The 142,896-nt window shown below is 44.2% G+C and overlaps 1 protein-coding gene and 1 long non-coding RNA gene across 3 annotated transcripts; one reads left to right on the top strand and one right to left on the bottom strand.

Annotated features, from left to right (window-relative positions):
- Positions 1-24,401: 24,401 nt before the first annotated feature.
- On the bottom strand, positions 24,402-120,088 carry NCKIPSD (NCK interacting protein with SH3 domain). Of its 2 annotated transcripts, XM_080996772.1 has the most exons (14): positions 119,773-120,088; positions 76,577-76,689; positions 74,284-74,479; positions 68,257-68,286; positions 64,780-64,867; positions 58,051-58,649; positions 48,424-48,594; positions 47,243-47,329; positions 44,761-44,899; positions 36,304-36,384; positions 35,094-35,222; positions 29,804-29,896; positions 27,835-28,007; positions 24,402-26,102 (listed from the first exon to the last, which is right to left on the bottom strand). In XM_080996772.1, the coding sequence occupies exons 1-14, from the start codon at positions 119,941-119,943 to the stop codon at positions 25,899-25,901; spliced, it is 2,274 nt and encodes a 757-aa protein (XP_080852898.1). In that variant the 5' UTR covers positions 119,944-120,088; the 3' UTR covers positions 24,402-25,898. The 2 variants fall into 2 exon arrangements, with proteins under 2 accessions (XP_080852898.1, XP_080852899.1); XM_080996773.1 differs by lacking the exon at positions 68,257-68,286 and having other exon boundaries at positions 119,773-120,087.
- Positions 120,089-125,382: 5,294 nt separating this feature from the next.
- LOC308472224 lies at positions 125,383-131,392 on the top strand. The gene is made up of 4 exons (XR_013983367.1): positions 125,383-125,439; positions 129,535-129,621; positions 130,323-130,401; positions 131,288-131,392. It is a non-coding gene; the product is annotated as an uncharacterized lncRNA (long non-coding RNA).
- Positions 131,393-142,896: the final 11,504 nt, after the last annotated feature.

Here is a 142,896-nt window from a genome sequence, read left to right as displayed (position 1 = left end):
CCCTGATCAAAATGATGCTTCACCTGCTATACTTAGGACACCTGCCTTCCTGTTTGCCATGTGCCATTTTCTTTCATTTGATCATTTTCCCTTGCCATCCTGCTTTTTTGCCCCTTTCCCTTTTCTCCCTCCCCTCCTATCCTTGCTTTTTGGTCAACCAATGTGGAAAAGATATGAAATCCATTCCTTGGGGCACCAGTCGTTTCCCTTTGACTCTTCCCTTCCCAGCAGTTGGGATGACCTGCTGATTTAGTCTAAGTCTCCCAAGCTGACCTCCCCCCCATCACATCTCCCTCAACATGCATTTTTAATGCATCAGTGGTGGGGAATTAACACCTTCTCAGGAAATTCAGTTTTTAATTAAAATGGGGAACCAGGAAATTGATGGTGGACTGACATGCTCTTACTGCTGATTGAAGACACGAAACATAGCTTTGGCTTCCTCTTGTTTTGTCCACCCCCCACCCCCACAATGTCATGCTGCTCATAAAAATCCCCAATCAAGGGAGATGAGGTACAACACTTCTGACAGGGTGCAGATCGGCTGTCTGCCAAATGTCATTATACACAATAGTGCTGGAGGAGATGAAATAGATGGCTAACTTTCTTTTAACTCTGCCTCCCTAATAAAATTGCTGAGGAAAAGAAATATTGCTTCATTGAAGAGGTGCAGGCTTGCAGTCCATCATCCCAGGTCTTTGGCTGTGATGGCTAGGACTGAAGGGAGTTGGTGTCCAACAGGAGACCCCAAAAACAGTAGCAGCAGTCTTGGTGAAGTCCAGAACATGACACCAACATGCATATGTGTGTGCTGTCCTTTATATGATCGGACACAAACCTGCCATATGTTCACCACAATTGGCTCAGGCAGCATGCTTTGTTGCACCTTCATGTAAGAGCAAGAAGTCCCATGGACATGGTCCTATCGTGGTCACCTCTGTCTGTAATACTGTGCTATTGGCTGCCTGGTTTGGTAGGCTAGACCAGGGGTAGTCAGTGTGGGGCACTTCAGATGGCATTGGACTCCAACTTCCAACAGCATAGCCAACAACCTGGGTGGATGAGAACTGTAGACCAGCAACATTTAGAAGGCACCATGTTGGCTACCCATGAGCTAGAGGAGAGAAAAAAATGCTCCAAGGCACAAGGAAGCTGCATATATATTGCTGTGGTATGCAGGAGACAAGCCCAGGACCATGCATGAAATATGTGAAGGCATTTCACCTCTCCCACTCTCCTAAGTGTAAATAGCAGTCATGGGAGAGCTGTCATCAGGACCAAAACCAGGCAGCATGGGGAGTGGGTTAACCCTCTGTGCTGCAGTCTCAGTTAAATTGTCCTCAAGCTCAGGAGGTTCCATTGATTCTAAGGAGTGCTTCCTTTCCAAGATGAATTGCAGCTTCAAAGAGAGGTGGTTTCTCCCCCCCCCCCAACAAACCCCACCCAAATAAACTACTGCTAGAATACCATAAGTGCCTGGTGTGCTCTGGTCCATGGGGTCACGAAGAGTTGGACACGACTAAACAACAACAACAACAGAATACCATAGTGCTGGGATAGGTGGTATTTCTGGTTTAGTAGGTACTTTCAAGTGAGATCCTTGGATGCTGAAGACCAGTGCTGGGCAGCTTGTGGTCCTCCTTATGTTGTTGGACTGTAACTTCTGTCTCTCCCCCGCCTCAGCCATATTTCATGGGACTGAAGGGAGCTGAAGTTCCCCAGTCCTGCTGAAAACTGTGGTAGGGAGGCTTGTTGTACCTGAGCCCATCTTACACACGACACAAATGCAAACACATGGAATGACAGAGATGTGGTTATTCAAGAACGTGGGCCTCGAGTTGTGGCATTCTTCATGGGTGTTGCCTTGTGCTTTAATTACCAATGGGGATGAGTATTAGTTCACCAAATCCAAATTCCGGTAGAGTGGAAGGCTTATTATAAAACACCAGAATGATTACAGTGAGTAAAATGCTTAAAATCCATAACATTCAAATGGCTAGAGAGGATAAAATTGTCAAAATTTTAACATGGACTAACAAGTTAAAATTGCTCATCTCTATGGATGCAAAAATAGATGGAAGCAAGGAATATTATTGTTGCCATATAAGGAGACGGTAGTGGGGATGTAACAGGCGGCCTGGAGGCCTAAATGCAACAGGAAAAACTAGTATACAAATGGTATGGGCAATATGCCTATGATGGGAGACCAAACATAGACACACGTTCACTGGTTACCCTGAACCCCATGTGGTACAGTATGCAATCAAGCAGCCTGGCTTCTCCTTGAACCTCCCCCCACCCACTACCATGGCTAAGAACAGAAAAATGACTAAAAGGAAAGCACATGGTTTTGTATTCCCTTTAGGTTCCTGACTAGACCTGAAATGGGCCAGCACAGAGAAGAGGCAAGGGGACAGGGTAGAAGAGGGAGGAAGGAGATGCTTGCTGAAGTTGAAGTATTCCTGGGTCCTGGAGTATTCCATGGAATCCTGGCAGACTGAACCTCATGGCCCATTGGGGACAAGAACTTAAGGAATGGGTTCCCAAAACAAAAGGCCAGCAAGGTTGACAGGAGAAGGGTGGAATTTGCAAAATAAAATGTATGTATGCTAAGTAGCTGGAAGTAGGCTACTTTAAGTTTCTGGCCACAGAACAGTATGCAGCAGCCTTAAGCAGCAGAAGAAAATTGAATAGGGAGACCCTGAGCGCCAACTGCAAAAGCAACCAGTGCAAAGAGAGTTGTGTACAAAAGCAAAGAGGAAATGGAGAATCCTAAACTTAAGAAATGCAAATAGCTAGGGTTGCCATATTTCAAAAAGTAAAAACCAGGACTTGCTTGCTCATTGAGAAGGTGCTTTTGTTTGCCCAAATAGAGCTCCATGTCTGGGTTGGTGATGTGCACAGGAACTGGGTACATACATCTGAAGCACCTTCTCTTCTCAGACAATGAAGGCAAGTTTATCTCCTATTAGGGAGGATACCTAGTGGGAGCCAAGATGAGCTTCCTCTGTCATGCTTACAAAAGCCACACAGTTTGCAGAGTGAAGCTGAATGTTGTGGAGTTCAGGGGCACGCTCAGGGTGCCAGGAGGCCTGAGAACCTTGGTAACAGGCTGGATTCCAATGACCTTTTGTAACCAAGCAGAGCTTGATTGTAGCCCGGAATTACATCTTTGTTCTTTGCTAAGAACCACAAACCCACAGATTCTCCCATGAACATATGGCAGTTTGAAATACTTCCTTCCAAATGGTAACATGGCCAGGGCAGGAATTAGATTTCAACTGGGGAAATCAGGAGTATGTGTTTAGGAGGAAGAGTAAACCCCCATTTCTTGCAGGAATGGAAGGGACTTGAGTTTCATGTACATTAATGGATGACCCAGGTCACAGTGACAAACACATTAGCTTTCACCTACTTTCTCCCCTTGCTTGAGAGTCGATCTCAGTTAATCACTAGATCCGATGACTCCAATGCGAGGAGGCTAATTATGCATTGCACTGAGCTCAGGGTTTGGTTACATCAGATATTTCCCGGAATCGGCAGTCAGACAAATTACAGTCTGAACATACCGCCTTTTTCAGACCCTGGCTCCTCATATAGGATTTTCTCTGCTCTTTTAGAGCTTGCACGAACAGCTCATTTGCTGTGTGTTAGTAATACAAAATATGACAAAAAGGCATTGAGTGGAAATCAATGGTACGAAAAAAGCTGCATTTCCTGGGCTGCCACTCAGGAAGCTGAGATTTTGAGAAATCTTTTTGATGTATGAAAAATCTAATGCTCCAGTGCCTCGTGGTTTGTTCTAGGTTTTGAGAGCAATATATTTTTTTTAGGAATCTATTCTTGTTTTTTTAAAATAGTTTTGTGCCTGAGGCTACAGCCTGATGCACATTGACAGCCCTCAGTACAACTTGCTGAGTCAACATACAGAGGATTGAGTTGTAACTTTTTGCCTCTGTCCTTCATAAAGCTTTTTGATTACTGCAGGACTATTTCCAAAAGGTCTTCTGCCATGTCTTGCATGATGGTCCTTTGACTCTTGGTCACATACATGGCAGTCCAGACATTTGGGAGAAGACCAATCAAGCGAGGTTGGTCAGAGGAGTGTCTGTGTAGAAATCACTAGCCTTTGCATGGCTGGAATGTAGGACACTGTACAAAAAGTAAGGGTTACCTCTGTTGCTCTGCCCATGTTTGCCTATGGTCTCATCCATCACAATCATGTGCCCCAGAATGCAGTTCCACATGTGGCAATGTAAGCCCATGATCTGAGAAAGGTTCCCTCACTCTTGCTGTAGGGAGTGACCATAGATCTGTGACAGAGTACATAGTAATTTTAAAACATTTTTTAAAAAGGTATTGTTATGGGTTTGTAGGGCGCAAGGATCCCCTAAAATTCCTGGGTTCCAAGTTCCCCCCATAATTTCTGAAATTAGTAAATGTGGAGTTTGATGAATGGATTTAAGGTAAAGGTAAAGGTACCCCTGCCTGTTCGGGCCAGTCTTGCCAGACTCTAGGGTTGTGCGCTCATCTCACTCTATAGGCTGGGAGTCAGCGCTGTCCGCAGACACTTCCGGGTCATGTGGCCAGAGTGACAAGCTGCATCTGGCGAGCCAGCACAGCACACGGAACGCCGTTTACCTTCCCGCTGGTAAGCGGTCCCTATTTATCTACTTGCACCCGGAGGTGCTTTCGAACTGCTAGGTTGGCAGGCGCTGGGACCGAACGATGGGAGCGCACCCCGCCGCGGGGATTCGAACCGCTGACCATGCGATCGGCAAGTCCTAGGCGTTGAGGTTTTACCCACAGCGCCACCCGCGTCCCTCAATGGATTTAGCAAGGCCTAAAAAATATGTCAAGGCAGCTTCCTCAAGATTGATTGATTGATTGATTGATTGATGGATTGATTGGATTACTATACCACCCTTCATCATAAGATCTCAGGGTGGTTCACAGAATAAAATACAGAATAGAAACAAGTAAGTAAGTAATAAAAAAAAAAAGCAATAGAATAACACCTCCCCTTCCCACAGACACATTTAAAAGTAGTATATTAATCAGCCAAATGTCTGGCTGAAGAGGAATGTTTTTGCCTGGCTCCTAAAATATATATAAGGAAGGGGCCAGGTGACCCTCCCTGGGGAGAGCATTCCACAAATGGGGGGGCACTGCAGAAAAGGCCCATTTTCATGTTGCTACCCCCCCAGACCTCACATGGAGGAAGCACACAAAAATGTGGCTGAGAGATGTGCTATCAAAGAACAAAACAGGTGATGAGAGAGTCATTACCTTGACAAAAGGTGGAGCATTCAACATCAGACAAGAAGAGGAGTAGAGTCCCTCCCCCAGCTGTGTGTTAGTTAGCAAAAATACAATAGCAGACCTGGGAGGGAGCCAGGGTTACAAGGGGGTGTGATGTCACTGCAGGGGAAAAAAGTATCCTCTTTGCATGAGGCTTGGGTTGCATTTTAGCAAGCGTTTGGGGGAAGAAAGATGGGCCCCTGTGCGATGCAGAATGCTGGATGGACATGCTGTGTAAAGGAGACACAGATATGGTGCTTTGGCTGCCTTCAATGCTGTGCAGTTGTGGGAAGCAAGCTCCTCTTAAGATGTGATGCTTGGTCCCCTCTCTCTACCCTGACAGGTGTAAATACATGTGAATAAACCATATTTCATAAAGACACTACGGTCTGCACTGTGCCTCTTCTCCTCCCCCCAAAGGAAACACAAACCCTGGTTAAGTGCCAAGACCCCTGGAATCCCGCATTGCCCGGTAGAGATTGGGGTGGCCAGTAAGAGTATAAAGTCCTTCTAGTTAAAGGTGGGCAACTGAGCACGTGTAACAGTAACTCTCCAGATAGCAGGCACAATGTTTCAAAGTTTGCATGTCTCATCTGCTTAATTAGGAGAGAAGGAGATGCAAAGAAGAAGAAAGAAAGAAAGCTGAAAATCAACAGGTTTAGGTTATATGGCTGGTTTACATATTGAAGCCTGACAGGCAATCCTAACTAGGAGTTCAAATGAATTGCTCAGAAATAGGTGTGGCTTGTTTCATTACACATTCGGTGAACAAAGGATAGCTTGCACCGGGGGCTTAAAAACTACTGAGCTGGTGGAGATATACACACCACACAGAGGACTTCTTTTGCAAACAAGATGGTAACAGCATTGTTATATAGAACTGGTATATAATAACAAGTATACAGTGCTTTTTTTCTAGAAAAATAGAAGTCAGTACTCACCATGAAGTTGTTACAGTAAGTGCTACACTTTTTAACATCAAAAAAGGAGGTTGCTGGTACTGTGTACCCTTGGGTACCCCCTGGGGGGAAAAGCACGGCAAGTATATGTATATTTATAAAATGGGATGCTGAGCAGTGATTTCCCTTTAACTGAACAATCTCTCCCATTTCAACAGCATCAGTCAAAACATTGGGTTGGAGCCAGACTTGTCTGTGTTTAGATCGGACCAGTTAAAATCAATGAGAGTTAAAATTAGCCATAGATTTCATGAGGTTTCCATTAAGTCTGGCTATGTCTGCATTCAGCCCATTCTAAACTTTCATCTGAAGGAATTGAGATTCTAAAGTTGTTAGGATAGGCAAAGTACAAATAATTTATCCCTCCCCCCCAATCACCTAGCTTTGTTTATAACTCAGACACTCTTAATATTTCAAAGCATTTCTCTCCCTGCAGTGGCTAAAGCGGTCAATGAAATCGGAAATGCCCTGTGCATCATAGGGTTAACCATCCCTTGCCAGTTCCAATGATGGCTTCCAGTGGTACAGCCCTGGCCACCCCTGGCTATGGCATGTGGATGGCATGAGCCAGTGCTCAGCTGGCTAATAGGAGGCTGTTACAATGAATTAATAGAAGCTGGGCTGGGAAGAGAATTCCAATCAGAGGCTCATTGTCCCCATTATTATAGTGGAAGGAAACCACCCAATTCACGCCCACCAATACCCAGCACGAGGGGCCGTCAGCCGCTCATTGTCTACCTTGTAGACTCTGGAGCTTGATGCTTGCTCTCATTGTGTGCACTCAGTGATGCAAATGTTTGCGATTTTTAAAAAAATCTCTTGCATTTTAATTCTGTTAATGCTCTACTTTATGGTCAGGTGGCTAAGAGAAAACAAACCAGCCTCCCAGCTTCAGGAAATCTGACAGTTTTTAGCAGTACCTATTGGGCAAAGGCCCTGAGTGTGGCAGGAAGGGGGGAGGGAATCTAATTATTTGCTCAAATGAGATAATATTTAATAGGTCCCCAGCCTCTTTTAATCTAAGTTGTGTAGCCATTACTTTGCATTTAGAGTTCCATGTTTGAATAATGGGGTGATCTTGCCAACTTGCAAAAATCCAATTATACAACTCAGATAGTGATCTGGCCGCCACAGCCCAGCCAATTAATGCCGTGGAAACTTTAGCACCTGTGCAAGCGGCAGGTCATTTTGGGGAGCAGAGGGCAGATGGAACTTCTTGAGTGAAGTGGGCTGCTTTCATTCCTTCAGACAAGAGGAGCGAAAGCAAACCGGCGGCAATGGCTGCTCTCTGAGAACGTGATTGGAATAAGCTCTGGTGCCGTCTGAATGAGCCCTGATAATGAGAGAATCGAAAAAGGCAGTGTTAAAAAGTCACCCTACCTCAGCCACAGTTATATCATCATTGTCAAATGAAATGCAGACACTAAACAGACTTTATTTTCCTCACAGTGCAATGTCCCTCATTAACTGCCAGTTACTTGCAAAACGGGACAAATTGGATGGTGGGAAGGAAACCAGCTTCACTGGAAACACAAATGGAAGGGGCAGAGAAGTGCGAGAGGAATGAGAAAGTTGGGGAAATTGGCTGGGGGAAGATCTTCCATAGGGAAATAGGACAGCAAAGGACCTGTGCCCTGGACAGCTGATAAGAACTGAAGGTGGGGCCGATTTTCATATTTTTTATATGGAAGTGGTGACAACTGCCTGAAGGTCTTCAGCTCCTTTCACTTTCTCTTCAGTAAGTATCCGCCTCCCAACAGTTGCCTAAGTCCCCTCCTCTTCAGGGTTTTCCCCAAGCAATCTGAGACTACGCCAAAATGCCTGCCTTTGCTCCTCCTGTTCCATGCCTCTCCTGGTCCGGGGAAACCAGGGGGGAGAGGAACTCGTAGCAGCAGGAGGGGGAGACACCCTTGTTTCTTCACCAGCCTGACTCATCTCTGTCTCTTGGTCTCTCCCAAGAGACTTCTCTTTGTTACGGACTTTCCTTCCTCACTAAGCCCTGTTGCCTCTTCAGCTTCTGCCACCTCCTCTTCCCAGTCTTCTCCTCTTCTCCCTCGGACCACTCATTGTTGTCCCATGTCGACAGTACCCCTGGGTCACCTACCAGTATCAATGACAAAAAAGAAGTTAAAGATTCCTTAAGCAGACATTTGTTTTAAAAGCACCGTCAGCTTCTCAGATAGGATGCTTTTTATCATCAGATCCTAAAACAGTTAAGACACAGTTCTCAAGGGGAAAAGGATGCTCCTCTGCATTCAGTTTCCAAATAATCTTTTGCTGCTATTTTCTAGCTCAATGTGATTTATTAGCAGCCTTCTTTAATACATTGTTTCAGCAGGAAGATAACCGCACAGACCACAGACTACAATGAAATGCTTATTACGCAGGAAGCATTCTTCACAGAGCCACATGAATTAATTACGGTGACGTTATAAAGCCAGTGGTAGGACTGTGGACACGTCCAAACTGCTGCTCAGGTTGCACAATTAAATTTGGGTTGGAGATGGTGTACAATAAACCCACTTCCCCCCAAAGACTTGACTTCTTCTCTTCTTCTTGCGACAAGGAAAGCGACGGGAAAACGCACTGGGAAACATGAGATAGCATTTGCTTTATGTAACATTGTCTAAATAGCCAGTGTAATCTAACCGCTCAGCAAACAAATTGGGATGTAAACAGGTCACCTCAAAGCCCCCTGTGTGTAAAGCCCATTTGTTGGAAAAGCTTCAGAAAAGAGCAACCAACATGGTCAAGGGAAGGCAGAGACTCCCCTATGGGGAAAGGCTGCTATGTTTGTGACCTGATAGTTTGGAGAAAAGGCGAGTAAGAGGTCCGGAGGGTGGCAACATGATAACAGGCCTTTTCTGCCGTGGCTCCCTGTTTGTGGGATGCTCTCCCCAGGGAGGCTCACCTGGCGCCTTCACTATACATTGTCAGGAGCCAGGCAAAAACGTTTCTCTTCTCTTATCCACCTTTTTAATGTGTTTATGGGATGGTGCGTCATGAGTCTGCTTTGTTTTTGTCCTTGCTTTTACTATGTATTTTGTATCTTTATGCTGTGAGCTGCCCTGAGATCTTTGGATGAAGGGCGGCATGCAAATTTAATAAATAAAATAAAATAAAGTGAATAAAAGTACAGTATGCATAGCATGAAGAAAGTGGGCAGGGAAACAGTTTTCTCCCTTTTGCATAACAATTGAACTTGTAGTTGTCCAGTGAAGATTAATTTTGGAAGATAAAAGAAAGGACTTCTTTATGCAGCTTGTATGTTTGCCACGCGCATCCGGTTGGCCACTGTGAGAAGAGGATGTTGGACTGCAAGGGGCATTGGCCTGATCCAGCAAATTTTTTTCTTATGTTCTTACTTACTGAATCTATTTGCAGGGGTCTTTCCTGGGTCCATATCTGGGTACCAGCTGCTGGGAACAAGTGTGGGAGATGCCCTCAGGCCCCTATGCATGTGGTTGCTCCCTGTCTGGAAGAGGATTCTAGACTAGATAGACCAGCAAGGCTCCTCTCACATTATTTTATATGTTCCATCAATCACCTGCATCTGCCCTGTCAACTGGAGTGCAAGTTTCTCAAGGAAGCAGAGATAATGAAATCTCAAATGCTCTGTCAGGCTGCTCAGCCACCAGCACATCTATATTTTGCAATGCCTTTTTCAGTTTTTAGATGGGCCAGAATTCCTGAAGGATCACAACCTGCCCTATATACTTGGCCAGACTTTTGAGCTGCCTCCAAACTGTCATTGTTTTCCCGGGAGGAATTCAATCATGTACTAGAAATGTAGGTTTGTGCAATTGAATTCATTCTGTCGATGCTCTGTTGCAACAAATCCTCTTAAAAAATCCCACAAACTTATCTGGGGTTAAGAAAGTAAAGGGGAAATGCACTAAAAAAAGAGAGAGTAGGGTAACGTTCAATTGATGGGCCGTTGTATAACCTCTGCACAAATGATTCAGGATGAATTCTCATTGGCTTAGAACATGCCCGAATACAAATCAGAACAAAAACTCAATCAAGAGGAGATAATATAACCTCCATGCAAACTTTGTGCCAGCAAATCAGGAAGAATGCTCATTGAACATGTTGCCTGCAGAAACCCTGATGCATCTTAATCAGAGACCCTTCTCCAGTTTCCCTCCCTGAATGGGGTGAGGAGACTCTTGAGAGTCCCATGGACTGCAAGATCAAACCTATCCATTCTGAAGGAAATCAGCCCTGAGTGCTCACTGGAAGGACAGATCCTGAAGCTGAGGCCCCAATACTTTGGCCACCTCATGAGAAGAGAAGACTCCCTGGAAAAGACCCTGATGTTGGGAAAGATTGAGGGCACAAGGAAAAGGGGACGACAGAGGACGAGATGGTTGGACAGTGTTCTCGAAGCTACCAACATTAGTTTGACCAAACTGTGGGAGGCAGTGGAAGACAGGAGTGCCTGGCGTGCTCTGGTCCATGGGGTCACGAAGAGTCGGACGCGACTTAACGACTAAACAACAAGCCAACAGGGACAGGGCCTTTAGGGGAGGGTTGGTTCCCTGATTAAAGAATGCCCTTCCCAGGGAAGCTTGCCTAGCACCTACCTTAATGAAAATCTTTTCAGCATCAGTTAAAAGTCCTTTTTATTCTCCCAGACATTTTATTTCTGTCTGTGGTACAAGCTTTTTCCCTCAAGCTGTGTTCTGGTGCTGTTTTTGATTATTTTATGCTGTTTATGTGGGTAGTTGCACTGATTTGTTTTAATTGCTTTGATTATTTACATTTTATTGAGGGTTTTTTGTTGTTTGGTTTTTGGTAAGCTGCCCAGATGATGTGGCAGTGTCAATGTATTTTACACATTCTTACAATTAGCCTTACATTTAAAGGCACTCTTTGCAAGTTCATGTAGCAGAACAGCCTTTCACAGTCGGGCACCATCCAGATGTTTTGGATTACAACTAGTATCATCCTTGACCACCGTCCAAACAGTCAAGTGAGAGTCAGAATCTAAAACCACCAAATGGGGGCAGGGAAAGGCTGTAGCAGAGTAACTGGCACAGAGCCTGCCTTTTCTAACGTTTCAGTGGGCTTACCTCCTCAAATGTGTTTTGTTAACTTCGGAGAATGGATTCTGCCAAGTGATTCTCCGGGTCTAGTAATTCTTTTGGCAGGTTCTTGAGGACTGCTGAAGACCAACATGCAGATTGGTGCTTGCTTCCTGCAGTGGAGTGACCTGCTGAGGCCCTAGATTCTTCCATACACATATGAGTGGACTTCTTCTATACAGTCTTTAGAATCTGAGCCCTTGTCCATAAATTGTGAACGGAATCTCAGCAATTCCTGTTTTGACTATAAAGTGTATTTTATTAGTTCACACCACATGCTGTTTGTTGATTATACTAATGGGTACTCCACATATTTCCATAATTAAAACGTTATTTATCTCAGGACTTCCGGGTTAGCGCCTCTGGCAATGGCGGATTTCCTCTGATCGGGAGGAATCCGCTCCGTGGAAATCAGGGTCTGACCGCCACGGCGAGGCGGAGACCCACTAAAAACCACAGGCGGGAGAAGCCTGTGGACGTGGGATTCGGCTGGCACCCTTTGCGCCACCCCTACTCACGGGGAAACCCGGTTTCGGGGATCCGGAGCGACGTGGGGTGAGTGGCGCGGTGCTTTGAATCGACTGCTTCTTTCATGGAGTGAAGCCGCATTGCTGTTGCCGGAGAGCGCTGACTTTTTCCTGTGGACAATTGGACTCTAAACAACTACCCGTGAGTAGAACGGAAAATTGGATTTCTAAACTTCTTAATTTGGCATCGAAACGGGAAGGTTTCAAACAGGAAGTCCGCCTTCCTCTTTTGTAAATAGAGTGAAGCAAAGACGTTGCAAGCTAAAGCCTGGAAAGTCTTTTGTAAAGGATTAAATCCCCATCGGTTAAAATAACTAAACCCCCCTTGGAAGCAGGAGAAGAGGGGGGAAATTCTATCGTTTAAGCCTGCAGGAGAGAGCGTGAAGAAAGATAAATCACCACCGTTTCGAACCTGGGAACGGACTGCCAGTAAGATTGACGTTTTGAGAAAGTTCATTGACTGTGAATAAAACGATGTTGACAGATAGTTAAATAAGAGAAATACATTGTTTCCATTTACACTTAAAAAGGAGAAAAAAAAGTAACTGAAAATCGAAACTAGCTCTGTTGCTGGATCTGTGTTTAAAAGGATGGATACAAATAGAAATTGTATCCCCTAGAGGGAGCTTTTGAAACTGTTGCAGGAGTGGAGCTGGGGAATTTTCCAGCTGCAGAGATTAAAGAGCGTGAGAATCAGAGTTTGACCTTGGACAAGAATGTTGACAGAAGAAGCCCTAGTGATTGCATTTTGCAAGACAAGTGCTTTATTGGAACAGCTTCATGAGAAGATGGATGTGATGATTATTAAAATTGACAATTTGGGACAAAAAATGACCGAGTTGGGACAAAAAGGGAATACCTATACAGAAATTACTCAGGAATTGACCCAGGAATCTGTTTTGACATGGCAAGCTGTGGAGAAGACGAAGGAGAAAGTTGTTGTTGAACCTCAAGTAATTCAAGTGGAGAGAGCCCCGGCCTCCCAGAGGCAATTTGATGAACATAAGCTGTTGCCCTTTATGATCGAATCTAGAGAAAGCCAGATTTGGTGGGATGGAGCCCTGCTTGGATTGGAGAAGGAAAGTTGGATAGATCCTCCTATGCAGGGATGCTCTGGCCTTTGGGATCTGGATTTGGGTCAGGGGGAGAGTGGCGCTCTGAAATATCTTTTGGACTTTAGTTCTGACTATGGAGAATGGGCTGACCTGTTGAGAAGGAATAAAGACATTGCTAGGTTGGAGCTCCCTCAACATCTACTCCTCAGTGCCAAAGGAAGGAAATTAAGAACAAGATCAGCAGAAGACAAAGTAATGTGTATGGATATATATGAAGAAGATCTGCAGAAGGGACATGGAAGAGAGTTAAGAGCCTCGGACAGAAGGTCACCAGGTTAATGGACTATATGGTATTGATAGAAAGGACTGACAGAATCCGAGACCAGGGAGAAGAGACGGTGGAAGAAGATTGGGGGGAAAAAGTTTTTTAAAAAAATTTATTTAGAGAAATGTTGCAAAATTAATGAGTGTTAGAAAAATGTTGGAATGAAATTATATGGTTTTAGTAGAAATGTTATAAGGAGTTAAGTATAAATAAGTTTTAGGGTTTTAATGGTAAGATAAGGTTAAAATAAATTAAGATAATTAAATGACAGAAAACAGTGAAAGAAGGAAAGGATTTGCTGAAATAATTAACAACTAGAACACAAAAAGGGAGGTGTGAGGAGGTCGATGAAACAAGCTAATGAAAGATAAAGATATGGAAATGTTGGATGTGTTTTTAACTGTTTTTGCTTTTGTTTTTGTTTTGATGTATTGTGGGTTTTTTTATATGTATTGTAATGTGTTGATTTGTATTGTTTATTTTTTCTCTTTCTTTTTTACTTTTTTCTTTAATTCTTAAACTTTTAATAAATATTATTTAAAAACAACAACTTTATTTATCTCTACTGATATGTTCATATTGACTTGTTTACCCTAGTGCAGGGGGACAAGGAACAGGTGGCCCTCCAGATGTTGTTAGACTCCAATGCCCATCAGCCCCAGCCAACAGGGCCTATGGTCAGTGATGATGGTAGATGTGGCACCAGGGAGGCCAGAGTTTCCCAGTCCCTGCACTAGTGATTCATTCCTTTGAAAACTTTGAATTTCCATCCAAGTTCCTATGCCTCAGATACACTTAAAGGAGACCTGAAACACGGCAAGGGAGAGAGACACACCTGACCCCATCTGTTGGCCAGGGAAGGAGTAGAGCCTCTTGGGCTTGCCGATCGGAAGGTCAGTGATTCGAATCCCCATGACCGAGTGAGCTCCCATTGCTCTGTCCCAGCTCCTGCCAACTTAGCAGTTCAAAAGCACACCAGTGCAAGTAGATAAATAGGTACCACTGCAGTGGGAAGGTAAACAGTGTTTCAATACACTCTAGCTTCCGTCACGCCAGAAGCAGTTTAGTCATGCTGGCCACATGACCCGGAAAGCTGTGGACAAACATCAGCTCCCTTGGCCTGAAGTGAGATGAGCACTGCACCCCATAGTTGCCTTTGACTGGACTTAACCGTCCTGTGGTCCTTTTTACCTTTACCTTTTAGATGCTCCAATGCTTGCTTCCCTCTTCCCTCTGCATTCCTTTTTCTCTTTCATTTCATGTCCCTTAGACAGTGATTGCATGGGCAGGAGCTACCTTTTACATCTATATCTCCAACATATGAGAGAAAGAGAACTTAGAAAATTGTAGAGACTGTATAAGTATTTATTAAAATAGGAGGAGGAGGTCATCTAGTTGAACAACCTGCCTCTGTTTGTGGAACAGACAGATTGGCAAAAGCTGTGATCCAGTAGATTTGGCTAAGGTGGAGCTGAGTTTATCAGGTTCTTTTCTTGGCTCGAGTGAGCAAACCAAACAACAGTGCCAATTTAGGGTCTTTACCAGAAGCTTTCTGACCCCAGGCTCCTGTTGACCAACCTCCCATTGTGTCTTGCTGTAGTTAAAGTGGCTACTCCATGGAACAAATATGTAACAGGCAAGCCTGGCAAAGTGTGTTGCGCATGAGCAAGTCGTCCCAATGGACTTGGAAGTGAGGTTAATGAACCCACCTGAATGGGAAGAGATGCGCAAACACCGATACACAGCTCTACATCAATACTAAGATGCACGTTGAGTCTGTGTGGTGTAATGGTTAAGAGCGGTAGACTCGTAATCTGGTGAACCGGGTTCGCTTCCCCGCTCCTCCACATGCAGCTGCTGGGTGACCTTGGGCCAGTCACACTTCTTTGAAGTCTCTCAGCCCCACTCACCTCACAGAGTGTTTGTGTGGGGGAGGAAGGGAAAGGAGAATGTTAGCTGCTTTGAGACTCCTTCGGGCAGTGATAAAGCAGGATATCAAATCCAAACTCCTCCTCCTCCTTCTTCTCCTGTAAGCTCAGGTGTCCTACTTTTTCTTCAGCCTTCCTCTGCACAGTGCAGCCCCAAGCCTTTGGCACCAGAAGCTACATGGACTGCAAGCCAAGATCAAAAGGGCCGACAACATAAAGGTGTGCAGATATTTCAGGGAAGCCGCAGAACAGAAAGAAGCCTTTGCTTTCTATTCTGCCTGTAGCTGCAATGTTGCTTTTCTTCTTGCATACTGATCTGAGGGGGGTGGGGGCGAGGAGAAGAGCACTTTTGTTGGAGAGCTCAGTGGGGTAAGAAGCACACGCTGCCAGCCACAAGGCCTCCTGGGGGGCAAATTTACCACCGTTCCTACATAGCCGAGGTAGAGAGCCTTTGGCCTACCTCCAGACCTCTCTTTCTAGCTGTGTCCCCTTCTCAAGTGGTTTTGCCTGGGTAGAATATGATCATGCCTCTTGCTTGCCTGGATGAGAGAGGTGTGGATGATGGCACACACCAACTCCATGGGGGTGAGGCTTCTACAGCGCCTCCCCTAATGTCCACTGGGATGGGGCCCCATCTTGAAGGGGCAGAGAAGGCCTGGCAGGATGTCGCCCCAGGCGGCACAGCATCAGGAGATGCTGAACAGAACAGTTAGAGATGCCCTCATGTCCTGATTGTGTACTCTCCCACTGTATGTGGTTGCCTGCACCAGGTCTTCAGAGACTCCTCTAACCAGGCCGTTGAAATTCAAGTGTGCTGTCATGATGCAGAAATGGGTTGAAACAGGTGCCTTTTGTTTGGTATTGGAGTCTGCCAGAACAAAATGGCGAGGTGGTGCTCAGGTCAGGAGCAAAAGGAAGTAGGGTGTGTGTGATGACAGAGACCACCCACCAAAACACCACCACCCACTTAACAAACCCCTCTCCCAAATGCTAAAGGCTTCCGTAATAGTAATGAGTGCAGCTACATATCATGTTTTCACTTATCAGTTTTTTTGCAGTTAGGCGAAATCCAGATTAAATGTTGTAGGCTGGGTTTTTCTAAAGAGAGAGAGAGAGAGAAAGAATGAGCTGGCATTTTGATGTTCATACGTCCTGCCAGTATCCTGTACTGGTTCCTCTCTAGCCACTCTCACCTAGTTCTGGGTTTGACAGCCACCAACGTCCTGTATTTTAGTGCTATGTTATGAGGGGCCAAAAGTGTTCTGGGAAGAGACAGGTATGCCTTTACCTTGGGTGCTGCAGGGGTGATAGTTAGAAGAAGACAGCTGTGGGTTTTGCACAGGACCTGCTGGTCTTCAACTGTTTTACAGGCAGGCAAGGGATCAGCAGGGGCTGAAGCCTAGGCCCATTGTGCAAACCCTCCAACATTTCTCTCATGAAAATAGACATTCTATTCAATAATAATAATTTTATTATTTATACCCCACCCATCTGACTGGGTTGTCCCAGCCAACATATAAAAAAACATAACAAAACAGTAAAAAAACTTCCCTACACAGGGCTGCCTTCAGATGTCTTCTAAAGGTTGCATAGTTACTTATCTCCTTGGCTCAGGGGTCACACGACTCCATACCCTCCAACATTTCTCCAATGAAAATAGGGATGTCCTAAGGCAGTGGCGTCCAAACTTTTTTCAAAGAGGGCCAGATTTGATGAAGTGGAGGGCCGTGAGGGCTGACCAACAACCAGTTGTTGACCTTTTCTATGATTTTACCCCAAAGTTGTTGAGCTTTTTTGAGGATTGAAGTTGTTGAAGTTGAGTTTTTTTTAAGGATTTTACCCCAGGAAATAAACTACCACAGGGGCCGGATTAAACCGACCGGCGGACTTTGGACATGCCTCTCCTAAGGAAAAGTGGGACATCCTTGGATCAAATCAGAAACTGGGACGGCTTCTGTAAATCTGGGACTGTCCCTGGAGAACAGGGACACTTGGGAGGGTCTGTAATGACCCTTTCCTTTCATGCGAAGAAGCGCCCTCTGTTGGATATCCCTAATTCCAAGTGTAGTCATAAGAAGAGCCCTGCAGTATAAAGCCAAAGGCCCCTGCATTCCAACATTCTGGTCTCAGTCACCAACCATATCCCACAGGAAAATGCGCAAGCAGGAGCTGAATGCAAAAGCACTCATCCTGCTTGTCCTTGTAACTGAGCAAACACATGCTTTACACACACACACACACTCTCTCTCTCTCTCTCTGCAGGGACAGATCTTTAAAATCCAGTCACAGGTCCAAAGGAGCCCCTCAAATATGCATATAAGCAAAGATTTGCCTGAACAGTGCTAACACAATGTTTGGTTATGTAGCTCCTAGCTGCAGGCACTTGCCTTTTTGTGTGTGGGCTTATTTACATGTATGCATGGATTTAAGTCTGTTCTCGTGCACTGCAAGCAAAAAATAATCTTTGCATCTGAGGGAGGGAAATGGCGCATTGTCAAAATGCCCTCCCCACCTTCATTAAAAAAATTGGGGGGGGGGGAGAGGGAAGAGAAGCTGCTCTTTGAGTAGCGAGGGCTGATGACTACATCAGTCTTGTGACTTTTGCCATCAGCTGATAGAGATAAAGCTAATATCATACTATAATCCACTGAAGCCTCTAATAGGCTTAGGAATAACAGGGGTTTACAGCCTCATTAATGTTCAGCACTAGGTATAAGAAGCAAGTACAATTGGGGAAGTTCTGCACAAAAGAAAACAGTGGGCTGATACATGGCTAGAGTCTGCTTACCTGTTGAGAGCAGAGGGGGAAATATTAGAGGCAGGAAGGGATAAGAGGCAAGCAGCACAGAGAAGGGTCGATTAGATATAAAAAAGGAACAGGTAGGAGCTAGGAAAAAGAGTAGCCAAGGAAACACTGACAGTTCAGTCACTGTGGCCAAGCTAAACTTAAGTCAAGCTGTGCAAAAGAGCTGAAGTCAAGGTTGTCTCTTCTGTAGCACAGCAGAAAACTCACATTCCTAGGCTACCCCACGAAATACAAGGCACAAATTCATGCCCTTTGGCAGGCAGCAAACACACTAGATGTGACTTGCTCAACAGCATTACAGCTCCAGGGCAAAGATATAAGCATGTTCATAAACCAAAAACTAAAACAGGTGAGTTCAACAGCTGAGCATCTCTCCCCAGACAGAGGCTCCAGCACCTATGGATGGTCCAAGCATTGATGCAGATGCTCTAGTCTGAACCAGCAGCATGGTGCAGAGTGGTTCACATTGGTAGGAGTTGGCCTATTACAGAAAAGATAGGTTTGAGGGTTACGATAGCTGGTGATGAAATCACCATGTACTACATTAAGAAGGCCAAGGTTGCCCATCATTTTCAAGGTCTGTAGACCTGTAAGTAATCCATGCTGTTCTTTGGGCATGTTTTGTGCACCTGAGCGCTTAAGCAGAGGTAGCTACACTCGAGGAAGTTGAGTCCAGCTGACTTCCAAGAGAGACAGAACCCGTTCTAAGTGCGTATCTGCTGGCTTAAAAACTTCTTGCGGGTTGCACTATTCAGATAATGGGAAACTATATACAATTGACCTTTTGCAAAAGGTTGCTTTTCTAGCTCTTTCAATGAACTGGCACATAACCTAGAAGTAATGGGTATTTCATCTGTGGTTCACCCATCACCTAGCATTTGTGGGACACAGCCTGCCTGTTATTAGGGAAAAGCAGGTTATTGAATGTATGAAAGAAACCTGGAATGGAAAGAGCAATCAGTCCTATGCCCATTATCTCAGCTGGCAGTTCAGAGTCAATCACCTGTAGAAATGGAGGCAAGAGGCTGTCCGCTAACCTAGGCTTTGTTCCATTTGCAAACCTGTCATCAGCTTCGTTATTTAACTCCCAAAGCTGCCTTTGTTTTAGCCTTACACAAGACCACAATGCACAGAGTTTCAGCTCCAAAGACCCACAACAAGGCTTCCCTTTCGGGCAACCACATTTTAAAAAGATGTTGGGATAAGGAAGTTAAAAAGAAAAAGAAGATGACTATCTTTATGGAAACAAACCGTCAGGGATGTGGCGATGAGTGGAGGGAGAGGAGGAAGGGTTTTGTTTTTGGTTAATCAGTATTTTTAACCCTTGCTCATCAGTATCTTAGGTTCCATTTTTCCTCCCTCTTACCATGCTGTATCTAGAGGAGCTGCAATCTACTGAACGCGGTGGCCGAATTAGTGGCTTAAGAAGGGATAGATGGAAAAGTTGTAACGGGGGCAGATTGCCATCACAACATTACACTTTCTTGTGTTGGGACCAGTGAACGTGCTTTTTACAGAAGAATTGGAGAGAACCCAGCTGCAAATTTATGTGATGCTGTGCACACCTCCCTCCACACCTCCCCCTACAACTGCTTCTGCTTTCCTGATGTGTTAGAGCAAAAAGCAGCTTGCCAACCCTAGTAAGAAAAAGCCTTCTGAGCACGTGCAATTTCCCATTTTTTAAAAAAGCCTCACTTAAATCATAGCACCATCCTGGCGACAGGGATAAGATGGTTGCTTTTGTTGTCCCCCATGTTGCTGTAGACAAGGTTAATATATTCTAAAAGTACAAATGATAAAAATAGGCTCTGTAACCCTGTACATGTCTCCCCAGATGGTTCTGAAAGGATGCTGTGGGGACCAGCCTCAACCCCAATAGCTCCAACATGTCCATGACAGTCCTAGGGGCTGATCCAGTTTGCTATCTGCTGCTGCTCTCTGGGTGGTCATTTGGGGCCCTTCCAAGTTGTAGACCCCTGGACTTCAGCCCCAAGATTGAGCCCTAGCTGCACCGCAGTGTGAGTGCATGCAGGTGGCCAAGGGATGGTTGAGGAGAGCATCTTCTGATGCAGGGCCTGGATGCTGTGATGGCTAACTAGTTTCTGGTCCCCATTTTTAAGCTCAGGGTAAAATAATAGGAGACCTGCTGTGGCAATATTTTTAGGCCTATACCGAACACAGCTTGGGGCATTCTCAAGCCTACTAAACTCAATGCATACCTAACTCTTGGTTGGATTTAAGTCATAACGTTTCCTGCACTGAGCAGATTCTCTTTCTGCAGAAAGATCAGCATTCAGCTTCTGTGTTCAGTAAAGGTTTGTGGATTCGGCTTTGAGAGACAACGGACACTTCTAGCTGACCTGTTTGTTGAGCATTCATTGTGATATGTTTGCAAGAAGATTACATGTTCTTGCAGGAAATTTAGACAACACTGGCTAGTTAATGAGCTTTCGTTCTGATTCATTTGTTGGGCCAGACTTCCCAGCCCACTATAATTGCACAACTTGGAATTTACCAGTATGTGACTGAATCTCACCCGAAGATAGAGTCAGCCTGGCAGAAGCCCATGAATGGCACCTGCACTATGTTTGCATTAAAATCACATTTTAAACCACTTTTTTATATATAATTTTTTAAAAAATAAAAATTTGCTTTACAAACTTTCCAAGTCTGCAGTTCTGCCTGACAGGTGTCTTTCAAACAAATCAAAACACAGACTGCCCCCTCTTACCAGAGCAGCCTTGTTATTTAACAACAGGTGGTTAAAAATACATTTTCAACAATGTTAGTGAATCTTCTGGCAACAACTAACCACTGAAGGATCAGAGATGTTTCTTACAGAGAAGATGACATTTATTATTTATTTCAAGTATTTATATACTGATTAATAGTCAGCTTTTTAAATCATTGTACTTTTTTAAAAAAAAACTGCACACACACAGACATGTGCATGCACACACACTCCAAGAATAACAACAATTAAGTTCCAACCTAGAATTTTAGTTGGTAATCCTGCACCCACTTCCATTTTTTTCTAGTAAGTAAGAATTGATTCAACTCCTGATTTGCCTCTTTCAGAAAATGCAAAGTAAAAAAAAATGAATGCAGATTATACCCACCGGGGGAGGGGGAAGGGAAAGCCAAACATTCTCAGTGGAACAAGGACTAAGGGGCCTGGGAGACATCACATTTCTGAATTCCTCCACGAAATTCGTGAGCAAAGGAAGCATCTTGCTCATCTGTAAAATTAGTATCAGTAGGAAGGGGGGAAAAGCCAGTCACCCAGGATTAGCTAGCAAAATGAATTAAAAAATGTTATATGTACATCCTTTCTTCTGCACTGTGTAGGAATATGCTTGTATGATCAGATATACATAAATGTAGTTTTGATTCCCCCACTGCAGACTATCCAACAATTCACTCCCATGCTGTCAAAACTGTCCTCAGAGTGGCATACCCCTCCTACAGACACCAGGAACAACCTTGCCCATTTCACTTTTTGTGAGCCTTCCAAGACATCAACTAAATGTATAAAAAGATTAAGGGACTCTTATGGTAGTGTCAAAAATGAAAGCAAAAATACACACAATTTTTGAAATTTCTAGGGCCAACAGTGGGTACAGCACAAGGCATACATGCAAAAGTGAACAAAGGTAGCCTTGCTACGGGGCTGCTTATAGCATCCCCCTCCCCTTACCCTCTTTTAGGAAAGGCGTTTAGGCAGACATAGGGGTCAAAGGCATCTCATTAAATGCCAGGCCTGCTCCGTTCCAATCAGACTCTTTGACAAGATGTCTCCTTCAGTTTATAGGACACTGTTATTACATAATGGGCCTTATCACAATATGAGGAAGGCTTTGCAAAAGCTATTAATCTTCCTTGTACAATATCCTGGAAAGGCCTTATCAAGCACCTTGGAGATATTAGTTCCTTCTCAATTTATTTCACTGCCACAGAAGAGCAGAGATTGGCAGACAAGCATAACCGCACTATACCTATTTTCAATCTAAGAGAGACAGAGATTGTGTAGGGAGCAGTCAGCAGTACCTGCTGCCATCATGCATTGCTTTTCTTTAAAAAAAAAGAATTCAGCCCTGCAAGCAAAAATGTGATGGTCTGCAATTTTAAATGCAGACAAAATGCAATTCATGGGTGACAGATCTATCTCTACCTTAATTTTGATGTATTATCATGCATAGGTTGTTTATAAGCCCAACAAATTTGGCCTCTATAGCAAGGAATGAAGTATTCAGTTATTGTCCTCTTGATGTTCTAAAAAGTTTCACAAAATACTGAACTAGGCAGGAAGTCAGGAGCATAGGAGCCAACTCCTAGCAACCGAGGTCCCTTCGGTCCCCCCAATAAAATATTTGAGGGGGTTCGGTGGCAGCCCCCAGCCATCATAGATAATGATCATGAGAGTTGCAGTCCAACACCATACAGAGGGCCACAGGTTTGCCATCCCTGACTTAAGTGCTCTGTGTCACACAGGAGGAGTGCCCACCGAGTGGTCAGTCATGGTTTTAATCTATGAAGAAAAAAGGAAGAAGACTTCTTCATGATCTGCAGAACCAAAGATGGGAGAAGTAATTATCTGACCACACTAGGACATGATCAGGGCCGGATTTAGGTTTGATGAGGCCCTAAGCCCTTTATATGTCCAGCTGTCCTTTGTCAACAACAAATTGTCGCTGTTTTTTGTGTTGAATATATGCTATATGGTAATTTATGGACCTAATAGGTATCTAAGGCCATTTGCACATTGTATTTTATCAAAGTAATTGTTGAACTGAAATACAATTAAGAAGTATATTAATAGCGCAATACAATTAAGAAGAAGTATATTAATAGTGAAATAATTATTAAGTTCTAACTGTATGTCGGTTTTATTTTATTTGGTTTTTATCTTTTATTTTGGAAATGTACATCCAGTTTTTCCCCCTTTAATTTTTTTGGGGGCCTCCAAGAGAGTGGGGTCCTAAGCTATAACTTGTTTAGCTTATACCGTATTTTTTGCCCCATAGGACGCACCAGCCCATAGGACGCACCTAGTTTTTTGGGGGGGGAAATAAAGCAAAAAAAAAATTTCCCCCAGGTGCGGGGCTGGGGTGGGGGAAGCCTGAGCTTCCCCTGCCCCCAGCCCCTAGAACAGGCTGCTAGCGGAGAGCTGCGCGAAGCCAGAAGCCTGGGGCGTGCTGAGCTCAGCGCGCCCCAAGCTTCTGGGTGCAGGCAAGCTCTCTGCTAGCCGCGGGAGAGCTGCGCGAAGTCGCGCAGCTCTCCCACGGCTTGCGGATAGCTTCCTGAAGCCTGGAGAGCGAGAGGGGTTGGTGCGCACCGACCCCTCTCGCTCTCCAGGCTTCAGCGAAAGCCTGCATTCGCCCCATAGGACGCACACACATTTTCCCTTCATTTTTGGAGGGGGAAAAGTGCGTCCTATAGGGCGAAAGATACGGTACATAAATCCGGCATTGGACATGATATCCTGACTGGGGAAGAGAAGCTGAATTAACCTCACTTAATGCACTTCTCAAGCAAAAGATGGTATTTTAAACAACCCCCACCAATAGTAAAGACACCTGGAGCTTATTTGTTCTCACTGACTAGCTGAAATCGCCCAAACTCCCAAAGCTAGGAAGCAACTGTAATTGAATCATTTTAAGATAATCAAATGAACACACAGGGCTGCAGAAGCTCTTGGCAGTTTCCTCAATGCCAGCCACCTACGTCATTCACTGCTGGGATGAAACAAACAAACAAACAAACAAAACAAACAAACAAACAAACAAACAAAGAGAAACTCTTGGTGCTTCCTACCCGCCTCCCCTGGCAAAAGTTGTATGTCAAAGTGGAGGAGGAAAGTTGCAAGGTTTTTTATCATTTAAAATAAAACGAACAGACTCAAACCCTGTTGGAGTGGTGGTTCTCATTTTGTTCATCCTCCCATATTTGAGGTGGGGACAGGGAGAAGGAGAATTGCAAGCATTATATGGTTGTCCTAGACAGGGCAGAGGTGTCCCTGCTCAAATTGCAGAGAATGCTAGGGTACTCTCTCCATTTACACTGGGAGTTTGCTGGACCAGAAGCAGTGCAATGGTCTAAGTTCATGTGCTCCTATTTGTACGGTTGGGTGCCTGTTGCATTGGGACACCCCAGATATCCACTTTATCTGCGTTGTTGAGCTGGTTCTGGAAGTGAAGTGGAGCAGGCAAGGGAGAACAGGGGCAACCAGGTTTTGAAGTCACCAGGCCTCACCAGGCCCAAGGCTATAAAACAAAGCGTTAGCGACATGTGCAGACTGCTTTAGCTAGCAATATTGCAGTGTTGTCTTGCCCTTTGTAAAAACACACTTCCAATATCCTGCAACTGATACAGAATATGCAAATATTATCAAATTAAAAACACACACACAAATATTTATCCATTGACTACGTTTATTTGATTTTATGAAAATACAAATCCCTTTCAACGTTCACAATGGTTTTTATTTTAAACATTTCACTTAAAAACAGGGCTGTTCACTCGTCTCAGACAGTGACCCCCAAACTAACACTTTGCTCACCAGCTCAAACCTGATGGCCAATTCTGGAGGCTCCCGGCACTGACATCATACCAAAGCAGATGCCCTGGCCCAAGGCAATTCCTTAATTTATTTGGTTCACATTAGGTTTAGAGGTTATCCAAATATTTCCAGTTTTAATTCAAGCTACTTCTACACTGAAGGTTGCAAAGCTCTTGTTTACCCACTCTGCAAAGAGCTTTGGCAGCGTGCATGTTTATTAAGATATTACAGACCCGTATTAGTATGTGAGCCTGTCGGAAAGATCTAAATAGGAAAAAAGCAGGCAAATCCATTTTGCAGGAGACCTGGAGGAATTAGATAAAGAAAAGGGAGCTCTCCCAATTTGTGCATATTAAGGAGCAGAGCTATCAGATACCAGGCTTAAGCAGCCTTCAGGACATAAAAAGGTAAAGCTAGGCAGAACCAATTGCTATTAAGCTCAAGGCAAGAAACACCCCCAGGCTGAAGGGAGAAGAGCGTGCGCTGCCATCTACAGATACATGGTCCTTGTGTGTGCAGTGCCAGAGGCAACAAGGCCAGTACATCGCAGGAGACAAGCAGCAACTCTCAAAAAGGACACACCTTAGCAGTGAGTCCAGGCAGAAGATCTGTCAAAGGAACTCCTGCTGCCTGGACCATCGTTATCTCTCTGCTGCCGCCGTGGGCGAGAAATTTAAGCGCAAACACCACGGCATAGAACAGGAACAGAAGCAGGTGCTTACTTGTATTAGACCCCAGATAAGCCGGTCTCAAACCCAGAGATCAAGCAGTGGGGTTTAAAAAGGACTGAAAGGCTCACTGGACACAGGACTAAGAGAGTAGCAAGCAGCAGCTTCCTTGGCTAGGATTGCAGCACTTGAGCACTAGACACAGCAGACGAGATGTTACAAAAGCTGGCCGCAAACACTGGCCTACTCCACTGGGTAGCGGCAGGACAAGAAATGCCGGTGGAAATGGATGCTGACAGCAGAGACCTCTTGCTTTGGGATCCTAGGTGCAGCTCAAAGACCCTCAAGGTCACAGGCCTCTGCCCTCTCTCCTGTGCAAAGGTCACTAGGGAGGGATATTCTCCTAGACTTGTCAAAGCACTCCATCTGTGAAGACACCTCTTTTGTCTCCAGCTGTTTTGCCCCACCCCTTAGAAATGGGCAGACAACAATCAACTTTAGCTAACTGCCCACTGACTTGCCTAAATGCTGAACATTTCTTCTGTAGGGTCTTATGGCACTCCACTTAAACCTTAGGGCTCACCTGAAGGGACAATAAGGTATGAGTGGTACCGGAAAAAGGGATGGAAAGGATACAACCACAAGAGGCATTCTTATCCCCAACAGTCCTTTCCTCGCACCAGTTAGCTGTCTCCAGGAGATATTTCTGGAAACTCCTTATAGATCTCTTGGATTATCATTTTGTCCATCTGGCACTGCTGATTCTCCTCCTCTTCCACCATGATGCGCTGCAAGGTCCTCTGCAAGTCAGTGTAACGGTGCTTGTGCTGCAGGTATGGTGTCGACCGGATGATAGAATGCATCAGAGACAAGTATTCCATTCGCAGCTGCAGGAACAGAAGACATCAAAAAGGGCTTTAGCAGCAAGATAAACACAAGCGGAAACACAAACATTGGAAAACAATCTGTTCGTCAAGCGCAAGACTGCAGCACAAGCAATTGCAAATAGAATAGGCTCATAGGTGAAAGATTCCCTTGCAATCTTTGTTTTCCCCATTGGTCTGTAGGGGCCCTCACTTTCAGAGGAGTTCTGGAAATCTATTTAGCCAACCAATCGAATTAGCTGAATGGCTTTCAAATACTAGTCAACTGGACTCGGACTCAGGTGGCTCAATAAACAACATCCCAGTGCTAGATGTGCCTCTTCCATTTCAAGCAGCTTCAGGGATGAGAACAATTACTCAACTAACCCTGGCCAGAAAGAATGCAGACTCTAGAATATACAGCCTCATTGCTTTACACAGGGGAGAAAGGAGATGGTAGATAATGCTTTAGAGAAACATCCCTCTAGGTTTCAGGCTCACTGTGTGAATCCAAAAAGTGAGACAGCTAAAATCCCCAACCTTGACCAGCCAAAGGCCCAATAAACTGAGAAGCCCTCCTCTGAAAAGATCCTGTCAGCCATGCATATTTATTGGTCTTGTAGTCTAGCCTATCGGAAAAAGTTTGAGATGGGTGACAGCTTTAAGAACAGATGTTCTTTGCAACTATGAAATATAAAAATATATCTTATGCATGCATAATTCAGGCTTTTAGTGAATCACTAGAAAAAGTAGTTCAGCAATGGAAAGACTAGAACAAAACACAACCTTTGTGCCCATTTGAGCTTTTGGAGCATAAATGCTATCAGGATGATATTAAAGCGATTTCAGAATAAAGATGCCAAAATATTGGTGCCCCAAACCCATTAGAACTTCATTGCAAAACAGGAGCACATTGAATTGGTCCAGGAGGCAAATGCAGACTCTAGACCATTAGTCTTCAACAGGTGGTTCAGGACCTAATACAGCCGTACCTTGGATTCCAAACGCCTTGCAAGCTGAACGTTTTGGCTCCTGAATGCCACAAATCTGGAAGTGAGTGTTCTGGTTTGTGAACGTTCTTTGGAACCCGAATGTCTGACAGAGCTTCCGCGGCTTCCAATTGGCTGAAGGAGCTTCCTGCAGCCAATCAGAAGCCACACTTTGGTTTCCGAACATTTTGGAAGTTGAACGGACTTCCGGAACCAATTCCGTTCAACTTCCAAGGTACAACTGTATTGGGCTGTGGCCTGATCTATGGTGAGTCACAACAGCAGTGCTTCCACCACACAAATATGTGGCTGAAAACTTAAGCAGTGGGTCCCCAAATGCATGTTTGGGTTGAAGATGGGCCCTGGGTCTGAAAAGGTTGAAGACTGCAGTTCTAGAGCATTGGCATAATGTGCTTCTAGCATTCCATCACGACCAGGAGATGCACCTTCATTATACAGCAAGTGTAGCCTCAGAGCCGGTACACAAACCCCACCGACAAAAGGTAGAAGCTGTAGCACTGGCTGTCCCTTTTGGCTTCTTAAGAGCTTTACTTTTTCTTAAAATGAAAAAAAGCATCTTTCTAACCCTGCTGGATGCGAAGATATGCTTTTAAGTGTGTGGCAAATGCCTGCAAGCTGGAAGAGCTGCCTATCCATTCAGACACACACCAGGAAGCTTCTACTTCTTCACTCATGTTCAGTTCTGCCTCTCTTTTTTCAAACTTCCAAAGGGGAGGCATGGGCTTTCTTTTTCTTTCTGTAAGTACCTTTTCTCCGGGAGAGAGATCTGCAATCTGCCTCACAATTATGTCGATCATCACCATCATGTCTGTGTGGTAGAAGATGTTTGCCGTGTCCTTGCTGGCAAAGATGTCCTGTAGAAATTTCAGCACGGAGTGGGGCGGCTGCGGCTGGTGCTTGAAGATGCACACGGGGTCGTCTGATCACAAGTTAGAGAGAAAGAAGCTTGTTGTGACATGCATAGACACGAGCTCCCTTTAGCCGAAGGAAGCAATTTATACACAATGTGCATGGACGGAGAGGCTTAGCTAGTTTCTGAGCAGCAAAGAAACCAGTCTCTTGAAGAGCAGAGAGATTTCCCTCCCCATTGCAGTACTGCCCTAGGAGGAGAGAGAAAGCTTTCCACAAGTGCATTACCCTCGCCTTGTATTCTCTATCAGCGCCTCTCTTTATAGAAAATTGGCATAAACTGTATTGTGACACATGGATCATACAACTGTAACATTTAGCTTACCCCCTAAGACACCCACTTCTTCCATGGACCACTTCACTGCAGCTCCGTACATGAAAAAGTGTAAGTGCAGGACATAGACTCCTGCACAAGGGACAAAGACGGTAGCTGTAGGGAGGCGATCAAGGAGAACCTTGCTTAAGTCTTGGCATTTGAGAAATATACTCAAAGTGAGCTGTCAAGAGTAGGCTTTCTAGCAACAACTAAGGATCTGAAAGGAGGCCAAGGCAAGGAGATTCAAAAGCTAAAAACAGCCTGCAGTGTGCTAAGAACATCATTTTCAGTCTGGAAAAGGGCTTAAACCAGGGATAAAGTAGAAGCATGAAACACAGGAAGTTATTTAAGAGCAAATCAACAAAGTAAAGGGAGCCTGAACACACACACAAGCAAGCAGGACCCCCATGCTCCTAAATACATTAGTCCACACAATCCTTTGTTAGGCAGGCATAGGTAGAATACTTAGGGAATTAGAGAGTGTAGGGGAAAAGCTTTCCTGCTTTAATGAAGTGCTTTACAATAGGCTCTACAGCAGACTCAAGACAATGTTCAGCGCCGGCAAAGTATTCTATAGGTGGGCTACTTGAAAAGCTGGTGGGTTGGGAGAGGAAGAAAACACAACAGGATCCCCTAAGAAGCTAGACTCTGGAGGTTTTTGGTTCACAGAGTGTGCCAATGGGGAAGAAAATCCAGTTGTTGAGACATACACAACCACTCACACACCCTGGTTTCAAAATATCACTGGAGGTTGGGCACAAAGAGAATCAGTATAGATCCAAAGCTGATGGCAAGACCAGTTTGTCAAACCATAAATCCTTTTGAAGGAGGGAAGGGAAAAGCAGAAGCAAAATACAGAACAAAGGTGCGAGTCCCTTGGGTTTGTTACAGTGACTACCAAGGATAGAAAGCATGCTTTTAAAAAGCATGCTTTTAAGGGTTATTAGGATTTCACATCAGCTACCAGATCCTTTATTCAATACCATCTTCCCTGGTTATACAGATCTCAAAATCCCTGAGAAACAGCTGCACAGAGCTTTGTACTAAATATTTATTATATTTTTATTCTGCTTCGCAACCAAGACACTCCAAAGTGATTGCAAACAGCTATTAAAAATTCAGTTCCCCAAAATACAGTTCTAAGGACACCACGGTTAAGATGTTGGGGGAGCTGCACTCCATACGGCGCTTTGTCTAGTTCTACACACCTGGAATACAGCTCTTTGGCCAGATAAGGTCACTGCATGCCGTTCTGCCACTAACTGAGCAATTACCTGCATTCCAGCAGGTCAATCTCCTTATACCACAGAGGCAGAACCAACTCCCCTGGCCTAGAAACTTTAAAAGGCAGAAAACTTCACGGGAGCTTAGAAACTGTTTGCCAATTATCCCTCCTCTGCAATGTCAGCAGGTGCCACTCTTCAGATCTACTTGGCCATTAGTGCTGCCGTTATCTCGAAACAGTAATAGAAACCTGCAGACAAACTCACCCGCACGATTCAAGAGAAGAAGAAGCTTTTCTGTGAAGGTTTTGACATTGGGGTGCTTGCTCACGGTAACCATGATCACATTATGCTCAGGCACTAAGAAATAAAACAGGCTTTATTAGAAGTGACCAGCTGCCTATAACTGGCTTAGTTACAATACCTATCAGTGATAGGTAGAGCTGGGGGGAAGACACATCTCCACTGCCCACCCCCAACTTCTGGAGCGTCACGATGCAAAGTAGGGGTCTCTCTCTATAAGTGGAGGGTCTCTGTGCCAATCAGAACACCACTTATTCAGGAGCCTACAATGTGTGGGAATCTTTTATTTGTAGAGGAGGCTCCCTGCTTCATAGTCATCCTCCACAATGGGGATAGCGACATGGGTAATGGTGGAGCTCTGTATGTTTGTCTCTGCTTGTGTTTAAGGCTTGCAACCAAGCACAATGACTGAACAGGGCTAGTGTTGTTTACCCCACAGTGATCACTCAACCCGGATGCACATCCCACTTCCATCAGGTCTCACAAACACGAACGTATCAATATCATAATGCTGTTGCCTAAGGTGGGACTGCACCGGGAATGCCATGTACAGCTACTGCAGAGCTGAAGCAAGATCACAATAAAAAGGGTTGCCAAAATTATCAAAGAAATGGAGGCAAGGGACATTTTAGTTTAGAGAAAAGGCAGGTAAGAGGAGACATGACAGAGGTGTATACAATTATGCTTGGTGTGGAGAAAGTAGATAGGGAAAGGGTGTTCTCGCTCTCTCATTATACTAGATGTCAAGCTGATTAATATTCTATGGCCTTTTAAAAGTGTTTGGGGGGTGGCTTATGGTTTCGTTTTTGTTCTCACTACAGTGGTACCTCAGTTTACGAACTTAATCCATTCCGAAAGTCCGTTTTTAAACCAAAACTGTTCTTAAACTGAGACACGCTTTCCCTAATGAGGCCTCCCGCCGCCGGTGCCCTTCCACCGTTCGGCTTCCATTCGTAGACCGAGGTAAAGTTCTCAAACCAAGACACTATTTCTGGTTTTGGGGAGTTTGTAAATCAAATCGTTCTTAAACCGGACCGTTCTTAAACTGATGTACCACTGTATTTATTTGCACTTTGATCCTGTATTTTTATCTTGTGAACTGCCCTGCGATCTTTGGATGAAGGGTAGTATATTTAATAAATGAACAAATGAAATGAAATGAAGTAACAAAGACATGGTGCAAGCAAATCAGAATGACTGTTCACTGTCATATAACTTCCTCGCAAACCAATCAGGACCAATGTTCAGTAAACAACTGACTCTGTATAAACTTTCGGTAAGCGTGTCAAGATGAATGCTCAAGAAATATGTCATCTGGAGAAACCCTTGCTGTATGAAGCCTTGTTATGATGCAACCAGTGTTGTAATGTAGTTGTCCGTTAAAAATGCCATTTTCATTTTATACATGTGTCCCCTCCGCAACCTTTGGGCTGTCACCTGTATCCTCCATTTATTAGTTTTCTTTATTACTTTATACACCTGGGGGAAAAAATCAATACCTCTACTTTCTTTTTTAAAAATATAGCTTTTTGTTATTTTCATACATGAAACTACTGAATTTGCTACTAGCCATTATCAAGCATTAAAGCCACGGAAGCCCATATTCATAATCTGGTCGAAGATTCTAGAACAAATGTTTAACTTATACAATACACACTTCTTCATTTCTACTGTGTGCGTTTGCATCTAGTCACTGCGTCAGGCACTGTTTCAAAACAGGGGCTCACAGCTTGCTCCTGAAATAGTCATCAGGGTTTATGCTGCAAAATTCAGCTGCAGAAATATGTCTTGCTAGGTAATGTGAAGCTCCCTGCTCTTCAGTCAGCAAACTACACCTGCTCAACTAAGAAGCCAAGATTATTCAGACAACCATATAGAAAATTGAGCTTACTTACGCTACACCACCACGGGGGATGGGAAGAAGCCAGAAAGAGGCTCAGACAATGCCACGCTGTGGAGGCCCACCGCTATTTCTGCACATTCCATAATTGATGCCATTCTATCACACAGCATGGGCATGGAAGTGCAGGAGGAAGAGACAGGAGTAAGTAGTCAACAGCTCCCTTCCTCCCTGTGAAAAAGCTAGTATTTCACAGTCTGGTTTGAGTTTAATTTTGTATGTTTCATACTCCCATCCTGAACAACTTGTAATGAAGGCAGCAAATGAATGCAAATGATTTTTTTTTAAAAAAAATCAACAACATTGAGATGCCATAGCCTCTGCCCAATCAGGGCTACCATTGGTCTGAGTCACCTGACTTTGCACCAGCTACCTCCCACCCCTTGTTTCATGAACAACAATCTCATTACTATTCATGTGTAGGGAGGAATATTTTTAAAGATTTCTTTCTATTTTATTTTATGTTTTTGTGCTTTGTTCCTTAAATAAAGAATCTTCTTCCTTAAGATTGTGCTGCCACTTTTACATGATTTTTTTCTTCTTCATTATTTATGCTTTTTTCAACTGCAAGTTGCTTTGGAAGGCCTAGGATGGAAGAGATACATGGTTATAATAAGAATTTGGGCTTATTTGTTTTTGTTTCAGAACCATAGTAAAGGTAAAAGGTACCCCTGCCCGTACGGGCCAGTCGTGTCCGACTCTAGGGTTGTGCGCTCATCTCGCTCTAGAGGCCGTGAGCCAGCGCCGTCCAAAGATACTTCCGGGTCACATGGCCAGCGTGACGAACCTGCAGCTGGCGAGCCAGCACCAGCGCAGCACACGGAAACGCCGTTTACCTTCCCGCTAGAAAGCGGTCCCTATTTATCTACTTGCACTTAAGAGTGCTTTCAAACTGCTAGGTGGGCAGGAGCTGGGACCGAACGACGGGAGCTCACCCCGCCGCGGGGATTCGAACCGCCGACCATACGATCGGCAAGTCCTAGGCACTGAGGTTTTACCCACAGCACCACCCGCGTCCCCTACCATACAATATGACTATATATGAAGTGGGCAGGGAAACCCATAAGGATGGAAGAAGGCAACTGATTCTGTCTTGCCGTCCCTTGCAATTTGCAAAGGACCTCAACTTGCCATGGTGACGTCTTTGCCTCCATTACTGCTCCCTCCATCTGCACTTACTGAATGCTGTGTCTACTACTAGTTGGCACTCTTAGGGCAAATCAGAGCAAGACAACAGAAAGGCAGAGATGTGTCAGGGAAGAAAACGGTAGAACCTCTACATGCCGGGAAATATCTGTAACATTTCAGAAAGCGTCATGCCGAAGACAACACACACACACTGAACAGGTTTCAGAGAAGCAGAATTTGTGGCCTTTTCTGCATTACACACTCTGGTGGCTTGAAAGACATAGACTTTTTTCCACACAAAAAGAAATGCAGTCCAAAAAGAGGCTGAGCAGTAGTTTCTAAGTTCTTGACTAAGTTCCAGTTTCCCACTGTACCCCAGGTGGGCGCAAAATAATTCATATAAATGCTCTGCCCGTCAGGTGAAACAGTGTAATTACTCAAACTAGCCAGCACTGAAAGAATAAAACTGTAATGAATAAAAAGGAAGAAAAAATAGACTTAAATCCATTTCTATTAGGTGATTAATAATGCAACAGATTTATTTATTTACACACACACACACACACACACACACACACACTTTACTATAACCCATATCTTAATGATGTTATCCCTTAAATACTACGTGGCAAATTACTGGATGTGTTTATAGCTGCTTAATCCATTCCACTTCATGAAGCCAAGGTAGAAAGGCATCCTATGCAGAAAGCAGAAAGCAATTAAGGCAAGGCCATGAGAACTTGGCAGTGTAATAATTTGCCAAGATATTCAGGATTAACAAGATGCAGCCTGATACCACGGTGTGTTTTGACCTGCTTATGACTGCCCACTCAAAAAATTATATTAAAAAGTGCCTGCAATCACCAACAGCAAGGCTAAGCTAAGCTGCTTCCCAAAAGGCTCAGCCTGGCAGGAACAAGGGGAGATCAAGTATTCCTGGAGAAAGTGCTGCCCAGCAGAATACCATTATAAGGAATAACCTACAATGCTTCTACAGCTAATGAAATTCACAAGGCACAGCAAGGGATAAGCAGAATACCTGCCAATCACCAAAAGGAGGAAGAGAGGAAGATGCCCAGTTAACTGCATTGCTAAGGACCCAGTACTTGTTACAATGAAGTCTCAGACTGGAATTTCCTCCCAGCACCCCAGCTTTGAGTCTCCACATTTCATGGAGCACAACTATGAAATTGCAGTTCTCACATGCACACTTTACCTATTGGAGAAAGCGGGGGGGGGGGGGGAGGATGAAACTGTTTTTGATTGTCCACAGGTTAATATTGACAGGTTAATATTAAACAATGAGCATACAGCCAGTCAAGGAAGCTAAAGGGTGTAGGGGGAAACATGTATAGGTATTTATATGCTACCAATAGAAGCCTCCAAATCAAGACAGTAGAATAGGCGTGCTCATTTTTAAAAGGGGGCCATAGATGTAGTGGGCAAAAAGGAAACCAAATGGAAAGAGAAGTGGGGGGATACAGGGAAGGGCATACTGTGGACATCAAAGAGGGCACAGTGCCAAACAAACCAGGACTCTCCAATGGAACAACTTCATCCAAAGAATAATTCTAGGGGGCAGTGCCAGCCTCAAACTAATTCTGCACTGAAGACATACCTTCAGGGAAGCATCCAACGTAGAAAGCACGATCATAATGCATGACTTCAGTGTGCCTCATACAGACTGGGCAAGTGTGTGTTCTGACTCAGACAAAGAGGCAAAATTTCTAGACACCTCAAATGACAGTGCCCTAGAAGAGCTGGCCATGGAACTGGCTAGAAAGGAGGTGACTGTGGATTTAATCCTGAATTGCGCCAAGATGTGTGCATGTTGCTGAGCCAATTGGAAATACTAATCACAGTGCAAAAGGAGAGCTCTGATAGGTCAGTGTAAAGTTCCAAGGGGAAAACTGCCAACCATGTTTACCAAGTTGGCAAGAAAGCGTTCCCTCTCAAGGAAGAGGTGCAGAAATGAGAGCTTGCTGGCAAGTCCGGAAGCAGTTTAAATCTCCCTTAATAATACCTGAGCTCATATTTTCAGAAATGTAAATCTGCTCCCTTTCCACCTGTAGAGCATGGCCAAGTGTCTTATTTAAATCTGTATCTTACCCATTCCAAAACCTAGACAGAGGCTTCTTGCAACTTAAACAAAATACAGTGAAAGATCTTCCACAGCTCACTGCAAACCTTGGCATCATCTCAGCTGGGAAAACTTTTATTACTCACCTGGAATGTGAAGGTTAAAAGCCAGAAGAACATTAATGAACAGGTCAGGCAGCTGGTCTGTGGTGTCTGATGGCAACCCATCTTCAATCACATCCAACAGAAACTGGACAAACTGGGAATTGAGGTGCTCTGTGCAAAATAAAATATGTTTAGAAATGTTTTTGTTCTGTTGTCATTTTTAAAAGACTCCACAGGGGATGTGATTTCTGGTATGTGGAGCAAAGCTGTAAGTCCAGCCACTACATTTCACAAATGAGTAGCAAATGAGACACTGGGGTTATTTATTTGAGTTGTATTTAAGTCCTAATCAGAGTAGATCCACTGAAATAAATGAAACTTGATAAAGACAGGAAGTCTGTATCTGATGTGCATTAAATGGATCATATTGTATTGTATTCGTATTAGGCAGTCACCAAGGTCAAACAGTTCCATTAACTGAGGACCCAAACTAGATGATAAAAGAGGGGTAATCCAAGTATGGATCCCTGTTATGCCCTTGCCCCACCCACCTGCTGGTTAAACACAGCTCTTGGGGAGAGGGACTAGGATTGGTAACTATGGTGCTGGGAGAGGGAGATTTAACCCCTTTCCTCTTGCATATTTTCCCTTGAAAGGTTGCTCCTCCCAACCTGCTGTTTGCCCTGAAAGGGTGGTTTACTGAGAGCCAGCGTGGTGTCGTGGTCAGAGTGCCTGGCTAGGATCTGGGAGACCAGCGTTCAAATTTCCACTCAGCCATGAAACTCACTGAGTGACCTTGGGCCAGTCTCCCCTGCTCTCATCATAACCTAGTGCACACGGTTGTTGTGAGGATAAAATGAGGAGGAGAACTATGTATGCTACTTTGAGCTCCTTGGGGTATAAATGAAATAGACAGACAGACACAGACTGTGGAAGGACGGAGTTGAAGGCTTAGGGTAATTTATCAGCTAATAAGAAAGATATGGCTGCCCTCCAACAAATGCCCTGCCTGATCTCGGGGAAGCTGAATTCAACACACAGTTCTGAAGGGAAGACCAAGCAAGTTTTCACTCATCTGGGCTCCATCCAGTTCTCATATTCCCTGTAAGCGTTTTGGTGAGCCGTTTCCCAGACTGTGGAGAGCAATCTCGGATCAAGCTGTCTCTCTTTAATTATAGGTTAAAAAAGCTGCAGAAATCCTCTGCTCAGTGGCAGCTTGCCATCCACCCCCTGTGGTGGAGCTTTTTCTCACCATAGTGATGATATGGCAGCGGTTCTCCCATACAGAATATCATAGCCAGCACCAAAGCAGAGTAGCACATCTTCTGATGGTCTGGAAAAGAAAGCCACGAGTTCAGTTACACCTGCATCAGGGCACATGCTCATGCGATCTAAACATGGCAGGCATCTAGAACAGCCATTGAAGGAAGGCAGCTGGCTTGCTTGAAGGTCTGCTCTTTTTCTTCCCTAAGGCAAAATTTCTGCCACATTGAAAAAAGTCAAGATGGAAAAATAGATTATACAATGAATGCAGCAGATCAGAAGATATGCGTTACATTTCCGGCATGGTGTCAGCTCTTAAACAGATACCGCATTGGCCTGAATATAATGCGCAACTGCATATAAACCGCACCTTTAAAATTCAAGGGGGGTGGGGGAGACAATACCCAAATATAAGCCGCTCCCTTAAAATTCTGCTGGCACTCACACCCGTTCCGTTTTACTGTATGTGTTTCAGCAATGATATCATAACAGCCAATTTTTGTAAGGTCGCAAATTAAACCACATTTTAACTTTACACAGTTGAAATATTTTTTTTTGGGGGGTGTGGCTTATATTTGGGCCAATACGGTACATTTCTCTCGATATTTGATACCGTCAACCAAGTCTTGAGTCTTGAAGTGGAGTATGCAAGAGCTACATGCAGAACTGTTAAGTTTAAATATAGGGAATTTGCCCACTGCCAGATGTTGCTATATAATTCTCACCATCCCCGACCCCTGACCATGCTGGCTAAAGCTGATGGGACTTGGAGTTGAACAAGATCTGGAGGTCCACAGGTTCCTTTTATCTGGTCCAAAGACCAGCATGTCACTGCAAAAGGCAAGGGCCAAGCTCCACGTCTGCTGGGTTTTTCTTTTTTCTACAATCCTTGTTCTATGTTAATTCTAACTGACCTTTCAGATATCCATTCTGTCTGGTTAAGGCAACCGAGTTTGATTTCTGCAGGACAAGGATGGGAAATCTGTGGTCCTTCAGATGTTGTTGGACTCCAAGTCCCACCAGCACCCAATGGTAAAGGACGATGTGAGTTGTAGCCCATAAACACCTGAGAGTCACAGATTAGCCACCCCTGCTGTTGAGCAAAATGGTAGTGACTTACTCCTTACTGCAAAGGGTGCCTCCATCCATTGGCTCTAATAGCACAAACATAATCGGCAGTAGAGGAAAGAATCTATTCAGTCCCTGCTTTCATATTTCCCAATTCCAATCACCTCTTGCCCAATACATTTCAGATTGGTAAAATTGACTAGACCAAACTGGAAGTAAATTTTACACAAATGAAGTTCACTGTGGAGGATAAACTTGCTTTTCAAAGGAAAAACAAGGTTGGTTAAGGCATTAGAGCACACATTTAAAGAAAAATGGATTTAATAAAAATTCCTGGTCTTAACTCGTTACTGAGGCACATCGGGACAGGACCTCTTCTCCTATTTCTCTGACTGCTAATTGTATAATTGTAGTATTAAATTCTGATTTGATTGGATTTTAATAAAACAGGGGGTACGGCACATTATCAAATGCTGTGCTGGAGAAGGACAGACTTCTGCTTGCCCAGAGGAATTTCACCGCTCTTCTCCCCACTTCCCAGAGCCTTCCACGGACCTCAGAGTCTTCTCCAAAAGGTATGGGGAGCCTCTGGAACAGATTTTGGGATAGTGGGGGGGGGGGGCTGCAAGGGGGAAGAGGGAAAGGGGAGGTTCTGGGCACGATTGGAAATTTGCTCACACATTAAATTCTGCCCTTTGTATATGGATTAGTTTGTTTGCTTTGCTGTTAATTGCGTTGAGCTCCTACGTGAAAGAAAAGCAGGACAATTTAAAAAATATAATAAAACTGGGTTAAACAGCTTCCCCTACCACAAATAATATTTCAAGATCTCACATATATTGTAATTTGGTTTGGTGGTGTTGTTTTTTACAGCCGTTCCTGTAGAACACATTTCTTTCCCATAAATCAGCAATAGTTTGGCTACAAGTCACCTGAGATTCAGACTATTCCAGGTGTGCGTTTTCGCTTCCTTTCCAGTGCACATTTGTACCTCATGCATCAACCTGTCCTGCAGCCTGCTAGTATAGCACAATTTTCACTGGCAGCATCTATACATGAGCGCTCCACAGAATCACAGCCACTGCCTTTCCTGAATCTTAATTAGTTGGCATGTTCCAGTAGGGGTTTAAATAAGAAACGCCACATGATAGGGCATATGGCCACAATGAAATATGCACTGCACTGTTTACAAGAGATCATTAAAGCATGGAGAGGTTTACACAGCCTAGTTATTATGTGCAGCGATGAATAACCCAGTAAAAGTTGGCTCATTTCTGTATAGGCCAATACTTGGGTTATGTACTCTATGTGACGATTAGCAGGAAAGTACTTGGACTTCGAAAGTGTGGATTTGTCCATTTCTCTCTCAACATGTTTTGTTCCCCGGATGGGTCCCAACTTTCATCTGGCACAACCATCCCCCTCCGCTGGATGTGACCACCAGTCAGGCAGATGAACATAAGAATTTGTGGCAGGGTTGGACACAGGTTTCCCTGAAGCTCCAGAACAGGTTAGGGAGCGCCAATGTTTCATAGGTACCTCGCTCTTTGATTTTACCAGCAAATGTGCCATTCTAGGGGAAACTCTCGTGTCCAGACACCATCAGCTTTGTTTATGGGTGCAGCTGCCTGGGAGAAGGCCTTTGGCTGCCTGGGAAAGGAGTCAAGGAGCAGAAGCCCCAGTTAGCCAAGAGAAAGGATAAAGAAACTGGGGGAAATGATACATGATCTGACAATATGTCAACAACTCAAAAGCACCCTAAAACTAAAACAAGGAAAGAGCAGAACAATGAAACATGCTCTGCTGTATAGGGTCTTTGCTATTCAAATAGCATGCCCACCAGTGTATGGGGATTCTAGGCAAGGAACTATTTGGGGCTGATGGGCCTTCTAAAGATATCTAGCCATCACTGCAGCAGGTTTTGCACTGGGCAGCAGTGGTAAGTGGCAATGTACAAGCTGCCACTGGCCCCTGCTACCTTCTTCTCTGGTATTGTACCCGGTAGCAGTTACTCGCAGAGGAATGAAAAGAGCTAAGGCAATTAAAGATTTGTAAGAAATATATCTGGAATGCTAGAAGCCGAATGCAATATGTAAGCTAATTCAATTATTCAGTGCATGCTAAATTCATTGATACAAAACCTTAAGATTTGTTCTGAGCACCTAGTGCATTTCTCTTAAGCCATGGCAAAATGGTGCGTCCTTAGCAAATGTGACCAGTCACTTTTCTATCCTGGGCATATTAAAGGAGGAGGGGAAAGGGTTACCAGTAGCTCTACGAAGACTAAAAAAACCACGATTCAACCCAATTCACTTTGAAGACACAGTACTGCAATTCACCAGGGGGGACCTCTGATGACTGACACTACACACAAAGCTGAGGCCAGTTTATGAAGGGCAGAGGAAATGAAAACCGCATTACCCAGAGTTTTGAGTCAACTTGAATGTTTTCTGAACTTAACCACAAAGCTAATCCTCTGGACCACAAATGCAACAAAGGAAGATTAGGACTTTGGAAGGGCTCGAAAAGTGAAGCTCATAAAAAAGGAGAGAGCAAAAGAAAAATGTAGAACTGACAGCAGTGTTGTGTCTCTATGTAGCAACGACAAGGGACAGTTGATTACAGGAGTGGATTATAAACAGAATTGTTCTAGTTAATACTGCCTTGCTGCGTCTTATAATAAGCTTCCCCAAAAAAATACCATGTGGAAAAGATTTGCAGACTAGAAGCACCACAGGAAAGTGGCTGTCCAGGGGCAAGAAGCATCTAGCAGAAAACGTTGGACGGCAGCCAAGGTGCTTGCATCAGCACAAGGGGAAAGCATTATTTCATCAAAAGCATCCAGAATCCATGCAGAGAGCTTTAGCCTCCAGTATTCCTCTTTAAGCACCAGGCAGGATCCAATGGAACGCTTGCTTCTGGCTTGACAACAATCCCCAGCCCCTGAGAGTTGGCATGGATTGCTCTGCTCTTTGCCATCCGCAAAAGGGATTAGATGCTCTGCAGTCTATCAGAAGACAGATCAGCCTCGATTCCCAAGTTCCAAGCAACAAAGTAAGCCTCTATCACTCCAGCACTCAAGGTCATTTTTCATGAGAGAATCTGTTTACAGTTTTGTGACAGCAACAGCAAAAAAAGAAAAAGAAATCATCTAAGCACTGTTGCACAAAATGGCCCCTGGAAAGAAAGAAATGGCTGACATGGACCGGTGGCAAAGTATTCACTGTCCTTTGCCACTTTTTCATTGTCTCGGTGATCAGTCCTGTTTCATTGTGAAGTGTTATTTCAAATGAACTGGTAACTGACATGAAGGGAAAGCACTGGATAGTTTTGGCTGTCAAAATCACATACCTGTCAAGGTCTGCCATTGCTAACACATGAGCAATAGTGTGTGCGCAAGATGAATGCTCCTCAGATGTGCTGTGTGGGGATAGAAAATGCTCAAGCTGAAAATAAACGTGGCAGGAGGGCATGGGGCAGAATACCTTTCCAGAAGCAGATGCTTCAGTCAAACAAAAGCATATGTAATATTTATAATCTAGCCTTATGGTCTCTTCCCCTAGCAGCTTATTTGTATTGTATTTGAAGCGCACAGAACTGAAAAACAAAACTGTTAGGGCGCAATTGCACAAAAACTAGTTAATACTAACCAGTAAGCAACTACTGGCCACAAAGCCAGAGGCTGACTCTAGAAGATTGAAAGGTACTATCTGTAGGGAGATCACAAAGGAACAGCCCAGGGCAGCTACCAGGAGAACATGGTCTGCACATTTGGTGACAGCTAAATTGGCTGGCCAGGTTGTGCAGGTGCTACCACACAGCTCTGGCAAGATAGACTTGTAGGAGGAAGGAAGAAACAGGAGACAAAAAAGACCTTCTTTTTCAGCGCCCCCCAGCAAAGACAAGTTAGAGGTCTAAAAGGGCATCTGAACTCTGAATTATCCAAGCAGTAGATGAAAAAAGGAATCCATTTGTGAGAAATACGGAGTATAGAATAAAAACATCTGCCTGTAGATGAACTTATAAATTAGTGATGTATGGAGCCGAAAGTTTATTTTTAGATGCCAGCAAGCTAGGACTAATCTTGAAATCCAGGCAAGCTTCCCGCTAGAGTGAACAATGAGAACTACAGCTTCAAGTACTGCCATCTTAACCAGTAGAAATAAACACCCTTACAGAGACTTTTGCATGCCAAGATAAAAAATGCTAACAACTTCAGACACTGTGGACAATCAATAAACTGCTGTGATAAAGAGAAAGCTCAGACATCTATAAGCATAACAAGTATAAAGTGCAGGCACAGATCATATTTGCATTGCAGCAACACAGGGAATGAATGAATGTATCACAGAGCATAGCTGGGTCGTTGCGTGAGAAGCCAGTTGCCATCTCCCAGATCACCATCCCACCCACTCAAGAACACATATCGCCCGCCTGCTCCCCCATGCTAGTTCTGCTCTGTAGTTTTCCCATTTTATTTGTGTTAAGTGTGACTGTCCAATTTTTTATACCTTCAGGGCTGAACAATCTTGGCTATCTGTATGCAGATAACGGCAGCCTGGCATTCCCTCTCATCCCCTTGCAGCTCAGCAAGGCTTAGAGTTGCATCCGATCAAGCGCAGGGCATTCATGTTCTCTAGCCTACCTTGTGCTTCTGCTGGCTTTAATTAATCCCCTCTCTCTTGTTTGCTGCTTGCACTGAGGAAAGGCCATCTTACTGGTACATATCAACCCTATACTTAGCACCCGAGTGTACCCCTCGAATGGTTTTTGAATGCGACAAATGAAACAAAACAGAACTGTGGTTTTCTTAAAGATGGTCAATGGATTCTCTTCAAAGTTTTGTTCTTCAAAGAAACCGTGTAGTGAGCCTCTGTTTGGACTTATCAAACAGATCTGTTTGCACCCTAGACAGATGGAACACAGTTTCTCATTACCACAGCTACGTTGCACCCATTTAGTAAATGTCCGGTTCTTCCCTCTAACCCGTAACTCTAGATTAAAGTCATTAAGCTTCCAAATCCTTGGGATGTCTGACAGCAAACCTCGTTTTAGATACAGTGGAATCTTGGTTTTCGTGTATCTCGGAAGCCAAACGTTTCGGTTTTCAAACGCTGAAAACCTGGATGTAATTGCTTCCGTTTTTGAACGTGCCTTGGAAGTCGAACAGCTTCCGAGACACGTTTCTCAATGGAATCTTCTGCCCACCCATTGCGCCTCGGTTGTCAAATATTTTGGAAATTGAACGGCCTTCTGGAATGGATTACGTTCGACAACTGAAGTTCCACTGTATACAGCTACACAGAGGAAGGGGGAGTTGTTCCATATGGCAAGCTGAAATGCTTGTGTGGATGTATGTTGTGCAGCTGAATCCCACCCAGAGCTGGTAAAGCTGCAATCCTATGCTCACCTGGATGAGAGGAAGTCCCATTGAACTCAGAGGAGCTTACTACTGAGCAGACCTGAACAGGATTGTATCGCAGGAGGCAGTGGGGTGCAAAGGTTAGCGCTGAACTTGGACTGGGAAGATCAGAGTTAAGCTTACACAGCTAACACCATCTGTCTAACCTCTCACTAGTATGCTATGAGGATAAAGTGAGGTAATTCACCTGTACAGGTAGCTCACTACCCTGAGCTCAGTCAAAGGATGGGATGCAAATATGGGTAGTCATATCATGATCATTTATAATGCTTACCTTCAAAGGGTTATTCATTTGTATAGAAAAGCAGGCTGTTAATGCCACATTTGATATTGGATTATGGATTCAGTTTTAAAAGATTAAGGGTCTAGACTTTATCATGTGTGCTTGCATTAGTTTCAGAGTTCTAATTAAACTAGTTCCCATGGTGGCAGTCTGTTGCAGCACATGTGTGTGTGTGTGTGATACTAAGCCAGATAATTTTTAAGGGATACTTAACTGATTTTTTAAAAAATCAAATAGCCCATTAAATCTCAATAAAACTCCCACTCTTTTGCCAGTGTACTATATGGCAACAGGTGACAACACCGCAAAGCCAAAGACAGCAACTCTTTTTTTTAACTATTCCATGTTCAGCAGCTGAATATAAAAAGGTGAAAGGAAACAAGATACAGCCCACTAGAAAGACACCATGGGCTTCTTTCTCCGAGATATGTATGCATTGCCCATCAAAGCCATGGAACAGATAGAAAGCCAAGAGATTTAAATCGGCACTTGGCAGCAATAAACAAACTGCAGAATTAATTTATTCAGCCTGCTGCATATTTTATGCATATCGAAGAGCAGAAGTAGCTGGCTCTGCTAAACCTAGTTAATAAAAAATGTTCTCTGTCTAATGAAAGCACTTCCAATCTTTTTCTTCTGCAAAACTTTGCTTTCAAAGACATGGCTTCACACGAGGTCACCCACGAGATCAAGATCTACCAGCCCTTTTTAAACTGCTTGAACCAGGCAAGTTCACCCCGCCCCAGCCATATCCATGCTATTGCTCTTCCCTCATATCTAAATCAGAAATAAACAAGGTCACCCTTCCCCAAGATTTACACACACTTTCCATCATAGAACGGTCAAGGTATCGTCCCCCCCAAAAACCTTTATCAATGGTCTCCAAACTCACCCAAGCCAACTTCTGAGCCACTTGAAGATTTACCTGGGAGACATGCAGTCACTTAAATGAAATGCTAGTGAAGCCAAATACTGAAAATGGAACATTCAACTACAATCCCAGGGGCCCAAATTCATAACAATTCAGAATGAGCAAGATTTGAAGAGTTTAGCTGGGGAAATGGAAACAGAAGCTACTTGAATGATCATTTAGAAGGAGGCCAGTAAACTCAAAACACATAGACCAGCACCTTACTACTCACTCAGCTACCCGGGAGATGCTTGCAAAACCCAAACTAAAACTCAAGCACTCTCTCTTTGGTTATTGTGAGCTGCTTCCTCAGCTTGCAACAGGATTTCCAAAGATGTAGAAGATGGAAGAAATGACAGGCAATTGATCAAGGATAAGGGTAAGAGAATGTACTTTCTGATCTACTTTCCCTCACTCTCTTCTCTTCCTGTTTATAGTCCAGCCTCAGCCCTTATCTGCTTCAACTTGGTGGCAAAACTCCACTGTGCCCATCAGTCTTAATTTCCTACTAACACCCATCTCAGAGACTCTTGCAATGGTGGATTAGACTGATGTCCAAATACCTGTAACAATTATTTTGGATGCCCAATCTTCATAACCCCACAATACCTCACAAGCTGCCCAGATGGGTGGGTAGGTAGTAGTAGTAGTAGTAGTAATAATAATAATAATAATAATAATAATAATAATAATAATACCACCTCAAGATCTCCATGACAAGCAGCAGAGATGTAGCAAGAGCCATTTTATAAGCTTGCCTTACCTTGGGTATGAGTCTGCATGTCTCGAGCTAGCTCCATTGGCAGGACCGAATTCACCAGAGCAGAGATAATAGCAGCATCCAAGTTGCACATTGCTCCAAAACACTTCAGAAGCAGTAGCCGTAATGGCACTCTGTGCTCCTAAAAAGTTTTAAATGACAAATTTTTAAATGACAAAATGCTAGGCAAATACTTCCTGGTTGTTATCAGTACTCACCGAGGTTAAGTATTTAGTTTTAGAACTGAGCTCAGCAAAGCGAGTACATTAATCTTCACTGGAACAGTTTCAAGTTAGTGAGTTCACATGGAAGCTGGCCTTTCACGGTATGCAAAATGGTGGCGAACCGGATTTCACCATTAGTGTTTCTTGCCTAGTTCTTTATGAATAAGATAATCAATAAACCTGGAAACCATGGTTATTGACTTCTAAACAAGCCAGATATGAGGCTACAGATTGTTTGGGAGTTATTAACCACAGTTTCCTGGACTGGATGTACAGAGAAATGACAGTTAACCTAGACTTCCTGGCTTGTTGAACCAGCTCCGCACACTACAAGACAGTGCCAGAAAACCTCTTCCTACTTGAGGCAGACCCACTTATTACCACCTTCCAATTTGCCTTCTGTGTCAATTTGTAGCATCACACAAGTTTTGTGATAGAGTGCAATCCAAGTATTGTTTGGGATTAGAGGAAAGTAAGCTTACTTCTCAAGAGAGAGTCTCCTAATTGATACAACTGGGAACAGATGAATTATCCACTAATAAATAACTCCAACTCCTCTATAATTTCTTTTTGTGTGTGAAGATCCTTTCAGATATTTCATCACAGAAAGGAAACATTACACTTGTAAAACTAATTTCTGACCCATACAAGTTGACTATCTGTCACAATGGCAACTCTCACCACACAGGAACATGCCTCGTACCAAGTCATACCGTTGGTCGATCTAGTTCAGACACAACCACAATGACTGGTAGCGGCTGTCTGGGGTTTTAGACAGGAATATCTCCATCTCCCAGCCCTACCTGGTGATGCTGGGCATTGAACCAGGAACCTTCTGCATGCAAAGAAGATGCTCCAGCAGTAAACTACAGACCTCCCCCTACTTTCCATACATTGGATTTTTTAAAAATAAAAACATGTTTAAAATAAAATGAATTAATTATGATAAGCATAGGAGAGTGGATTATCTAGGACAGATGGCTGTAACAGCGAGCCCTCGGAAAGGGATGGAGCAAAGAAGCATTCTTGCAGGCACTAAAGAGAAACACCTACATGTTCCTCCGCATACTTGATCTCCTTCCTTTGTCCCAGAGAAGTATCTTCATAACCTAATTTCCTACCCAAAGCTGTTTATGAATGCACAGATGTGCATCAATTAAGAGAAGAGCAGGAACAGCCTGCCAATGTTCCCAAGGCATTCTCAGAAATCCTTCCTCTCGATGACAGCAAAGCTGCTACCTCTGTTCCTGAGCGGAGTGCCTTTGTGTGTTTTTATAAGGGGCAGCTAGATTTATCTTCCAAGCTGCTAGCAGAGATGTGTCCATGACCCAGATATAAGGCTTGTTTTCAGGCACACTTTTCCTGATGCCACAAATAAACTTTGGAAATAAGCAGTCCTTTGTTATGGGTTCATTTACAGCTTACGCTCTCTAGATTTACAGTGTTAAGCTCACACTCAGCATGCTCATATTCTTCCTTTGCTCTTACTGTTTGGCTACTTGATCGTAGTGTGGAATACTACAGCCTTCATAGTTGCCTGATTTAACTGGCAAGCCCATGCATGAGCAAACTGTGCCCCCCACCAGATGTTGCCAGACTACAACATCCATTATCTCTAACCACTGGCCAGATGGGAGTTGGACTCCAACAGCACCCGGATGGCTAAAGGTTCACTATTCACAGGCTAGACAAACCAATTAGAAATATTCCTGGAACCGAGAATGCCAGGAGGAGGTTAAGGTTCTTGACAACACTGTTGTAAACTTGTGTTCACATTTTCACTTACTCCTGTCCCCAAAAACTCTCCATCAGTTTTGATTTGTGAACAAGGATTACATGAAAACAGTGTGCCCCCTACATGCAGCTGCGATGACGACGACAACAACAACAACAACAACAACAACAACAACAACAACAATAATAATAATAATAATTTATTTATACCCCGCCCATCTGGCTGGGTTTTCTCAGCCACTCTGGAGCTCTACACCCGTGTCTGGTCAGATTCAGAGTGAGTTTTCCACCACTGGCGCTCTAGCCGTCTCAACGACTGTTTCATCGCCCTCAGCTCTGGGGAAAACCACGGGGCTGTCCGGGCTCCATGAAATCGGAGAGGGCACTTTGGAGCCAGACAGTCGATAGCCCTGGTTAACTCTGCATTCCAGTGGGCCACCAGGGAATCAGCTGAAAGGCCATCAACGTGGGATAAAACATCCTCTACCATTATCTGGAAACAAAAAATATTGACTGCAGCCTCATACCATTTGATAATATGTAACAAGGGACATAACCGATTCGAAGTCATTCTTCTTGCACATCTTCTTGCAGACTTCAGGATCCGCATCGGTCTGGAAATGTGGATGGAAAAATCAGTTTCTCAGTGAACCAAGAATGGGTTGTTTCTGACAATAGCCATGCAAGATGAACCTGCAGATCTGTCCCAAACCACAATCTTTCCATTCCCCAAACATAAACTAATATAATGCAAACTAAAGTTATATTCAGTACCAAAACAAGTCTCTGTCCTGAAGCAAAAACAGTCTACAGATGTATGGTCCAAACAAAAAACCCCATATATAATTCCAGAGAACTATGCAAGCTGCTGAAACAAGAGCATGCTGCTACCTATAAAGTAATATATCTCTCATTCTGGAAGATAAAATAGTTTATAAGGGTTTCCCCCCCCCAAACCCCAAATTTCCAATTTAATTTCAGTCCTGGAAGAGGAAAAGGACCCCCTCGAGCCAATCACATCCTTAAACAATGAACATTCACTAAAATGCACCAAATATGAGATGTATAAGTTGTTTTGGACTTCTTTCCCGCTTGCTAATAGATGCCTCTTCTGAAAGAGGCGGCCTTTTAATGTAAATTCCCACCTGCAGACTCCTTACTTTAGAAACGCTATTGAAGTTCACTCTAAAAACAAGCAACATTAGGCAATTTCACATTTCAGTTCACATTCATGTTCGTACACATGCTGGCCTCTCAAGAGAGATATGGATCAAGACAAGGTTATCATGCCACATATATAACAGAAATGCATCTGTATCATTTTTTTTCATCCCCCACCCCAGCTAAAAAGTTACACTAGAGCTTTCCAAACTGTTGCAACGTTAGTGTGTTGGCTGCAGTGTGTAGTTATGTTAAGCGAACACTTCCCCGTGCTCCTCTTGGGGCTGGAAAGGGGTTAGTTTAATGGGTAACACTGAATTACTGTGTCGCAAAATGATGCATGTCTAAAAAGTGTGTCACCAACATGAAAAGTTTGGAAAGCTCTAAGTTACCCTCTCTTGATTGCTACTCGGGGCTCCTCCGGGAGGATACATGGGGGTATAAATTCAATAAATAATACATAAATCAAATTTTACATTTCTGCTGAACAGAATTCTGAGAAAGTAACCAAGTCTCCAGCCATGCAAAAGCCAGAGCAGGAAATTACCAGAATACGAAGCAGTTCCTCCAAGTAACAGCAAATGACATTTTCATCTTCATAGAGGGCCCAGCTGCGTTGCTGGGCATCATCTTTATGGCGGGCCAGATCTGCAAATATAACCTTTAGCCTCTGTTCGTCATGGCAGATCTGACCAGAAGGCAGTCCTGAACAAAGATCCTGCAACAAAAATAATACACATCGCTTTAACAGTGAGCACTTACTGGAAAAGCACTTGTTTTCAACTATAATTTAATTTTCAACTGAGATTTAAATGGCTAAGGTAAGTGCACCTTCCAAGTGAAGGCCTTCAATGAACTGCCATTTGCAAATCATGTACAGGCATCCATAAATGCCACAAGGGACTTATATTACTTTATTTTATTCCACATCCGGATAATGTCTTCTATTTGTTTCTTACCCTGGTTTCTTAATGGTCATTGGCCATAATAATAAAGGTTTTTATTTGAACTGGCCACAAGAGGTTGAATGGGGTTAGTATCACTTATGAGAATACCCTCAGTCATAAGCATGAATTAGTACTCTGAAAACTGAAATGTCTGTTCCGCTCAGTGTCCTGGGAAATGGATGGCAAACAGCTTGAACAATTAGTTAATTCAGCTGGTACACAGAAAACGATATTCCTCAAAGATGTGTATAACCTGGGGAGCAGAAGTGTCAACACAATACAGCTCATTGGGCACAATCATATCTGTAAGGAAGGAGGCAGTTTGGGAATCTTACAACTGTTGGGTTTTTGCACCTGCCAACTATGCCATTAACCTGATTAAACAAATGAATTCACATTGGCAGAGGGGGTGTATAAAGCAACTGTGATTCTCTTGAAGATTAGAAATCTATTTCTCCCTATTTGTGCAACTTTCGTTTTCTCACAAGGCATGAAAGTGACGCTATGTGCTTGCAAAATGTGATGAAAATCATAGCCCTAGGAACCCAACTAAAAGAGCCTTGCATCATTTTAGAGTTAAGATGGTAAGGATCTCCATCTCCCATCACACTGTTCATTCAACCTCATTTTAAATCAACACTGTGAGAACAGAAGTACCGTTAACTCTATCAGATTTCTCCAACCCTTTCTTTCCCTTCCTTAGACGGAGCGCTACTGGTACTATATTGGGAATAGGTAAAGGATCATGCTAATGTTTTTTTTTTTGGGTGCCTCCCCACCACCCACAACAACAAAAACCATACAGGGGCAGTTGCTTAGATGCATCCAAGAGTTCCTTAGCTGGCTAATTTGCAGTGTGGATGGGGGAGATCTTTGAAAAGTAATTCATGTAGAAAGGATAACACATGGTTGGAACTGAGCAAGATGATTTCTCTAGAGGCCTGATTTCCATGCAAAACATGCCCTAGAATTTGCCATCAGCACCTTGAAATGTCATCTCGCAGTATCTAAGCAATTTGCAAGGAAGGAAATTGGAAGCCGCCTTATACTGTCAGACCATTAGTTCACTTAGCTGAATGCTGACCCTACTACACTGGCTAGCTGTAGTTCAGCAGTTTCAGACGGGAGGAATGCCCAGCAGTTCCTTGAAATGTCAGAGATTGAACCCGAGGCCTTATATTTGGGATGAGGGTGGGAGAGCGGAATAAGGACAAAAGATACTAGGCTCTGAAAACCACAAAAGCTTGGTGAAACAAAAACCAGGCTTCTCCTGGAGGAGTGTCCCCAAACAAGTGATGCCACAATAAATAAGTCCTTGTTCTGTGCATCCACACTGACTGAGCCTTATAGATGGTTCATGCAACATTTGTTCAGGACCAAGATAAAACTTTATGCTTTTATCTTCACATAGACTTATAGTGCTGGAGGTCTTTATCCAGCCCTATGGTCTGAGACAGGATTTTCCACAAACAGATCAATTCAGACCATAATATGACCCAAACCAGAGGAGAAGCATTGTATGATGCTAAGGTACATGCAGAACCATTAGCTCAGTCCTTGCTGAGGATGTGATCAGACAAATCAGACAAGTTCCCAACGCAAGTTCCCAAACAGCAAAAGTTTAATCCAGAAGTAAGTTAAAGTATTTCACGTCCATGCTCTCCATATTGCCAGTTGGGTAAGAAATAAACTAAATTTGTAGTTGGCTGACTATTTAAGAGTCGGTAGTCTGAAGAGCGCAGAACTAAAGTGTTTCATTGATAGAGTGTAAACAAAAGGTGTTTGCGAGCAAAGGTGCGCAAATAAGCTGTGTCGTTGGAAGACAAGTTAGACCCTAGTTTTACACTGTCATTTTGAGGCATCATGACCAGACTCTCCATGATGATAAAGAAGTCAAAGGTCAGTGTATTTGGGCAGCTGCACATTCAAAACTGTTTCCCCTCTATCCATGCTGGGCAGCCATAATTGCAGTTCCACTATGTTACTTGTGCATTTATTAAATTTATATCCAGTCCTTCCTCCTGAAGAGCCAGTATGTGTGCCCTGGGTGTATATGGATTGAAAGTTGGGTTGATGTAACTTATCACGGAACTATAATAACTTCAAGATCCAAGTCAGCTATTTGCTTAGTGCAATAACTAACTTTGTTCTGTAATCAGCAAGATAGGGCTTAACTAATGTGTCATATAAGATGACCTCTAGACTAGTCAACAGCAGTGTGGGAGCAGCATAGTGTTAGAAACTGAGATATGAAAGCTAGGAGCTAAGTGGTACCTTAAACCTAAGCTACGGGCACAACAACAGAATGTCTAGGCGCACTTTTTTATAACAAAAATACAAAGTTGAAAATGAATGAACTGCAGCCAAAATATCATGTTCATTTTCCACATGGTCTAGTCCTTCCCCTGTCCACCCCCTAATATTCTTAAGAGGGTCTCTTCTCTAGTCTTCAGAGAGTAGCTGGAAGTGGGCAGGCAGAAAAAGGTCCTCCTTTCCTTCCACTCTGCAGTTGTATTCTGAAATCTTAGGCGCAGTACGGCGCCCTGAGCTCAGCAACTGCTTGCGCTAATGAAACTGCCCGTCACAAAATGCGCCTAGAACAATGGGAGTTTTGAACACTGGGCATAGTGATGAGGCAGTGGCCTCACAGGTTTACAAACTGAGACATTGTTCCCAGCCCCAAGGGACTGCCTCAAAGCAGCATGGTCCCTGTGCTATTGGGGGTGGGGGCAATTCCCTGTCTTGAGGGTCTTTCCTTCAAGGAACCTCTGTCCAGCCCATCCGGGTGCCTCAAGCTAAAATGGTGCTTGACTAAGTTTTGAGTATAAGAAAGCTTTTTGAGTACAAGTAGTGTTTCTGAGAATGTGAGGATGTTTTTTTACAAACTCATGAAGTGTGTATGGACAGCAGTGCTTCAGCATGAAGTTAAGTGCTTCTTTCTCAAACAACTTTTCTGGGGAAAGTGAGAATTGGAGGAGGGAGCTGAAAGATTTTCTAAGAATTTTTTCCTCCCAAATGGAATAAGAGATCATCATTGATTAAAGCTTCCTGCTGCTCTATACTAAATCTCTCAACCTTTTTTCAGGCTTCATATTACATTCTTTAATTAGTTGTATCCTTTCTTCTGTCCTCCTACTTTAAATTAAAAGTCAAAGCACTGCTTTACTAAATCAATTTTAGAATCCATTACCACAGACTTATTCCCAATGTGCTCTTTTGAAGGATGAATTGCTTGTGGTATTTTTCATTCAGGTCTGCCTTGCTGCTGTGTTCATGCAATACAAGGATCAAGGGAAAAGAAATATACTCATACCTCTGATGTTGCACATAGTCTGCCAGGGTGTCCTTGCACTTATTCTATAGCGGAAGCAATTTCAAAAAGAAGGAACTTGTACCTCTCAGGTACTCTCATATACCTAAATAAGGCAGGAAGGGAGAGAATCTAGCCAAAGGTGTAATTCAGGCCTCCTTTGATGTAGGAGAGACTTCTTTTTAAAATGTCAGTAGAGGCTAGCTTTCCCTTGAGCTTTGGGTTTCCACTTATTTCTCTAAATTGCCTTTTAACATATTGCCCATTTGGGCAATGTAAGAGAACATACATCCTCATAATGACAGGCTGCTGAAGGCCCACTCGCACACTGTGCAAGCTGCTCCTGTGGTAACTTCAGTGCCCCTGCACACATGCCCTCTGCACATTTTATTTAATATCCAAGTGTGGCAAACATGCATTCATCCATAAGATTTAAAAAGCAGCCCTTCTGGATCAGACCAGAGGCCTATCAAGTTTAGCATTCTGCTTCCGCAGCGGCCAACCAAACGTCTGTGCAGGAAGCCTACAAGCAGGGGGTGAGGGAAGCAGCACTCTCCTGCTCATAATCTCCAACAACTGGTACCCAGAGGTACTGATTTTCTGACACTCAATGTAATCTATAGCCATCATGAATGAATAATGGTCATTATAGGCCTTATCCTACAGGAATTTGACTAATCCTCTTTCAATGTTGGCCGTCTTTGGACTTCAAATTCCATAGTTTAACTATGCACTGCGTAAAGATGCACTGTGTATTTCCATTTGTCTGTTCTTAATCTCCCACCGTTTAGCTTCATTGGATGGCTTTTTGGGTTCTACTATTATGACAGGAGAGGAGAGAAAAAAATCACCCAGTGTGCTTGTCAGGGAATTGGAGGCAGAGAAGGGGGAGAGAATGGGCACTTACAGAGATCCTGTGCCTTTAATTAGCAGTTGCTCCTCCTCGGACGAGGAAGGAGACAAAGGGCTGTTGGGAGTCAATGAATCTGAGAGGGGGGAGTCATTTCCGGGGCCCAGCCACTCTTGTAGCAGAGGAAGAAGGGGGGTTGGGCTTAGGAGGTGGATCAGCTGGGGGAAGAAACGGAAAGAGCCAGTCGAGGCAACTGACTCATCGTGATGGTGTCGTTCTTTGAACTCTTGTAAATACTTTGAAGTAACCAATAAATCTCTGTAAATATGGCTGGATTCCCGGATTCTTATCTTCGCTAGCATTCACAACTCATCTGTGACAGTGCTTTCTCTGCACCATGTGTAATTTTGTGAACTTCCATAGCATCACCACTTACTCATTTTTTAAAAAAATTCTCCCTAGACTAAATAGCTCCAAACATCCTCTTGTAGGGGTTTGGTTTGATCTATAAGGAGCTACGGGATTTGCTTTTTCTTGGCTGGGGCCTATGCCCATTGCATTACTATGGGGTCTTCAATTGAAAATGCTTCATGATATTGCCTCCTCCTATAAATATGGGAGAGCCAGATCCAGAGCTGAAACAAGTACCGGAATTGGACAGCCATCACTAGTTGTACGGGGAAAGTTACTACATTTGGAGCAGAAGTAACTGTGTGGGGATTCACACACAAGGATAGAAATAAATGTAAGCTTATATATAAATAAAAGAAACCCAGCTTGGTGTCCGGTGCTGTTCAGCACTTCCAGTTTTGCAAGACAAACATTGGGATCCTTCTGGGATCAGGAAACCTGGCTGCGCCTTAAGTCCCTTGACTGCAGTCACCAAAGCATATCTTGCAGCCCAATAACTCTGTGGAAGGAGTGCTTGAGTGACTGGCCTACAGATGACGATGGGAATACCTGACAGGCAAAGTGGGGGAAGCATAATTATTGCAATAGGAGAAGCCAAAAAAACTCCTCTTGCTGTCCGGTGCTGCTGAACATCTGTAAGCACTTGCCTCCATTGCGCTGTAAAATAGCCTTCTCTGTAAGAGGATTATAACTCCAGAAGAAGGAGGAAGGAAACACCCTGTTAATTACTACACACTCAGTCAGGGAGCTGAGCTTGCTCCTAAATGAAACACTAAGTTTCCAAAGGCTCTACCCTAGAGAGAGGCTCAGTAAATTGAATTAAGTGTCTGTCTCACTCGGCACTGTTAATCTGGGCTGGAGTCTCCTAGGATGTGCTGTTGAGATGGCAGCCCCATCTCTTGCATTAAGCATAGGTTAGTACAGGGATTTATCACACAGTCATCAACGGAGTAATGTACAATGATACCTTTATTTATTTATTTATTTAGGGCTCTGGGGAGATGATTGTGCACACCCATTCAAAAAAACAACCCCCGCCCCTAAAAATATTGCCTACATGTTTTTTGAGAGTGCCATTGGCTCTCTAGAACGGCTAGCCAGGACTTAGGGGGAAAGGAGCAGAGCAGCTTTTGCAGAAGTGCAGCCACATTCGCACACCAGAATTGCCATTCCATCTGTTAGCAGTGGAGGCGAGATAGCAGCAGAGGGAACTTTCCCAAAATAATCATGTTCTCTTCAGCGGAAAAGATTGCGATTGGATGTTTCCCGCGTATAATTTTGCCCTCCAAATGCAGAATGACAAACACAGATGAGCTTAAGGCACATCTTACAAATACTGTAGTGTAAATCATTTAAGTTGGCTTTTGTAAGGAATAATCTGGTTCCTGGAAATGTATGGGGTGGCTATACAGCAGTAATAGCTGCTAGTTACTTAATAAGAGCAGACCTGACCCTAGCAGTGCGAGTGAAAGAAATGGAGTTAGTGATGAAATCGCATTAAGGAGGCGCATGATATGTCAAGAAGTTAGTCAGATTAGAGAGCTTTGCTAATAGATTAATCTCGTTCAAGTCCATTAACGGCTTGGTTCACAGTGGAAACCCTGTGGATGGAAGATGGGAGGGAAATAAAGTGGACTGTTAAAAGGTGGGGAAAGCGCTTCAGAGCAACTGTGAAAATATGTGGGCTCTAAGGCTTTGTTTTCCCCAACATTTTATCATGGCAATTTTAATTTGGTTTTTTAAATTTGTTGCTGGCCCCGAATAATTTTTATGCATTACCTTCATACACATGGCTTCCCTTGTCAACAATTTCATGCTTGTAGGTTTTATTTTATAATAAGTGCTGAATTAGTTCACCCAAACACTATGCAATTAGGTTTTTATAGTCAGCTAAAAAAAAGGTAATTGGGATGGGGTTGACCTTGAGATGAATCATGAAGTAATACTGTTACATGCTGCCCCTCAAACTCAGAACAATACTTCTAGGATTGTGGTTTAGCTCTGTTTTTAAGATTTTGGTGGTTTCTTCACTCCCACTAAAGTATTAAGGAAATTGTCTGGGTTCGTAGACACTCTTGGCTGCCCTGTTGCTTTGACTGTATATTTTATATTTGACTTTCTTCAGTAATGTTTTATTCTGGATTGTTTTATTTGATTATTTAATGTGTTCTAAAACACTTTTGAAAATTTTCTTTAAAATATAAAGCGGTACAGAAATGGAATTAATAATATTGATAATTTTTTGCCATACGCTGCCCAATGGGGGAAAAACCACGGTCTTGTTTTTCTGAGTAGGGAAAAAGTGACAAGAGAGGTTGCACATTTGGGGTTGGATCCAGTGCTAGTCCTACTTAGAGTTGACCCACTGAAATTAAGAGACCTAAGCTAGTCATGCCCATTAATTTCAATGGAGCAACTCTGAGTAGCAGTAGCATTGGATACAGCCCTTTAAAATTATGCTTACACAAGAAGTTGGTGCACAGACTCCACACATTTCCAGTCTTCAATTAAAAATTAGTTTTGTTAGTGTTTTATCAGGATACGGTCAGCTCAAAGTACTGTAGGTGTTTCCTTTGAGCCATAGAACAGGAACAGAAACCAACAGTCTAAGCCAAATTGTAGACAGGGTGCGGGGAGAAAAGGCTGCAGCAGGAAATTGCTTATAGGTTTCTGCTGAATTGAGGCTGAGTATTGATACGCCATCTTTATCAAGTTAAAAAGCAATTATCTTGATTACCCAGTGGGTCACATGATCCCAGAAATGTGAAGTTCCGCTGCTGCATCTAGTGATTGTGTTCACTATGGACAGCTAACTGGATTACGATTTGATCTGAATTTTGAGCAAAACAGTTTTCCATATCTGTATGCCTCGCTAAACCCTTCTGTAATCTTGCCAGCATCAATAAAGCTTTCCTATTAGAGGTCAGTAGGAAGTTTCCTTCTCCACTACCACACAACAGAAAGGAACTGAATTTAATATTTTTCCACTTAAAGCCAGTTAGCCAGACAGACTATGGAGTCAGTGGCAAGAGTGCGCAATTTAATGTTGGGGGAACGAGCAGTTCCAGCATAGCTCAAGTGGCTTGAAGATGCCACTTGGTGAGTTAAAGAGGGAATTGGAAACTGTGAACAAAGCATAAACCTGGCCCTACATGCTGCACCCATCAGAATCTGTGTTAAGCATCCATCTACCTGTGAGGTGTAGAGGACACGGATCAGACCTTCTCATAATCAGTGCTCACATCATGTAATTCATAGCTGTGGGAGATCTGGCTTTCCATGTCACTGAGCGCACTGAGCCAGGAAATCAAGAGCCCTCTCCAAACACACTTTTTATGGCAATGCTCTTGATGCTGATGCTGTTTCTGTCCTGTGATAATGTTGCTGGGATGTTACTTGATTATTTTACACTAATTTTTACACATGGTTCCCAGGCGGACACCCATCCAGGCACTGACCAGATCCAGGCCTGCTTAGCTTCAGCAAGGCAGTGACCTCAGACCATACACTGGTAAATAAAAGATGTAGCAGGATAGAAACAAAACTAGTTTATATATAAATAAAAGAAAAAGAAAAAGAAAACATTGTATCCCAGGTTGACCAAGACCAAAGGATTTGACTTTTGGGGCCATATGAACGCAAAGCAGTGTAACAGCATTATCTCTAGAACTCTTAATTTAGGGGGGGAAATATGGTTTTGGATAAAATAATCTGAACAGGACCTCGCAATGAACCAATGTTGCTTATGGTTCTCCCACCTCTTTGCAGATTCTGTATTATTTTTTCCCTTTATAGACAACTGTTACTTTTATAACACTAACTCAGTCTATACCAACCAGGGTCATTAAGTTGCTGCCTAAATCATCTCTGATTTAGGGTTCCAAACTATGCAGGCCAGATTTATGCAGTTCTTTCTCTGTATGCCTAACCCTCTGTATGCCTAACCCTATGTTTACCAATAAGGATGTCAACAAGACCGCATGATCCCATTCCCTTTTTATTCTGTTGCTCTTCTGGCATATGAAGTGTTCAGTAATTCTACCATCTCTTCATAAATAAAGCCCAGTAACCGAGCATGCATTCTGCTACTTTCTGAGGTGACAAAAACACCATAGAGAAGGAAGGGCAGAAAGCAGGATATACTGGTAGAGCTGGGTAATTTGAAGCAGATTGGCAAGGATTATTGACTCCCAATTGTTTAACAATAACAACACCCCCTTCCCGGCCACAAATTATTCTTCTGACACACCAGGGGACAGGGGTAGTTAGGAGCAGATTCTTGTCTGAAAGGACTGTGACCTCAATTCAGCTCTGGTTCTGGAATCAAATTTCTGGGCTCAAAATTATTTAATTCTTATTCAGTGTATTTTGCACCTGGCTGTGATTGGTGGATCTTGGGATTCTGGAACAAAAAAATCAAGGACACCCTGCTAGTCTGAAGTTCAACCATCTCTAAAGGAGCCGACATAACCTCAAGGGGATATGTCCACTCTTATGCTGGACAGAATATGATCCACGCTGCCTCAGTCACCTAAGTACTTGAGCTCCCAACTCATGTCACTGCCTGCCCACCAAAAAAACCCCATGCCTTCTAAAAACAAAGTTCATCAGCCAGCAAGCCACAGAAAATGCTTTTCAAGCTATGTATTTTCCTACCTTGCTTTCCACCAATGAGATGAGAATCTGCTCCATGATGCTATTAGTGGCAGGAACAGAAGTTTGGATATGGCCAATTACTACACCAATGGCAACCCGGGAGAGCTCATAGCTGAGATTCGTGTTCCTGCGGACGAGTTCAATCAATTCGGCGCCTATTGTCTTTGGCACAGATACTACTAGGCTCGGTGATTCATGATCTGCATCCTCTAGATCAGCTGACTTTTTATCCTCCGGGCGAAGGGAGTCAAATTCCTCTGCCTCCGCAGGAGCAACTGGCACAGTCTCCTTGGCTTGTACGGTCTTCTCGTCATTTGCACCTGAAGCCCCTGCTTGCACGGGCACTTGTGGGGCAGCCCTCTTGGTCTGGGGTGATTTGCTTGCACTCCCATGCTTTCTTTGCCCTGGCGGGCTAATATCCAAGCTGTGTGATGCCATCGTGTGGGCACTTCTGCTGGGAACAGGGGGAGGGGTGTTGCTGGGGCTGGGAGTAGCAGTCGGGAGAGCAGACTCTGTCGAGCCAGTGTACAAGGTATCCAGTGAAGTTGTGCTTACAGAGGAGGCACTAGAAACTGACCGAGAGGTGATTTCAACTGCGTCTGAAAGGCAACGATTAAAATGTCTTAGCAACAGCATCAAAGGAAAGGAGGGGAAAAAACAAACTGCAACAGCAGAGTCCATTAAGAAGCTCATTGTGCATGCTTCCAAAGTAGTTTAACTAGCCTTCCTGGTTCACTTATCTCAAAGCAAAATTGTATTAACTCTCCCTTGAGTATTCCTGATCACTAACCTCTTTCCAACAAGGGAGAAAAAGCTGCTCTGCAGACATGAATTTTCTTCAAAGATCCCAGTGTTTTTATTAAAAAGCATTAATCTGCGGGTGGAAGAGATTTTCCCCGCAGGAATAGATGCACTTTTTTTCTCTTTCATTTTTAAGCATACAGCTATTACTTTTGAATAATGTTTCTTACATATTTCAAATTACAAGAGGAAAACTGCCCATTGCTGAAGCATCTCCCTTTTCCCTTCTGCAGCTACTTTCAAGCACCAGTGTACAGAGAATAGTACAGAGAATGTACTATGTACAGAAGTCAACAACAGAGATCATTGGCTAAAAGGTACTGACCGCCACCCCTCTATAACACTTGTGGCTCATGGGCAAAACTTAGCCTGCCAGGGTCCACAAGGCTATATCAGGTAAGCCATGCCCACCTAACATACGCCTGAAGTCATAGGACGTTAAGTGAAGTCATAGGATGTTGACTGATGGGCTTTGCTGGCCCTGCTGGCTGGCTGACAGTCACCATGTGCATGGCTTACAAAGTGCTTCACGCAGCATTTCAGAAGTGCCCAACAATCAGTTGGATGTTGGATGCTTGGAAATGTTGGATGCCAGTGTGGTGTAGTGGTTAAGAGTGGTAGACTCGTAATCTGGGGAACTGGGTTCACGTCTCCGCTCCTCCACATGCAGCTGCTGGGTGACCTTGGGCTAGTCACACTTCTTTGAAGTCTCTCAGCCCCACTCACCTCACAGAGTGTTTGTTGTGAGGGAGGAAGGAAAAGGAGAATGTTAGCCGCTTTGAGACTCCTTCAGGTAATGATAAAGCGGGATATCAAATCCAAACGCTTCTTCTTCTTCTGGAAAGCACTATGAAGAGCACTGTGTTTAGACAGGTGTCAATCACCTGGCATCATTATGTTGTAATATGACTGACCAGTATGTGGTCCCATCCGCCTGACAAAACTGGCCCGTGGGGTGGAGATAAAGATCTGGCCCTCCAGGCCAAAAAGTTCTGCATGCCTGACCTTTAGCTTGTTAACCAACACAATGGGATGTTGGTTCACAAGGTTTATCCTAAAATTGGTCAGAGATCTTCCTCCTGCATGGAATTTCTGGATGCCCTTTGGTTTTCAGTAACAAAAAAACCTTGCATTATATTACGATTCGCTCTTGCATGGCTGGCGTTGTTAAGAAGTGGAAATAACCAGTTGCAACTTTTACAGATAATAGGAATGGTTTGTACCTAATAAGTAAAATAAATAAATAAATTTATTAGATTTGTGTAATTTATTTTCTTCAGCAATCTTGCTGGTTAAGGCTTTCTGAGTACCATGCTATTTTTGCGGCAGTAAACTCATACCTTCACAAACCCGAATACTCAAGGCAAATCAAGCATATATGTACGAACAGTCCAACTGCTGGAATGTCTTGTTTAAGATTCTGCCTGCATTTCCGTACAAAGTTTTATTCCTTATCTTCCCAAAATAGGCTACTATATACCCCACAGTCAGTCTTTCATTGCTAAGACAAGGAAGAGTATATATAGTAAATAGTGACATAGATGAACAACTTGAGAACCTTATCTGTAAAAGGAAATAAGCAGTACTTTCAAATGGCAACAACGCTGATTCTAATTCTTGATTAACTGTATCACCCTTATGTTACCCACCACTCTTAAAAACCAAAGGGGAACAGATTTATTCTCAATTCCCAAAAGATTTTTTAAATTGCTAATGAATCACTAACACGCTCTCATTGCCTTGTACTCAGCACACATGCCTAGCAGGATCTGGCTCCAGAATATTTCCTTTCCTTTATTTATTTTAAAGAAACATTGGCAACCTCTATGCCTACTGATCTCTTTTCTATACAGAGTAGGATTCAGATTCAGATAATTTATTACGGTCAAAGACCAGTAGGACTCAAGTAACGCACAAGTTTAAATACTATACTTTATTCTTTTTGGCCTAAGTCATAATGCTTAACCAATGTTTGTTTTCCTTACACCAAGTTTCCAATGCTATCATTTGCCTGGTTGCTTCAGCAGAGTATAAATTTCCCCTGGGTGACTAGGGCTGATCTAGCATAATTCCTTTGCACCTAATAATCCAGCATGATTAAACTTTAAATAATGAAACTCATTGTATGTGCTCAATCTGGTACTAAGCAAATTATTAGTACCTACACACAATCCAATACTTTGACCGTCACACCTCAAGCCTCCTGTTTGGTTTTATAAGCGATATGAGTTGTATTTGCCTCACTATGTGCCTAGTTTAGTAAGGTTCATGGTTCCTTCCAACTTTTTTGGATTTTTAGCTATCTATCTCTGAAGAGGAAACAGACGGAAAAAAATTTGGACACAGTTTCTTCCTAGTGCTCTTGATTCTAGATGTGTTGGAGTTATTGTTATTGAAAATTTCAGCTTGAATCTATTTGTTGTTGTTGTTTAGTCGTCTCCGACTCTTCGTGACCCCATGGACCAGAGAACGCCAGGCACCTCTGTCCTCCACTGCCTCCCGCAGTTTGGTCAAACTCATGCTGGTAACCTCGAAAACACTATCCAACCATCTCGTCCTCTGTCACCCCCTTCTCCTTGTGCCCTCCATCTTTCCCAACATCAGGGTCTTCTCCAGGGAGTCTTTTCTTCTCATGAGGTGGCCAAAGTACTGGAGCCTCAGCTTCACGATCTGTCCTTCCAGTGAGCACTCAGGGCTGATTTCCTTAAGAATGGATAGGTTTGATCTTCTTGCAGTCCATGGGACTCTCAAGAGTCTCCTCCAGCACCATAATTCAAAAGCATCAATTCTTCGGCGATCAGCCTTCTTTATGGTCCAGCTCTCACTTCCATACATCACTACTGGGAAAACCATGGCTTTAACTATACGGACCTTTGTTGGCAAGGTGATGTCTCTTCTTTTTAAGATGCTGTCTAGGTTTGTCATTGCTTTTCTCCCAAGAAGCAGGCGTCTTTTAATTTCGTGGCTGCTGTCACCATCTGCAGTGATCATGGAGCCCAAGAAAGTAAAATCTCTCACTGCCTCCATTTCTTCGCCTTCTATTTGCCAGGAGGTGATGGGACCAGTGGCCATGATCTTCGTTTTTTTTATATTGAGCTTCAGACCATATTTTGCGCTCTCCTCTTTCACCCTCATTAAAAGGTTCTTTAATTCCTCCTCACTTTCTGCCATCAAGGTTGTGTCATCTGCATATCTGAGGTTGTTGATATTTCTTCCGGCAATCTTAATTCCGGCTAGGGATTCATCCAGCCCAGCCTTTCGCATGATGAATTCTGCATATAAATTAAATAAGCAGGGAGACAAAATACAGCCTTGTCGTACTCCTTTCCCAATTTTGAACCAATCAGTTGTTCCATATCCAGTTCTAACTGTAGCTTCTTGTCCCACATAAAGATTTCTCAGGAGACAGATGAGGTGATCAGGCACTCCCATTTCTTTAAGAACTTGCCATAGTTTGCCGTGGTCGACACAGTCAAAGGCTTTTGCATAGTCAATGAAGCAGAAGTAGATGTCTTTCTGGAACTCTCTAGCTTTCTCCATAATCCAGCGCATGTTTGCAATTTGGTCTCTGGTTCCTCTGCCTCTTCTAAATCCAGCTTGCACTTCTGGGAGTTCTCGGTCCACATACTGCTTGAGCCTTCCTTGTAGAATTTTAAGCATAACCTTGCTAGCGTGTGAAATGAGTGCAACTGTGTGGTAGTTGGAGCATTCTTTGGCACTGCCCTTCTTTGGGATTGGGATGTAGACTGATCTTCTCCAATCTTCTGGCCACTGCTGAGTTTTCCAAACTTGCTGGCATATTGAGTGTAGCACCTTAACAGCATCATCTTTTAAATTTTTAAATAGTTCAGCTGGAATAGTTCAGCTTGAATCTATATATGCACCTAAAAAGGCCCTTTTGCTCCTTCTTCACTCCTCCCTTTGCATAAGCAGGGGAAGCAGGCAGTAAGCCGATGGTAACATGCCCAAACTAATGGCTTAAAAGCAAGCCAGATATGGATCTATGGTTTAAAATTCACCTCTAGTTCCCCGACTTGTTTGGAAGGCATTAACCACAGTTGCCCATTTCAGACATAAGGGGAAGCTTTGATTAACTGCAATTTCCTGGTTTGTTTTACTATGTGCATGAAAGGAAGAGGGAAGCAGGGGCAAAGAGGCTGTGTATACAGCTATTATAACTTTGGTTAGCAGTAGTCAGGACTGACTGAAATCCAGAATGAGCAACCCTGGTCTATGACTTAGGCTCAGCCTCCAACACTCAAACGTTTCTGATTACAAGGTGACAGGTGGGTCTCACTGGTGACTTAAAGGGGCAACACTTAGCTTAGGAACCTTAACCAGGGTTAAAGCAACAAATGCTGATTGGTTCTAACCATGGCTATGTTTTATGTCTGCACTGGGCATTCCTGAAGAAAATAGTTCCCGTTGAGTAAGGTTGACCCTTTGGATAATCCATTTTCTAAAAAAGTATAGCACCGGAGAATTATCTGCTTTGTTCTCAACAACACTGGGCATTTCAGATTTAATGAACATACATCATTGACAGCCAGCAGTTGCATAACTGACACACCCTCCTGGTAAAAGCTGAAAGAATATGGTTCCCGAGAGCACCGCTTCTACAATGTTCAGCTCCGAACAAAGAGCAGGGTGGATTGTTCCCAGAAAGCTCGTTCTTAATTGAGCCCTTCATCATTGCATTATTAGTGGGCTCCCCCTGGTGATCTATGGAATTATCACATCTTGGCCAGGGGAAAGCTGGGATTCTCAGTACACTTGGTTGCAGTACTCCAAAGAACAACAAGAAGTGCTTATGCACCTTAGCCAAAGCAACTAGCTGCACAGAGGCATGTCTGTCATTCAAATACTGCCACGTCCTTTGGGAAAGACCAACCACTGCCACTTCCAGCTCATCTGAAACTGACTAGAAAGGAAGAAGGAGGGGTGGTGGTTCCCATGAAGCTATTTATCATCAATCTCTTAAGTTCTCTCTCCAAGTTACTACCAGAACCAAAATTCTTAAGGTGGGAGCCCTAGGCACATGTATCTCTCTAACTGATGAAAGATTCCAGCAGTTTCTGGAATACCTAAATCTAGCCACAAAGGACACAAACATACACCAATCCATTCCTGAGCTTTCTAAAATACGCATGTTTATATTGTGTGCTTACTCATGCAAATCTTCCCATGATAATAGCTTTAAGTCATAGGACTGGTGGTTTTGTAAAAAAAATCATACGGGAACAGCCTGAAGTTCTCAACTAGCTGAAATCGTGCTGGAACAGAGCTTTCCAAATTGTGTGCCACGACACGTTAGCATGTCAGCTACAGTGTGTAGGTGTGTCACGCAAAAGTTCCCCACGTTGCTTCCAGGGTTGGAAAGGGGTTAGCTTAACCTCCGGTTTGCTAGTAAAACTGAATTACTGTGTTGCGAAATGATGCATGTCTAAAAAGTGTGTCACCAACATGAGAAGTCTGGAAAGCTTTCTGCTAGAAGGTTTTAGAACAATTGGAAAAAATCGTTCTAGGACTGCAAGCCTTCTTCTAAGTTCCATGGCAAAAGATACAAAAGCAAAACATTTGGAATAAACTCTTATCCATAATATACTCCTTTCCATCTTGTGGAACACACACAGCCGGAAGTAGCTCAGCGGTACGTTACCCACCCTACCCCAGATGTTTATAGGGCCGGTGGACGTGGCTTGGCCAAAACGATCTGACAGTTCAAACGGGGAGGCCTGGTGGGCCTAACCAGGCCTGTGACTCAGAGGATCCCCACCGTGATGTAGACAATACTGAGCTTGACGGACCAACAGCCTGACATACTATAAGCAAGTTTTCCAAATTCCTAATAGTTGACAACCAAATAAGTTAGTTGAGCAATGCATCTGATCCTCAGTGTCATACAGCCGCAAAAAGCCTTTTTCTTACTTTTAACAGAGGCAGCCATCTGTGTGTTTTTGTATTTCTCTGGCGGTGGCGGAGTAACGGGAGCTGCACGGCGTGGCTGTGGTGGGATCTAGAAGAAAAGGTTTTAGAACAATCAAAGGAAGTAGTGAAGACAGACACATAAAAAATAAATCATTTTTTTTCCTCTGTGTGCACAAATTTGTCCCAATATTGCTCTTTTCATTCCTTAAAGATGCCGCTGGAGGATAGCGATGTTAATAATAATCAGTTTCCTCCAAGAGCAAAGCGGAACCGTCTGAACGTGTCGCTTTCCTCCCTCCCATGGACAAGACAAGCAGCATGTTTAATTGCTACGTTCAGCAGTGCACTGTGTGCTTGTGTTACACAGACCTGTCAAACACGTACACTTTGCCTTCCTCTCAGCCCCTCCACAGAGGCAGCAAACCATATGCATATTAGATGCATTTGGAGCGATCCATTCAACAAATTATGCTCACAAAGGGATAAAGACAAAGACTAGAAGCATGTAGGTTTTCTTCGCATTAATGCATTCAGAGCATTTTTTACTGAGACCGGAAAAAAGTCTCAGGCTAGACAAGGCCATTTACAATGCCATTCATTCCCTGCAGAGGCTCCTGACAAGGAAAGCTTTGACTCGTGCACGGTGCTTAGAGCTCCCTACAGCTAGCACACTTCCAAAGTCACACAATTCTTCTGTGAGCAGATAAGGCTGGAATATTAATTGCATAGCTTGATCAGCAGTGGGGGGAGGTGAGTGGGGCAGAGGCTAGATTAGATAGTCCGTCTGTGACATCTGGATTAGACAGAAGTAGCTCTAGGTTTTAAGGCTCAATTTCCTTCCTTTGGGATACAGAAGAAGCACTTCCCATCCGTGTTAGAAACTCCCATTGTTCTAGGCGCATTTTGCAACAGGGAATTTCATTAGCGTGATCTGTTTAGGCGCTGTACTGTGCCTAAAATTTCAGATTAAAACTGCAGAGTGGAAGGAAAGGAGGACCTTTTTCTCCCTCCCCACTTCCAGCTACTTTCTGAAGACTGGAGAAGAGACCCTCTTAGGGGAGTGGGCAGGGGAAGGACTAGACCATGTGAAAAATGAACATATTATTTTAGCTGCAGTTCATTCATTTTCAGCTTTGTATTCTTGTTATAAAAAAGCACGCCTAGACATTCCGTTGTTGTGCCCATAACCTAGGCTTAAGGTGTCATTTAGCTCCTAGCTTTCATATCTCAGTTTCTAACACTGCTTCCCATTAGTGTTTGTTATAACAAAGGTGGTTAGCCAGCTAGAGAACAGTTTCCCATTCAATGGCACACATCATCCTGGGCTCCTTAACACAGCCCACTTCCCCAAACTTAAGGCTCTGAGGGGCTGCATCACCACAGAGGTCCTGCACCTGATTTCCTCTATTTGGCCTCATTCTGCTCCTGGAGTTCTTGCCACTCAGGTGGCAGCTGGAAGCAACTCTTTTGACACCAACGCTTATTTGCAGGAGTCAGGATGGTGGAGACCAAAAATCTCACCCTTTGGGCCAGCACTTGTCTCTTGTACTCTTCTTCCTCATCTGTGTTTTCCCCCTCTTCTCTCCCCCTCCCAGAAAAAAAGGACAGTCCTTTCCTTATTCAAATGCCTTTCCATACTGATTATTATTTCAAAAATATCTAAGCGGTGTACAGTCTAAAACAGATAATGTATCATTAAAACAAGAACACAACCTAAACCCTGTGAAATGGCAGTATAAAAGTATATAGGGGGGGGGGCAGAAATTCAGAGGATTCAAATATCCTGGAGCCAGAGGCTCTGTCCTTCCTTCTCTCTCTCTCTCTCTCTCTGTGTGTGTGTGTGTGTTTTATTGGTTAGCTCCCCAAGAAAGAGTCCACCATAGCTCTTCCATCTTTTACCCCCATCTCCCAATCCATCTGTTCCTCCTTTGGCAACTCAGTAGCATCTAGTCCTCCACACTCTCCAACTCTGTGACAGTATTTAAAAAAACAAAAACCAAGCCATCTTACTTATGAGTGCTCTTTATGGGACCTGTAATATACCACAGAAACAAGATCTCACCATACGCATCAGGAATGGGGAACCTCAGGCCTTTCTGATGTCCTTGGACTCCCTTACCATCAACCAGCCCCAACTAGCATGGCCAAGGATGATGGCTGCTGGGCTGCAGCCCAACAGCACTGAGGGCTGCAGGTTCCTCATTCTTGATACACCTTAAACAGAGATTGATCTCTTAGAAAAGGACACAGCATTTACAAAAGGAATGCCCAGTGTCTTTGATTAGTAGGAACCTTTTCCAATTTATGGAGGTTGTAATCTAAAACCTTTGGAGGGCATCGGTTTGGCGAATGCCGATTTATTGGATGCACCACTCAGAGTTAAACTACACATTATGTTAAGATATGTAGCTGTGCTTGTATGTGTAGGTGGTTCTTTCTTTCCCAGTGCAGGGGCCCCAGTTTGGATCACGAACATAGCTTGGAGGATAGGGAGGTCTTTAACACTCTTCGCAAGTATGGCCCCAATCCACTGCACAATGAGTTAGGCATGCTTCCTTTGGTTTGCAAGTGCTGGTCTTGGTTTTCATGTTTTTAAAAAGTGCAAACATAGAGATTGTTGGTGGGCCTTTCTAGTTGTCCTATCATTAGGTGCAGCTTGCTGTGTGATGATGTACAGTAGATTGTGCAATTCTCTGCTCTTGGAGACACCAGTGGCTTCAAAACTTCTAGGCTTGGGGCATCTACTTAAGACACATCTGTTGACTCAGGTCTTTGGTGGAAGCTGAGGGTTTTTTTGCTCAAGGTCCTATTGCTTTGCTGAATTGCATGTCATATCTAAAACAAATACTGTTTTAGAAATTATTATTTTAGTCTATTGTTGAATTTATCATTTTATGGTCCGCTGATGAATTTAGCATTTTATAATGTGCTTTATAAATCAAGTAAAAAGGAATCAAACCTGGCTCCTCTAGAAGCTACACTGGATGTTTGGGACTAAAAGTCACATCATCTCTGGCCACTGGCCATGCTGGCTGCAAACTGGGGGGTTATATTCTATCAACACCCAGAGGGTATCAGGTTGGGGATGGCTGCTGCTTTAAAGGATGTTCAAAAGATGTTCATTTGAAGAAAAATGTTCAAAACTTTTCATGTGCTTAGGCCAGTTTATTTGTGGAACTCCGTGCATCCCAAATAGCCAGTCGTTTGCATATTCTAATGTAAGCAGCATATTTTGCAGAATAGTGATTTGCAAGTGGCAGCTTCATGTCAACGGTATACTAGGAATTATATATAAACATTATTGGTTAAACAGCAGTAGGCAGGAGATAAATGGAAACTAAAATGAAATGCAGCTTTTGAACAAAACAAGCATAGCCTATGGTTATGCTTTGCAGAACATTTTACACTTAAGTATGAAAAAGTTAAAGTTAGGGTATAGGGAGTTAGAAACTACAACCATAAAATATGTTAACTTACGCCATACTTTGTTTCTGGCCTTTTATCATTCTGACAATCGTAATCCAGAATAATAATAAAAAAGATAAAATGAAATGAATTTTTTAAAAATGAAAGATACTATTTAAACAGCTCCATCCCATTCACTACATTACCATAGTGAGGCCTATGTGTTTGCCTTCCACAGTCATTCTTTACTCCAAGCCCAGAATTAACAGTTACAGTTCATAAACACAATACTTAAAAACCATGCTGAAGCGCAAGCTCAGTCCTTTATTTTTTTTTAAAGCTTAAAGAAAAAAGGGTTACTCATTTGAAAAATGGCAATGCTTACACATGATTCTAACGAAAGACAACAACTCATTTGTTCATTTAGAAATTAACGGTATTCCGTCTCAGTAAGTATCAGACAGCTGGGAGTTAAGGACATAAAGGATGTCTTTCAAAATACTGGAATACTTCCTTTCCCCTAAAGCAGGGATGTCCAACAGGTCGATCACGATCTACTGTTAGATCCCTGGGAGGTTTTGTTAGATCATGGTGGAGTGCTGGGTCCCTTTCTTTAGCACTGGTAAAATAGAATCCGGCCCCGCCCCCCTCGCCCTGCCCCCCATTGTTGAACGATTTGGAGAATGGAAGACGGAGTTTACTCAGTGAGGCTGTTTGTTTCCCCAGCAATCCGTTGGTGAGTGGTGCTTTTCTCCTTTCCAAAAAAGGGGGTAGATCACTGCCATTCTGTGAGTAGATCGCAGTGTTGGCCACCCCTGCCCTAAAAGATTATGTATATGCACATGCACCAAGTCAACTTAAATCTTCATATATTTTTTTTAAATGATATTTATTAAAGTTTCCAATAAAAACAGAACACATCAGTAAAAGAAAATTAAAAGTAAAAAGAAAAATACACAATACAAAAATACACAATACAAAATGCAAAAAAAAAAGAAAAAACAATTAAAAACAATGCCACCTTTTCATCACCACTTTTGAATTTACTTATTTTCTGGACCTCCTCGTACCTCCCTCTTTTGTATTTCAGTTCAATTTGTTTGTCCAGCAATTTCTTTCCCTTTTTTTTAATCCCAATCCTTAATCTTAATATGGTATAACATTAAATTCTTATCTATTAATAGCCAATTTTCCATTCTTTTAACCTTTTTATGCCTAATCTTTAATCTTAGTCTATATATAACTTTAACACCTGTACAGCAAGAAACCACTTAATTTCAATCCATCATCACTCTAACATTCTTTGATTTTGCAATGTTTCTGTAGATAATCTTTAAATTTCTTCCAATCTTCTTCCACCGACTCTTCTCCCTGGTCACGGATTCTACCAGTCATTTCCGCCAGTTCCATATAGTCCATCAGTTTCATCTGCCATTCCTCCAGGGTGGGTAGCTCTTGTGTCTTCCAATACTTTGCAATGAGTATTCTTGCTGCTGTTGTTGCGTACATAAAAAAAGTTCTATCCTTTTTTAACACCGATTGGCCGACTATGCCCAAGAGAAAGGCCTCTGGTTTCTTCAAGAAGGTATATTTAAATACCTTTTTTAATTCATTATATATCATTTCCCAGAAAGCCTTAATCTTTGGGCATGTCCACCAAAGGTGAAAAAATGTACCTTCAGTTTCTTTACATTTCCAACATTTATTATCGGGCAAATGGTAGATTTTTGCAAGCTTGACTGGGGTTATGTACCACCTGTATATCATTTTCATAATATTCTCTCTTAAGGCATTACATGCCGTAAATTTCATACCTGTGGTCCATAACTGCTCCCAGTCAGCGAACATAATGTTGTGACCAACGTCTTGTGCCCATTTAATCATAACAGATTTCACCGTTTCATCCTGAGTGTTCCATTTCAGCAACAAGTTATACATCTTTGACAAATTCTTAGTTTTGGGTTCTAACAGTTGTTTCTAATTTTGATTTTTCCACCTGGAAGCCAGTTTTCTTGTCCAAATTAAATGCCTCCATTATCTGAAAATAATGAAGCCAGTCTCACACTTTGTTTTTTAGTTTTTCAAAACTCTGCAGTTTCAGTCTATCTCCATCTTGTTCCAAAATTTCCCAATACTTCGGCCATTTGACCTCCATATTGAGTTTTTTCAAGGCTTTCGCTTCCATTGGTGACAGCCACCTTGGAGTTTTGTTTTCTAATAAATCCTTGTATCTTATCCAAACATTAAACAGTGCTTTCCTGACAATGTGATTTTTAAATGCTTTATGTGCTTTGACCTTATCATACCACAGATATGCATACCAAATACATTGTTAAATCCTTCTAGATCCAAAATATCAGTGTTTTCAAGAAGTAGCCATTCTTTCAACCAGCAAAAAGCTGCTGATTCATAATAAAGTTTAAGGTCTGGCAGGGCAAATCCACCTCTTTCCTTTGCGTCCGTTAGTATTTTAAATTTTATTCTGGGCTTCTTGCCCTGCCAGACAAATCTAGAGATATCTTTCTGCCACCTCTTGAAACAATCCATTTTTCTGCCACCTCTTGAAACAATCCAGCTCTTGAAACAATCCATCAACTTAAATCTTCAATCCTTGGCATTCTGTAAACTTCACAGGCTCTGAAAACTTCTTGGTATGACGAGGAAGCAGCAGAATTTGTTTTTATATTATTTATTTAAGTTACTTCTTAGCAGCGCTCCAATAAAGGATTCTAGGGCAGTGTGCAAAACTGCAAATAAAAGTGCTTCATGCCACTTAGAAACCAACAAATACCATATTTTTTGCCCCATAGGGCGCAAGGGCCATAGGGCGCACCTAGTTTTTTTGGGGGGGAATAAAGAAAAAAAAATTATTTCCCCGCCCCCAGGCGCGGGGCTGGGGCGGGGGAAGCCCGAGCTTCCCCCGACCCCAGCCCCCAGAACAGGCTGCTCTCCGCAAGCTGTGGGAGGGCTCCCACGGCTTGCGGAGAGCTACCCGAAGCCCGGGCGCGACTGCTCAGCGCGCCCGGGCTTCGGGGATGGAGGCAGCTCTGCTTCGGGGATGGAGGCAGCGCGCCTGGGCTTCAGGGATGGAGGCAGCTCTCCACAAGCTACACACGGCTTGCAGAGAGCTGCGCGAAGCCCGAAGCCTGGGGGCGCTGAGCTCAGCGCGTCCCCAGGCTTCTGGGTGCAGGCAGCTCTCCACAAGCCGTGGGAGAGCTGCGTGAAGTTGTGCAGCTCTCCCACGGCTTGCGGATAGCTTCCTGAAGCCTGGAGAGCAAGAGGGGTCTTTGCGCACCGATCCCCCTCGCTCTCCAGGCTTCAGCGAAAGCCTGCATTTGCCTCATAGGACGCACACACATTTCCCCTTCATTTTTGGAGGGGGAAAAGTGCGTCCTATTGGGCGAAAAATACGGTAAATAAGCCAGTTATTTTCAACGTTCCATTGAAGTCAGCTAAGAAAAGGATCCTGGTTTTTCAATGGTTTCCATCAAACTTCTCAAATTGACCCCTATTTGTTCTCTTTTTTTTTTTTACAAAATGATGAAAATTTGTACTTTAGTCCTGGGTGGTGTTCAGGAAATCTTTTAAAAAACCCCAAAGCAGGATGCAACACAGATAAGACAAATATACTTTGTTGTTTTGCATAAACACGAGTTATTTTTAAAACTTCTGTCTGAGACTTCATAAGATTATAAAGCAACACCTTCATTATTGTTATGAAGGCTGGAAGCTCAGCCGCAGGTGTAGCTGTAAGTATGCTTTGCACAGGCAAATAAATATATATTTCTCAAATACATTCCTGCTGGTTAGTGTGCCTGCAGGCAAGAAAGCTCAACAGCTCCTGCTAATCCTCCCCTGTCAATACCCACAAGAATGTTTTTCTCCCAACAGCCAGATTTCTTCCAGCCTCAGAGCCCATGATGGTGGGTGGAACAGTTTTTTTAAATGGCCGGGAGAGGGACATTGTCAATACCACTCAGTGGTTGAAGAATTCTCCCATGTAAATGCCCCGTCCCTATTTAGCACTACCAGGCAACACAAGCTTGGAAACGGCATATTTCCATAATGAAGCACAATTCTGCTCTCAATGTTGAAGCTGCCTGAGTTTCCTCTGCATCTACCCTTGCTTTGTAGAATGACAAGAATAGCCCAGTTTTGAACATGTTTGCTGCTTGCTGCTTTTCTGGATGTCGACCAGAAGTGAGAGCCTGTGAAATTTCAAAGAATCAGGTCAATTTCACGCTGCTGATGCTTTCTAAGAGAAGCACCAACAATAACAAGGGAATACTGAAAAGAAATGGTGGGGGGAGGGGTTGTTTGATGGCGAATCTACTTCCATCTTCCTTCTCTCCTTGCAAGCTGTAAGACCATATCACAAGTCACATATCACATATCACGTGTAAGACCATATCACAAGTCACACCCTTAAATAAGTTCTGATCACTTCAGGTTTAGCTTACCCTTGCTAGCTAGAGAGTCTTGTGCAAAAAGGAGCACATGTCCCGATATCCAGAAAATCCCTAGTATGGGGGGCTGAGAGCAAGCTGTCTAACAGTCTAACAGAACATGCTTCCCCCAAGTCCAAGGCTTCTGGGTTGTGTTGTTTTTTTTGAGGATCTTTAAAAGTATCTGGGGAGGGGCATTGGCTCTGCAAGATGTGTGCCCTACGACACGTGTCCTCCAAACCCCATTATCACAGTGCAAAGTGCGTGCCATCAGGAGCACACTCAAAAGAGATTGCGGAGGATTTATAGCCAAATTGGGTTTGGGAAGCTTCCTTCCTATTAGTCAAGGCACTTCATGTTTTGCTAGAGCTTCACTGGCACTGAGGGTCATGATGGAGAATACAGATGGGGAGTGGATTTCCATCATTCATTTTTCTGTCTATAGAGAAGCATTCTCTGGCCTCTTCCAAAGGAGATCTAATGAGTTTATTTGCCTTGAGTGTAGATATAAATAGATCAAGAAACAAGTTGTTATGGCAAGTGACATGCTCCATTCCATTCATACGACCTTTTTTATAGTTCCCGTCAATATTAATGTCCTAACGATCACTAAGACAAATAAAGTCATTTCTGAAGGAAGAGTCTCCCTGTTCCTTTGGGAGGGAAAGGAACCCAAACTTTACTGGGCCAGTAATTCCAGCAAACCGTACTATCACCTTCAGAACTCAGCCTACCAATTGAAAGACATACACGGGCATCAGAGAAGTCTCAGAATATGTTTAAATGTTTACAAAACTAAGTTTTGCTTCTTTTGTCCCTCCCATTGTTTTTTTCCTAGTGTGCCATGGACCAGCCTAGTACTAACTTTTGTAAGCTGCTCCAACAGTCTTTTTAGAGAAACAGGATATAAATGCCTTAAATAAACAAATCTCTGCTTACAAATCATATTTCCTGTGCTTCCTTCCTTAGTTTATCATCAGCACAGAAAATTTAAGGCATATCGTGCAATGCAGTAAACTGGGGAACAAGCAGTCACTGTAGTTAAAAGAACTAATCTGTTGAAGAATGGGCAAGACAACAAGAAACACTGTCCCAAATACATTTTCCCTACTTATCTGAGAAATCAGCATCTCTTTAAAAGCGAGTTACGAGACTGCTGAATGCCCTAATCTGCTCTCACAAATCTCTCTCCTATTGGCCTCTTCCTGGGAATTCCCCAAAGTTTTACAAATGAAACCATCACACATAGTAGCCAGGTCTATCATAGGTTCAGCTACTCTATAGTGCTTGTCAACTGTAGTGAACACAACGTAAGAACTGGTCTCAAGCTGCCGTTCAGTTAATATCACCTGCAGTCACATCCTTCATTCTCAAAGCAGAACACCGACAAGAAACAGCAGGTGGCATGTAACATATTTTCACCTATGCTCAATAAAATAAGGCATGGGGGTTGAGCTTCTAAATAGCTGGCAGGTCCAATAAAAAAAGAAGCTCTTTACTTATTCTGTAGGATCAACACTCACAGCCAGCTATAAATGGTTAAGTGTAAGAGGTAGAAATTCTCGCTTTCCCACCCAAGAAAAAAATTTGACATGATTAGCACACAGAGTAGATATCTTATAAGATAAAGGATTAAATATGCCACAGATCTCACCTGGTAAACACCAACTTCCTCCTCTTGGGGATCTGTGTTAGGCAAGCTATGGTGTCGCTCATATCCAGTTCTGCAGACGCCATTGGGTTGCCTGGCTAGGTCCAGGTGATGATCACTGGAAGATGGAGTCATTCCTTGAGTGGATGGTGAGTGACTTTTGCGGGAAACAGTTTCCTTCCGATGATGTATCAGCTTCCTAGCAATATAAAACAACAGCCATATTGAGGAAGTAGAGCTCACAGGACTGGTCCAGAGTTCCAAAGCTGAAGTCATATTACTGAACTGTGAACATGGACTGACCTGTTTAGGGAAGCTTTTAATGTTTGATGTATTACAGTATTTCAATATTTTTTTGGAAGCCGCCCAGAGTGGCTGGGTAAGCCCAGCCAGATGGGCGGGGTATAAATAATAAATTATTATTATTATTATTATTATTATTACCTTGAAGATCTTACTTCAACAGCAGAATGAATCCAATTCCACTGAGCTATCGAAAGCTATGGGCAGGATTCATCTAATGAGTGCCTTTGCAAGGTCTTCCCCTTTCACAACAGGGCTCCCCCACTTCCCTGCGCCCATAGAAACTGGCTGTGGGAGGGGCTTGGGAGAACTCCCAGAGCAACATGCAAGTGGGGAGGGGATCATTCCATCTGACAAGCTGAAAAGCTTCCACTGTGCAATGCTGAATTCCTCCCAATGAATTTCCCCATCTCCTACTCATGGTGTGCAAGGTTTAGTATTTCTTGCCCTTTTGTTCGTGATTCATGACATATTTGATGACAAAAAGATGTGTGCGAGGAAAAAGTGTCTCTCTCATGAAACTGAAGTACCAATGCTGGAAAGCAAACCTGTTTTGATTTGCAGGCACCAGACATTTTTAGCCTAGAAAACCAAGGAGTTCAGTTTAGAGGAAGAAACTCTGCAAAGCTCTTTACTTCCCCTCCAATGAAACTCGATTGCAAACAGTGTGAATGCAGCATTTTAAGCTTTGGTTACCGCCTTGGAAAGAAAGCTTCATTGATTTCAAGATTACACAACTCTTTGGTATCTTGGCACCTGCACATAATTCGTGATGAAACTACTGTGGCTTTATCTTCTTCCTTAAATTTCAATACTTTGATCTGGAATACATACCAATTCTATGGGCACTTCTGAAAAATCAGGTGCTCTGGATTCATAGAGGTGCTTTGGTTGCCAAAAGAATCATCTTATTACAACTGGAAATCCTCATGTTTCCCCCAGGAGGGTATCTGGATTAGCATCACTTAATCACTGGCAAGCATGCTGACATCTTCCCATTTATATGGCATGGTTTTCTTTGTGACTCTCATATTATCTGGGTTCCTCTGCTGCTGCACATCCCTCCTAAATCCCATTCTCCCTACCCTTCCCACTTCTTCTTGCATATTCAAGCCTTTTGTCTTCCTTATTGCTTACCACATTGGGTTGCTTATTCTAGTAGCCTACTGCTTTTCTTCTGTTTTTCCCCCTTTTCCTTTATTGGGTGGGCAGGGCTGGGAAAGGGAATGGGTAGTAGTTGTAGCCACCATTATTAGTGTCAGATAACACTCCACCAATTGAAAAACAAATAAAAATATATTACAAAAGAAAGATTGTGTCTGCACATGTCAAGCCCAGATACCCAGCAGCCTTTTCTAGGTGGATAGTTTCTCAGGGCTGATCTAGAACTGCTAGCAAAATCCTGAGGTTCACGTGTGCACTTTCTACTTTTGCCCTGGACCCTCTCCAGAAAACCCATGTTTCTTTGTCCAATATTGGGATGTGCTTAGTCTGATTTTTCTGAATGTGTCTGCCTTGCTCCGCCCTCTGCGCTTCTCGGGGTTCAAAGTGGCTGCAAGGAGTTGCTAGCAAAGGAAGCTCTATGCTTCCAGGACTCGTTGCTCCCTCCTCCTCCCTCTCCATTCTCTGGAGGCACCAGGTTCTTTTTAATGTTTGATGTTTTATCACATCCTGTATATGCTGGAAGCTGCCCAGAGTGGCTGGGGCTACCCAGTCAGAAGGGCAGAGTACAAATAATAACATTGTTGTTAGTATTATTTTATTTTTTTAGAGAGCAGGTTTTGTGATTATGCAGAGATGTGAAGCAACCAGGTGTTAGCTCCAACAATTCCTGATGAGACTGGAGTACAAAAAAGTGATAGAGCAGGCACCACTCCATGTGTCTTTTAAACACCTGGCTTGGCCTTGAATGCTAACCGTGTGCCTTGCAGTCATTTGCCTTCCCTAACATTATTTCCATACTGTCTTGAATATTCCTGCTTGCTGTACTTACTGGAGGACATCCCTCTGCTCCAAGTTGTATTTCCCCCCATTCTTCATTGCCGCATTATGAATGGCCTCAATAGCTCTGTCAATAGACTGCAGAACCACATCTTGTTCCAGCACCTAAGGAATGTAACAGGCATTGTGTTAAACACCTTCACTTTCATCTCCCCATCAACACTTATAATGACAATGTGAAACTGACAAGCGTAGCCATCTTAATTCTGTTTTATGGACAGACTTAGAAACTCTCTCATTGTTTTGGTACTCAACCACAACGTACATTCGTAACAGAAATCAATTCCCTCATTTTGTTTCTTATGGGTATTTGATAAAAGTTTCTTTAAAAATAAACAAAAAATAAACCCCAAGGTGTGTGTGTGTGTGTGTGTGTGTGTGTGTGTATGCGTGTGTTTTAAAAAAGTAATATACAAAATGGATTCTGTCTGTGCAAGATTTATTGGCGGAGTAGAAAAACATTTGTTTGGAGGCAGCAGAGGATACATCACAACTCCACTCACCCATCATGGGCCCTGGAGCCCCAGCATTTCATTACATGAAGATCAATGGCAAGACTTCAGAGGCGCAAAGCAGCTCTTCAGATCAATTTCACATTCAAATTGCCACAGTGACTCTTCCACCCTCCACTGCAAGTTGTGACAATTTGAAGCGTGTTTCCTTCCACTATCTTTGCTTGCCTTTAGAATAGAACGAAGGGGCTGGATTCCCACATACCGCCAACACCCATCTTGAAAAAATATAGGCGCAAGCATTGACTTGAAATATGTCAGGCAACCAGACACCTGAGAACAGCTATCCTATGATTCACACTACTTAAGGCTCCTCCAGACAGCCTTTTTTACTGCACGTTCATGATGATTTGTGCTCATGCTGTTATCAGGGCAGTCATACATGATCCCACTTTAAATATTGCTTGCACTGGCAAAAGTTGTAGGGTGGTCCTATTGCTTCATTTCCAGTCAGCGCATATCCTGTTACTTCTGAAATCCTGTACCATTTATACCACAACTATTCAGGTTTATTTCATCCTACTTATGTTGCACTATAGCCCCTTTAGACAGCAACCTTGTGGTAAGGTTATCCCTATTGCTATTGTTCTCCAAGCAAATGGGCATGCCCTTCATCAACCAGCTTTGTTTTTGTCAAATCTTTTTAAGGCAAATCATGAATCTCACATTCACCAAAATGTTATCTACCCCAGACATTTAATATGCTTATGAAAACAAATGAATGTTGATGACTGCTGGCTACGGTCTTCCATTTGCTTCACTGCAGGCACAAGTCATCACTGACACTCACATATTGGCTCTGCATGATCTGACATACTGAGTGCGACCTTTCTTGGATTAGTTATATATGCTGCTGTTAGCAGTGGCAAGGTCCTGTTGGAAAGCTGAAGGAGTTGTAACGAAATGAAAGTTATAAAATTGAAAGGTGGAAAACGGGGCAAGCATTATGTGAAGGTGAAGTCAAGGAGAAGGAATTCTTGCTGGTCAAGAACATGGCTATTATTTTAACTTCCTCTGACTCATCAGTAAGTGTTTACGTAGTACAAAAAGGCCCTGATCTGAAGGGAAGAACAACCAGGAGCTCAATAGATCCATAGTCTTCAATGTTTGCTAACTCAGGACCCACCTTTAACCCAAACATGCAATTGAGGACCCATTCCTATTTTTATTTTACATATATCTGTACAGTGCTGGATGCTGCTGTTGCAACCCAATTTAGATCAGGCTGTGGCCTGGTAGTGGGTTCTGACCCACTAAAGGCTAGCATGTTATGAAGTTGGGAAGCCCAATCCCAACCTCCACTGCAAGTCTGCAGCTTTAGGGGCATTCTGTGAAAGTAGGGAGGGGCAGAGCTGTGCAGTCCACACCTTGCTAAAACCTGCTTCAAAGCCCACCATTACGTTTGCCATCACTCAATTATTCCAGTATTTGATAGACATGGATCTAGCTCTAGAGATAGTGGCTGGTTGGCTCCAAGGCTTCTGCCCAGCACTCTTTCCCCACTCTTCCCATGCTAGTGCAGCAGAGTTCTAGCTACAACTACCCAGATATAATAATAATAATAATAATAATAATAATAATAATAATAATAATAATAATAATTTATTTATACCCCGCCCATCTGGCTGGGTTTCCCCAGCCACTCTGGGCAGCTTCCAACAAAATATTAAAATACAATAGTCCATCAAACATTAAAAGTTTCCCTAAACAGGGCTGTCTTCAGATGTCTTCTAAAAGTCTGGTAGTTGTTTTTCTCTTTGACATCTGGTGGGAGGGTGTTCCACAGGGCAGGTGCCACTACCGAGAGAGCCCTCTGCCTGGTTCCCTGTAACTTGGCTTATCGCAGCGAGGGAACCGCCAGAAGGCCCTCTGCGCTGGACCTCAGTGTCCGGGCTGAACGATGGAGGTGGAGACCCTCCTTCAGGTATACTGGACCGAGGCCTTTTAGGGCTTTAAAGGTCAGCACCAACACTTTGAATTGTGCTCAGAAACGTACTGGGAGCCAATGTAGGTCTTTCAAGCCCGGTGTTATGTGGTCTCGGCGGCCGCTCCCAGTCACCAGTTTAGCTGCCGCATTCTGGATTAGTTGTACTTTCTGGGTCACCTTCAAAGGTAGCCCACGTAGAGCGAATTGCAGTAGTCGAAGAGAGAGATAACTAGAGCGGGCAGATAGGGTCTCATCCTGCGTACCAGATGGAGCTGGTGAACAGCTGCCCTGGACACAGAATTGACCTGCACCTCCATGGACAGCTGCGAGTCCAAAATGACTCCCAGGCTGCGCACCTGGTCCTTCAGGGGCAAAGTTATCCCATTTAGGACCAGGGAGTCCTCCACAACTGCCCACCTCCTGTCCACCCAAAACAGTACTTCTGTCTTGTCAGGATTCAACCTCAATCTGTTAGATACAGCTGTTGCGGCAACTCCCCAAGTCAGAGCAATATTTAGAAAATTCCTTTTACCAGTACTGTAAGCCTAATGTTTCATTTTATGAAGCAGAGCACAGGATCAGCTTTGTGGCCCTGCCACATTTAAGGAAAGAGTACTTGACTGACATTTGATGTATTAGCCTTTACGTATTAGCCTTTAGTGGGCAAAACCCAATTTGCTTAGATGGGTTAATGCCATCTAAATGCCAACCATCTTCTCTGCTCAGTTAAGGAGTGTTTGGAAACTTTATTTGCCTTAGGCAGGATTCTTGTACAGCAGAAGGTACCAGCTCCCCAGGGGGTTAAGATCTTTGTTGCCCATACAAAGTAATATGAATGCCAATAAAGTACTGTACATTATGAAGGCATTACATTACTATGCCAAATCTGTACTTAAAGAATTCTATGAATACCATGGAAATAGACTTTCAAAGATGACAAAGGGAAGTGACCTCACAGTCCTTCAAAATTTAGATACAACGCTGCCATCAGCTGAGCTTTTAGGTCAAGATGAAACTTTCGTGGGTTTTTTCGAAATAATTATCTTACAAGAGAAAGGACAGGGAGAGAAGAAATGGGGGAGAAGAATCTGAATTTCATTAGCACTCTGCGGACTCATTAAAAATATCAAAAATGGGTCTAAGCTACCTTGGTGTTTTTAATACAAATCTGTGAGAAAGCCCTCTCTAAACCTTTCCTATGGAGAGTGAGAGTGTGAGATACTGTGTGATTAATAGTCTAAGCAGAAGATAACTGAATCTCATTTGCAGGTTATCTTAGCTTTCTGTAGGGAAAGCTATTACGTATTTAAATTCAGAGTAGAAAGGATCCAAATGGTCACATGGTCTAATCTCCCACCCAAGTTGTAAGATCTGCCACACCCTCTCCCAAACAATTCATGCAATCAAGACCACTAAAGTCATGGTGATGGCTGAAGAGAACATGGCCCCAACGAGACTAGTAAAAAACTATCGCTATTAAAATAGTTTACTATTCACTATCATTTTATGGAAGGTCTCACATACTTTTTTAGGGTGCATGCCCAGCGGTTACAACAGATCAACACATTTCCAGAATTTAAAATAGCTATCAGAATGACATTTAAATAAGAGCACCACATAAACCAGTTCTTAAATCAATTTAACACCTTCACCTAGAGACAAATGGAAGAGTCTATTTCCAGTTTGTGTCACTGCATATGCTAACACCAAGTCCATTCCATCATGTTACCAAAATTTTTAGTTTTTTGAAAAATGTGCAAAAATTACTAACAATTCTACAAAGTGATAAAATATGAGGGCAACTTTGCTTGATCCATACACCAGGCCAGGAGATATAGATGAAGTCAGTTTACAGCTGAGGTAATTCCTTGAGAACCCTTCACCACAAACAATGCTTCTTGTACAACTCTTTTGGGTAGCTCACCCTCCCACGCACGCCCCCCCCCGAACAGCAGTATCAAACTGTGCAGACTTCTCCAAAGAAGAGGTTGTTGTTTATTCCTGTGACATCATCTTACTGGTGTCAACTAAAACTGAACAATTAAGACATTTAGAGCATCTTTGTCAGCTATCATCTCATTTGGGCTTCCCCTCCTTTCTTCCCTCCTCTGAGTCAGGCACTACATCATTTCTATGAATTCACAGCAAAAGCTTCTGAACATAAGCTATGCGCCTTTATTGACTTTAACAATGCTATGCAATGCACACACACAGCCCTTCAGTTATCATGTTAACGTTGCATGTCTTTTTTTAAAAAAGCACCCCCTCTTCTTTTAAAGTTCAAGTAACTTCTGTCACACACAAAAGTACTTGTACTGCGCCATAAGCGGCACCAAGTTAGCCCTCAAAACCACCAGCACCTAAAGAAATGGTTTCTAAAAATGTCATCATTTTAAAGCATAACTTGGGAGAAACATGTTCTAAAGTCTTGGGGCTGCTGCACAAACGTCATAATCCACCCCACAGCAATTATTGCTTCTTTTACATTGGAGGTTCTTGACAAAGCGACCCAGGTGGGTGGTATATGTTGTTAACAGGTTGTGAAGGGGCTGAGAAAACCAACAGAAACACTAGAGTGACCACAATACTGGCTGAATACATCCTCACATTCACACTTTTACAAGGAAGTGTACATGCAGCATTTTGCACTAAATTAAAGCTGCAAGTCATATTCAAAGCAGTCCCTGGTAGAATAGCATAATCTTAAAATGATCCTCAAGACTACAAATGCATGATAAAAGATGCCAAAATTTTGGAGCAGAAGGACAGCTGATCTGCTGTTAAAAGAAGCTCCTAGCCCTAGGCACCACCTGTTCTTCCGAGTAGAAAAACTGCATCGGGGACTGACAGCCCACCCCAAACAGACACCTCTCTTTCCAGAGAAGCACTGCAGATTATGCCACCAGCATCACATCCAGGGCGGGTAAAAATTAACAAACTGTAGTGCTAGCAGAATTGCTTCTCCTTGCACAAGACGGGATGCCTGCTTCTCCCCGAGGCATAGCAGGGGTTGCCGGGGGTGCCATGGCCCCGGGGGCAATGTTGAGAGGGGGCGCAAACAGGCGCCCCCACAGCAGACTCTTTCATCAGAGCCTGGCTCCATGCCAGAAGGAGCTGTGCCTTGACTGCAGTGCTTCTGCCTGGTGCCTGACCTGGTGGTAGAGAGCAAGAGAGTGGGCAACAGCTTCCCTGCCCATCTCCTAACCCTGAACTGTGGCACATGGAGGGTGCCTTCTGTGCCCCGTCAACCCACCCTGGGCAGCACAGGCATACTTTCCACCGCTGGCTTCTTCTAACCACTGGGGACCCCTCAAACAGTACAGGTTATGGCACCAAGGGCTGTGATCAGTAGGAGGGATGATCACTAGCAATAGTGCTTCCATTGATGCAAAGCCACCATCATATACAACCGTATTTTTAAAGGTCAGTCTCCCCTCCCACATTAGATCAATGGTTACTTTAAAAAAAAATCCAGTTAAACATAAAATCTGAATTTAATACTAATGTATTAAATTCTGTACTGCTCATGAAACTCCGTTCATGGCCCTCCATCAAACACCCTGAGTTTAAGCCTACTCTTCTCTATGGAGAAGAGTTGTCAGGTCAAGCATTATAAATAGAACATAAAGTATGCTTAAGCCAATTGTTTTCAATGGATTTAAGGATGCTTAATTCTGTATTAAAATGGATTGCAGACAATGTATTACAGCAAATTATGAATATTTATAACTAGCTTCACAGAAATTTACTTTCCATCTCGTGGAGAAATACAGTTTTATCAAATAGTAAGCAGTAAGTTGCTTCTGGAAACAAACCTACAACCCAGCATACTGAACTCTATCCTGAATTAAAGTTACCTTTATGCAAATGACCTTGCTTATTGCCTTTCAGTGTGTACCGAAGAGCCAGACAGAAATCCATTATTTCACAATTCCAGTCCTAACCCCTTGTTTCTTAAGTAAGCATGATCTGCAAGACCAGAGGTTTTAGAGCATGCTCCCAGGTAGTTTTAACCCTTTAAAAAGTTGTAAACTATCAAGTTTCCATTGGTATAGTAGCCAAGTAGCAGGCACTCCTTTTCAGGGGATCTATGAATGACAAAGTGGAAACTTGATTTAGACAGATCTCTTCAAACAGTGTTTTAAACCACGGTTTAACAGAACCATCCAAGCACCTATACAAGTGGGGTGTGTTCCTCTGTCCATCCCAGCCTTCATCAGTGAGGGAGCCCCACCAGCAAGGAGCACCCCAATTCACCCAACCCAAAATGTAGGGGAAGGTACTGTTGATAGCATCTCTGCCAGCAGCAGCCAACAAAATATCCTGAAATGCTAGTTCAGGAGCTGGCCCATGATGGCAACAACTTATCCAGGCCTCTTCACTGCACCAGCCTGGGAACTGGCACAGTAAAGGGGCATCTCCCCTGTCAACCTTCACCTTTTGCCTTGGCCAAAAGGCCAAGGAGACAGCAGATCCGACTCCCAAGGAGTGCGCCACAGTTGTCACTGCCACTGTATCAGCAGCAGTGGGCAATGCATTCCTTGGAAGCTGGATCTGCTGCCCCCGTGGGTCCTGCTGCCTGGTGCAGTTGCCTTATCTTGCTTCACGGGTGGGTTCGCCCTGCCTATAGCTCAGGGATAAAAACCAGTACATTGCAATTGTAAATTACAAATCAAACCCCATGCCACTTCTACAGGGGCTTCTTGGTGAATGGAAGGGGCTGCTGGTCTCCTCCTGCCCTTGCTCCTGATGTAGATCTTCACTCACACCTTCTTCCCTGGTTGGGGTGGGAAGCATTTTGTGGTTTGCCTCAAGTGCCAAAGGGCCTTGGGCTGGCTCTGACTACACTCTGGGGTACGACAGCAGAAGAATGGCATACAAATAAAATGCCATGGCCAGTGTAATATCATTAGACCTGTCATGCTTGAGACATAACAAAATGACCGCCTCGGTTTCTCTCTCTTTTGTGGTTGGCTGTCTTAACTGTATTTTGTTCTGAAATTGTTCTATGGGTCTTTGGACTGCAATAAAGATTTTTTATTATTATAAATAAAATGCATTCATTATGATTTTTTTTATTATTATACAGAGTTTAGGAGATGGGGAGATTAATAGGAAAATAGGATGGCAGGGAAAGGGGTGAGCACACCCTTCCTTTCCTTCCACTCCTTCTCTGCTTCAAAGTGCCTCAATCGACAGCTGTTTTGAAAAGGAAACCATGCTATTAGGACTTTATGACATGCCCCTGAGACAAAACCAGTCTGACTTAGATGTGAGTTTAAAAGGAGCATTATTCAATAAATTCATGAAAGAAGATGGTGATGATAACGATAACCTTCATATAGTATTAACTGAATTTCTTACCCAACCTTCACCATAATGTTCTAGGGCAGGTTACAATGATATAAACACACCATATTAAAATCAGTTAAAACCATTTAAAATCAGAAGAAAAGGTTAGGACCTTAAAACATGTATCTTAGGTGTCAAAGACCAGGGGCAAAGAGTTGCATCTGTACCATATGACAGAAGCTATACAATGAGGATGCTAGACTCACCTCTGTGGGTCTAGTAGGCTTTTTGCCCTTTTGTAATGCCGACAGATACCTCAATGGTTTAGCATTCCTAATCCCTGCACAATCACTACCAGCAAAGAAACCGTTGCTGGGAAATGCAGGTGTCTTTGTACAATAGAATGAATTTTGTAAGCATGCATGTTTACAGATGTGAGAAACATAGAGCAGGTTTCAAATAAAGGAGTCAAAGCAGCTATAACTATTATGTGAACCAAATAAATGTGGAGGCTTTTCCTTACAGCAGTGATTGATCCCGTGGTGTGTTTTCATTGTACTATGAGAGGTCCATGTTGCTCAAACATGTTAGACTGACTCTGGAAGAGGCCTGAATCATCAAACATTAATTGTGCAGAGGATACCTTCTTTACAGTCTAGCAAGAGGCAAAGCTATAGAACTGAATCAAGACACAGATATTTCCAATCTCTGTTATTAACATGAGCAAACAGGCAATTTAATCATTGAATCTCAGAGGCCTTCTTACTTCTCTGCTGGATTAAGACAACAAATAATATAAATAAGACATTTCCTGCTTGAAAGCTCCATACAACATGCTTGAGCCTGCATTTGAGACCAACATAAAAAGAAATTGCTCCTTTCCCAACAACTAACAGGACAGATTATCTTCACTTTTCAGAAGCGTTTTTAATTAAACTCAGTTACAGAATATTCATGCAAGTGTTCAAGCTACTAATCAGCATTTCCCAAAAGAACTGCCTTCACCCCTTTCTCCATAAAAACCCATCTCTTTGCAGTCACTGCTCGGAATCTTCTGACTGTAGAAGATTCAGGCTTTTGTGCTGATCAGAAGGGGAGGGGGAACGTAATGATAGTACAGTATGTTTCTTTCTACACCCCATCCCCCAACCACTTTTCTCTTTTCCATTTTCTGCCTCCCTCCAACACACTTATATCACTCCTGCAGAGTACTTCTCTAAGTGTCACTCTACAAAACACCATGGTTGTTTAAATGCCAGTCACATAGGAAAACTTGTTCAGCAGTCTAGAATAATCATACCTTTCAGAAAAGCATTTTTCTAGACAAATGGGATCTTATAGGGTTTGCTGACAGAACCAAAGATGGACTGCAGGCATGCGCTGTGCGTGCAATTTACATATTTAAGGCAATGGGCCTATTACAGATATGACAAGCCCCTGAAAAATGTGCCTTTCAAACCAAGTTTTTCCTTTCCTTTGGCAAGGTTAGATTAAGCACAATAATATTCTACTCCTTCCTTGTCTCTCCCAATTTAGGGGACAGCAACACAGGCCCGAAATGGTTTCATTCCAGAGGTCACATGCTAAATTAGAAGCAAGATGCTTTCTACATTCAAGGTTAGGAATTTGAATTACTTACAGAAGCTAATGTACCACATTCAAGCAAGTGTCAACAATAGTTTGCATACCCTCCCAAGGAAGCAGACAGAGGGGAAACAAAGATGTTGTTCAGGTGTTTTCTGCTACAGTGGCTTCCTGCAGACATAATGCTTAACCATATTTTGCATAACCATGGCTGGCTGACTTAACCCAGTTAAAATCAGAGCCACGCCAGAAGGTCTTTAGAGACTCTTCAGCTCAGTGCAGGAAAACAGAAGAGTATGTGAAACCACACACTCACCTTTTTGTTGCTGTTGCCACAAAATTGTAAGGTTTTGGAAGCAACAGAAATCATGCTTGCCACGGCTGCTAGCTGCACTTTTCTTTAATACTTTCCACCCAAAAGATGCCAGTGTGAAGGCAGTATCAGAACCAGCTTGTGAGGTGAAGAAATTGCCTGAATCACACTTTGCTCAGTGCAAATTACAGTCATACCTCGGGTTAAAGTAGCTTCGGGATGAGTATTTTTGGGTTCCGCGCTGTGGCGACCCGGAAGTAACAGAGCATGTTACTTCTGGGTTTCGCCACTTGCGCATGAGGTCAGAATGACATCACGTGCATGCACGGAAGCGGCAAATCACGACCCGTGCACTCAGGTTGCGTTCGCTTCAGGATGCGAACGGGGCTCTGGAACGGATCCAGCTCGCATCCAGAGGTACCATTGTAAATGCTTAACCATGGTTAGTGCTAAACATTGCTTACAACCTGCTCTGTGACCAATTCTTAAGCACTGAAAAGTGAGTGTGGCGGTGTGGTGCCTGAAGTGTTGGATCGGGGCTTGGGAGACCAAGGTTCAAATCCAAACTGGACTATGAATCTCAACTGGGTACAATTGGATCAGTCTTTGTCTCTCAGACTCAGCTACCTCACAGGATTGTTGTGAAAATAAAAATGAGGGGGGAGAGAGAGCCACCTTGAGCTACTCAGACGAAAGGCAGGATATAAAGGTAGTGAAAAAGCAAAGAATAGCTTTAAGTTTTCAGACACAACACTTAATCGTGGTTAAAGTGTTATGTCCTCAAGGGCCAGGCTTATTGCACATGTGGAGACAAAAGGCCAGTTGCTGCGTTCCTCTGTGAAATCATATAGTCAAGTGTCCACAGCCACATGGAAAAAGGTTGGTGTGCACCTGCATGTACACATGGAGAAAAAGAAAACATATCTATGATAATAGTTGCACTTTTTATGCTAGCCATGATCTCAGTACTGTAATGCATGAAGGTACATGTGGTTCCCCCTAACTTTTGTCCATGTGATTATGTACTGTGAATATGGATTCCATGGAAGAATTTAGTGTAATTTTTTTAAAAAACTTGCCTAAATAAATAGCTACAATGTTTCTAAAATCCCATTTCAATAGAGAAGGTGAACCCCAAAATACAATACAAACGCAGAGACCATAAGCGGCCAGAACATTCTGCTCCCTTAGGGGTTGCCTGATTGTTCCAAATGACAGTTTTCCCCTCAGAGTAATTCCTGGGATAGGAAGGCTGTTCTCTTCCAGATCTTGTTGGACTCCAACTCCCCAAATCTCTGGCCATTTGCCAGGTTCACTGAGGCAGATCTGGAGGGCCAGAGCCTGTCTACCCCTGGCTTGGACCAAAATATACATATTAATAGTACAATCAACTTTGGATCGCCTTGGATAACACAATGTGCAAGGTTCCCTTCCCCCACCTGAGGAGCCTAGAAGAACAGCACTACTGGGAAGAAATAAGACCTTCCTTCTCCTTTAGCAGCTCCTTTCCTTCCCAAACAAATCTGGCTATCGAGCATTAGTTCCAACACTAATAGCAGAGGGCTAAAATGAAGGAGATAGGAGCTCAACATTGTCAGGATCAATACATCCATTTTTCCCCCTCTTATCTGAAAAATACATCCATTGCAATAAAAATATAGGCATGGAAGCATGGAAACTGCCCTAATCACTGCCATACAAGTTGGGGACACAAACTACATGGTGTTAGCCAACATATGACAGCTGAACGGACCACTTTTCCAGTAAGTTGGGTCAAATACCTCTGAAATTGCTTTTGATTGCTTCTTAGTGCCTTGATGTGGTAGACTCACACAAGTGCCAGCTTACTGAGTTCGTGGATTTACAGCACTTCAGTGGGGCCAGGCAGACATTTTACATTGCTGCTGACTTGCATGGGGAATAAATAAAATAAACTTAGGAAACTGTTTCAGAAAGCCTTGTGTTATAATAAACATTTGCTAACAGTGAAAATTCTGGTTTTAGTGAGCCGTTTTTTCCTGGATGAAGACAGGAAGAATTGTTCCGCCAACACTAAGTTTAGAGGACTACAAAATCAGATTTTAGTTGGGAATCCCACTTTCCAACAGATTGTACATATCACATTTGGACTGGTTCATTAAGCGGAGACTCCAGGAAATGAAACAAAAAAAAAAAAAAAATCCTAACAAACTTAGTTGGTCTCTAAGGTGCTACTGGAAGGAATTTTTTAATTTTGTTTCAACTACAGCAGACCAACACGGCTACCTACCTGTAACTAGAATCCAGGAAATGAGTAAAGGTTTATTGCAATTCAAGGACAGAAATGCTATTACTTAGCCCTTCCATTTCACATTACAGATTCCATTTCACATTACAGTATTTTTAAAAACTAGTATCTCGCACTTACAAAAAGGTCAGTGGAAAACTCATGTCTATATGGAGCAAAGTAAAAGCAACAAGTCTTGAACTGTGAGTGTGTTTCTTGACTCTAAATGGATGAGAGGTTGAAATTAGGGGTTAAGTGTGAAAAGCACACACACACACACAGAGAGAGAGAGAGAGAGAGAGAGAGAGGAGAGAGAAACCCTATTAGGGCTATCTCCTAACCTAATGCTAGACCCAATGGGTGGAATTCAATTCTATTACAAACCTCCTACCAGTGCAAGCATCTCACAGATGAAACAATCCCCACTCTCCTCCCCCTGAACCCTGTTCTGGGGGGCTTATCCAATTTCAAGGGCAAGGGTACATGGGAGGAGGAGGGGAAGCCCCATTGCGCAAGAAGTCCTTGAGCTTCTGGTGACATGACGTCAGGCAAATCCTGTCCACTGAAATAAAGGGACCTATGTTAGTCACATATTTTAATTTCAGTGGGTCTACTCTGAGTAGCATTGGATACAACCCTTAGATTTCTCCCAGGCAAAAACAAGTTGTGCACCTTTTTGAATAAGCAAACTCCTGGCAGTGCATACTGAGGACTTTAAGCCATCCCTGTTTCAGGATTCATTTCTTCATTATATTTTTATGGATTTTCACAAGAGTAATAAAAATGAAGAGAAAAATAAATTTTGAACCTTATAAACATAGAAAGCACTGAGAGTACAAGTACGGCGATAGAAGCAATAAAGGTCATAGAGGTAGAAAAATTGTTAGAATTATAGCAGAATAGCCATGAAATTATATGGTAAAATATGCAACTAGAACTACTCATACATTCTAGCAATATGTCCACAGGATGAATGCTGGTTGGCATACTATGCAAGTAGGTACCAGCTCTCAATGAAATTGTCAAGACACATTGACTTTCTTTCACAGGCTTGTCCATTAAAACTATTTTCCAGAGCTCTTGATAATGGCCTGGTTCACATGTAATAACAAGGAGCAGAGGAGCTGCTTGCAGGGACTTTCAAGCAATATGCACCAGCTCACTTTAAAGTGATGCATGGACTGTGTCCACAGTCTGGCTAATTATCCATGCACTAGTAACCTATCTGCTAAACTACAGTAACACAGCCTTTAGTCTGATGGTGCCCAAACTATGCAACACCTACCCCAGAAATGTTATTCTGGTGCTTTCTTCGCTATTTTTTAGACATCCAACGAAGTCCAGCCTCTTCCCCCATCTAGTTTAGGGTTTTATATTGTATGCTGCAGTGAAGCCCATTTGGTGAAAGGTGTGGAATAAACGCAATAAACGAATAAATGCTCTTTTGCCCTGGCTATCCTCTAGCTGTGGAGGTGCTGATAACCAAAAGAACCCTGGCATCTTAGCAAACACCATTCCTTACCAAGGGAACATAACCACGTCTCCATCTTTTCTTCTCCCCCCACCGAAAACACCCCCGGCTACATGCAGAAATAGTTTATGGGGCAGATATTTAGTACACAAGGGGTAAATTCCCTCCCTTCCTTTGCACAGCCGGGTTAAATTCCTCACGACTGGCATATGCCAGGTAGATAGTGCCTGTTTGCCACAGGCACAGTACCAGCCATGAGTTCTGAAGTTTCACAGCTCAAAAGGGATTTCTGCACTGACTTGACAGGAAAGGAAAAGTGAGGAAGAATAAACTGACCTTACTCCCCTGAGCTGAAGCTCAGCTTGCTGCTTGATCAATAGCCAGCATCAGCAAGTAGTTATTAAAAGGGAAGCTGCCAGCAGTCACACAGCTCTACAGTCAACAGCCCAGCTGCCCAGCTGCAAAGGGGGAAGGAACGGGATCAATGAAGCCAGTGGGGAAGCTGTGGACTTAAAACCCATGCAAAAACAAAATATAGCTTTCAGGTATAAGCTACATAAGGAAAGCCATGTGTACTTTAATAAAGCCACTAATGAGGGAAAGGCACTCCTCTTATGCTCAAGGGACGGACTTGGAAAGAAAATGCCACTAGTTACATTTTTCTTCCTGGACAGATGTGAGAGAAATTGTACAAAGAGAACAGTAAACCAGAGACACAAATCCCAAGGATCTTTTTAACAGCAATCGGAAGAGAACCCAGGGGCTTGACAGAGAAGCCTCCACTTCTTCCTACAAAGCTGTCATTGTGAAATTTAAAGGCATCAGCACAAACTTTAAAGAGACCTTGAGATGTTCCCTGAACACGTTTTATTCTGATCTAAAGGACAAGGCTTTGCCTCGTGTGGGACACGCTCATATTAAACAAGGTCATTCACACGGCTGTTTTCCTAAAACGGGGTTATCTTTGGGCCATCACCTCACAACAAAAACACCCACATAAATTCTAATGTCATATGCATTCAAAATAACTCCCACTATACCTTATTATCAGGTGAATCTCCATCACAAGGAATGTACAGAAAAGTCACTTTCATATGGGGTTTTTGTTTTTTGGGGGGAGGGGGGCTTGTACATGGTAAAAGATTTCAGGTATCAATATAGCACCACATTTATCTATGTGGAGGAAACTCACCATTATTACACAGCGTGGAATATTATATTATTATTATTACTCATGCATAGACTTCTGTTTGTATGGAGAGGCCAGAATCCCCTCATGTTGTCTTTTACAAAAACACTGGAAGACTCACACGCATCATCCCCCACCCACCATTTTAATCTACGCATATAAACATTTGTCATTATATATAGGTAATACACATAAACTCTGTTGTTATAAAAATCATCCCATTGCCCATCAGTCTCCTTGTTTGAGCTGCAGTGTTGGGAAAACCCACACACAGCTGCCCTGTGGATTTTAACATCCATGTTGGGCCTGCCTTGGGAGGACCAGCTCAGAGCTTCACGGCTATTTTAACAACCACACTGCTGCCTCAAAACATCACTGGTCAAAACATTTTTCAGGACAAGCTCCAGATCTAGTATTTTCAACAGGGCTGGAGGGTAATGGTCTGAAATTAGTGTGCTTTAATAACCTCGTGGGCATGGATAGACCGCTTCCTGGTGTAGTTTTGATTGGAAGTAGCTAATCCCCTTTGCAGTGGTGTAGGAGCCATTAAGATGTTCTACTTGTTCAGGCTTACAGAATCCAATGGATTTCTGAATGCTTCAAGAATGTTTCTGGTTGACATGGCTGGCATTCCCATTAAAGGTCTATCTAGTCTTGCTATGATATGGTGAGGTAGAAGGAGCTATGGACTTGATTGCTTTCACATGTAGAGCCCAAGTAGCTCCCTGATTTACCAGGGAAATGCATGCTATGCAAAAAGCAACAGGTGGAATGCAAATGTTACAAGTCTCATAGCAACCATGAAATGGGCTGTGGCCAAATTTCACCTGCCCTCTTTAACAAATAACTATTACTAGCAGAAGCAAAATGGACAATGCTCAGTTACCCTCGTGACAAGAGAGGGTACTCTCCAAATGAAAGACAACACGTTCCATACAGAGGTTTCACAAAAGAATGAAGCATCTCTACAGTTAAGGCGAGTGGGTAGGTGTGTCTGTTCCTGTTTATATTTTGTTTTTAAGTTAGGTACAGATGAGCCATACAATAAGCCTGCAACTTACGTGCATTTAACTGTGTTCATTCAGCTTTATGAGCGTTGCCATTTTTTAAAAGGGGGGCCAGAAAGGAAGTAGGCTTCCGGAGGAAATGGCTTTGGCAATCCCACCCACCATTTTAACCCAACGTGTACAGACTATGTGCAATTTTTGCTTTAGGTGAGATCCCTGGAACACAACCCCTGCATAAGCTGTGCACTTACTGTATAGCAAAAGTTGTTAAACCTTCAAGGAAAAAGCGATAAAATTAAAAAGTTTCCAAAGTGTTTTAGGTAATTAGGGACGTAAAGCTGTGTCGCTTATCACAGGGTCCATGCAATAGGGGGCTTTTATATGTTCCACACAATACTCATAACTGCAACATACACACTACCTGAGGGAAACCCTAAATTTCCCAGCAACAAAATATTTCAGTGGAGAAAGACCTGGAATGCTACACAAAATGGAGTTATCAACTGCACATTTATTGTAATAAAAATAGCCAGGGGAAAATCAGGCTGCTGGCCTACTATAACTGTTGAATGCTTATTTTTTCCTATGTTTTTAGCTGTTCTTATTTTATCTGTGAGCCACCTAGAGTCTCTGTCAGTCTCAAGAGACAATGGAGTGCACCTCTGGGAGTGAAGTCAAACCGCTGCATTGGCAGCACCGACGTGACCTCCATGGGGCACAAGCCTGGGATGTGAATATGGAGGTCCTGGGCTGCCCAGATGACTAGGGTACATTTTATTTGGATGGTATAATGAGTTTTCATATTCAAGCAGTTTAAATTTACTTTAGCCTATACTAAGCCTTTAAAAAGGTGAAATTCAAATATATACATGGACTGCCCAGATATCCAAGCCACCAGAGAGGAACACTTCTAAGTAAGTAATTTTTTAAGGATCAGATAAGTGTCAGCAAGTTCCTATGGCTCACTGTTAATTCAGAACACATTTTGCAAGCACCATTTTCTAATATGTGCTATTCACTTGCCATTTGTTGTCTACTCTCAAAAAACACAAGATGCATTAAGAGTTACAAGCAGTTAAAAGTGTTTGCAACAATTCCACAGCCAATATCAAGTGGGAGCCTGTTAACTTGGGTAGAAAAAGCAAGGCTGTCTATCATATTTCCCAATAGATTAGCATAGTGGTGAGATGTAAACAGCTTCCTTCAAAATTTCTCAGCTGCAATTTAAAGTTCTGCCTTTCAGCCTTTAAATAGACTTTATGTTGTGTAGTCTGCATTCTCTTCACTTTAGGGCAAGCTCTTGTACATTGCTTAAAAAAGAACAGATCCAATTATGCTTCAACCAATAAATAAATGTATTAAATATCCAAAGAACAAAGAAAAGGGTTAGCAGCATTTTAACATCACACTAAAATCTGTGTGAATAAATACAGCAGTGAACAACAGGCTAAGGAAAGAATGAATATTTATGTCATCACTGTAAGTAATAAATTTCTACTACTCACATAGCTGTTACCTCCAAAAGCATTCATCCTTTATTATATCTAGCATTATATTTTATAAGGAACACCACCTAGGTTTCTATAATGCAAGAGGCAAGATACTACAATTCAAAAGGCTATAACCTTCTCTAATACTGCTTATTAAATGGATCTCTGCTAACACAAGGGGAGGAGAACAGGAGGAAATTGGTGTGAAGGACTAGAAAAATGTCTAGAATACAGCTATTTCATGTGTGATGGGCCTTCACATACATTTGATATGATAAACGGTTTTGTCAAAATGCACATATCCACACAGTATACAGTATGTTATTTAAGAATGGCATAATGACAGAGATATAGCTGTGCAACTCTCCAGTAAGTACACAAATAAATAAGGTATAAGTCCCTCAGGGTCAACTTTCTAGAGAATGCCCAATTTTGTGGTGAGATCGACAACCAAAAGAACCATAATCATAAAATTTCACCATTACTGATGGCAGAACACTTAACTCTTTCCATGGAGGGGAGTCAGTCCATGTTTCTCCATGTGTGAATTCAACTGGTGATCACTTAGAAAAATGCAACGAATGCATTATGTGCTTGTAATGTCACCATCACTTACACCAAACTACTTAGCAAACGAGAGCATGTAAGGTTATGCACCCAGGTAACATATAAGTCAGGTGTGTACATGGTGTTTGCTTGCCTTGTAGCTCAATCTTTTAAAACAAACCTCTAACAAAACATCAGAGTACTTAGCCCCTATGTACTCATGCACTACCCAAACGATATTACCGTGCAAGCCATAAATGGGAGTCGGGAGAAAGGCAAGAACATTAGCTAGGCTACAGAAGAGAGAAACTGGAGTAGTTCGACTCATAAGTAAATACCACAATGGCATAACAGCATGAGCATTTCTGTCCACATGTGTCTTGTTGCCCTCACTGCGAGAAGCAAAGTTACAGGGAACCAGGCAGAGGGCCTTCTCAGTAGTGGCACCCTCTGTGGAACGCCCTCCCTTAGGATGTCAAGGAAATAAAGAACTACAGAACTTTTAGAAGACATCTGAAGGAAGCCCTGTATCAGGAAGTTTTTAATGTTTGATGTTTTACTATGTTTTTATATGTGCTGTAAGTTGCCCAGAGTAGCTGGGCCATAATTATTATTATTATTATTATTATTATTATTATTTTGTAAACTTAAGTGTTAGCTTTTGTAAACTTAAGTGTTAACTTAACTTAGCACTGAAAGGAAACTACCTGAGTACAATAGCAATTTCCAGTGGTGCTGGTGCCTTCTATAAAACTGACTGGCCTTTAAAGGGCTTAAGGCAGATTCATGCTGGATAAGCCTATAAAGCTAGAGAGTTCCAGAAAAACATCTACTTCTGCTTCATTGACTATGCAAAAGCCTTTGACTGTGTTGACCACAGCAAACTATGGCAAGTTCTTAAAGAAATGGGAGTGCCTGATCACCTCATCTGTCTCCAGAGAAATCTCTATGTGGGACAAGAAGCTACAGTTAGAACTGGGTATGGAACAACCGATTGGTTCAAAATTGAGAAAGGAGTACGATAAGACTGTATATTATCTCCCTGCTTATTTAACTTATATGCAGAATTCATCATGCAAAAGGCTGGACTGGATGAATCCCAAGCCAGAATTAAGATTGCCGGAAGAAACCTCAGATATGCAGATGACACAACCTTGATGGCAGAAAGTGAGGCGGAATTAAAGAACCTTTTAATGAGGGTGAAAGAGGAGAGCAAAAATATGGTCTGAAGCTCAACATCAAAAAAACGAAGATCATGGCCATTGGTCCCATCACCTCCTGGCAAATAGAAGAGGAAGAAATGGAGGCAGTGAGAGATTTTACTTTCTTGAGCTCCATGATCACTGCAGATGGTGACAGCAGTCACGAAATTAAAAGACACCTGCTTCTTGGGAGAAAAGCAATGACAAACCTAGACAGCATCTTAAAAAGCAGAGACATCACCTTGCCAACAAAGGTCCGTATAGTTAAAGCCATGGTTTTCCCAGTAGTGATGTATGGAAGTGAGAGCTGGACCATAAAGAAGGCTGATAGCCGAAAAATTGATGCTTTTGAATTATGGTGCAGGAGGAGACTCCTGAGAGTCCCATGGACTGCAAGAAGATCAAACCTATCCATTCTTAAGGAAATCAGCCCTGAGTGCTCACTGGAAGGACAGATCGTGAAGCTGAGGCTCCAATACTTTGGCTACCTCATGAGAAGAGAAGACTCCCTGGAAAAGACCCTGAAGTTGGGAAAGATTGAGGGCACAAGGAGAAGGGGACGACAGAGGATGAGATGGTTGGACAGTGTTCTTGAAGCTACGAACATGAGTTTGACCAAGCTGTGGGAGGCAGTGGAAGACAGGAGTGCCTGGCGTGCTCTGGTCCATGGGGTCACGAAGAGTCAGACACGACTAAACGACTAAACAACAACAACAACCAACTCCACTGTGGGAGGCAGTATGCCACTGAACACCACTTGCTGAGAACACCACAAGCGTAGAGTGGGCCGTTGCAGGTGAAGTACTGCTTGCATCTGATTGGCCACAGGAGACTGGATAAATGGTCCTTTGGCCTGATCCAGCAAGACTCTTGTTGAGTTTAAACTATCATTTTCTAAATATATGTGCTAGCATATATAGAAATGGAAACACATTGCACCATACCATGAGAATCAAAAGGAAAGCTAACAGATCCATTATAAGTGAAGATAACGTAACAGTTCACACACGTTGAAGATACCAGACTGTTCCTGACATGCTGCTGAATTGCAACTCATTACCAAACTTAAAACCATGGAGAGACCTGGTTTGAACAAAGACATTGGATTCTTATCCCATTATACATGACTAAGCCATTTCTCACCTTCTCACCCCTTGCCTTTTCCTGTAAGACCTATTACAGTCGTTAAGAGTCGTCAGCAGGCTCATCTCAGCTATCTGCCAATCTCCCATTCCCACCACCCTTCTGAGTAATACCCCTCCCCACCTTCTCACTATATAGAAGGATCTGGCAACTTCTGTTTCAGTGTATCTGAAGAAGTGTGCTTGCACACGAAAGCTCATACCAAGAACTAACTTAGTTGGTCTTAAAGGTGCTACTGGAAGGATTTTTCTTATTTTGTTCCTGACATGTTCAGTCATTCCAGGGTCACCTGTGGAATGCATTTATTTTATTTTAAAGGTGGGCCCTAAATTTGAGTGCATTTACCACGGAAAATGATGCCTGCATCATACTAACTTCAACTCTTAAACGCTTAAATGACTCCAGACTTGATCCAACCCACAGCTAGAACAAAAGCAAAAACAGACAGATGGCAACCGTCTCTAGCAGGGGAAAACACATGTGTTTTCTTGGTAGTGTTTAAGTCGCCTCTCTGACTTACAATGAAGTACTCCGTTTTATTTTAGCAGCAACAATGGATTAGAAGAGGTTCGTTTTTATTGATTATCAGCATTTTAAGAAGGAATCTAGTTTGTCACCTGTCAGGCAGATTTATTTTGTTGCTTTACTGCATTTGTTCGTGAGCAGAGTTAAAATATGTTTAACATGGCGTTGTGCAAGATGCTGCACTTTCCACAACAATGTAGCAAGCTAGTTCTGAAGATGCCTTCACTGGCACTAAAACACTTCCCAAACATACAACCTAATCATATATATCAGAAAGGAAAGCTCTTGGATTTGGTATGGGTTTGTTAGGATCAATGGGGCTCCAAATGGTTGCTTGGCATTTGCAACGATTTATTCAAAATGCATCTGGTGGCAAAACAAATTATACAACTGAAATTGCTACAGTAATGAAGAAAGGATGCAATTTAAGCCTCTCCGGAATCACAGAATAATATAATTACCTATTTAATACTTTGCACACTGTGGATCCTTCACAACCTGGTGGCTATGTAATTTGGGTTACTGCTGACCACTCGTGTCAGTGTTTAAGTTTAGAGAACGAAAGGAGTTTGTTTGTTTTTTGGAAGACTGAAACTATGATTGTGTATCAGGGCTATTTTGTATTTAATTTTCAAAACTCCTTCAGGATTTATCCTTTTACTAGCTCCCTGACAGCTCAGTTGCTGAATACATAATCTTAGCTAGAGACAGAATGAAGCTTAAATTGTTCACCGGGAACTGCGCCAAGACATTATTAAAAATTCTGTTTATTTTTATTTACACTGAAACTCTACCAAAAGAGGAAGAGAAAAGATTGGTCTCTGTAACAGAAACAGAGGCCTAAGTGTTTGCCCAGGTCTGAGAAACTGACACACCCTATAAAGGATTTCTTTATCAGCAAGTTCAGAATAGCCACTGCCAAATATCAACGCTTGCAAAAATGATCTCTACTTACTTATCAGTGCTTTTTAAGGGACTAGATTTCTAACCAAGCCTTTGCTGTTACTCCCATTATTCTACTACACACATGGAGGTTGTGCTCAGAGGATCTAGGTTGGATCCAAAGAGATCACTGTGCACAGAATCCCTTCCATGAGTGCAACAGACCTTCCCCTTCTCCTCCTTCCCACCCCCAAATCTGCTCCAAAGGGCAGAAGCAAAATTCTGTTTTTCTTGTGGATGTTGTTCCATGCATCCAATGATTTAGCTAGATACAACTCCAACTATCCCACCAAATCTTTACAGGGCTCCTTTTCTCCTTCCCTAGAAAAACAACCTTAACATAATTTTATTTGACATTAATCCTGTGGGCATGGCCATTCCCTCATTTTAGCTGTGTATAGAGGTTAACTATGTACATGCAATAATGAAGCATCCTTCCAGTACGTTCCATAACATCCATGATTTGGACATGGGTTTGAGCACAAGCCATGTGTCAACACTTGTGCTTCAACATCACACACACAGAGAGACAGACATACATCCCTCTACCTTTGTAGCTTGAGACAAAACATTCAGCCAAGGAAACACATGCTGATGTTGTGGCTTGATATGGAAAGTCTGACCCGTGGTTTATCCAACCCAGTCATGTCTTGTCTTCCCCAACAGCACCTGAAGTCTCAGATAAAGGTTTTTCCAGGCCCTGCTATGAGGGATTGTTTAATGAGAGATGCTAGGAAGCGAAATAGAACGGTGAAGATGGTCTTTAAAATTCCTGCCAAATGTGTATGGCACCTATGCAAGACTTGAAAGGGCGAAGGATTACATGCTTGAAGAGTGACTGGCCTCAAGAGAGTATGTAAGATGGGCACTGTCAGTAGACTGTTTAAGAGGGGAAAACTATTTCCTGTTTGAGGCACCTGGGATCCACCTGCATGATGGGTGGATCTGATGACCACTGGCAAAATCCTATTTACAGAGAGCATTTAAGAGTTGCAGTGAGGCAAGCCACAGATCAGCTGCTGCTCTACCACTTGCCTTGCTCTTTCCGGGGATCCCTCAAGCTAAGGTGGGAAGCAGTACCCTGAAGTATTGCTCCTGTAAAGGATAGGAGAGAGATTCTCAGCTTACACCTGCTGAAACGAAGTGAATGCCTATTTGGAAGCAAGCAGATTGGCTGGCTGTCTCAAGGGGCATGATAATAGCTATAGCTGCAACTAGGGCACTATGCAGTATGTCCTGTGCTCAGAGCCAGAGTACCCTACATCTCAGCCTCTCCTTAGGGCAACCCTATTTCTCACAAGACAGGCATTTTTCTTCCAGTATGGCTCAATTATCTCTGCTGTTACACAACATGTCAGCAAATGCAAATCATTTCAATTAGTACCAATGGCAACTGTATTTCTCTTTAGTGCTTTCCATTCCAATTCAGCATATCATGGTTTCTCAGACATTAATTCCCAATCTCACGAGGAAAAGAAGCATTATTGAATTTTTATTTTTCTAAAATAAGATACCAAGATGCATCCGTCAAGTACTCTAAAGACCTCTAAGGGAGCCAAAATTGAAAATTAGACACATTCACACTTACCTCTTCAAACATCAGTGGACTAACCTAACATGAACTTCAGCAGTAAAAGCACATTTCTGAGTGGTCTGTACTGCCTCTGCCATGTGCACTGAATCTGTCTTTACTCCCCTCCCCAATATCAACAGAAGTCCCATTCATATTGCCTTGCATAAAGAGAATACTTTCAGCTTCCTATCTTTAAAAAGCCCCAACAAGTATATGTGCCCAGAAAAATGCAAATGCAGAACTTTCTATCTATCCAGACACCCTTTAATTGTTTTCTAACATGTATCCCCAGCATGCTTGAAACTTCTGATAGGTGCTTTTTGTGATAATTTAACACCCATCTGCTACTGAAAAAGGATAAATCTGCAGGGCAGAGCCACTTCCAGGGGTAATTATAGCAGTAAACCAGACTGCTAGCATGAACACATCTTTCAAATGTGCTGACACTTAGAAAGGACATCAACCCATTTCCCCATTTCCAAAACATGTAGTATTTCAAAACTCACAAGGTGGACTTTACCCCTCTGGTTGAAGACAGAGCCCAATATAAAAAGAATTCACAACATGACCTTAGGCATAGATAAGCTTGGCTTCACCCTTGCTTTGCAATTTGGATGAGCCTTGCAAACAATGAAGCTGACTTTTACTCTTCTCCACATGCTCCCCATATTCTTCCTGTTTCATTTTTTAAAGTGCTGCATGCACATTTATGCCCTCATTATCTAGACGTTATAAAGTGCAAAGCTGTTCTGAATGTGAGGGTGGGTGGTCTTGGTGACATCATAGAATGGCAACCAATCAGAACCATGTATGGTGGCCAATGCCACAGACTTAAAATAACCTTTTTTTCTGAGCATAACCTTTAAAGAGAAAGTGTTTGGAGTGAATATAGTGTGCTTCTAACCCAGCCCCACAGCTCTAGACTGGGTTGAAACCTGTTTCAAAATGAATCTTCTGCAACTGCTTAAGGGAGAGGTCAACTTGTGTGATCAGGGCAACACTGGATGACAGATGTCATCACAGCAAATTCTGTAAAGAGGTTTACACATCCCTAGCATGCTCCAGTGCTATGCTGTCTGAATAAGTGAAGAGTTGTTTGTGCAGAGGCATCGCCTGATAGAATCTGTGAACAATGGATTGCCAACGTCACTCAAACTTGGGAATCCAAGCATGGTGGTCAATTTTATTCAATACCAAGGATTCAATTTATTTCTGCTCAAAATGCCAGAAATGAGCACAGTCTATCCATATTCACCTTAAAAGGTCCAAAAATCATTAGCTTATAAACTTTAATTACTATTGTCAGGGGTTCAGGAGCAGAGGCAAGGGCAAGGGAGGAAACAGAGAGCGAGGGAGAGGAGGCAGAAGAAAAGATGAGTGATGACGACGACCCGAGATCTCCGAGTCTTTCCAGTGAATCAGAAGATTCACAGAAAGGAGCACCAGTGGCCAGGGCAAGGGGGGAGCCTAGGGGGACACCCCAGGAAGATAGAGCCAGAGGGGACTCAGAGGGGAGCAGTTGGAAATCAGGACCAGCGTCACCGCCAGAGAGCAGGGAAGAGGAAGGGCGCCAGGGATCAAGCGCTGGCAGCTCACAACAGGGGGGAGGGCACGAGTCAGGAGTGGCCACACCTCCATCGGGGAGCGAAGAAACGGTCAGACGGAAGGTGGAAGGTTGGGCGCGCGTGCCAAGTTCAAATGCACAGGAAGGTGGCACAGTAGGCAGCCCGGAAAGGGAGCCAGGTCCTAAAGCCCGCCGAAAGGAGGGAGAAGAGTCAGGGGGGTCAGCGTCAGAGGAATCCCGGAAGGAAGAGACCCCGGGGGGCAGAGGGACCCAGAGAAGAACAGTCAGGCGGAAAAGGTGGAGCAAGGCTAGGATATTAAGTTGGTGTACAAGGGGCGGAGACTCAGATGGAGCTTCGCCGATCTAACCATTAGACGTAGGGTTGCACGCAGCAGCTTGAGAATGGAAACTGTAACTCAATAAAGACTTTTATTTAATGATCGCTGGCTAGCGTGATCCTCTGTGAGCTAGGATCTGGAAGCAACTCTGACAGTAAGCTCCATCTCCTAAATTGTGGGCATCTACAGCCTCGCGGAGAGGAGAGAAAGCGGGTGCCTACTAGCGAGCTCACGAACGGCAGACAACATGACGGCCGAACAGCAGATAGTGGAACTCAGAGAAGCAGTGTCGCGCCTGAATGCCGAGGCTCTTGCATCCAGGAAGAGAGAGGAGGACGCAGCTGCCGCCTACAGGGATCTCCAGGTCAGGTTGGAAGTGCTTACGAAGCAAGGGCAACTGACACCCAAACCGGAGGGGATTGGGTTGGGGAGACGAACAGGCGGTTTGGTCTCTCACTTCGATGGGAATTTGCAACAGTACCCCAACTTTAGAGCAGATGTAATGTGTGCACTGCAACTGCTGAACAAAGACTTTAGAGATGAGCAAGAGAAGGTGGGATTCATCATGTCCCATTTGCATGGAGATGCTAAAGCATGGCTGCGCAATTTGTGGAGAGATAAGGATCCGGCGCTCCAAAACGCGGATGCCTTTATTAAAGCGATGGATGGGTGCTTTTTGTCAAGCATTGACGTGGATCTTGCTCGGCAGCAGATACATGGACTGAAGCAAGGGAGGGCCAGCGTAAGGCAGTACCATGCCCGCTTTTTCGCTTTGGTCAGTGCTCTGGAATGGGACAGAGATTCGGCTCCTGTAAGAGACCTGTTTTGGGAGGGATTGCACGGCTCGGTTAAAGATGAAATTGCGAGGGGGGAGAGACCCCGGACCACGCAGGAGATCGTTCAGAGGGCGCTGGCGGTGGGGGTGCGGCTGGAAGGACGTCCGTGGAGCAGTGGCGAAGGGCGTGGAGGGCGCGAACCAGCCAGGGGCTCCTCCTTCCTTCCCAGAGAAGCAGCGCGTGCGCAATCCACGCCTCCGCCAGGAGGAGGAGCGGAACCTATGGAGGTTGGAGGTGCAAGGGCTCAGTCAGCAGCCAGAGCCCTAGCACCGGCAGCAGTGAAAGCGAAGCCTCCTAGAGGGAACAGGAAGTGTTACATCTGCGATGATCCACAGCATATGGCGAAAGAGTGTCCCCAGAGGCTCCACAAGCACACTGCAGCCTCAGCAATGGTAACTGCAGCAACGCAGCAAGGACAACCACAGCAGGGAAACGACGGAGTCTGGTTGGAAGAGGCACTGGGGCCCAGCCAGACGTGTCAGTGAAGCAGTCCCCAGAGATTTTACAGCCCATGGACCCCCTCCCGCCCAAACCGGTAGTGAGGCTCACCGCGTCGCTCCAGCTGCCCAATGGAATCACCATGGACGTGCCAATCACCATTGACTCCGGAAGCAATGCGGACTTTATAGGGCAGGACTTTGTCGACCGGCACGCTATACAGTTGCTGCCTGCCACGCTGCCCCTGCAGGTTGTCACGGTGGATGGCAGGGAGCTGCTAGGGGGGCAAGTGGTGAAGCAGACGCCACCAATGGTGATGCGACTTGGGAATCACAGGGAAATCATCAGCTTCAATGTCACTCAACTATCGGACACGCCCATTGTATTGGGCATGAGTTGGCTGGACAAGCACAGCCCGATGCTGGCTTGGTACCAGAGGCAGCTGACCTTCGGCTCTTCCTTTTGCGCTGAACACTGCATCGTGCCCAGGCAGGAAGGAGAGGAAGAGGAGTCACAGCTGCAGCTAGGCACGCTGCAAGCGGTTCCCCACAAGTACGCAGAATTTTTGGAGGTTTTCTGCGAGAAGGAGGCAGACAGGCTACCCCCCCACAGACCATATGACTGCAAAATTGACCTGCTGCCGGGGGCGGCGCTGCCCAAAGGGAAGCTGTATTCCATGTCTGAGGACGAACTGCAGGAACTCAAAGAGTTCATAGATCATAATTTGGAGCGCGGTTTCATCCGAGAGTCCAAGGCAGCGGGGGGCAGTCCGGTATTCTTTGTTAAGAAGAGGGACACGCCCCAAAAAAGACTTGTAGTGGACTTTCGCATCTTGAACAGTGTGACCAAGCCATCGGACTTCCCCATGCCCCGAATCGACGACCTCCTCGCAAAGGTACGGAAGGGCAGAGTGTTCACCAAGTTGGACCTGCGAGGGGCATACAACCTCATTCGCATGCGGGAGGGAGATGAGTGGAAGACAGCCATGTTCACGCCCCTGGGCACCTACGAATATAGAGTTATGCCTTTTGGATTGCAAAATGGCTCCCACGTTTTTCAAGCTTTCATGCATCACGTGTTGGCGGGGCTCCTCTACAAGACGTGCGTCTGTTTCTTGGATGACATCCTGATCTTTTCGGAATCGCAGCAGGAGCATGACAGACACGTCAAGGAAGTGCTGAGCAGGCTACAGCAACATAGGCTTTACGCCAAGCTGGAGAAGTGCCAATTCGACGTGACGGAGGTGGATTTCCTGGGCTACAAGTTGTCTGATAAAGGGCTCGCCATGGACAGCGCCAAGGTCCGAGCAGTGTTGGATTGGAAAAGCCCACGCAACCGGAAGGAGGTCCAACGGTTTGTCGGCTTCGCGAACTTCTATCGCAAGTTTATCACAGGCTTTGCGATGCAGACAGCGGCCATCACGGACACGCTCAGCTCCAAGAAAAAGAAGTTCATCTGGACAGAGCAGGCGGAGCAGTCCTTTCAGGCACTCAAGCGTCTCTTCGCGTCGGAAGAGCAGCTGCTTCATGTCAACCCCAGCAGGCCGATGAGGGTGGAGACAGACGCTTCAGACAGAGCCGTGGGAGCAGTCCTGCTGCAGAAAGACCCGCAGGGGGTTTGGAGGCCGGGAGCGTTTTACTCAAGGAAGCTCAGCAAGTCCGAACAGAACTACACCATCTGGGACAGGGAGTTGCTGGCCATTCATGCAGCGTTCAAAGCGTGGAGGCACTTCCTGATCGGCGCCAAGCACACGGTGCAGGTCTGCACGGACCACAAGAATCTAGAGCACTGGCGCACGGCACAGTTCCTGAACCAGAGGCAGATACGTTGGGCTGAGTTCTTTGCGAATTTCGACTTCCGAATAGAGTATGTCCCGGGGGACACCAACATCATGGCGGATGCTCTCTCCCGTAAGCCACAGTATCTGGAGGAGGCAAAGCCAGCGGCCGCCATGCACATCTTCGCACCGACAGTGTGGGCGTGCGCGGCGGCGACAGTTGACCTGGATGCGGTGCGACGAGCGTTGCAGGATGACTCCTTCGCGCAAGCAAAGATGGCAGAGGTGCACAGGGGCACGGCAGCGACCGACGAGTTCCAGCTGCGAGATGGTTTGCTCATCCGTAAAGGGGCCATCTACGTGCCGGGAGACGAACTTCGCGCCAAGGTACTGCAGCAGCTGCACGACGCGCCCACTGCCGGGCACTTTGGCAAGGAGAAGACGGTGGAATTAGTAGCCAGAGACTTCTGGTGGCCCGGAATGAGAGGGGAAGTCGCGGACTACGTGGCGAGGTGTGACACCTGCCAGAGGTCCAAACCAGTGCACAGACCGCCGGCCGGACTGCTGGAACCGCTGCAAACTCCGTTCGAGCCATGGGAGAGAGTGGCCCTGGACTTTGTCACGGATCTGCCCAGCTCGAGGGGCAAGACGGCTGTGCTGGTGGTGGTGGATTTGTTCTCCAAGATGGCACATTTCATTCCGTGTGCGAAGGTGGCCACGGCGGAACAAACCGCCAAACTGTTCATAGACCACGTGTTCAAGGTTCACGGTCTGCCGCGGTCTATTCTGTCCGACCGAGGGCGACAGTTCATCTCGAACTTCTGGCAGAGGCTGATGGGCTTCCTGAACGTCAAGATCAACCTGGCGTCGGCTAGACACCCGCAGACCAACGGGCAAGCGGAGCGGGTCAATGCCATCATGCAGCAGTACCTGAGATGTTATGCGAATCAACAGCCTGCGACGTGGGTGGATTACCTGCCTCTCGCCGAGTTCGCCTACAACAACACGAAGCACGTGTCCACGGGGGTCACGCCGTTCTTCGCCAACAACGGGAGGCACCCTAGAACCTTCCCGGGACTGGAAAGAATGGGGGAGGGGGAGCCGCAGACAGCAGATGCGTTCGCGTCGGAGTTGCAGGAGGTCCACGATCAGCTGCGGCGGCACCTGGAGCTGGCTAAACACGCATACAAGGTACAAGCGGACAAACACAGAAGGGTTGGCGAAGAGATCCATGTGGGAGACTGGGTCTGGTTAGCAGCGCACGCAGTGCCGGCCAGGTCGTTGGCGAAGAAGAAACTAGGGCATAAACAACTGGGGCCCTACCAAGTCGACGAACAGGTCAACCCGGTGGCTTTCAGGCTGGCTCTTCCGGAGGGTTCCAGAATGCATCCGGTGTTCCACAGATCGGTGCTCACTCCCTACAAGGCACCTCACAGGTTTCAGGAACCAGGAACGGCACCGGGTCCGCTCCGAGAGAGAACCGGGCAAGGGGGAGTGGCACAGGAGGAGCGCATCAACGAAGTCACGGAGATTTTGGACTCCAGATGGGGGGAAGAGGGGGTAGAATACCTTCTCGCCAAGGAGGGCACCCCGGCCAGTGCCAACAGCTGGGTGCCGGGCTACGCTTTAGACGAACCTCTGCTCAAAGAAGAGTTTCATGCCCTCTTCCCACATAGGCCAATGCCAGCAGACTTTTTCGACGACTGGCTTTTCACACCCACGCTTTCAGCCAGCACGTTCCGGGGGTTCGACTCGGACGAGGAACCGACACGAGACGCCCGTTCCCCAGAGGGGTCACCCTCGGGATCTGCTTCAGAACCCTCGTATTGGTGGGATGATCGACCAGAGGAGCAGTTCCGCAGAAGGTGGCTGGAGGGTCCAGGACGAGCAACGTCTCCAGAAGGCAACGAGGGAGAGACGGACATGGACGTTTTCGGGGACGACCCGGGTTTCGAGCACGGCGGCACAGAGATGGAAGCGGAGGTGACCGTCGTCAACGAGAGCAGGGAGGAAGAACCGGAAGACTTCGGATGGCGGCCCGCCACGGGAAGCGAACTGTATCCGACATTCGTCCCCCTGACACGGCAGCACCCAGATCCCGCACCGGAAGGAGGGGAGGGGGGAAGAGGGGGCTTCGAGGGGGGGATGGATGTCAGGGGTTCAGGAGCAGAGGCAAGGGCAAGGGAGGAAACAGAGAGCGAGGGAGAGGAGGCAGAAGAAAAGATGAGTGATGACGACGACCCGAGATCTCCGAGTCTTTCCAGTGAATCAGAAGATTCACAGAAAGGAGCACCAGTGGCCAGGGCAAGGGGGGAGCCTAGGGGGACACCCCAGGAAGATAGAGCCAGAGGGGACTCAGAGGGGAGCAGTTGGAAATCAGGACCAGCGTCACCGCCAGAGAGCAGGGAAGAGGAAGGGCGCCAGGGATCAAGCGCTGGCAGCTCACAACAGGGGGGAGGGCACGAGTCAGGAGTGGCCACACCTCCATCGGGGAGCGAAGAAACGGTCAGACGGAAGGTGGAAGGTTGGGCGCGCGTGCCAAGTTCAAATGCACAGGAAGGTGGCACAGTAGGCAGCCCGGAAAGGGAGCCAGGTCCTAAAGCCCGCCGAAAGGAGGGAGAAGAGTCAGGGGGGTCAGCGTCAGCGTCAGAGGAATCCCGGAAGGAAGAGACCCCGGGGGGCAGAGGGACCCAGAGAAGAACAGTCAGGCGGAAAAGGTGGAGCAAGGCTAGGATATTAAGTTGGTGTACAAGGGGCGGAGACTCAGATGGAGCTTCGCCGATCTAACCATTAGACGTAGGGTTGCACGCAGCAGCTTGAGAATGGAAACTGTAACTCAATAAAGACTTTTATTTAATGATCGCTGGCTAGCGTGATCCTCTGTGAGCTAGGATCTGGAAGCAACTCTGACAACTATGAATGGTGCAAAAATGGGATTTCCAATAAAAATACTGTATAGCTTTAGTAATTAGTGGAAGCTAACTATAGCAACTGATCAATCTAATTTCAAATAAAATCCCCACTATCTTTGCTATTCTAACAGGCAGAAGGAAATATCCCCCTCCCCTCCATTCTGGTTTGTTGTGGTTAATACGCTTTTATTGCTTTTAGCCAAAGACCATTACAACCACCACAGCACCCTTATTTCAAAATACAACCTCCCCCCAAAAAACCATTTCAATGTCCCCTGAAAAACTAAAAACAATTAACAGCATAATAGCCAAATATATCAACGAGTTCAGACTAAACATCACCATGGCAATAAACTGCCAAGATTTTTGGGTTTGACAACTTTTGACAACAAGGTGCTGGACCAGGTAAGTCTTTGATCTGATCCATCAAGGGTCTTCTTAAGCACACCCCCCCCCCCAATAGCCCAATCCTGCAGTTCAAGAGCAAGTGTGGTAGATATTTAGAGGAACTTTGGCTTGCTTGAAAACCTTGTGGCAGGCACTCTGGAACACAAAAACAAATGCTTATCTTCACAATTTTATTAAAGCAGCAGTGTTATTCCTATATATATCCTCAGCAGTATGCTGTGGGTGTGAATTTCACAGACTGCTTGTTGGCAGAGTATTTACTCTCGATTCATTGCATGCCAGGTTATTCTTGTATGAAGACAGGGAGAAAGGGAACCTCAGCTATTCTGGCCTAGAATATTTTAGCTCCTCTGTTCATATCTCCTTTCCCAACCCTGCCACCCCAACTGTTAAACTTTCCATCAACATATTTTCAACGTTTGCTACTACATTTTGTATCATTACTTTTAACTGTAAGGAATTGAAAACTTACCAATAAGCCAGGTGATGCATTTTCTGCATTCGTTCTCCATTTGTTTAGTTTTTCCAAATAAGCTATTCATTTGTAAAACATATTATGATAAAGGGCTGTCACTTTCAGAAGAGCTTCCTCCAGTTCAAGCTGCTGCTTTTATCATCCTAGTAACAGGAGACCAAGGCTACACCTAGCTATCTTTTAGCTAAATATAATATGATGTCAAAATTAAATGTTTACAAGCATGGAACAACTGTGCAGAACCACGATTGAATAAAGCCTGCACTGTATCTTAAATGCCAAAATAAGAGAGACCACAGATCTGTGAATGAATCTTCCATCTTTTCAAATTTTGCCAAATAAGAGCAGCCATCAGAGCCAATCTGAACTGGGACCATGGAGCTGGGAGAGCAAGTATCAGTGGTTCCCCTAAGCAGAGAAAGGGGCCTGGGGCTGAAAGACAAAGGAAAGTAGTTGTAAGTGTGCACAGAACAAGAATGAGTGTACGTATGGAGTACTTGCTGCTTGCATGACATACAACTTAAGGTTCTTCCTTTAACTTGAAATTTCCGTGATTTTTTTGTACATGTGTGAATCTGTAAGAGTCTGAAGTCTTAAAACTAGAGGTTTTATAATGCTACAATTTCTTGTTTTTGAAAACAATTCACAGAATCACATGAGCCATCTTTAAAGTAGAAAGATTTAACATCACTGTGGCTTTATAAATACTTATATACTGCACTTTTATGTGTCGAAATCACTTTACATCAGCCCTGTAAAATGTAGGCCATTTTAATTATCCCCCACCTTGCCTCTTTGTTTTGCTCATCATTTGTCATTTGGTCCAGAAGTATAGTAGGCATACAATTTTGCAATGCAGTATTGTGCATTGGCCCAAAGGGGTGGGGTGGGGGCTAACACAGAGACCGGGCAGTTTATAACAACTTTGGAATGTAGCCCATTATTATCACAGAGTGCAGATCAAGTAAATCCATGGCAGGAATTTCAATGGCTCAAGGAATGAGTCAACCCAGAGGCTACAACTGAAGTCACAAGACAAAGTATATAGTAAGAGTAAGAGTAAAAGAGAGAGAGAAAATATGGTATGTAGAAAACACATACACATTTTTCAACGGGAAATAGATCTGACCAAACGACATACACATGCAGCACCTCACTCCTAACACCTTCTTTCATGCAGCGACCCCTTTCCCTCCTCCCACATGTAAACACAAAGCACTGTTCTCATTCTCTCTCTCTCTCTCTCTCTCTCTCTCTCACACACACACACACACACACACACAAAAGCACACACTGGCCACCTACATCCCTTATGAAGCAGATGCCCATGCCAAACCTTATACACGTACTGAAAGGACAAACCCTCAGTTTTAAAAAAATAGGATTTTCAGACTTTGTAAATGCTGGACAAACAAGATGCCTGAGCCGTGGTGCTGTTCCTATGGCTCTATAATAAGAAACAAACTATAGCACTGAGATTCACTGATAATCACTAAATCTGACATTTAGAGAATTCTGCAGAAACTGATAAAGAAGCTTAACGAAGAAAATCTTTCATAAGTATTTACTGCATTGGAGTTCCAATCCTATGAACATGAACCTGGAAGCAAGCCCACAGAACACGGTGGAATTTACTCCCGAGTAAGTATGAGCAAGTTTTTGCAGCAGGACATCAGGCCAATTCTGCACATAGCTCTTGTAGCCTCAAAGGAGGAAGGAACACCACCTGGTCTTACTCAGCTTCACCTGATCTAAGACTGTTAAATGCCTGCCTTTGCAATTTTAGCCAGAGCCACTAAGGTAGTTATTTTTGCCCTCTTTAGCACTGTAAAGCAACAAAGGTTTTAACTGCCAGCATAATAGAGCTGTCAGAACTGAGCTTGATCCTCAGAGGCTTTGATTAAGGCAGGGAGATCAGAGCAAGGAAGAAGCTACAAACCTTGCTATAATCCATGGGCAATGCCTTTGTTTTCTCTAAAGAGAAGACTCGAAATTAGACTAATAAACTAGGAGAACAGCTCCTTTTAAAATTGGCATTGCAGTGGTACCTCCTTTGTCACAAAAATCCTCTAGTCCACTGAGAGAGGGAGTATTAGCTCCATTGTACATGGCTTAAAATAACCCAGTATTAATCACACTAGAGAGTGAACCTAGGCAATTAAAAATCCTATTCCCAGACTGGAAGAAGTGTCCAATCAAAAGCAACAGTAGACCTTCCACACCATTTCACTGCAAATTCAAGTTTAGCACACTGAGAATACAACTGTAGAAATCTAGTCACCAGAGTAAGCAGAAATGGGTTGGGGTAGGGAGCACACAGTCCCATGGCTAGCGTTTTGTAGTTGCGTTCTCAGTGTGCAGTGCAATCCTGTCCACTTCTACTCAGAGGTCAGTCCAATAAAGGCCCAAGTTACTCTGAGGTGCACAGGTACAGTCCAAGACTTACAGTAGAATGCTTTATGCTAAATAGGTTCCCTTTTAACCATGGTTTGCAAACCAGGTTCATGTCTTGGTTTCAATCTCTGCTTACAGAGGGAACTCCGGTAGCATTAACCACGGATAAGGTTAGTGCAAGATTAACCCTTGAACTTGGTCAATACTGTTGGGTGAAGGACAAGAGAACTCACACAAGGAAGGATACAACACTAAAGACTGGAAGCAGCGTTCAAGCAGCAAACCAGCCTGAGCACATGAACACAGGCCGTTCCAATGAGAACTCACTGAAAGCAGGAAGCCACCTAAACAGAATGGCTTGTATTTTTTTAGACTTGTGCACTTCCTTAACTCCTAGAAGGAGAAACCACTTTTGTCCAGGAGGCCAACCCTCTGTGGGCCACCTCTGACAGGTGGGTGGGGTCTGCCCACCTGCCAATCACCTGGCTTAAGGTGGACCCGATCCCTGCCAAAAGAAATGGGGTGTGGAAGAGATGCATTCAGCACTGAATTTAAACAGTGACAACTGCAAGCCCTGCTGCCAAAGAACAACTGGGAGGGCACAGCTGAGAGTCTCATCCCAGTTGTCCCTTTGCAGTGAAGCATGCACTCAGTCCTTTTTAAATTTAGCACCAAATGCAAGTCCCACTGCTTTCAGCAGGGATTGGATCCAGCACCAAATGAAACCCCACTGCAAAAGAACATTTGGGAGCACAGTTGTTCCTTGACCACCACGGTGGGGATGGAAAGAAGCACAGGGAGGCTTCAAAGCGCAGAGAGGGAGACACAGTTCCAACAGAATATTTACTGTTTCTCCTTGCTGAGCAAGGCACATTCCAACAAAGGAACCTTGCTCCAGCCATGGAGCAACTACGTAGCCCATTTTCTTTGAAGCCCCACAGTTACCTGCCACACACCTGATTTCAGGTATAGGGCAGGCGGGTGTGGTTTCCTGGCAGGTCAAGTCTGGCCTGTGAACTGGAGGTTCCCCATTCCTGCACTGCTTCTTCTGTTGGCCATTATCCTTAACCTCCTGCCCTGACTCATCTGCTGTGTTCTCATTGCTCTGTCCTCACCACTCATCCTTTAAAGACCCTTTCTACAATCAGTTGCATGGAATGCTCAGAGTTTGACATGAAATAAAAGTCTGAATTAACCTGCCACAACGAAAAACCACAGTGCTCAAAAGACAGATCCGATTCATCCATTGGTCCATGGCTGTCTTGCTGTTGACATATACAGCCCTAAACAACTTCAGGCCAGGGTACCTGAAAGACTGCCTGCCCATAGATAGATCACTTCAATCATCTGAGATCTTACTTGTAGCAACAAGTCCTATGGGCTATTGTGCCCTTGCATTTTGAAATGCTCTTCCTTCTGCCATACTTCTGTTGTGTTTTACAGATCTTTAAAAGGCATATTTCTTTTCCCACGCTTTCCCTGACCTCTGCATTTGGTTGCTGAAACTGGACCCCTGTACCTGACAATTGTGACTTGTGTTTTATCCATTATTACAATGATGTGGGATGCCTGGTTTTATACTGTTCTATATTCTGAGCTTTGTATGCCACTTAAGAGATTTTTTGTGATATTAAGCTGGTAACAAGTGCTCTTAAATAAAGGCACAGCAAGGGCGCAGTTACATGTAGCGAACCATATGTAAGAGAAGCTCTCTACATGGTTCATATAGATTAGCCATGTCAATGCAAAACCCCCCCCCCCCCATTTTTTTATTTTATTTTTTGCTGGAATTGCACTGCCATGGCTGGAATCCATCCAACCTGCCTGATGAGCTGCTCATGGTCATGTTGAGCTCTACCCATGTAGCCGTGCTGCAACTGGTTACCCATGTGCCTGCTTGCACGTATGAGGGTTTCAAAACAGATTAATATTTCACAGACCATTTCCCGCAACTGAATAAACAGGCTACAGTGACAGCTGAGCCAGTCTTTTCCTCATCTCACTCTCAAAGACAGAAGACAACAGTCCTACAGTAACAGATAATAAATTGTTATTTTTTTTTGTCATGATTTCAACAGCAGAGATAGAGGCAATATTGTTCTCACTTTCATCTTTGATGACAAAGATCCTGTACAGCTATGGTGCAATCCAAACCCTTATGGTCTAAAAGCTGAAACTTGGAAGAGATCCAGATTCCCATTAAGTGATTACATGTTTTACTATTAAGATAATGTATGGACTGTTTAACCTAACCATAAGGCCCTCATTTGTTACATTGGGCTTTCTTTCCTATTCAGCAACTATTCACTTCCTTGACACACAGAATAAATCCCTTTCTCCTGAGGAAGCTTTTAAATTGATTTTTTTTTATTACTCCATATAAAACTTCACTCTTCTGTCTACAATAAATTATTCTCTGCCTCAGATGAAAGCTTCCATTGTAGCCACCACACTTTTTTTTGCTGTTCACAACCTCTTTAAATATCACTCTTACACTCTTGAGATCTTCCAACAACTGGCATCCTCCTATTTAGTCAGACGCTGTGAAGTTCATAGGCTGGTTTTCCTACCACAACATCTGCTTTGCATTAAACTATTGGCAGCACTTACTAGGGACTCTCAAGTAACTCCAAGCAATTAACCAGATGATGCTGTCAGGTGCGCTTCTCATACCTCTCAGCTGTAGCACCTGTTCGAGTCATTGTTCCCTACAGTGTAGCTGACCTCAGATCCTGTATCCAAAACTCTAGACACTAAAGGCTTGCTTACATTAAACTCTCCCATTATCGTTGCAGCTGAGTAAGAAGCAGTTTACCAGATCTTTGTGGTGTTGACACAACTTCATGGAAGCTGCTGTCCCGTCCCGTCCCCATGCGAGTAAAAACACTATGGATGCAAATTCAAACAAATTCTGTGCCCAAGAACTTAAAATCTGCATCATGAATTTAAACACATTTCCTGTCTTAAAAGGACCTTTCATTTACCACTATGTCTCTTTCTACATCTGTGTTCAAAATTACAATGACTATAATAGCCACACAGTCAGGAAACACGCTCAAGGTGACTCAAGCCACAATTTCAAGGGGAAGGCAAAAAAGGAAGCCCAGGATCACTGCTAGCTTCTTCGGTTCAAATATGTCGTGACAGATCCTGAACATGAGAAAAACAATTCACCAAAGTAAAACTGAATTGGACTCTTGCATGAATTAATCTGGCATTTCTTACTGAAGAGAAAGATGGTAGGGGATAAGACAAGAGAAAAGATGGATTTGGACATCTGTTCCAGGTAACCTGTAGGGACAGGGATCAATAGGTTATGCACTTGCAGCTGAAATCAATAACCCTTTGGTGTTCTAGGTTTCACCAGATATGACCCTCAAATTCTCAAGCTGCTCTTTACAACCAGGTCAACAGTAAAACCCTAGCAGTGCCCCATTTTGCACTGAAGCACTATACATTCTGTAGTTGCACAGAACAAAAATAGCTTGACATACCACTAAGCTGGAGAAAACTCACACAGCCTGGCAGAACGTTTTCTAAAACAAAGCTGGTTGTGCATTTTGCCCCTTGAAGCCAAGATGTGACGGAAGAACTCAAAGGAAACATGCAGGTGGCATTAACAGGTGTAATGCCTTAATTTAAGTCAGAGATCCCACTTTAAATTACATTATTTCAATTGCCATGCTGTGATATCAGTTCATAACTCCCACTGGGAAGTTCCATCAGCTGAGGGAGGTTTTCTTCCGCTGACTGTAGCTCTTGCAGCATGTGGAGTTTACCTGGAACCTGACTGCATTATTAATGAAGTTCGCTGCTGGGTTACTTTTTGCAACAGTGATTCTCATTGGCACCACACATCCTCTCTCGTCTCAACACACTGTCACTTATCATTTGATGCAATGTTCTTGCAGCGAGCGTGGCAACATAAATTACCTTTAAGCATCTTGCTAATTAGCATCAATGCACTTATTAAATGAGACTCAAGAACAGACAGCTCTTGAACCCTTAAGCTACTCTTTTGTACACGGGTTTTCTATAAAAGATTTGGTTCATTTCCAAATATTGTTATTGGCATCTTCGATCCATCAACACTTGCATCACCACCAAACTGGAAGCAATAGACGTACACTGAAAGTTAGAAAGCAGCTCAGAAATATTTGGGACAGAGGTTGCCGTCCTACAGTCACCGAGACACTGGAAACCTCCTGCTCGGGTCACTGTAAACAACCAGAACACTGTCTCCTAGCAATTGAAGCCTTGGGCTCACTAGGCCTAGCTATGCTACAGCAATTTAAAAAATAAACCTTGTTTTGATTGAAAATCGATAGATGGATAACTTAGCAAATCCTTGAAATCAGTGGCTAATTATTCTACAATACAGGATGCTATGATTAGGCTAACTAAACTCAACTGTAAGTACCTACCAGAATGAACTCATGGGAGAAATGTCTTTAGGCTGGTGTGGGGGAAAAAGTCACAACTAAATTAACAGCAAGTTACTGAACAACCAGAAGAGCTAGGTTTCTGGTGCTTGAACACAACAAAAGAGAAAATAGTGTGTTATGAAGAACAGAGCATGTGCTATAAAGGTAAAGGGACCCCTGACTGTTAGGTCCAGTCGCGGACGACTCTGGGGTTGCGGCACTCATCTTGCTTTACTGGCTGAGGGAGCCAATCATGTGGCCAGCATGACTAAGCTGCTTCTGGCTAACGAGAGCAGCACCGTGCCGTTTACCTTCCCACCAGAGTGGTACCTATTTATCTACTTGCACTTTGATGTGCTTTCGAACTGCTAGGTTGGCAGGAGCAGGGACCAAGCAACAGGAGTTCACCCCATTGTGGCGGTTCGAACCACCAACCTTCTGATTGGCAAGCCCTAGGCTCTGTGATTTAGAACACAGCACCAACCGCATGGGTGGCGCTGTGGGTAAAACCTCAGTGCCTAGGACTTGCCGATCGCATGGTCGGCGGTTTGAATCCCCGCGGCGGGGTGAGCTCCCGTCGTTCGGTCCCAGCTCCTGCCCACCTAGCAGTTCGAAAGCACCCCCAAGTGCAAGTAGATAAATAGGTACCGCTTTATAGCAGGAAGGTAACGGCGTTTCCGTGCACTGCGCTGGTGCTGGCTCGCCAGAGCAGCTTCCTCACGCTGGCCACGTGACCCGGAAGTGTCTTCGGACAGCGCTGGCTCCCGGCTTCTTAAGCGAGATGAGCACGCAACCCCAGAGTCGGACACGACTGGCCCGTATGGGCAGGGGTACCTTTACCTTTACCTTTACCAACCGCGTCCCTGAGTATGTGCTATAGATGCTGGCAATTTAACCTGGAAAGAAACTGATCATCAAAAGCATAACTCATTAGTTGGGAGTTCACTTCTCTGGATTGCTCAAAAAGCAAATTCTCTTAAAAACCAATACAGAGTATCCCTAAACCAAAAGGGATGAGTTAGTCCACTAGTTATTTTTCTTCTGTATACAGACAAAAAGATGGCAAAAGATGGACTAAAAAATGCATTTTAAGGTGCTGGAAGAAGAAAATGCTTGCTAAATACAAGTTTGAGACACTGATCCTCAACTGTGAAAATAAAGAAGTTTTGGAGCACCCTTTCTTACTGCATGCATAGACAGGGGATAGGCTGGCATTTTGCTCCATGAGAGGCATTTATGTCTCCCCAGGGAACTCAGCATCTCCCTATGGAAGGCGCCACATACAACTTTTTTTGTGCAGTTATTTCTAAAAATGCTTGAAGCTATTTCCAAAATGCCCTACTCCTGTTTGGCTGAATTTGGTTATTAAAAAAAAAAAATACTGTTCTCTCCCACCCTCACATCATCAATGAAGATCACACCCCCAATGCAGTCTGATCCTTTCAGTTTTTTGATACAAAACTGGAATTCTGGCATCGAGCAGTTTGCAGAGGTCAGTGTGGAGTCTACTGTTTTGAATGTATTCTGCTCCCTGTTCCCCTGCACACTCTCTCGCACACACTCCTATAATCATGCACCAGGCAAGGTTGAAAAAACAAATGTTTCAGGTACATTCTGACAGTACATTAAATTAATGACAGGCTCCAGACCAATATCCATTATAAAGCAGTTGCCGAAAAATATTGTATGATGAAAGCACAACTTCCCATAACCAGTCATGGTTGTCCCATTTACTTCAGAGCTCTTCACACAACACAACATAATATAAAATGCTACCCGTGAAGTAAGGAGCATGAATTAATATGACTTACAAGTTCTAATGACTTACAAGTACTAGGTCCACATCAATGTAAATAAGGAGCATGGGACAGCAGACAGGGCTGGTTTGCATCAGCTCCAACCCCACATATCCACTTTATCCAACCCCCAGAGAGGTGTGTTGGCCACTAATAGGAAGGGGCAAGGCTTCACCATACTTACACTGGCCCCATTTTTCTCTTGGCAGACAGGCAGATACTGAAGCAAAAGAGGCCTTTTCTAAAATAAGCAACTGAAACATAGGGAAGCCTGAACAGCACAAAGGCCAGTGCTTCTGATGAGTCATGGACCTGTTTTAAGACACAATTTCTTTAAAATTTGCACACTAATTAATTGCCTATATTAAGACACAAGTGTGTTCTGAACATTATAGGGCCTTGTACACATGCTGTGGGGTTTTTGGGGGGAGGGAACTGGGGCATTTTTGCATTTTCAAAAATTTGGAAGCTTCATATGTGCATATTACAATGAAGTATGTTGCATGCTCCCATCATTGAAAGAGGGGAGTGTTTCTCCCACTGCAAATGGCAAGTGTGAGGGAGGTTAGGACAGTGGTTGCGGTTAGAGACTTATGATCCGCTTCTTTCACGCCTGTTCCAAAAGAGGCTACCCCCCACCCCAAATATGGGGGAGGGAATCAACGATGCAAGAGTAAACTATGTGACAAACATCACCTCTAGTTTGACTCTTAAGTAAGTAAATTATAACTATTAAGCACAAAAGCATGGTTTCTTTATGCAGCTGCTTCAGGCACAAGTTCAAGTTTCTAGCATTAGAACTAAATGCTTTAAGCCAAGCTGTGTTTGTTTCAAAGCAAATTCACATTTCAATGTTTATGCTATCCCTAGGAATTCTCCACTAAATACACCCTCACACTAGAGAGGAGGGTGTTTTCACTCATCACTCTGATTCCTATTTGGGCTGAAGCAATCTGTTCTTTCACTTTCCATAATTGCTAACATGTCTGACTTGGCTATAATTACTGCCACTATTGTTACAACATTTGCTCAGGCTTAGCCGTCTGGCCCCTTCATCAGTAGTTGGACAGGCCTGTTATTAGCCTCTCTCTATTATAATCCACATTACAAGGAGGTTTGAAACCACTGCTGCTCTCCTCTGCATTCAGGGAGTCACAGTATTCTCAGTAGACACAGAAAGCCAGCTTCAGAGATACTTTCTAAACAGCTGCCTGATTTTGTGTGTGTGTGTGTGTGTGTGTGTGTGTGTACGTACACACACACACACACACACACACACGTATACATAAACATCAAGAAATATATGCATTAGTCGAGTCTGAATCCTTTGTAATGGCTATCATCCAACTAAGGCTCCCTTTGGGAGTAACTGCCACATAGCTTTTCCTTTTCCGCATTACAAATGCCTTCACATTTCATCCACATCAATACACTCGAGCTCCAATGCACTATATATTCTGATCATGGAGATCAGGTGTGAAAGATGGGTCATTGGATTTGCAAACACTAGAGATAAAGGGAAGGAGTGTGTGTTAGCTCCCCCCCCCCCATCATTTCTGAATACAGTATACCATGAATACCTTGGGTTGTATGCAACTCAGCCTTGAACGTGCCCACATTAGAGCTTGACTTTCTAGTGTGAAAGTTAGGACCAAATGCATGTATCACATCCCTTGGGCAATGAGAAGCAGGTGTAGGCTAAGCATCTTAGGGTGCACCTCATCTGATATACTATCCCATCTTTCATTCTGCACCTGTTTTTCTTCCTTGCTACTTGAGAAAGACTGCATATTTTCATTTCTCCCTATGTACCAATCCCCATCAGTTTCCATCTCACTTAGCGATATTTGGAAGTAATGAGAAATGCCCCCTCCCCTCCTTTTGGCACACTAGGAGCAGATACTGATGTAAGATTTGCAAAATATTCTTTTTATTTTTAACCACTTGCCTGGCCCAACTATAAGAAATCACAGTCAATTAAAGTGCATCGCAAGAGCAATACCAGGCCACAGAGGGACAAACCAAGGACAAACATTCGCGAAAGAGCCTTGAAGAGCATCTGAAATGGAGAGGTCCTAAGTGACACAGTCACTACTAGGAAGCACTGTAAAGTGAGGCTTCCTTTAGCAAGGAGACACTGTCTCTAGCCCAGAGTCACCTTCAAGTCTCACGAGTCTTGTCATTTGACCCCTACCCTGTCAACACACCATGTGAGACACGCCAAGCAGCCCATCTCCTCGGAGCAGGCCCTGCGCCACTTGACACAACTCAAAGCGGCACGGCGTCGCCGAGACCCAGAGGCCAGTGTCGCCTAACTTTCCAGAAGGTGCGCGCACCATTCTCACCGGGTGCCCAGCAGCTCTCTAAAGGCAGCAAAGCCCCCGGGGGTGGGGGACGCTTCCGCCCCTTCCTTCCACAGTCCCGAAGTGCTTCTTCTGTGCCCGGAGCTGCACCCAGGCTACATAGGCGGCACTAGGAAGCCCTGGCCAGGTGCACCTTCCTGCCCCATGGACCTGCGCAGCGACAAAAAGGTGTGCGCGGGAGAGCGAAGCAGTCGTAAACACGAGCGGCGCGCGAGGCAGATCCGGACTGGCCTCCTTCCCTCGAAGTTATGGGCTGCGCCTGGAAAACCCCCCAGGACCAGCTGCGTGCCTGTGCTTTGCACACCTGGAAGGGGGGGGGACACGGGCGCAAGGCCCACCCCCCACCCATGGCAGACGGGGAGCAGCAGCAGCAGGAGGAGGAAGGGGCCGGAGCCCCGCCGCGCCCCCCTCGAGGCAGCCGTCCCCGCCGCCGCCGCCGCCTCCCTCGCCCCCCTGCCCCCGCCGCCGCCCCCCGCCTGACCTGTAGGCGCTGCAGGTAAGAGGCCGGCACGTAGCCCGTCTCCCCGGAGCCCGCCCGGGTCACCAGCCACCAGTGCTGGTTGCTCCGCTCCAGCAGCAGGAAGGTCTCTCCGGCGCCGAAGGCCAGGGAGCTGGGCTCGGCCGAGCGGAAGCCGTACAGGGCCCGGTACATGGCGGCCGCGAAGGTGGGGCAGGGTGAGGGGGAAAACACACTACAGGGCAGCGGACCCGAAGGGGACCCTCCGGTCAAGTGCCAGCGCCGCCTCCTCCGCCGCTGCCGCCGGCTCCCGATGCAAAACACGGCTCCCCAGGCTCCGCCCCCGCCCCGGGCTGCGTCACTCTCGCCGGCGATGTCAGCGCGCAGCCACGCCCCCTGCCGGGCTCGCGGGGCTGCGGCGCCACCTGCTGGGCTGCCGCTCTATGAGGGAAGCGGGAAGCGCGGCTGGGGGCGTAAAGAGCAACAGCGCCTCAAGCGGCGGCTGCTGCTGCTGCTGTTGTTATTGGGTCAAGTTGTCGTCCCTCGCCCCGCCTTGGGGGAACGTCTCCGGCGCCCCTCTATACTAAAATGCTCTCACGCTGCATTTTCCCTTATTCTTATTCTTATTAGAAATAGTAGCAGTAGAATAAGAATAAGAAGAATTCTATTATTTGTGCCCCACCCATCTGGCTGGGTGGCTTACAGCAAATATAAAACCGTAGTATGGTTTTATATATATTTGTGTGTGCACCCTCATTTTTCATTCATGGGTCTCAAGGTGACTTACAGGTTTTTTAGAAACTGCCAAAAAACAAACATAGGTAGATATTCTATTAAAAGCATACAATCACAACAACAAAAAAGCTCTTACAGGCCTTTCTTTCCTGGTGCATCCACAATAACTACACATTGCAGAGGGTAGTTTCACCACCAAATTTCACTGCAGCTAATCTAGCTCAGGCATGGAGGCAGTAGAGAGAAGAGTTTGAACTCTTATCTGGTTCTTGCTTTGAAGAGAGAGGAGGAAAATCACAAAGTAAAGCTGTCGTATTGCCTTACTGGAGACAAGGGGCAAGAAGGACATGTCTCTTGGCCTAATCACTGGCAGTACTCTGGAGGAGATATTTTAAGGCACTGGATGAATACAAAATGAAACAGTGGAACACTGTCAAGTTCTTTATGAGGGAACATGGTGCTGAAGGCAGATGCTTATGTTGCTGTATTAAGGACTCTAGCATCAACCTGTAATTTTAGGGTGACTCTCTCATGAGATTCACAATTGTTTGGGGGACAAGAGATCAGCATTTGTATGAGCAGCTGTTGCGAGAAACCAATTTAACACTACATCGCTACCTGGACGTACGCAGGTCAGCAGAACTTTCTAAAGCAAGAATTAGAATATTAGCAGGCACCCAAGAGACACAGGTGCATGCTGTCCAACAGTCCGGACATCACTATAAATAGGATGTGCCACCTAGTGAAGGAGCGTGCAGGAGACAATGCCTGTATTGCAGGAAACAACATGTAAAGAGAAAAGAAAAATGCCTAGCATATGGACAGCACGGCAAAGCATGTGGCAAGTTTTCAAAGCTACTGCAGAAAGGTGAAATCTCAGAGACAGGCAGCGAAAGCAGCGCAGGAAGACAGTGATGAATCTAAGCACTGGGATGATGTCCTAAGCTGACTTTGGGATCACCGTTAGTGAGAAATACTGGAGCAGTGGGGATCAATAATTACCCCTATTGCTCATATGCTTTTGAGCAAAAAAACATTTCCCTTTCAACTGCAATCTGCTGCCAGTGACACTGGTTAATGTAAAGACGTACTGTACATTGAACTGTGTCACCAGCTGCTTATTATGTACAACAAGACTACAGTGGTACCTCGTGTTGTTATAGTTTGTTTCTTATTATAGAGCCATAGGAACAGCACCACGGCTAAGGCATCTTGTTTGTCCAGCATTTATAAAATCTGAAAATCCTATTTTTCTAAAACTGAGGGTTTGTCCTTTCAGTACGTGTATAAGGTTTGGCATGGGCATCTGCTTCATAAGGGATGTAGGTGGCCAGTGTGTGCTTTTGTGTGTGTGTGTGTGTGTGTGTGAGAGAGAGAGAGAGAGAGAGAGAGAGAGAACGAGAACAGTGCTTTGTGTTTACATGTGGGAGGAGGGAAAGGGGTCGCTGCATGAAAGAAGGTGTTAGGAGTGAGGTGCTGCATGTGTATGTCATTTGGTCAGGTCTGTTTCCCGTTGAAAAATGTGTACAGTGCTACCTCGGGTTACATACGCTTCAGGTTACAGACTCCGCTAACCCAGAAATAGTACCTCAGGTTTAGAACTTTGCTTCAGGATGAGAACAGAAATCGTGCTCTAGCGGTGCGGCGGCAGCAGGAGGCCCCATTAGCTAAAGTGGTGCTTCAGATTAAGAACAGTTTCAGGTTAAGAACGGACCTCCAGAACGAATTAAGTACTTAACCTGAGGTACCACTGTATCCTGAAACCTGTGGGCAAGTGCAGACGTCTTTTTTTTTTTTACATTTGAGAGGCATATCAATTTTATGAAATAAATAAGTAAAGGAATTGCAAACAAATTGGAACAATTAGATGTAAATCCACTGTAAAAACACAAAGGTTTTTTTATTTTGTTTTTACAGTCTGTAGTGGGCCAAGGCTTGTTTGTTTGTTTGTTGTTGGCTATTATGTTGAATAAAGCTCCGGAGTGCCAGTTCTCACACACTCCCTTTGGGCTCTGCCAGCACAGTTTTCTCACATCCTGGAAGTGATGCTAGCCAGGCGGAAAGCAGAGATTGCTCCCTTCACTCTTGCCAGGAGTGGGGAGAGGATGAATGAGGACAAGGGAATGAGAGGGGAGGCTGGGTATTGCCTGCAGGCATCTCTAGCGTAAGCAATGTGGTCGCTTTCAGAACATTTAAATGTTCAGTCACCTTATACGTGAGGGAAACTGTCACCTTCAAGACGCACCTTTATTAAGGTACTGTACTATGTAAATGCATGCAAAACACAACTGATTAGTCACTTGCCAAGTTTTCTTTATTTTTTAATCATTTAAGGCATCTGAAATTGGTATGACAATCCCAGTGATAATGAACTGTACTGAGCACATATCTCCTTTCACTCTCCGCTACCTGACAAGGACAGAGAGAGAGACATAGTAAGACTGAAAGGCTGATACAGTAATTGAAAACTGAGAATAAAAGGAACTATTTCAAGGAGGCTTGACTGTGACAGTCTTTTTCATGAGTTATGGCAGAGGCAAGAAAGCAGAACGATCCAACAGAGCTTGGGAACTACACAACTAAAAACACCGGGATGGGGTGGGGATTGAGAGTTGTATCTAACAAGGCCCTAGTCACAGTAGACACATTAAAATTAATTCTAGGACTAACCACAGCCCCAACTGCAGATTTGTACAGTACTAACTACACCTTTTTTTTTAGCCCTGTAAATAAAAGAGGCTTCCATATATTATTCAAGCCATAGGTAAAGTAAAGGTAAAGGGACCCCTGACCATTAGGTCCAGTCGTGGCTGACTCTGGGGTTGCGGCGGTCATCTTGCTTTATTGGCCGAGGGAGCCGGCGTACAGCTTCCGGGTCATGTGGCCAGCATGACTAAGCCGCTTCTGGCGAACCAGAGCAGCGCACAGAAACGCTGTTTACCTTCCCACCGGAGCGGTACCTATTTATCTACTTGCACTTTGACGTGCTTTCGAACTGCTAGGTTGGCAGGAGCAGGGACCGAGCAATGGGAGCTCACCCCGTGGCAGGGATTTGAACTGCCAACCTTCTGATCAGCAAGTCCTAGGCTCTGTGATTTAACCCACAGCGCCACCCACGTCCCTATTCAGGCCATACCCACATTTAAAGCACATTGCTTCTCCCAAAGAATCATATGAAGTGTAATTTTTTAAGGTGCTGAAAATTGTAAATCTGTGAGAGGTAAACTGCAGTTGCTATGATTTATTTATTTATTTATTTATTTGAGGCAGCCAGGTGCTCCAAATGGGCTTTAAATGTATGGTATGGATGTAACCTTATCAGTCTCTGAATTGAGATTGAAAGCTGGCTCTTGAGTCCCCACAGAGTGTTATAGCTCCAAGTACAGAGTTCCAAGGACAAAGGACTGTTAGATTGCCACAAGTGAAACCTGCAGCGAAGTGTTGCAGCATGGAGTTCTCCTGTTGAGAATTCCAACCAGCGAGCCATTCCCGCCTTCCCAGATACTGCATGTCATTTCCACTCCCACTGAGTTTTTCCTTTTCTGAGCTTCCTTCCCTCCCTGACCAAAATCAACCAGCATTCTGTGGCTACAGAGAGTCTTCATTAAGTCGTTTGCAGAGTTCCCATTGTAATTTTTTCATAGGCAGTTGTTTGTACTTTTGCAAACCTTGGGGTTCCTCCAAGATTGCTGGTAACTCCTGTGTGTTTTTGTGTGTGTGTGTGTGTGTGTGTGTGTGTGTGTGTGGCTAACAATATCCATGACGCTTTAGTTCAGCAAATGCTCAGTAGAGGGCGATCGGAGCTTGCAGAACAGAGCTCTTTCGCTATCCAATTCCTTCGTAAATTACCAAATATAGAAAAGACCTCGAGCTCTGCCTGCTGCTTTCTTTGAACTGTTTTGTTTTGCTTTCGGAGGTCATGGTTTGCTTTTATTCCCTACCAGCTAAAAATAAAAATATAAAAATGCACAGATCTAGAACAGTGTGGCAACATGCTGTGGCATGATCTTTTGCAGGAAATGGCCTAATTTGCCAGCTTTCGGGTGTGTGAGATTTTCACCCAAAACAGATACGGATTGAATCTAGTGGTAGATGACTGAAAGGATGGTGGAGAGCAGAGTGGGTGAAACTAGGAAGCAGGAGTCTGGTGAGCAAAAAAGTAGGATGGCGAAGAAAGCACAAATGAGGTGAAAGCTAGCTTTCAGAAGGAGAGGAGACCAGAAATAAGCAGGTACCTCCCTCCCTCCTTATAAGAAGAGCCTGCTGGATCAGACCAAAGGCCCATCTGGTCCAGCATCCTGTTCTCACTGTGGCCAGCTAGATGCCCATGGGATGCCCATAAGCTACAGCACTCTCCCTTCTTGTGATTCCCAGAAAGTAGTATTCAGAAGCATACTCCTGTCAACAGTGGAGGCAGAATGACACTAATATGGCTTGTAGGCAGTGAGAGCCTTATTCTCCATGAATTTGTCCAGTCATATGAACACACCCTGCCAATGCACATAGCATTAAAATGGAACTCCCAAGAACTTTATTTCCCCCCCCAATAATTTTTATTAAGTTTTATACAGTTATAACACATACTGCAACAAACGTTGCACAACCAAACAACAAACCAAAACCAAAACAAACCAAAAATACATCTATAAAGAATAACAGCAAGCAAATAAACAACACAAACAAACATAACTAGAAGGGGGGATCCAAACGTTTACTTGAAAGTTTTTAAAGAGTCATATTTTAAGTTGCAGCTTCGGTTGCGGTAACTGCTTTCTCCTTTAATCAGCGGAAGGGATCGACCTCCATTTTTAAATCCCTTTCCTTTCCAAATAAATAGCTGAATTTGTATCCTTTTACTCACGATTTTCCAATCAGCTTTTTTTTTTTTAGGAACTCCCAAGAACTTTACACAAGCCCCCCTCCCACCAACTTTGCCAAATCGTGGACTGACTGATGGTAAGCAAAATACATACTGGACAATTCCCATTGATTCTGCATTTGGGCTGTGCACTGTTAAAGCTGTAGAAAAGGTCCATTCTAAACCCTTATTTACTTGCCGAGGATGGGAGCAGATGACAGGTTTTCTGTTCTGGTAATTTGAAAGAGGGATCACTGCTCATGGTCATATAGAATCATCTAGTTGCAGGTAATCTAGTTGAGAGCCTGTGTGATATACTGGTTAGAGTATTGAGCTAGGATCAGGGAGAACAAGGTTCAAATCTGCACTTGGCTATGAAGCTCATTGGGTGACCTTGGGCTAGTCACCTATCTCACAGGGTTGTTATGGGGAGTAAACGAGAAAAGAGAGAACCATGTACACCACGTTGCATTTCTTGGAGAAAAAGGTGGGATATCAATGCAATCAATCAATCAATCAATCAATCAATCAATCATTATTTTGCCTCTGATTCTTGGGGAGATGACCAAAATGTGGGCATGATCAATGCATGGATGGAGGAGCAGGTTGAACCCCACCAGCACCTCCAACAGATCTTCTTTGCTGAGCTTCTACATGCACAAGAGACACGTTCAGTATATAGTGGTCAGGAGCCAGACCACTGGGCACAATCCTACTCCTCCACATTATCCCCACAATTTGGCACCTGCACAGGGCCTTACTAACCAGGTTTTGCAGGGTATTGGAGAGTTCCACTAAAAGAGACAATGCAACAAAAGCGGTTTGCCTTTCTCAACTTGCTTTGAATGCTCTTGAAAGGTATTGTCTTTTTCCGGCTTTACGATCTCTCTGGATCAGACAGGAATGGAAAGTTGGCAGGCTGCACAGATGCAAACAGGTTTCATTCCCACTGGGTGCTAATGCAATGTTTGTCGATGCAAATGCAATGTTTCGGGGCTATCTCTGTGCTATCCTAAATTATCATGTTGCTTGGTCTACAATAAAACACCAGGCCAGAGATGGGGTATGGTTGTGATTGCACGACAGCCCAGTCTGGGACAATAAAGAAAAAATGCACAAAACATTAAAAGCACACAAGAATAATAAAATATTTATTAGAGAAACAACAGCCAAAGAAACAGGCATACGGAAAATAAATTCAGATGATTCAGATGAATACTGCAAAGTTTTCTTAGAAAACGCAATTCATTTCCTTATGAGATTTCATCATATTTATCAGAACAGCAAAACACGCAAGCTTGAATTATGCACTTTAATTTCCAAGTACTGTATGTCACCAGGAGCCTTTTTCAGGAACTGGGCTTTCCGGGGAAGACTGTTCAACCGCTTGCTCAGTAAACACCTTTCTTGCAAGCACTACTATTTCAAGCAATGTCACTACCCCCACCCCTTTTTCTCCAAAGAAACAGGCTGCAAGAATACAGCCTGTTTCTTTGGAGCAAGTGGGGGTGGGGCTATATTGGCTAGTGTCTAGAACAGGGGTCTGCAACCCGCGGCTCCGGAGCCGCATGTGGCTCTTTTACACCTTTGCCGCGGCTCCGGGGCGGATACTAGCGAGGGGAGGAGGCGCATTGTGCGCCCCGACACTCCCCACTGTGGCGGGCGCTGTACTGGCTGTGATGTCACATGGGGGCGGTGCGTGCGTTAGTCACGCACCGTCCCGACGTCACCTTCCCGCCCGCCCGCTACATGTACGCTGGTCACTGCATTGAAAGGGGGCATGTACGCTGGTCACTGTTTTGAAGGGGAGTGAAGAACACTCACACACAAAAAGGTAACTTGTTAATTTAACGTTTATTTCTATGAGGAGGAGTAATTCTGAGGGGTCAAACAAAGAAATAATAAAAAAGTGACCAAAAAGTTATTTTTATAATGACGAGTTTTGCGGCTCCCAGTTGTTGTTTTTCCTTCGGAAACGGGTCCAAGTGGCTCTTTTTGTCTTAAAGGTTGCAGACCCCTGGTCTAGAACATCCTTGCCTGTCAGAGATCTAGTACCTCCCTTTGCTACCATGTTGCAGATATACCCCTCCCCCCCAGGCCTTTCCTCTGTCTGGTGGAAATGACACAAATAGTATCAGTTTCCTTTTAGGGATTATGAGACTGGGAATCCCAATCCCATCGTTGGTGAGGAAACAAGTTTCACCAGTACACTATGCCCACAATTTATGTGGGAGTTACATTCCAGGTATTACACCTAAAGCCACAATTAAAAAGGTAAAGGACTCCCGACAGTTAAGTTCAGTCGTGAACGACTTTGGGGTTGCGGAGCTCATCTCACTTTACTGGCCGAGGGAGCCGATGTTTGTCCACAGACAGTTTTTCTGAGTCATGTGGCCAGCATGCCTAAGCCACTTCTAGTGAAACCAGAGCAGTGCACAGAAACACCATTTACCTTCCCGCTGGAGCAGTACCTATTTATCTACTCGCACTTTGACCTGCTTTCAAACTGCTAGGCTGGCAGGAGCAGGGACCGAGCAAAGGGAGCTCACCCTGTCACGGGGATTCGAACCGCTGACCTTCCGATTGCCACAATTATGTATACGCAAAACACATTGGGTTCAGTGGCGGGTGGGATTGCCAAAGACATTTCCCCCCAAGAACCTTGCTCCCTTTCTGCTCCCTCTTTTATTTATTTATTTTTGCCACTCGTAAAGCTGAATGCACACAAGTCAAATGTGCGTAAATTGTGGACTGCCATCTTCCCCTTCCTTAAAAGGTAAGAGCTACAGGAAGAGGGAGATGGCAGAGGTGGGTGCTTTTTGAGCACCTATAAACCTTTCTCGAGTGCTCAAAGCAAGTGCTCACAAAAGCTCAGCCAGCCCCTTTCAGAGTGAGTAGTGGGATGATCTCCTGATACTCCAGCACACAAAGGGCTTAGATGTAACACAGCCAAATTGTTTAGGATTGGAATACAACAGGCAAAACATATGTAAGTGGTTTGGCTGGCAGCAGTCGTCTCTAGGGATTAAGCCTGCCATGCAGACAGATAGTCCAGGCGCTGTTTATATGAGGAGCAAAGGGGATCCAATTTCTCAGGAATTCCTTATGGAGGTGGGAGAAGGGGGCTGACTATTCCCTAAAATAATTAAGAAGTGCTGAAGTGCTGTGTATTATTGCTTACATTTTTTTAATGTTTTGCAGCTTTACTCCAGACTTCCTTTCTGGCTGTTGCATAGTGTATTGGCTCTCCTGGCTTGCCATACCAGTCAGCTCTTAGGCAGTGAGCAGTTTAGTTTGCAGTTCTGCATTAGCAGCACCAGCCTGCTGCATGGTTTGTTCCTTCCATAAACTGTCTTATATTAAAGAAGTCTTCCACCATTTATTATTATTTATTAAATTTGTTAGTTGCTTTATCTTGCCCAAAGCAACTTACAAACAACCAGAGTTCTGGCAAGTTCTGAGTGTTTTAGTTTTAGCAGACCAACATATAATTAAAAAAAAAAACAAACTTAAATGAAGCTTTTAACTTTTAAAAATCCCACACTGTTATTCTTAAACAAACAAAAAATCCAGTGTTCTGCAGGCAGCATTTTGGACAGCCTCATTCCTTGCAAAGCCCACGGACCATAGAGATATATAGGACAATTTAGAGCTGAACGATACACTACAGAATCTGACTCAGGGGATTATTGACATCACACTTGACCCCCAAATAACCTCAGTTTCCCACATTATTCTGTTTCCATCCAGAGCCAATGCACATCCCTAGCATTAAGACCATCTTAACAAAACAGCCAAGATTTTAGAAGCCTAATTTTGACCTTAACAGCCATATTCTTCGCTATTTCTCAAAGGAGCTACTAGGCTAATGATGAAATAACAGCCTGAGAGCAGACCCCATCAGCTCCACTTTGCTTCCTGGGGGAGATGAAACACTCATGAAGATTCAGAGCCCTTCTCCCCAGACAGGAACAGAAGACAGAACTCTCTTAAGATTTCTCTGTCAGTACGTTGTTTTTTTCCCAGTTGCTGTTAATGCTTTCATTCAAAAGGTGCTTAACAGAGGTAATATTCACAGAGGAGAGGAATTTTAGTGACTGATGAGGGCTCCACAGTTGTAGTGACTTAGCACACATAAAATTCAGACAATAGTTAACAGTTTCACGAGTTTAACAAATGTTTCTTTAAAACAGCAGCTATGACTCAGAACTCAGCATAGAGGCCTGAAATGCACCTGCTACGGTGCCTAACAGAACAATCACATACACGTCTACTCAAAAGTAAGTCCTATTTAGTTCTATGGGAACAGTGTCTAGGGTTGCAGCTTACAGTAATGGAGTATTTGGCAGTACAGTTTGGCAGTCATGGGGCGTTTAGCACAACCATGTCAAGGACCTTCTGCGAATGCCCCCCAAAATCTAAGCCAGGTGTGGCGAACCTGTGGCCCTCCAGATGATGTTGGACTTCCATCAGCCCCAGCCAACATGGCCAATGTTCAGATATTATAGGAGCTGTAGGGTGGCAACATCTGAAGGGCCACAGTCTAGCCGCCCCTGATTTAAGGCAAGGTACCAGGGAGAGGACCTTCTCAATGGTGGCCCCCAATTATGAGATGCTTTTCCTATGGTATACTTTGTTGACTTTTCAGTGCCAGGCAGAGTCCTTTTCTATTTTCCCCAGTCTTAATTTTAGTCCCTGCTAAAGGAAGTTGCCTTTTACTGAAGTCAGGCCTTTGCTCCATCTAGCTTAGTATTGTCAACACTGACAATACCGGCAGTGGCTCTCCAGGTTTTCAGACAGCAGATACTGGGGATTGAACCTGGGACCTCGTGCATGCAAAGCAGATGCTCTGCCGCTGTGCTGTGGCTCTTCTCCAGTTGTTTTAATCTGGCTCTTAAGGTCTTGCTTGTGTTTTATTATAGTTCCATTTTGTTCTGCTTTATTTATTTATTTTGTTTCTGTGTGTTTTCCTTTTATGCAGAACTGCCCTAGGAATTTCTGTTGACAAGTGGGATAAGAAGAAATAAATATTCCACCTTCCTGCAAATGGAGAAAGAAGGGTAAGCATCAACACCTCCCCCCCCCCAAGTTTCATTTATAAGATTCACTTAATTAATGGAAGCCCAATGATCAGTGTTATCAGCTTGCACTTTGTATGGTATGAAGATCACTGTAACATCCTTGCAGGTGGTGCAAAGTAGTACGGCCTCGATTGACCTGCTGTAGTTCCTGTTTCTCATTTGCTGCAATATTCAGCTGCTATTTTACGATCGGATGTAGCTACACGGCTCAGCCTGACCACAATATTTTGCAGGAAATGTCACATTTCTGCATAGAATGATACATGGTCATATACCAACAATGAGTAAACCCAGCATTTCTTTTCCTCTAGGAGATGGCAGCTATTTCACTGTGCAGGAATATACGATGGGAGGAATTTCCATTCCAATATGTATTCATCATAAACGATGCTGTTTCTTTTCTGCTGCAGTTTGTCTTCTGCCCAGTAGTATGTTATTCACCTTGCAAATTTAACATAATTTCAGTTGTGATGATTATCGGTATGATTATGTGACTTCACACCATGAATTCAATCCTGCTTGCTTTGGGCGTGCCACCCTGCACAGAACTGGCTGGCACACTTGTGTTCTGCAGGAAGCAGGACTAAACTGCCCATGCAGCAGCTGATATGCAGGGAGTTCAGTCCCGCTTGGTTCAGGAGCATGAGAATGTCCCATGTGGGGAACATTTTCACACATCTATACCCTGCATAAATATAAATGTAAAACCATGTGAAAAATAGTTCATCCATGATGTGCCATTTGGGGGCTTAGAAACAACAATGATATGAGCAAATACCACTTGTCTTCCCTTGACTTATTTCCATTCTGGGATGCAAACAAGCAGTCTGTTTCAATTTCTATATCTGCCCCTGTTTTATTGCAGGATTCTCTGACATCCCTTCTTCTGTGGTATGAGCCCAGAGCCTATGAGCTCCATCTGCCTGCTGTCTATTAGATGGGGAGTGCAATGGCATTCCTTGCAAAGAGCCTCATATTCAGTTCCTGGAACTTCCAGGTAAATGGGTCAGAACAGATAATGTGAATGGTCTTCGCCTGAGATTCAGGACAGCTGCTGCCAGTCAGGATAGACAGCACTGGGCTACATGGATAACTCGTCTGACCTCGGTAGAAAGGAGATTTCTGTGTTCTTCTTATGGTGCGAGAAAGGGGGCCATTGCTGTGGTTCAGAAGAAGGCCATAAATGGAAGACGTCCAGGAATGACCTCTTAACAATTCCCCTGTAAGAAGACCCCCACACCCCTGAGGCTGCACTATGGCTAATCTTAAATTAGCCAAGGCACAGTTCCAGACTGAACAGAGGGACTAGATCGTTCAAAGAAACTATGTGCAATAGGCTTTTCTCTTAGCTTTTAAAGTATTCTGCGTTTCATTCTGCCTTAGTAGCTGCCATAGCAGGGTGGGGGATCCCTGTCACTATAGCACTGATGCCATTAGAGTTGCCTCCATATTATTCAGAAAGTGAGGAGGTTTGAATCAAAACTGAGGGAGCAGGGAAATTTGCATGATGGGACTGGGGTAGTTTTCCTTTTTTTTTTTTATAAATATTTATTAGGGTTTACAATACAGATAGATATAATAAACAAAGTAACATATGTTCTAACATAGTTTCACATCTTCTTTGGACTCCCTCACATCTCCCGCTCCCACTTTCATCGTTATAAATTTTTACCAGCAATTTATCATCTTGTTTGCATTTATATCCCATCTATTTATTTGTAGTCTAATAATTCTCGACAAAGTTTATGTTTTCTCATTCTCACTTATCATCTTGGATCAACTGATTTAGTGGTGCTCAATTATTTATGATCTAGCATCCTGGTTAACATTCAATCAAATTACAATATTTTTGTAAATAAATCTTGAATTTCTTCCAATCCTCCTCCATCCTCTCTTCTCCCAGGTCTCGGATTCTGCCAGTCATCTCAGCCAGTTCCATATAGTCTATCAGTTGCATCTGCCATTCTTCCAGTGTGGGTAGATCTTGAGTTTTCCAGTGCTTTGCAAGGAGTATCCTTGCTGCTGTTGTTGCATACATAAAAAATGTCCGGTCCTTCTTTGCCACCCCTTGGCCGATGATACCCAAAAGAAAGGCCTCTGGTTTCTTAGTGAAGGTATACTTAAATACCTTTTTCAGTTCATTATAGATCATTTCCCAGAACGCCTTCACTTTAGGGCAGGTCCACCAGAGGTGGAAGAATGTTCCTTCACTCTCTTTACATTTCCAACACTTATTATCAGACAGGTGGTATATTTTTGCAAGTTTGACTGGGGTCATGTACCATCTATATATCATTTTCATTACATTTTCTTTCAAAGCATTGCATGCAGTAAAGTTCAACCCAGTACTCCACAACCTTTCCCAGTCCTCAAACATGATATTGTACCCAATGTCCTGCGCCCACCTTATCATAGCCGATTTAACCATTTCATCTTGTGTATTCCATTTTAACAGCAAGTTATACATTCTTGAAAGTACCTTAATCTTTGGTTCTAACAGTTCTGTTTCTAGTTTAGATTTCTCCACCTGGAACCCTAGTTTCTTGTCATTTTTGAAAACTTCTTTAATCTGAGCATAGTGTAACCAGTCTCGCACTTTATCCTTCATTTTCTCCAAACTCTGCAATTTCCAATTGTCTCCATCTTTTTCTAATATTTCCCAGTATTTTGGCCATTTGGCCTCCATACTGGGTCTTTTTCGGGCCTTAGCTTCCAAAGGTGAGAGCCACCTTGGAGTTTTATTTTCCAGCAAGTCTTTATATTTTATCCAGACATTAAACAGTGATTTTCTGACAATATGGTTCTTAAAGGCCTTATTGATTTTAACCTTGTCATACCATAAGTATGCATGCCATCCAAAAGTATTGTTAAACCCTTCCAAGTCCAACACGTCAGTGTCCTCAAGAAGTAGCCAGTCTTTTAGCCAGCAGAAGGCTGCGGCCTCATAATACAACTTTAAGTCTGGCAGGGCAAAGCCCCCTCTTTCTTTCGCATCAGTTAATATCTTAAACTTAATTCTGGGCTTTTTGCCCTGCCAGACAAACTTAGAGATATCTCTCTGCCACTTCCGAAAACAGGACTGGGGTAGTTTTCCACATGTCATGTGTGGGCTACAAAACCAAGCGTGGCCTAATGATACCATGGCAAGACGCTCAGATTACCTGGCTGTCCCTTCATGGAGGTAAACTAACACCAAGTGTTGTATTCCTGCTGCGAAGGGAAAGGAACAGAGGCCTCACCTGGGCATAAGGGCCCAGCCACCAAAGGAGCATTGCGTTTCAAGGGCTGATGGGGAAAGCAACGTGTACCGACCGGTGACCTGAAGCTAAGGTGTCCCTCTCAGGGTGAGGAAAAGCCCACGGCTCTTGACAAATGGAAGCTAAATAAAGACACGCTGTAAACAAAGGGAAATAAGAGGTCCAAAGAGCAAAGCGCTGAAGGATATCTCTGCCAAAGCATGTTCTGTTCTTCAGACAAATTGGGGTGTTTTTTTTAACGCCTAAAGGCTACACAAATGACTCAGCAGATGGAATCTTTTTTGGCAGGTAGCAGTGGAGAGATTATGGACACAATTCACCAAGTCTGTGTTCAAAATGCATTCTTTCTCCTACACAGAGAGAGAGAGAGAGAGAAGGAGGAGGAGGAGGAGGAAGAAGAAGAAAAAATGAGGATCTGCACTTAGGCTGTGTATACACTTCAGCCTTAGAAGTACTGCAGTTTGGGGTTTCTAAAAGCCCTTTTGTAGACCTACCTTTACAAGGGTCCATACTTGCATACTATGCGGACAGCAATTTGTGTACACTGACCAAAGAAATGTGTCTCCATAGGAGACATGAAATGCACATTGTGGCTGCATGTTCAGGACGGTTTTGCCCAGCCCTCTGTTTCTCCTCACAGCTTTAGTAGTAACTTTCATTCAATGCCTTTCCTGGCCCTTCCATGCATAGAACTGGCCTTCTCAACCTGTTCCCAACTTTGCACTGGGCCACAGAGCACACTCAAAAGGGCTCCCAGGGTACAACCCCTGATCTCTCCAGACAGGGCAGGGCAAGACTTCCTGCTTCAAACCCCAGAGAGCCATTGCCAGCCCCTGGTGATCAGAGGTAGCCAACACGATGCCTTCTAGATGTTGCTGAACTCCAACTCCCATCAGCCTCAGCCAGCACAGCTAGGGGTCAGGGATGATGGGAGCTGTAGTGCAGGAACAACCTGACAGTACCATGTTGGCTAGCCTTGCTGACAGAACTAAATTAGATGGATCAATGGTTGACTTGATATAAAGCTTCTATCTGCCTACACCTATGCCCCTAAGTTCCAGTCCAGCGGTGGACCTCAGTTGCAATGGATCTTGGAATTATTTGGCCCTTATCACTCTCTGCCTTGTCTCCTGAACAGACAAAGTTTCCTTAATTCATCTAGCCTGGAATTATTGATTCTGAACCTGATTCTGGTAAAAAAGACATCACTCTCTGGGCTGCAGAAACAGTAACCCTGCACAGCCTGCAAGGATGATTCCCTATCCCAGGCTTCCTCAACCTTGGCCCTCCAGATGTTTTTGGCCTACAACTCCCATGATCCCTGGCTAGCAGCACCAGTGGTCAGGGATGATGGGAATTGTAGTCTCAAAACATCTGGAGGGCCGAGGTTGAGGAAGCCTGCCCTATCCCATCCCCTCCCAGCAGTCCCTTATAATGCTGCAATTTGCTTTGGTGTTTGGCACCAGCTTTGTCTCCATACTGTACACAGAATGGCAGCAACAGGTGCCTGCTGGGGCCAGGTGTTCAGGCAACTCCTTTTGTTCCCTGGAATGTGCTCAGCTGTTGTTTACACTCCGGATAATTACGCCACGTTTCCATGAAGACAGCAGCGCAGCAAGTGCCACAAGCTGAATGCAGAGCACACCCCTCGCATCCTGCAGCACTGAAGACAAAGCCAGGAGTTCTCATGCCTTGCTTCTCCCAGGGCACTGCATCTTGATGGGGAGGGGGAGGGGGGGTCCTTTGATCCTCTTTCGCTGTGCTTCCAAGAGCCATGATTGTGGGGGTCCAGGGTAGACGAAAGAAAGTGCACAGCGCATAGTTAAACGACCGAATCCACTCGCACATTGTGTAGTGATGACCACCAACTTGGATGGGTTTAAAGAGGGTTTGAGAAATTCATGGAGAATAAGTGTCAAGGTGCAGGGAATCCTATCCCTCCCCCAGTGGCAGCCAAAAAAGCAGATAACACTAAGGGTCCTTACCGCAGAATTTATTCAGTATTCAGAGAGAGAGAGACTAAGGAATGTAGTCTTTATGCCAGGCATAGGCAAACTCGGCCCTCCAGATGTTTTGGGACTACAACTCCCAACATCCCTGACCACTGGTCCCAAAACATTTGGAGGGCTGTGTTTGCCTATGCCTGCTTTATGCCATGATGACATTGTTCCAAGTAAAGTCCCACCCCCCTACGTCATCCCTATTCTACATCACTCTTGCACCGGTTAATCTGAGCTTTCTGTCGCTGAGCTCTCTGTTCTATTACCCGTAATGCCCGCCTAGTTTGGGGTGGGGGAGGGGTCAGGAATGCTTCCCAAGGACACTGAGTCTGTCAGCTGTGTCTTCCCTGGTGCTTGTTCTTCTTTCTGCTGTTCCTCTTCCAATATTTCCCAGCTTTACCCCTCTGCAGCCTCTGAACTATGCCCCTCTGCAAACCACTGTTCTAAATCTATACTGTCCTCTGGTTCTTGAGAAGGTTCAGGAGAAGGGGCGGCGGCCCCCACCATTCCTCCTCAGTCCAGGCCCTGACAATAAGGCTATCAGTGGCTATTAGCCATTATTATTATTATTATTTATTTTATCATTATTTATTGAATTTATATACCACCCTATACCTAAAGGTCTCTGGGTGGTTCACAGCCGTGATGGATCTGCTGTGCACAGTCAGAGGCTGTAATACTTCTGAATACCAGTTGCTGATAATTGCAAGCAGGGAAAGTGCTGTTGCACTCAGGTCATGTGTGTGGGCTTCTCAGAGACACCTGCTTGGCTATTGTGAGAAGAGGATACTAAATGAGATGGGCCTCTGGGGCTTTGCTTGTGTTCATACATTCTTATGTTAAAGGTAAAGAAGGATGTGGGTGGCGCTGTGGTCTAAACCACCAGCCCACTTCAGCTTGCAGATCATAAGGTCGGCAGTTCCAATCCACCCACCCATCTTCTCTTTCTCCCAGCTCCTGCCAACCTTGCAGTTCAAAAGCATACCAGTGTGAGCAGTTAAATAGGTAGTGTGGGGGGGAACGGTGTTTTCTTTTTGCTCTGGCTTCCATCACGGTGCTCCGTGCACCAGAGCTGGCCACATGACCCAGAAAGCTGTCTGTCGAGAAACGCCAGCTCCCTCAGCCTGAAAGCAGAGATGAGCACCGCAACCCTATAGTCGAATTCAACTGGACTTAACCGTCCAGGGGTCCTTTACCTTTTACCTTTACCTTTGTTCAAGGGCTGTTGAGGTAACAATAGGAAAGCTTTCTAGGCAATTCCAAGTGCTGTGCAAACATCATAAATTATTGCTTGGTGAGGACAGTATATCCATAGCAAACAAGAAGCATGCAAAGAGAGCCATGGCCTCTAATTTGACAAACAGGCCCCATCACCTAGGCAACGAGACACCAGCCTTTTCTGAGGGAAGAAAGTGCTGTGACCTAGGTCATGTGTGATGGAACTATAATGCCCCAGGCTCAATCCTGGTAATTCCAGATGAACCATAACAAGTAGCAGACCTGGGAAAGACTTCTGCTTGCAACACTGGGAAGCCACTGCCAGATTAAATAATGGTGAGTGGCGTAGATCAACAAACCGATTTAGTGTGAGTCAGCTTCTAACAGCAAGTGGCCTGATCTATCCCTCCCTCTGGCTTAAAAGTTTCTCCACACTCTGATTCAAACTAGAAGTCGGGTGGAAATGACCCCAGACTGGGATCCTGGGTCTTGGCAGAACATCTAAATAGATGTCACACCAGTGAACATGCTTCCCAAACACGCTTGTAGGTGAGGAGCAATGTGGAGGCAGGGGGAGAATCTCACTCAGTGGAGAAAAGGATGCTTCAGCCTTCTTCCATGTGTTGACTGTCCTCTGCATCCCTCTCCTAGACTCTTTTCACGGGATGAGGAGTGGTGGACATCATCATTAGGCACCGCATTCTTCCCACAGATTCTCCTGCAAACACCCTCCAGCCCCACATGAGCATTAGGAGACAAACCTGAGGTTTTAAACTTATGTTTGCTTCATGGCATTTAGTTCTACCCTAGAAAGCACCACGGGGAGGGTAGTTTGAAGAGGGGAGGTGCTAGGCAGGGACTCAGTGGAAGTGCTGGCTGTTTCAGTTTCAGCCACAAGAAGTAAGCCTTTATTTTGCTGCCACAGCCCAGAGGGCACCTCATTTCCAGGTCTGACAGGTGGGTGGGCACTGGGCTACATGTTGCCCTATCCATCTCTGCTCCGCTGTAGATGCAGAAATGGGGGCGATAGGTAGTTTGAAGTAGAACCGGAGCTGATCTGTGGCTGCTCCCTATTCTCCAGACATACATGGTAAGTTTCTGGGACAACTTTGCACATTGAGTTGTAGCCAATGTTAGTCGCACCCAGAATAAGCTCATTGAAATCAATGGACCTAAGTTAGTTGTGTCCATTTATATGGACACAACCCATTCTACTTGCAGTTTTTGGTGTACACCTCAAACACTATGAATGTCCACCTAAAAATGTGTTAGGGTTAGCTGTGCACAGTTCCCCTAAGAACCATCTAACTTCCATATGTTCTCCACTTCCTCTCTTCCCTTGGTCTAGGCCAGGGGTGGTCAACCTTTTTATACCTACCGCCCACTAATGCATCTTTCTTGATGGTAAAGTTTCCTTACCGCCCACCAGTGCTGCAGTAACATGTGCCGTAGAACCCCCTACCGCCCACCTGGAATCCTGAAACACCCACTAGTGGGCAGTAGGGACCAGGTTGACTGCCCCTGGTCTAGGCAAACCCTTGCTGCAGGCCTATGCTTAGAGCCCTCCCAGGGAACGGTATATATAAAACCCAAGTTAATAAGCCTCTTAAATGAAAGGCACTTCTAGGGAGTATGAATCAATAGTCAAATTGCAACAAACATGGATCATATAGGCACCACTCATCAGACTGCTGCAGTTCGCGGCAGTAATATTTTCTATGTACCCTCTGTATAAAGTGATTCTTCTTGCACACAGAAAGCAGGCATCTATTGCCCTTGACACCCAGCTTCTCTGAAATGCCCCATATTTTCCAGAGTATCATAAACATGGACATCCATGTTCTCGATACCTTTATATAATCCTTAGACTGCTTGCGTAACAGATGAAATGACACAAACAAAGCAACCATTCTTCAAACGTGTTGGGTTTTTTTATAGAAGCTATTCTGTTCCACCTCTATATGGCACTGAGCAAAAAGTACATGGAGCTTTGATAGGATTTAATGGCCCTCAGGGCTGGAACGGGAACATGAAACACCGAAGGTGTGTTTCTTCCCCGTTTCTCAAATGAAACAAGGAAAGAAGCATTAATACTCACTGGATCATGTTGCGTAAAGGCGATGGGTTGTGTTCAGAGGCAGGCAGACCACAAGACAAGGGGACAGGAAGCCAACCTTAGGCAGCAAATGTTGGGCACAATAGCAGACAGGGAAGGAGACCATCTGACCTTTGAGCTCCATGTACCAAGGCCGCCTACTCTATAGACCACGTAGGAATGAGCAGGAACTGTGCAGTTCATGGTAATACACATGCTAGATGGGGGCTATTTGGATTTTACTTTTAAAGGACAAAAAATGTCTTGTGCTCTGGCCTCAAGCTTCTTTCAGGGTTTTATAGGAGCATAAAACTGGCTATATCCTCTTTGCTGACTATATCCTCTTTGCTTCTAGACTTCAGATTTTCACACTTTTTCACACACACCAAAGCAAGGAAGACTTTAATTTGACAGCTAATGGTTGAGGGTCCCTAGCTTAGCATTACAAGGGTTTAAAAAGTAGCCATTTTGAGATGCTCAGACCAAAAGCAGGCTACTGATAGTAGAAACATGCCCTACCCAAGTTTACTTTGATAATACAAAGAATGGGATAATCTCTCAAACAAGAGGAAACAAGTTTAAGTGCCGGCCATTGTCTGCTCAGGAACCTGAGGGATTCACTGCCCTTCTCCAGTGAGGCAGCTCATCCTCAGTGCGTGATCACACACAGTAATGTTTGCACAACGTGGTACACTGACATCATGCACCACAGAAAGGAAATCATGCAGGGGAAAGGTCCTTCCTGGCAAGCACATGTGCTGGGTCAGCCTAAACTACTAAGAGTTCCACAGCATTCTTTTCCGGGGAAATCTAACAGCGTTGCGAAATTGCATTTTGCATTCGTACTCAAAGATGGGAAAACTATGCTGTCGACATTAAGGACAATGTGTCATATCCAGCTTTAGAGTCCAGAGCAGAACACAAATCTCCCCACTATGCAAAAGTGGAACATAAAGCAACAGATGGGTAGATCCATGGACCGAGGTGATGGCTATACACATGATGTAAAGGAGAAACGAGTGGAGATTTGACTGAGTCTGTCATACATATCTTCTCAGACCTCTGGAATGAAGTTTAAAAGACAATCACAGGTAGTTTAAAAGACTACCTCAACCTCAGGCAGCAATTAAGCTTAGGGGCTGCAGGGCAGACCACAGGGCACACATTTTTTTTGCCACTTTCCACTTCTCAGAATTTGCTACCTGAGGCAGACCCTCCAAGTGTCCCTATTGTCCAAGGACTGTTCTGTATTTACAGAAGCCATCCTAGTTTCTGATTTGATCCGGAAATGGCCTTCTTTTCCTTAGGTTGTCCTTATTTTCATTGGAGGATATGGAGTTATGCGACCCCCGAGCCAAGGAGATAAGTAACTATACAACCTTTAGAAGACATCTGAAGGCAGCCCTATATAGGGAAGTTTATGAAATGCTTAATGTTTTGTTATGTTTTTATATATTTTGGAAAGCTGGCCAGAGTGACTGAGGCAACCCAGTCAGATGGGTGGGGTATAAATTATAAAATACTAATACTAATAATAATAATGGAATAGGACGTCCCTATTTTCATCGGAGAAATGTCGGAGGGTATGCAGAGGCAACTGCCTTACTCTGCTTCATGGAAAGGCCAGTCCTGCTCCTCATTGCAGTTCAAAAGCACTGGTGATGTTCCTTAGGCCAGTCACTACTTAGCTTCCTTTTCCCCTCTTGGAATTCAACTGGCAAGATTCAATTCATTTATCTCCATCGAGGGGTAAACACAAAAACAAACGTCTCCAGCCAGCAGCAGGGAAAGACAATCCCTGTACAGTGAGAATAAATCATCTCCGCTGCCTCTGGCTGAGGACATCAGGCTCCATTAGCAGGGCATGTAAACACAAGGTCACCCTGCTGCCAAGAAGAAGTGAGGCAGGGGAGAGAGAGCCGGCCGAGGAGACCTAATTGAAAACACCAGCATGTTCATCTCCAGCCTGGCTTACAGAGAGTGAGAAGTAAACAGAAACTCAAAGAAAAAGGGGCTGTCTGCATCTGGGTGGCTCGCTGGCATCATTCGTCTTTGCAGATGCAGCACAGTTTTGTTGTTGCCTTTCTGTATTATTTCCCTCTTTGTCGAAAGGCTCTATTACATAACCTGTTGTGCAGAGAATCTATAGAGGCTCCTGGCAGTGTCCCAGGGCCCCTCCCTTGAAGTCCCAGAGAAGGAACATTCAGCTGCTGTCAACAGCTGGAATTCCTAGAAGTGAAAAAAAAGAAAAAGACAAAAGGTCGTACAAGGTCCAGGGAACAAGGCAAGCGAAAAGGGGGGAAATGGTGAGAATGATGGGTGGCAGAGTGTGAAGGGACTCTCTGTCTGCAAATGTGCACATGGAGGGTTTCAAGGCAAACTCTCGCAAGCCATTAACTTGTCCGTCTTGGCTTGTTTACCCCAAGAAAAACAGTCCAATTGATTTTGCTACGGCCTCTTCTTGTCAATTAAGCACTTTTTTTCTGGCACTGTAGGGACACCCAAGAATGCCTGCTGGCTGTTTTCGCTCTTCTTGATGGATCTGAAGGAGGAGGCACTCTTACTTTCCCACTTCCATGGCCCACTTGCCACTTGGTTGTGGAATTGAATGCAAAGCCTGTTGTCTCATACTTGAAAGGCAGCACCAGAGAGTCAGCTCTGAGTTTAAAGCCTCATCCATCATCATTGTTGTTCCATGTGGATAGTGAGCATCCTGTATCTCCATTAATTCTCTGCTGTCTATATGCCATTTTCCTCCAAATCACTGCCTTCTCACCCTTTCCCCTTCCTCCATTTGGATTTTCCCATACCAGGGATGCTCCATAACAGAGAGGATGGACGAGGCCTAAGATTTCCTCAGTCTGTACTCAACAGTGAGATAAAAAATTGAGCCTGGATAGCTCAGTTGGTTAGAGCATGGTGCTGATAACAGCAAGATTGCAGGTTTGATCCCCATATGGGATTGGTGCATAGTCCTGCATTGCAGAGGGTTGGACTAGATCAGGCATGGGCAAACTCGGCCCTCCAGATGTTTTGGGGCTACAATTCCCATCATCCCTGACCACTGGTCCTGTTAGCTAGGGATGATGGGAGTTGTAGTCCCAAAACATCTGGAGGGCCGAGTTTGCCCATGCCTGGACTAGATGATCCTCAGGGTCCCTTCCAGCTCCACAATTCTATGATTATGATGGCCATTCCCCAATAGGACACTGAGGCTGCCAGTGTATCCTTGAAGATTTATCAGGTTGTTCAGTAGGAGGTGGTGTGGCATGGCAGCGATGCTCGCCTGACCTCCAGTTGGTTGTGCCACTGCTGCTTACAGGGAGGCAGAGGGGGAGGTGGCTGTGGGAGCACCAGATTGGCTCCATCAGTGCCTTTGCATCACACTGGCCTCGCAGCCTTGCCCCCTCCCCCTCTACCTCCCAATAAGCAGCAGTGACTGACAGTCAGGTGTGTTCCATTGTCCCACCACACCATTCGCTGCTGTTGTAGTAAGTGTGTGCCATGAATTTGTTGGCAAGCGATTGACAATAGCACTTGAAAGTAGCAGCAGTGCCCGAAGGCTGTCAAAGTGTCAGGGACTGGGCAGAGGAGGAATGGTGGAGACCGCCTCCCCAGCCTGACCCTTCCAGAGAAGAGGAAGACGGTTTAGATTTACAAGAGGGGTTTGAGGGAGGTCACAACTCAGAGGCAGATGAGGGGGAAAGTTAGGAAATAATGGGAGAGGAGGAGGAGGAGGAAGAGGAAGCACCAAGGGGGCAACAGCTGATGGACACAGTGTCTTTAGAAAGCATTCCAGACCCCCCTCTCCCAGAACCGGGTGAGCCTTGAAATTAGGAGCAAAGAGCTCAAAGGCAGAGAGCACTTATCAGCACTCGTAGAGGAGATGATGAGATTGACGAAT

This window comes from Podarcis pityusensis (genome assembly GCF_964106645.2).
Source record: "Podarcis pityusensis genome assembly, chromosome: 2".
NCBI lineage: Eukaryota > Metazoa > Chordata > Lepidosauria > Squamata > Lacertidae > Podarcis > Podarcis pityusensis.
The sequence above is the reverse complement of the archived record's forward strand: the minus strand, read 5'-3'. Positions and strand labels throughout refer to the sequence as shown.

Coding starts and splice junctions, on each gene's coding strand:
- NCKIPSD (XM_080996772.1), bottom strand. CDS start 119,943: ATGTACCGGGCCCTGTACGGCTTCCGCTCGGCCGAGCCCAGCTCCCTG. Junction 68,287..74,283: donor AGGAAGTTGGTGTTTACCAG/GTGAGATCTGTG, acceptor TACGATTGTCAG/AATGATAAAAGGCCAGAAAC. Junction 48,595..58,050: donor TCTCATTGGTGGAAAGCAAG/GTAGGAAAATAC, acceptor TTTTTGTTGCAG/GATCTTTGTTCAGGACTGCC.